Here is a 143,271-nt window from a genome sequence, read left to right on the forward strand (position 1 = left end):
ATTTAACTTCCAAATGCAAAGGGCTGTCCAGCATGATTTTCTGAGCCCGATCTTTTGAGGCTATCTGACTTTGGATACATAGATGATCATACTGTCACTAAATATCTTCCTCTGCTTTCTTCACCCTTTTCAACTATTTTGATACGCTTATTGCTGTGCTTACGTATTCCCACCCAGTGTTTTGGGCACAGGGTCCTCCTTTTTATCACCTGAGATATATTTTGTACTGAGTGAGAAGTAAGGTGAATTATGGAACACAAAGTTGGCCTCGGGCTGGGAGGAATGGAAAAGTGTGGGCGTCAGACTTAGTTAGGCCAGGACACTGTCACTTAACAGCTGTGTGAAATTGAACACATTACCAAACTCTGTGAGCCTCGGTCTTTTCATCTGTGAAATGGGTTTGAGAAGCTCTGTCTTGGGGACTGATAGAATTTGTAGAATGCCTGTGAAGTGCCTGGCCCATTGCCTGGCCGGTACTGAGACTTTCAAGGATGCCAGTTCTTACTCTGATTAATTTGTCCCCTGGAGTTTCAACCCACTACACTGAGATGTAACTTTCAATCCAGGAGATGCCAGAGAATAAGCAGGGCTCTAGGGCAAAGAAACCCCTATCCGGCAAAATCCTGCTCAGCAAGGAAAACTAGTTACTTCCCTGTTAAGAGTATGTCATTCAAGGTCAACATGAGGTAGACTTCCTCAGTAGATGCAACACGAAGCTCTAAAATGTTTCACGGACCAAAAACTCACCTCCCTCTCAGTTGCCCTTCTTTGGGAACCACTCCCACTTTCATTCATTTAACCACACACGAATATCTATTCCTTGCCTAGAGTTTGCCAAATTACAATCAAGATAACTTAATTTGAATGATTTTTGTTAGTGGAGTGGGCTCTGGCTCCCCCAACTAGGGCAAAGAGTGCCAGTCCAGTGGCTTCTGGGCATCCCACCTCAGGAGAGTACCACCCTTATTTCTCAGAAACTCCCTGGAGACATGACGTGAATAAAACATCTAATTTGCATAGTGTTCACCTGCACTGGGACAAGAGCACAGGACACATTCTATTCCTGCCTCAGGTGATTTCTCTCTGATCTACCTACAACCCCAGAGTATAGGGAGACCTTGAAGATACTGCAGGTTTGGTTCCAGACCCCCAAAATAAAGCGAATAGCACAATAAAGTGAGTCACAAGAATATTTTGGTTTCCCAGTGCTCTTATAAACTTTATGTTTACACTATACTGCTGTCTATGAAGCGTGCAATAGCATTATGTCTAAGAACAATGTACATACCTTAATTAAAAAATACCTTTCTGCTAAAAAAAAATGCTAACCATCACCTGAGCCTTCAGCGAGTCCATCTTTTGGCTGGTGGAAGGTGTGAAATATTGTGAGAATTACCAAAATGTGACACAGAGACATGAAGTGAGAATACGTTGTTGGGAGAATGGTGCTGAAAGACTTGCTGGAAGCAAGGTGGACACAAACCTTCACTTTGTTAAAGAGGAAAAGAAAAAGCAGTATCTGTGAAATACAATAAAGCAAAGCGCAACAAAATGAAGTGTGCCTGTAACTGCTAAGGGCAGTTTCCCATTCCAGGCTTTGTCCTTCAACTATACAGCCCACCAGCTGAGGATCTGGCCCCTGCTCAAAATTATCAGTCTCATCTAGCCCACCACACACCTGACTTATAATTACGTCCCACTGCAGGACTTACATTTTCCCAAGGCCCACCACTGCCTTGCATCAGGGAATTTACATTTGACTGCTATCATGTGAAACCACCCCCCTCCTTTCTTATCCTGTCTTTTCATTTGTCCTTTTGGTCTTAGAGTATACATCACCGTTTCCTTTATATGATAGCTGCTTCTTGACTCTATAAGTTTATGGTCAGTAGCTAGGCCTTCTTTCTTCTCAGCTCTCACAGTCCTAGCAAGGAGCCTTCTAAGAGCAGATGCTCAATTCATGTATGGGGAATAAATGAGCCTGTGAGCATGAGGTCTACTTTATTATGATTTAATTCTACATTTTTGAATGAGCCAAGCACATACTGTTATTTATATAATTTTATAAAACAGAGTAAAAGGAATTAGGAAACCAAATATTGACCATCTTACTTTTTCTATACGATACTACAGTATACTACTATACTATACTATATTTAACTTCTTCACATGTTCAAGGAATTGCATATTGCAATGCCATGTTATCTTCCACCAAATTACTAAAGAGATGGAAGTTTTCCCAATCTGTTTTACAAAACAGCAAAACTCTTATTCTTAAACCTTATTCTTGAAACCTTATTCTTAAACCTTATTCTTAAAACCTTAAAAACACTAAGGTTTTAAGATTTCATTTAGGAGTTAACCTTTGAAAGACAGCAAAAAACAAAAACACAGACGTATTTCCAAATTCCCCATACAGAACAGGGACACAAAGGTATTATACACTGTTCCCTCCGTCACACCCAGCCCTACACTACTTGGAACACTGAACACTCTCTTCAGCCGCAAAGTGCAGAATCTGCCTCAGATTCTGTGTGGCAGGAGCTGGACAGAACCCTGGAAGATCCACCGGCTCGCGCTCTCTCTTCCTCATCTCTCAAAGCCTCTTCAAAGCAAGATTGGAAGGCCCTGGGGATGGTGTGATTGATCTTGGCCAGGAACTCCAGCACTTTCATCTGCCTGGTTTCGGCGTGGGCTCTCGGGCCCCACAGGAACTCGTAGTGTGCTGGATCACTGTTGGCCACTTGCCGGTATTCCAAATACTTCAGCTTCACCAAATCTTGGGTGATGAGCTTCTTGGGCTCCCCAAATCAGAAGTGCCTCTTCCCAGCATAGACACTCATCTTATTCAGGAATTCCCAGATATTCTCCTCTGTGGCACAGTTGCCCTTCATGAGGATCACACCCAGGAGACACATCAGGAGACCGGTCTTGGGTAATCCCCTGCCACAACCCATGGTCCCATTGTCAGGGAGAGCCATTTTGCTGACAAAGGTATAAGAATGCTTGGTACGGTCGACCTCCTTTAAGTCAACACCAAATACCGCCTCCATGCTGAAACAAGCTCTTCTGAGGATCTCAGGGAATTGCTTTTGGCACTTCTTATTGATAAACTTCAGCATATGTGCTTTTGTAACAGGCCTTTTCTTTTTACACATGTGCATCAGGAACTGCACCAACAAATTCACTGTCTGCCTTCGAGAGCCTTTTCGAGACCGCACGGCGGAGACGGGGCCTGAGAGGAACTGTGCTTTTGCTCCATTTGGCCTTTGGCTCCTTCGGATGATCTTGTGGGAGAAACACCTGCAGGCTTAGTGGTGGTGGCTAGGGCCCTCTGACGACTCTTGAGAGTGCTACGTGACTTAGCAGCCGGCTTTCTCGGAGTAGTAACTCCAAGAGGAGGAGGAGGAGACGACGAGGCGGCTTCCTCCTCGGCTGCAGTGGCCTGAGCACCCGTCAGACCCTGGGTCCCACTTTGGGCCTGGCGGCGTCTCCTACGGGTGCGGAGCTCCCTGTTCTGACCCCGAGGCATGGTGACTGTGGTCAGGGACAACAGGCAGGAATGCAGGTAGGACAGCGGGTGATCTGGCAGAGAGGAGAGAGGATGAGAGGGTGTGAGCGCCTACAGCAGGGAGGTACCCCCCTGCCTTTAAGAGGGCCACTCTGCAGGTTTCCGTGTGGGCACTGCTCTGCGAACACACAGGACTCCTGTGCTCATCACCCTGTCCTCTAAGAACCCTGTGGAAATAATTAAAGTGAGCCTCAGGCTGCAGCCTGCCAGCCCTGCCTGGTGCTTACTGGGGCCGAGAGCAGCAGTGGGCAATTATCTAGTCCTTGTGGAGCCCCCTCTACTCTGGAGCATTGGGGTCCCCTCAGTTCATATTCAGGACCATCGTATCAACTTTGCACAGGGCCTGGGCCCCCTCCTCTGCGCTGCTCTAAATTTATACCTCAGACCCAGGTCCTCATCTTCCTGGGATACCTTAAGAAGAAGTGAAGGGGCACCTCAGCCCAGCGCCCCTGCAGGGGGGCACCCACAGCTGACAGCTCTATGGGACTCTGTCCTGGGCTCCTTGGGGTCCTCAGTCCTCATTCAGGGTCCTTGCCTTGGCTCCAGGTAGGGCCTGGGATACCTGCGTCTGATCTGATGTACCTCTTCTCAAAGGCTCTCACCAATCTCATACCATCAGAAAAAAAGGAGGGCTCACATACACCTGACTTCCATACCTGGGCTCCCCAGCGCTGCAAGCAAGGAGGGGGGGCCCTCTCTGTTAGTCTCCTCTGTTTGTGGGTGAGTGGTATCATCACTGTTCTTTCAGGGTCCTCACCCTGACTCCTAGAAAGCCCTGGGTCTCTTCCCTCTGCAGACTCGAGGCTGTTCAATTAGTCCAACACCCTCACATCTCTGAACTCTCCAGACAAGTGAGAAGAGGGCTTCAGCTTGACAGATACTCTGGGTTTCTACTCAGAACACGGGCAGAATTTATGAGACCCTACATTTTAGAGTCGGTGTTCACCTCAGTCCTCACTCAGGTCTCTGACCTGAACTCTGCATAGGATTTAGGACTCCTCCCACCAGTAACCTGGGCAGTCCAGCCTCAGAGCAAAGCCCTCAACTCCCCGAGTCCCTAGAGGGGAAAGTCAGGGTCCTACATATATGACTACCCCTGGCTGGAGCCTCCCACAAGTGTAGGGGCGCTGCTTTGTGATGCCACCCCTAAATGGGGAGAGGCCCCCTCATTAGTATTTAGGGTCCTCACCTTCACCTCTGTTAGGACCTAGGTATCCTCCCTCTGCAAGACGGAGCTACTCCCTAGACCGAGGCCCTCCCATCCCCGAGACATCTCAGGCAGAACTCGGTTGGAGGGCTCTGTTGGGGCTTCCCAGGGCCTACAGCAGCAGCGAGACTTAGCGCAGTTTGTTACGGGCCGAGTGGTACCCCTCACTCCCCACTCAAAGTCTTCACCTTGACTCCAGGCCAGCACTGGGAATTTTCTCTTGCCCGGCCGGAGGCATGGCCCTCAGATCAAAGTTCTCACTTGCTGGAACCTCTGAAGCCGAAGTCAGGATGACTCACATCCGGCCACGACTACTCAGGGTCTCCGACAGCTGACAGCAGGGGCGGGGGTCTGTGGCACTCCAGTGTTCTGGAGCCGGCGGTCCCTAGGTCCTACATACAGAGCCCCCATCTTGGAATCTGTCAGAGCCTGGGACTCCTCCCTTTACCGAACTGTGCCCACAAGCTTCACCTCCTTGAGCTCCTGGGGGTGGGGGGGGGGGAAGTCCGGGCCTGCTACCTATGACCGCCCCCCGGGCCTGGAGCCTCCGGGAACTGAGTGCATGGGTGCGGCTCTGTTGCCATCTCCACTCCCTCATTAGCACTCAGGCCCCGCCCCCACCCCGCCTTGACTTCACTTAGGGCCTAGGTTTCCTTCATGTACAGAATCGGGAAATTCTCTCTTAGATTAAGGCTTTCCCCCTTGAGAATTTCCAGGCAGAACTCAGCCTAACAGCTTTTCGGGAACCTTCCACGTTTGATCACAGAGGCGGGATTTGTGGGGGTCACCTGTGTTACGGGAGGGGGGAAGGGTCCCTTGGGTCCGCATTCAGGTCCTCACCTTGACTGCAGATCAGTCCTGGGAATCCGCCCTTGGCCGAACAAACGCCGTGGACAACCTTCCGGCTCCTCGCCCCCGGAGCAGAAGTGTGCGAGCCACTTCGGTTAACGGCTGCCTTGCGTGGGGTTCCAATGGCTGACGCGAGGGGCGGGGCTCTACGGGACCCCGGGGTTCAGAGGTCAGCCGCCCCTTGATCCTCCCTCGCGGTTCTCTCCGTGCCGTCTATTAGAGCCCGTGACCCCTCCCTCTGTGGTCCCGAGTCCTCCGGCCTCCAAACAAAGCCCTCACATCCCCGAGTCCCTAGTGGGGAAGGCAGGGCGTTGTTCTGACCATCTCTGCCTGACAAGAGGGGCGCCACCCTGTGAGCCTCCCTCCTTGGGAGAGAGACCTTCTCATTAGCACTGAGGTCCTCACCCTGACCCTGGTTTGTCTGGTTATGGCCAAGACCCCTTCCCTTGCAGAAGTGGGAGCTGATCCTGATAGACAAAGCCCTTCCCTCGCTGAGACCAGACAGATAGAAACGAGGAGGCTTCTCATCCCTAGAGCTCTGCTGCCTGGGGCCTCTCGTGGTTAAGAATGGGGGCAGGGGTCTGTAAAGCCCCCTCATTTGTGGGTCTAGTGATACCTCTTTCCTCACTCAGGGACCCCACCGTACTCCTGGCCAGTCCTGGGACCTGATCCTCCCTGACCCTCCAACCTGAGCTTCTCCCTCTACCGAACTGAGGCTGTTCTTCTTAGACCAAGACTTTGACCTCGCTGAGAACTATGAGACTTATAAGAGAGGATGCCCTGCCTGGGCATTCTAGGTCTGAGAGAACGTTTGGGCAGGTCTCTGAATGACCTATATTTTGCCGTGGTTGTCTCTCCAGTCCTCACTCATTTCGGGGGGTGGGGGCGTGTTCCTTTTGTCTATCTCTTGGATTAAAAGGTTCCTGGGGAATGCCACATCCCTGCAAACTCTTGAGCAGTGTACCTAATGCAAACCTTGTAGTTTCATGTCCCAGACTTGACGTGAGATGGGGAAAATGCAACATAAGGCAGGGGGCCCAGGACAGGGGTGGGCTCCCAGAGAAAAAGAATGCTAACCTGTCCTTCTCAATAGCCAGAATTAGCCTCACCTGTGACTTGTTTTAACTGATTTATAGGCATACCTCTTTTTATCGTATTTCACTTAATCATGCTTCACAGATATTCTGTTTTATTACGAATTGTAAGTTTGTGGTGACCGTGCATTGAACATGTGAATGGGCGCCGTTTTCCCAACACCATGTGTTCACGTGGGGTCCCTGGGCCACATTTTGTTAATTCTTGAAATATTTTAAACTCTTCCATTATTTTCTTAGGGTTCTCTGCTCAGTTATCTTTGTTATTATTGTAACTGTTTTGTATTTTTAAATTAAGATGTGTGCCTTTTTTTAGACACTGTCTAGTAAGTGTACAATAGGATTAACAACTTTTATAAGCACTGGGAAACCCAAAATCTCATGGGATTTACTTTATTGCAATATTCGCATTATTGCGGTGACCTAGAACCCAACTCACAGCATCTGAGATATGTGCATACTTCTAAAGGAAAGGAGCTGCCCAGGATGGTTTTGTGCTTCCCCTGACTGAGGTTGTCTGACACTGCATATAGAGATGATCCTACTGTCACTGAGCAGCATCTGTTTCTTCTCCTTATTCCTGTTCCTCCTCCTTATTCCTAACTGGCATTTACTGAGGTATTCTTCAATGCTTTGGATAGATTCCAATCCCGTTCTTTAGCCACACAGTCCTTATCTTTATCCCCAGATACATTTGAGTGTCAAGGAATACAAGCTCTGCTTTAGGCCAAGAGGAGTATAACAGTGTGAGATCTAGAGGAATTCAGACCAGGAGTCTAGTCCCAGGCCTGTCATTTACTAGTGTTACCCAGCAAGGGCTCACTGCCTGACATGCATAGAAGCCAATACTATGGCACTGGCTTTTGAGACAAAAACTTTATTCCGGGACTGCCCTGGTGGTGCAGTGGTTAAGAATCTGCCTGCCAATGCAGGGGACATGCAAGAGGGAAGAGATATGGGGATATATGTGTATGTATAGCTGATTCGCTTTGTTATAAAGCAGAAACTAACACACCATTGTAAAGCAATTATACTCCAATAAAGATGTTAAAAAAAATGTGTTGAAAAAGGAAATGACACAAATGAACTTATTTACAAAACAGAAACAGACTTACAGATATCGAAAACAAACTTATGGTTACCCAAGGGGCAACGTGGGGCACGAGGGGTGGATAAATCAGGAGCTTGGGATTAACATACACACTACTATATGTAAGACAGATAACCAACGAGGACCTATTCTGTGATAACCTGTATGAGAAAAGAATCTGAAAATGAACGAATATATGTATATGTGTGACTGAATCACTTTGCTGTACACCTGAAACTAACACATTGTAAATCAACTAAACTCCAATAAAATTAAAAAAAAAATACCATGTGATCCAGCAGTCCCACTCCTGTGCACATATCCAAAGAAAACCATAATTTGAAAAGGTACACGTACCCCAATGTTCACTGCAGCACTATCTACAATAGCCAAGACAGGGAAGCAACCTAAATGTCCATCGACAAAGGAATGGATAAAAACTACGTGGTACATATATACAACGGAATATTACTCAGTCATAAAAAAAGAAAGAAAGAATGCCATCTGCAGCAACATGGACGGACCTAGAGATTATCACACTAAGTGAAATAAGTCACACAGAAAGACAAATATCATATATCACTCATATGTGGAATCTAGTTTTTTAAAATGACACAAACGAACTTACTTACAAAACAGAAACAGACTTACAGATATCGAAAACAAACTTATGGTTACCAAAGGGGAAACGTGGTGGGGGCAATGGATAAATCAGGAACTTGGAATTAACATACACACTACTATATATAAGACAGATAACCAACCAGGACCTACTGTATAGCACAGGGAATTCTACTCAATATTCTGTGATAACCTATATGAGAAAAGAATCTGAAAAAGAAAGAATATATGTATATGTATAACTGACTCACTTTGCTGTACGCCTGAAACTAACACAACATTGTAAATCAACTATTCTCCAATAAAACAAACAAATAATAATAAAAAAGGAATATACACGTGTAACACCACCTCTGGGCAATCATCTCAGGCATGGGTGAAAAACCCCATCACCCTGTAAAGCAAGGTTTCCAGTCCAGGAGCAAGGTCTTTTATCTCCTGAGTCAGAGGACCCTCATTAATATCAATCAGGTTTAATAACGTTTTGCCACAGTCATCCAGTAGCCAACTCCCATTAGCCAATCCTAACAAATGTAACAGTCAGACCTAAACAAACATAGGCAAACAAATCCAAAGGCCTGGGACTTCAACCCAATCCTTTGAGTACCTCAGCATCTGTAACCTTTTGTACTGTCTCTCTGAGGGTGGCACTCTAGCCCATGATCCTAGCCTTAGGACTCTAACCTGGACTCTATCCTGACCAAAAAAAAACTCCCCCCCCCACCAGGCAGGACTCTAACCCACAATTCCGACGAGATTATTAGACAATTTAGGTACAGGCACATTTTAACAAGGTTACTCACCCAAAAGACGTCTGATCCAGGAGCTGTTTCTTTTCTCAAAAGTGAAAGTAGCCCGAGGAGCCTGGAGCGCCATGGCGGGGAAGCAGGAACCCAAAAGCCGACCTTCTAGACAAATTCAGTCTAGGTGGCTACTCAAGGTTGGTGCCGAGGGCCCACACTCTGCCAGGGGCTACAGTGCCTCAGGCAGGCGGTCACAAGACCTAAATCTCACCTGGGTTGCCAAAACTTACTGAACAAGGGCTCACTGCCCTGTGTGCGCAGAAGCCAACACTATGGCAACAGTTTTTGAGAAAAGAGCTTTACTGCAAGGCCGACTAACACAGGAGACAAGGCTCTCAAATCTCACCTCAATCCAGCGGTCTGGGTGAAATTTAAGGGGTTAGGGTAATTTCAAACTTGGAAGCTAATTGGCTAGTCTTGAATTAGTCCATATAAGCTACACATGCTGCTGGAGGCCAGCTTTTCCTTAACTGAAGGACTTTCACGGGCTCTCCAGGCAACATTTCTATTCTCTGAGTTCTGCAGACGGAAGGTCATCCTGGGGTCATGGGTTGCTTCTTGGAGATGTGCAGTTCTGTCTCTGTAAAATAACTCAAGGTTTGATTACTCAACACCCTATTTAAGGAGGCAAAACCAGTTTAAGCTGATCAGTTGTTTTACCTGCTGTTTCACTAGCCCCACGAACTTGAGCACATTAACCAAACAGCAAGACAAAGAAATCACAATTAACTAAAATGCTGCCTAGCAAGGACAATCATGTAACATCCACACCAGAGGATATAATACGTAATGCGCTTGTGGGAGAATCTTTCCCAGTTGGAAACAACTCAAAGCCCTTAGAATTTTTGTCATTGACCAGTATCTTCCCTACCCGCTACCCTTTCTTCTAAATAACCATGATTTCCATTTATTTAACTACCAACAAAAATCTAGAACTTGCCTACAATTTGCCAAATTACACACAACATAGAACAATTGAGTACCCTTTCAATGGCGAGGTCTCTGGCTCCCCCAACCCAGGGTAAAGATTGCCAGCCCAGTGGATTCTGGATTCTGTGAGGCCCTCCATCTGAGGGTCTGGCCGGGCTCACCACTCCCACAGTCTCATCTAGCCCACCAGGCAACCTCACTTAAAATTACTTCTCACTGAAGGCTTGGCATTTTCCTAAGGCTCCAAACTGCCTTGCCTCAGGCCATTTACACTTGATTGCTTTCAGCTCCAACTGCCCGCCCTCTTTACCCCTACATTTTACTTGTTCTGTAGGTTGTAGAGTGTATCTCACCATCTTTTTTTTTTTTTATAATAGCAGCTCCTAGACTCTAAAATTCAATGGGCAGGGGCTAGATCTTGTTTTTGTGGTGGTTGTTGTTTGGGGGCTTTTGGGGTGGGTGGCAGGGGGAAGCATCCACAGTACTAGTATGAAGCCTTCCAAAGAGCTCATTCTCAATTAATGATTGGGAAATTAAAAAAGAGTAAGCATGTGGCCTAATCCATTAAAATTTAACTTATCTTATATTCCTGAATAATCTAAGCAAATCCAGGTGTATAACTTCTACTTTTACAAGAAGAAACATGAGAAGGATTTAGGCAAACCACAAATTGACGATCTTTTCCTTATTTATAGTCTTTCTTTCGGTCTTTATTGATTAAATATAAGGTACCTACCGTATACTATGCTCAGGCTTTTTTTTTTTTTTTTTTTGCTGTACGCGGGCCTCTCACTGTTGTGGCCTCTCCCGTTGCGGAGCACAGGCTCTGGACGCGCAGGCTCAGCGGCCATGGCTCATGGGCCCAGCTGCTCCGCGGCATGTGGGATCTTCCCGGACTGGGGCATGAACCCGCGTCCCCTGCATCGGCAGGCAATTCCTACTGCAGAAATCTAAAAGAGCCCATTATGAAGGTAGACATGCTGAAGGTTGTCAACAAAATGTACAGGGAACAATTCCCTGAGACCCTAAGGAGAGCCACTGAGCACATGGATTTTAATGAGGTTCCTTACCTCCATGAGAGCTCTGGGAGGAAGTGAGTATGACGCATCATGTCACCATGCCTAAGTGACATAGCCTCAGGTCTGACAACAGGGACAGTGCTCTCTGTGGTCCCCTTCTTTCTGGGAGAGATCCTTTCATTGTCAGCCAGTGTCATCATGTTGACTCTTGTTAGGAACTGGGTACCCTTCCTCTGCTGAATGAGGCCTCCCCCATCAGTCCAAGGACTTTAAGTCCCTGAAACCATCCTCCTTCAGGCAATAAGGGATAAACTTAGCCTGAAAGCCCTGTCTATTGCCTCCCAAGGCCAATTACAGACGCGGGACTTTCTAAGGATATATGTGTGACGGGGTAGTTGGTTGCCGCACTCCTCATACAGGACTTTTACTTTGACACTGTCACGCCTGGGATTCCACTCTCTGCTCAACAGCCAGCCTAGAAACCAAGGTCCTCACCTCCCTGACACCCTGCAGGCAGAAGTCAGGGGGCACTTGACCCTGCCAGCTCTTGCCTATGCCTCCCAGACCTAACAGCAGAGGAGGGGCTAAGTGTAGCCCTGTCAGTGGTGGACTGAGTGGTCCCCATGTCCACAGACAGGGTCTTCACTACGACTCTGCACACTTCCTGGGACTCCATTCTCTGCTGATCTAAGGCTGAGGGCTCTGCTGATCCCCAAAGTCCCCACCTTCCCGCGACCTGAGTTCAAAGTGTTAGTCACAAGCAGCCAGGACTGTTCTGGACCTCAAGGGGCTGCTACAGGGGATGGGACTTTATGGGACCCTACTGCTCTGGCTGGGTCTTTCTTCAGCTTTATCACTGTCATTTCTGTGAGAGACTCACACGCTCTCCTCTACCAACCTGAGAACTCTGCCCTTAGACACATTTCTTATGGCCCCAAGAAGCCTGAAGAATAAGTGAGGGTACGGTTAGCCTAACAGGTCTGCCTGAGACCCTCTGTGTCTGAGAGCAGACAGGAATGGTGTCCCAGTGACCACCCCCCAATATTCTGGGGTGTTGGTCTCCTCAGTCCTCCTACACGGGGCCCTCGTCTTGGTTTCTATCTCTTGGATTAAAGCCTGCTGAGGAAATTGCACATCTCTGCAAACTCTTGAGCAGTTTTCGCTCTGCAAACCTTACAGAGAATGGGTCCCTGGCCCAGGAGTAATGTGAGATGGGGAAGCTATAGGACAAGGCAGGAGTCCCAGAACAGGTGGTGGTAGCCTGTCAGGGAAAAAAAGTACACTGATCGATTCTATCTCATCAGCCAGATGAAGATTCCCACGTCACTTCTGTTCTGATAGATTTACTTTCTACAGGGAAGAGACTGTGAGGATGATTTTGAGAGCCCCTAGTCTTTTGAGGTTATCTAACATCGCAAATGTAGGTGCTTATACTGTCACCGAATACTGTCTCTTTCATTCATTTATTTATACCTCTCAAATATCTTGGTATTCTTACTGCTCTGGCTACGTATTCCAGTCCAGTAGTTTGAGCACAAGGCCATTCTTTTTATCACCTAAGACAAAGTTTGAAGGACTGGGAAAACAACTGAAATAAAAGACACAGGGTGTGTCTCAGGGTAGGAGGAGTACAACAGTACGAGCTCTACAGTAATTTAGACCAGGAGTCTAGTCCCACCCCTGTCATTTACCAGCCTTATGAATTTTGGCACATTACCAAACTCTAACTCTATGAGCCTCAGGCTCTTCCCTGTGAAGTGAGTTTGATAAGACCAGTCTTGTAGGACTGGTGGAATATATGTGATGTATGGAAAGCATCTGTCACTGTGCCTGTCTTGTACTGAGACATTAGGGAATGGCAGTTATTACTATGATTATCTTGACCTCAGATGTTACCATCAATCCAGCTGGGATTTTTTTTTTTTTTTTTTTTTACATCTAAGGGATGTCAGAGAATATGCAGCATTCTAGCTGGAAAAAATCCTCCCAATCAGCCAAAATTCTGCTTTTAACAATGAAAACGAAGGAATATGTTCTCTCCACCCCCTCTTTACCCTGCTTTTTTACTTGCTCTTCGAAGTAGAGAGTATCTCACCCTTTTCCACATAATAATAGCTTCTCTGCGAAACTGTAATTGCATGGGCAGAGGCTAGGACTTTTCTGACTAAACATCCCCAGTACAAGCACAGAGACTTCTTAAGAGCAGATGCTCAGTTAATGTTTGTGTGAAATAAGAGGCATGAACAAATCATTTGCTAGAATTTATATTCTCAAACATTCTTGAAAACCATAAGCAAATCCAGTCTATATCTTTTATTAAATTTACAAAAGAAAGACTAAATGGAGTAAGGCAAACCAAGAATTGATCAACTTTTACTTTAGCTCTCTGTCTTATCTATCTTATCTCTCCATCTAGCTACCTAGCTATCTTCTGATCCTATTTTAGGGTGGTGTTCTTTCATGTTTCCAAGGATATTCGTATCCTAAAGTGATGTTATTCTTGTTCTGGACCACAAAAGTGATTTAAGGATTTCCAATTCGCATTTCAAAAAACAAAATTCTAACTCCTAAATCTGACAAACAGCAATAAGTGTGTGATCCACGTCATTCACATACTTATATTTTGAATCGAAATAAACTTTCTGTTGAAAGCAACACCAATTAAAAATGCAGGAAAAAGTCAACAAGTTATTTAAGCATATCAGGAACACCGGTTAACAGGCTTTTCCAACCACACAGTGAAGAATGGCTGGGCTTCAGACCTCACTAGGGGTGTGAGGAGAGGCTGGACGTGGCCCTGGGACGCACACGGCAGTGGCAGTAGTGTCAGCCCTGGCTACAGCTCTGGCCTCGGCTCTCCCTTCCTCAGCTCTCAAAGCCTCTTCATAACAGACTGGAAAGGCACTGGGGGCCACACCAGTGACCTTGGCCACAAACTCCAGGACTTTCATCTTGCTGGTTGCAGCGCGGGCTCTCCGGCCCCACAGGAACTCATAGCGCGGGGGATCGCTGTGGCGCACCTGACGATACACCAGGTACTTTTCCTGCACCAGATCTTCTGTGATAAGCTTCCTGGGGTCCCCAAAGATTAAGTGCCGCCTTCCATCATAAACACCGAATTTACTCAGGAATTCCCAGATGTCCTCCTCAGAGGCGCGGTTGCCACTCAAGAGGATCACACCCAGGAGAGGCAACAGGAGCGCACTCTTCGGAAACCGCCTGCCACTGCTCCGACTGCCATCATCGCTGACATCTAGCTGGCTGACAAGGGTATAGGAGTCACCACTCGGCTTGACTTCCTTCAAGTCAAGACCAAAGAGCCGCTGAACGCGCTCAGCAGCTCTCCTGAGGATCTCGGGGAACTTCCCCTTGTACCTTTTGTTCACAAGCTTCAGCATGTCTGCCTTTATAATGGGCTCTTTCACTGTATACTTCTCCAGCAGGAAATCTATCAACATTCCCACCTGCTTGGTTAGAGGATCTCTCTGAGAGCTCTCACGGGAGGCTGAGGCCCGGGAGGAATTTTTCCGTGCCTCAACCCGGCCCTTGGCACGTACATCAGATCCTGGGCCTGAAACCCCTGCAGCACGAGAGCTAGTGGCTGGGGCTCCCTGAGGCTCCTGGCGAGTGCCAGCAGCAGGGGAGCTCGGGGGAGTACCCTGAGAAACAGAAGCGGGGGACGAGGGCGACTCGTCTATCTCTGCTGCAGTGGCCTGAGCACCCCCGAGATTCTGGGCCTCCCTCCGGGCCTGGCGGCGCTTCTCACGGGCACGCAGCTTACTCTTCTGCCCCCGAGGCATGACTATGGGCAGGGACAGCAAGCGGGGGAGTGGCCAGGAGAGCAGGTGATGCTGGAACCTGGAGGAGGGAAGGTGAGAGGGTGTGAGCACCTTCAGCAGGGAGGTACCACCCTGACTTGAAGAAGGCCGCTCCGCACGTTTCCTTGAGGGCTCTGCTCTAGGAACCACTGGGCCCTCGTTCTTGCTCAGCCTGTCCCCTGAGAACCCAGCGTAAGAAGCGACAGTGAGTGAGCCTCAGGCTACAGCCTGCCAGCCCTGCCTGTGGCTGACGGCGGTGACCACAGATCCTGGTAGGGTAGGCCCTCTCTGGGTTCCAAGGGTCCCTTTCGTTCACAAACAGGATTGTCACATCGACTCTTGGTAGGGCCGGGACCTCTTCCCTGTGCTGCTCTAAAGGAGACACCTCAAAGCTCCCCGGGGCCCACGAGAAGGAACTGAGTCATGGACACTGTCGGGGTGCACAGCGCTGACAGTGCTGTGGGGCCTGCTCTGTCCTGAACTCGTTGGTCCTCAACCATTCAGCGTCCTCATCTTGTCGATACCAAGGGTCTGGGACCCCCCACACCCCCGCTGTGCTTCTGCCCCTGGTGTGGCACCTTCAGACGAAGGATCTCATCTCCCTTAGAGATGATACACAGAAATGAGGAGCCTCCGCCTGACAACCGTGCTCTGGGCCTTCAAGGGCTGAGCAGAGGCCTGGGCAGGACTCTTTATTATTCCTTTGATTCGGTGGAAGGGGGCTGTGCTACCTTCAGTCGTCATGCACGGTCCCCACTGGGTCTCCTGGGAGGATCTGGGGGACCTGAGGACATTTCCTCACAGTAAGGCCCACAGCTCCCTGAGACCGAACGGTGGACGTGAGGATGGCCTTACCTGGCCACAGCGTCCCTAGCGTCCAGAGGCTGAAGCTGCAGCAGGCACGCTGAGGCCCTATAACGCGGGCTCCTCCCTCACGGTGCCCATTTCTCACTCAGGGGAGGGTCTACGGTTCCTCCCTCTGCTGACCCATCACACCAAGATGCTTACTTCCCTGTGAGTTCCGACTGGGGAACGGATGGGCACTTCTGCCTGACATCTGTGCCCGGGGGCGCCTCGGAACGACAATGCAGAGGGACTCAGCGGGGTCCCCGCTGGCATGGGGGTGGAGTTCCCCACAGTCCTCAGCATCTTCTCCGTGAGTCCTGGCAAACCCCGGAAATCCTCCCTCCGCTGACCTGAGTTCGCCTGCATTACCTTAAGATTCTCACCTTCCTGAGATCCCCGAGATGAAAGAAAGGGTGGGCCCCTTCCGTTCACCCCCGTCCATGCCCTCCCTGGGTTGGTAGCAGGGGCTGGACCCCGCGGGACCCCACTGTTCCGGCGTCGTTGGCCTCTTTCGCCCTCACTCTGACGGCATCTACTCTCCTCCCTCAGCCCACCTGAGTCTTCGGGCCTCAGATCAAGGCCCACATCTGCCTGGCTCCCTGGGGCTGGAAGTGAGGGGTGACACATCAGGCTACCTCTTACCTGGGGTTTCCCAGGGCCGAGGGGGGCGGAGTTTGTGGGCCCCCACTGCTTTGGGTGGGTGTTCATCTACATCATCCCTCAGTGTCCTCACCCTGACGCACAGCAGGACTTGGACATCCTCTGTGTCTTGACTTGAAGTCTATCCCCTCGTACTAAGGCCCCCCAACTCCCCGAGACCCACTAGAAAGAAAATTTTCTTGTCTCTCTACCTACAACGGTGTGTGGACTTGCAATGCTGACAGGCAGGCAGAGATTCTGTGGCCCTCACTATTGTGGCGTAGGTGGTCCCCTCAATTCTCAGGCTCCTCTCCTTGGTTCCTGGCATTACCGGGAAATCCTCCGGCTGCTGACCTCAGCCCATACTCCCATCCACGAGCTTCCTCACCTCCCTGCCATGGTCCGGGAAAAAGGGAGTGATATTCATCAGGTCACCAGGCCTGAGTCTCCCTCCCAGGTCTGAGAGTAGGGATGAGATTCTATGTGGTTCACTTCTTTCTGGGTGGGGTTCCCTCATCTTCACTCGGTGTTACCACCCTGACTCTTGTTAGGAACCAGGCTCCTTCCCTAGGTTGAATGAGGCCTCTCTCATTAGACCCAAACCCTGACGTCCCTGAGACCACCCTTGGAGGAACTGAGAGGGCAATTCAGCCTGAGAGCTCGAAACCTGGCTTCCCAGGGCGAAGGCAGAGGTGGCACTGTGTGTGGTCTCCTCTGTTCTGGGGGAGTCGGTTGTCTCCTTCCTCACATAGAATTTGTGCCTTGACATCGATCATGGCCTGGGACTCCTCTTCTTCTGCTGAACCGGGCAGCCAGCCCTTAAACCAAGGCCCTCATCGCCCTCAGACCCCACAGGCAGAAGTTAGGGGGCACCTGAGCCTGCCAGCTCTGCCCTGGGCCTCCCGGGGCTAACGGTAGGGGCGGCATTAGAGGCAGCTCTCTCCACTGTGTAAGGAGCAGTCTCCATTTCCTCACTCAGGAGCTTCACCTTGACTCTGCACCCTGCCCGAGACTTTGCCCTCTGCTGACGTGCGCCCGTGACTGTCAGAAAAGGTCCTCATCTTCCTGGGACCCGAGCTTACACTCAGACTGAGCCTCATTCCGCCAAAGCTGATCTGGGGCTCGGCTATGCCTGCTAACAGCAAGGGTGGGACTCTCCGACCCCACTGTTCTGGAGTTGGTGGCTCCCTCAGTCCTCATTCAGGACTCTGGCGTCCAGTCCGGGTAGGGTTTGGGATTCCTCCCTCCACTGACACGAATCTGCATGCCTCAGACCGAAGCTCTCACCTCCTTGAGTAGCTAGAAGACAAGTCGGGGGCTCCACGTCCCGGCTACCTTATCTGGGGACTCCCAGATCTGAGAGCAGGGCTGCTGATTTGTGCAGTTCCCTGTTTTCACGAGAGGTCTGCTTACTGGCACGGATGGTCCTACCTCTGCTTCTTTCAGGGCCAAGTCTCCTCCCTAAGCTTAATGGGGTGGCCTTATCTATCTATCTATCTATCCATCCATCCATCCATCCATCCATCCATCCATCCACCCAACTACCTGTTTTTTTCCATTTCACACCCATTACGCATTGACTTTGTAACTGGTCGTTTGTACCCCTTAACTGTCCTCACCTAATTTCTCTCCTCCCCCCAACCACATTTGTTCTCTGTTATCTATAACTGTTTCTCTTCTGTTGTTTGTTCATTTGTTTTGTTTTTCAGCTTCCACATGTAAGTGAAATCATACGGTATTTGTTTTTCTCGGTCTGACTTATTTCACTTAGCGTACATAACACCCTCTAGGTCCATGCCCCTGCCCTTTCTTTTTGGCCGCACCGTGTGGCCTTGTGGGATCTTAGTTCCCCCACCAGGGATCGAAGGTGCGCCCCCTGCAGTGGAAGCGAGGAGTCTTAACCACTGGACCAACAGGGAAGTCCTGCCCCCTTTGCATAAAGGCCTTTCTCTACCCGAACGTCCCCTAGCCCCCCAACCCCACTTCCCACCCCAGGCAGAAATGAGGGCTTCTCTCAGCCTGAATTACTCTAGAGCATCGCACGAGTGAAGGCGGGAGGGGGCTCCGTGCAGTCACGCCTTTCGGAAGGAGGGACCCTCGTTAGCTCGGAAGGTCCCACTTTTCACCTGCTGGGGACAAGACTACACCCTTTGCCTAAGAAGCCGCCCCCTCTAGACAAAGGCCCTCCACTCCCTGAGGCCCTCCACACGGCAACTCCAACAGGACTCCTCTGGCACATAGGTCACATCAGGGTCTCACGCTGCTGATGGCAGGCAGGGCCGGGAGGCGGGGGGTCACCTTTGTTATGGGGGGAGGGGGGAGGGGGGAGGGAAGGTCCCTTCAGGCTACATTCAGGTCCTCACCGTGGCTCCGGACAAGTCCTCAAAACCCACACTCGGCCGAACAAACCAACGCCACGGCGGACGGTCGGGCTCCTCGCTTCCAAAGCGGAAGTCGGGGCGAGCCACATCCGGCCCTGCGTGGGGTCTCCGAGGGCTGACGGCAGGGGCGGGACTCTGCAGGGACGCCCACTGTTCAGGGGTCAGCGTCCCTGCGTCCTGCCGGTGCCGTCTATCAGAGCCCGGGACCCCTCCCTCTATGGTCCCGGGTCCTCCAGCCTCCGAACCAAGCCCTCACCTCCCCGAGGCCCTAGCGGGGGGAAGTCAGGGCGCTGCTCGGACCATCTCTGCCTGACAAGACGGGCGCCACCCTGTGAGCCTCCCTGCTTGGGGGAGAGACCCCCTCATTAGCACTAAGGGTCCTCACCTTGACTCTGGTTATGGCCAACACGTCCCCCTCTGCAGAGCTGGAGTCCGGCCCTGCTAGATGAGGCCCTTCCCTCCCTGACATCACACGGGTGGAATGAGGGGATGACTCAGCGGTAGCTCTTCTGGGTCTCCCAGGGCTAAGAAGTGTACAGAATTCTATTTGGCCCCCTCTGCTTTTGGGGGTCCCCTCATAACACTCAGCATCGTCACATGAATTCTTGTTAGGGCTCAGGTCTCTATCGCTCTCTCTACAAAACTGAGGCCAACCCCATTGGACAGAGACCCTCACCTCACTGAGACTTTCCAGGCTGAAATCAACCTGACATCTATGGCCAGAGCTTCCTGGGGCTGACAGCATCAGAGATGTTTCCGCGGCCTCCTTTATGCTGATCAGTCCTGTAACTCCACTCTCTGCTCTCCTGAAGCTGCTTGTCTTACATCAAGGTCCTACTCTCCTAAGAATTCCAAGTTGAAAGTCAGGGGTGATCCTCATACGACCATAGTCCATTGGGGCCTCCAAGAACAGGCAGCAGGGATGCAACTCTATAGGACCTCACTGTTCTGGCTGGGTCCTTCCATGATTCCTCACTCAACATGCTCACTACATCTAACAGAGCCTGGCACTCCTCCTTCTACGGAACTGAGCTCACTCTCCTTCGTCTTTGGATAACTCCTATATTCAGGGGTGACTGTCTCCTCAGTCCTCATTCATGGGGCTTCTTATATCTGCTTCTGTCTCTTGATGAAAGGCTTCCTGGGAAACGCATACTCCTACAAACACTTGACCAGTTACCCTATTGCAAATCTGGGGAGAACAGGGGTCTCTGTCCCGAAAGTGATGTAAGACTAGGAAAATGCAGCGCAAATTAAGGAACTCAGGACAGATGTTATGCTGTCAGAGAAAAAAAGCTGATATATTCCTTCTCTTCACCAGCCAGACTTAGGGTAGTTCTAAAATATTTACTTTCTGCATAGAAGGATAGAGCCAGATAATCTTGTAAGCCCCCGATCATCTGAGAGGGCATCTGATTTTGCACATGCAGATGACCATATTGTTACTGAGCATTATCTCGTTCTCTCCTTTATTCATATCTCCCATTTATTTCGGTATTCGTCCTGCTGTGGGTATGTATTCCAATCCAGTGTTCTGGTCACAGAGTCCTTCTTTTCATCACTCAAGATACATTTTGAAGTGGCAGAAGACAGCGAATTAACCGACTCATGATCAGCCTCAGGCTGGGAGGAGTGGAATGGCGCGAGCTCGGGACAAATTCAGACCAGAGGTCCGGTCCCTGCCATGTGACTTAGTAGCCGTGTGAACTCAGGTCCATCACCAAGCTCTGGGAGCCTCAAGTGAAGTGGCTTTGTTAAGCCCTATTTTGCAGGGCTAGTGGCATGCAGGTAATGTATAAAGCACCTGGCACAGCGCCTGGACCACATTGAGACCATACACAATGTCTGTTTCTACCATGATTATGATTATTTGGTCCACGGACGATGCCACCCACCCTGAAGGAATTTTTAAATCCAGGAGATATCAGAGAATATGTGGCATTCTAGGACATGGAACACCAAATCAGTCCAAAATGCTGTATACAAAGAATCTTCAATTTCCTCAATAAATCAAATATGAAAATTATATTTTCATTCCAACTGAATGAAATTCAAATATGCTAGAATTTGCTTCCAAGACTAACTCTTTCTGCCTTCCAAGCTGCCCTTTCATCTAAGCTAAACAACCCCTATTGTCACTAACTTCACCGTTACCGAAAATCTACACCTCTCGTAGACTTTGCGGAATTACAACCAACAAAAAACCTGAATGCGAAGGCCCTTTTAATAGAATGGGCTCTGACTCCTTGTCCCCCAGCAAAGAGTATCAGCCCACTGGCTTCTGAGTTTCCAGTTTCAGACTCCTGTCACCTTTATCTCAAAGACACTCCTTGGAGGTGATGCGCATAAAACACCTAGGTTGTGTACTGTGTTCACCTGCACTGGGACAGGAGCACGGGGCACGTTCCATCCCTGCCCCGGGTGGAGATTTCTCTCTGGTTTACTCGTGATTTCAAAGTAACTGTTAAGGGCAGTTTTCCATTCCAGGCTTAAGTCTCTTAACTCTGAGACCCACCATCTGAGGGTCTGGCCCCTGTCCAGTGTTTCCACAGCCTCGCTGGCTGGCTCACCATACGGCCTAACTTAAAATTATCTCCCACTGCAGGACTTTTATTGTCCTAAAGTCTCAAAGTGCCTTGCATCAGGACATTTACACTAGACTCCTCATGAGGAACCCCTCAACCCCCACTTCTTACCCCTTATCTTTAGATCTTTGTTCACCAGCTGCTTTATAGGAATGCTGCTCTTAGACTCTAGAATTCTACAGGCAGGGGTTGGGTCTATGTTTCTTAGCATCCCCAGTACCATCCAAAAGCCTTCTGAAGAGCAGACGCTAAGTTGATATTTGAACAATTAAAGATCAGGGCTTCCCTGGTGGCACAGTGGTTAAGAATCCGCCTGCCAATGCAGGGGACACGGGTTCGAGCCCTGGTCCGGGAAGATCCCACATACCGCGGAGCAACTAAGCCCGTGCACCACAGCTACTGAGCCTGCGCTCTAGATCCCGTGAGCCACAACTACTGAAGCCCACGTGCCACAACTACTGAAGCCCACGTGCCTAGAGCCCGTGCTCTGCAACAAGAGAAGCCACCGCAGTAAGAAGCCCGTGCACCGCAATGAAGAGTAGACCCACTCGCCGCAACTAAAGAAAGCCCTTGCAGCAACGAAGACCCAACACAGCCAAAAATGCATAAGTTAATAAATTAAGAAAAAAAGAGCACGTGTGCAAGAAGGCAAAATACTGTGATTTCACAGTATTCCCACATTCTTAAATAAGCTAAGCGAATCCAGGTATATATACTTCAATTTTACAAAGAAAGACTAAAAGGAATAAAACAAACCAAGAAGTGAATACCTCTTCAGATTTTTTTTTTTTCTGTATCTCATGATCACACAGACTTTACTGTGGAATAATTTCCTTTTTCACAAAAAATCCATATTCCAATGTTCCGAATGACAAGAAATGATTCAAGGATTTCCAGTTCGTGTTACATAATACCAAAATTCTTATTCTTCAACCTGATAAGCTGCACTAAATGTGTGAGTCATGTCATTAATAAACTTAGACTCTGAAGCTAAACACATCTTTAATTGAAAGGAACAACATTTAAAAATAGAAAAAAGAAAAATCTCCGATTTGTGTATATTGTCCAGGAACACACATATATTATATGTTGTGTTCCCATGAGCCACACCTTGGCCCTCCACTGGTTGGAAGACTGACTGCTTTCTTTAAATACAATGTGAAGTACCTGCTCAGACTTCACTAGGGACGGGACGAGCTTTGGGACATGCCCTGGAACACCCACCGGCCGGCGTAGCAGTATGAGCCCTGGCTACAGCTCTGGCTCAGTCTCTCTCTTCCTCATCTCTCCAAGCCTCTTCATACCAGGATGGGAAGGCACTGGGCTTGGTTATCATTGACATTAGCCCAAAACTCACACATTCTTTTATATATCTCTATCCATATCTATCCTGGAAGCACCCCATATTAGTTTACAAAGATCATGCTCATTCTTTTTGAAAGCTACACAGTATAGTACTCCACTCTGTGAATATACCATGTTTTTTTTCAATTAATATATTCACGGACATCGCGGTATTTTCACATTGTTGTGGATGTGTCTTTGGGGTTAATTTCTGAAAAATTGGAGTTACTGGCTCAAATGTAAATGCATATTTACTTTTGTTGTATCGCCAAATTCTGTTTATGCTCTAGTCTCATTCTTTGACGTGTAGCTGTCCAGCTACATGTCAAAGAATGAGATTAGAACATTCTCTAACACTACATACAAAAATATACTCAAAACCGATTAAAGACCTAAATATACGAGTGGAAACCATAATACTCCTAGAAGATAACATGGGTGGAACACTCTTTGACATAAATCATAGCAATATTTTTTTGGATCTGTCTCCTAAAGCAAAGGAAATAAAAGCAAAAATAAACAAATGGAACATAATTAAAGTTAAAAGCTTTTGCACAGCAAAGGAAACCATTGACAAAATGAAAAGACAACCTGCTGAATGGGAGAAAATATTTGCAAATGATATGACCAGTTAGGGGTTAACATCCAAAATATATAAACAGCTCATATAACAGTTAAAAAACCTCCAAATAACCCAATCAGAAAAATGGGCAGAAGACCTACATAGACATTTTTCCAAAGAAGACATACAGATGGCCAACAGGCAAATGAAAAGATGGTCAACATCATTAATCATCAGATAAATGCAAACTAAAACTACAATGAGGTATTACCTCACACCTATCAGAATGGCCATCATGAAAAAGAACAGAAATAACAAACGCTGGCGAGCACGTGGAGATCTGTACACTGTTGGTGGGAATGTAAATAGGTGTAGCCACTGTGGAAAACAGTATGGAGGTTCCTCAAGCAACTAAAAATAGAGCTACCATATGACCCAGCAATTCCACTCCTGGGTATGTATCCAAAAGAAACAAACGAGCAAACAAAAAACAACAACCCCACCCCCTCACTAAGTTGGATGGTCTCCTTCAGGCTCTCCATGGTTCTCTGAGTCTAAGGGTTTCCACCGCTCATCTACCCTTCCCCCACAGCTTCGTCTACATGCCTCTGACCCCCACCCTCCCAGTCCCACCTCTCTGTTTAGTAAGAAGGTGCCTGTGTCTGGCAGAGCCAAGATAGGATGAAGAGACAGTCCTTCCCAGCCGCCCGGATAATCAAGAGTTTTGGCCGGATCATTGAGCACACACCAAGACCGTGAGGGGCCAGAGGAAAAGCACAGACCATGGTGCTGAAGGGGATTAATAAGGAACTTAGTGATTTGGCCCCTGACCCTCCAGCACACCGTTCTGCAGGTCCAGCTGGGGATAATATGTTTCATTGGCAAGCCACAATTATGGAAGCTAGTGAAAACCCATATCAAGGTGGTGGATTCCTTTTGACAATTCATTTTCCTACAGACTACCCCTTCAAACTACCTAAGGTTGCATTTGCAACAAGAATTTATCATTCAAACGTTAACACTAATGGCACCATTTGTCTCAATATTCTAAGATCACAGTGGCCTCCTCCTTTCATTGTTTCGAAAGTTCTCTCATCCATTTGTTCACTGCTATATGATCCAAACCCAGATGACCCCCCCTAGTGTCATACACTGCATGGATCTATAAAACAGAGAGAGAGAAGTACAAAAGAATTTCCCAGGAACGGACTCAGAGGTATGCCATGTATGCTACCTTAAAGTCAGAATAACCTGCATTATAGCTAGAATAAACTCTAAATTACTGTTAAAAAAGGAAAAAAACACTCATTCGAAAAGATGCACGCACCCCAATGTTCATAGCAACATTACTGACAATTGCCAAGATGTATATACCACATCTTCTTCACACACACACACACACACACACACACAATGGGATACTAGTCAGCCATAAAAGAAGTATGAACTTCTGCCATTTTGCAACAACATGGATGGAGCTGGAGGGTATTATGCTAAGTGAAACAAGTGAGATAGAGGAAGAAAAACACTGTATGATACCACTTATATGGAGAATTGCAAAAATAAAGCAAACAAGGGAAATATGACAGACTCACAGATATAGAAAACAAACTAGTGGTTACCAGTGGGAAGAGGGAAGGGGGAGGGGCAGGGGAAGGATAGGGGATTAAGAGGTACAAAATACTATGTATAAAATCAATAAGCTACAAGGATATATTGCACAACAAAGGGTATATAGCCAATATTTGATAATAACTGTAAATGGAATATAACCTTTAAAAATTCACGTGAATCACTCTGTTGCGTACATGAAACTTATAAAATATTGTACATCAACTATACCTCAATTAAAAAAGATCTACTCTCTTAACAACTTTCAAATATACAATACAGTATTATTAACTATAGTCACCATGCTGTACATTACATCCCCAGGACTTCTTTATTTTGTAAATGGTTTGTACCGTTTGGCCATTTACACCCATTTCATCCATCCTCCACCCCACACCTGTGGCGACCGCCAATCTGTTCTCTGTATCTCTGGGTGGTTTTTCTTTTTTTAAATTTCCACATATAAGTGAGATCATATAGTATTTGTCTTTGTCTGTCCCTCTGTGTTATTGCAAATGGCAGGATTTCCTTTTATTTATTTATTTTTTTTAATGGCTGAATAATATACGAGGGAGGGTGAGAGTGTGACTGTGTGTGTGAGTGTGTATCACATTTTCTCTATCCATTCATCCATTAATGAACACTTATGTTGTTTTCATGTCTTGGTTATGGTAAATAAATGAATATGGGGGGAGTGCAGATATCTTTTCCAAAAAGTTGTTGTTTTCTTTTCCTGCGGATAAATTTCCGGGAGTGGAATTGCTGGATCACATGGTAGTTCTATTTTCAATTTTTTGATGAACCTCTATACTGTTTTCCACAGTGGCTGCATCAATTTACAGTCCCATAAACTCATATTTTCTTGAATAATTTAAGCACATCCTAAATGCAAAAAGGTATATATCTTTTCCTAAATTTAAAAGGTGTATATCTTTTAAATTTTGGAAAAGAAAGACTGGATGGAGTACACCAAACCCATAAGTGAACAGCTTTAATTTTTTTTCTCTATCTTCTTATCCTATTCTACCGTGGACTTCTTTCACATTACCAAGGATATCCCTATTCCAATTCCATGCAGTCTTGTTCTGGATCACATAGATGATTTAAAATTTTTCAATTTGTATTTCAAACAACAAAATTCTTACTTCTAAATCTGATAAAGAGCAATAAGTGTGTGACCCACGTCACTCATAAGCTTACGTTCTGAATCTAAATAAACTTTCTTTTGAAAAGAAAATCACTTGAAAATTACCAAAAAAATAAGTCAACAGGAATTTATGCATATCAGGAACACTGGTTAACAGGCTTTTCCAACCACACAGTGAAGAATCGGCCTCTACCTCACTAGGGGTGACAGGAGCGACTGGATGTGGCCCTGGGATGTGCACTGGCCGTGGCAGTAGTGCCAGCCCTGGCTGCAGCCCTGGCTCGGGCTCTCTCTCCCTCATCTCTCAAAGCCTCTTCATACCAGGATGGGAAGGCAGTGGGGACCCTATCAGTGACCCTGGCCAGACACTCCAGGGCTTTCATCTTGCTGGTTTCAGCTTGGGCTCTTGATCGCTGTCACGCATCTGATGATACACCAGGCACTTTTCCTGCACCAAATATTCTGTGATAAGCTTCCTGGGCTCCCCAAAGATTGAATGCCTCCTTCCACCATAGACGTCCCTCATATTCAGGAATCCCCAGATCTCCTCCTCAGAGGCACGGTCGCCATTCAAGAAGATCACACACCCAGGAGAGGCATCAGGAGCCCATCCTTCGGAAACCCCCAGCCACTGCTCAGACTCCCATCGTTGGTGAGGTCTAGCTTGCTGACAAGGGCATAGGAGTGACCACTCGGCTTGACTTCCTTCAAGTCAAGGCCACAGACCAGTTCCGTGTGCTCAGTGGCTCTCCTTAGGATCTCGGGGAATTGTTCCCTGTACATTTTGTTGACAACCTTCAGCATGTCTGCCTTCGTAATGGGCTCTTTTATATTTCTGCAGTAGGAATTGCATCAACATCCCTGCCTTCCTGGTTAGAAGGTCTTTCCGGAAGCTCTCAGTGGAGGTTGAGGCTTTAGAGCGACGTGCACTTTCTCATCTTGGCTCTTGACATCTTTTTCAGACATTGTGCATGGAACAGCTGAGAAGTAATGATGGTGGATGTGGATCTCTGAGGCTCCTAGGAATGCCAGCCACAGGGGAGTCCAAGGAAACATCCCCAAAACAGGAGAGGAAGAGAAGGGGGACTCTTTCCTGCTGAGTGGTTTGAGCACCCTGGAGATCCTGGGTCTCACCCCGGGCATGCTGGCATTTCTCACGAGCACTGAGTTTACTCTTGTGACCCTAGGGAATGATGAGTGTGATCAGGAACAGCAGGCAGGAGTGTGGGTGATGCCCGCACTTGGAGGAGGGAAGAGGAGGGAGAATGAGATGGTGTGAGGACCTTCAGCAGGGAGATTCCACATAAGCTTTAACCAAGTCCATCTCTGCAGGTTCCCTTGAGGGCACTGCCCTAGGACTCTGCAGGGCTCTTGTTCTCCTGGTCAACCTGTCCCCGAGAACCCAGTGGAGGAACGGTGAGCCTTAGGCTGCAGCCTGCCTGCCCTGTGTTTTACTGACTAGGGTGACAGCAGGGTTGATAGTGGGGCCACTTGTGTTTTTCAGTGTAGGGAGTCCTCTGTGTTTAGCTTCAGGATTATCGTGACAGCTCTTGGCAAGGCCTGGAAACTCCCCTCTCTGTGACTCTAAAGTTGACACCCCGAAGCTCTCCGGGACCCACAAGAAGGAAGTGACAGGGGCACCTCAGCCCACCACTCTTATCAGGGGGAACCCAGCAGTTAAAGCTCCGTGGGTACCTCTCTGTCCTGAGCTTGTCAGATCCCAAGTGGTCATTTGGAGTCCTCACTTGGATACCGCACAGGGTCATGGACTCTTCCTTTTGCTCACTGGGGGCTGGACCTTCAGACCGAGGATCTCACCTCCTTCCAGAACTCATATAAAATGGGATGTGGATCCATGAAAGAAATAATTGACAAGCGAGATTTCATTCCCTTAAACTTCTAATCTGCAAAAATACACCATCAAGAGAACAAGAAGATGAGCTACAGTCTCAGAGGAGATATTTGCAAAAGACAGATCTGATGAAGGCTTTTATCCAAAATATACAAGGAACTCTTAAAATTCAATAAGAAGGAAACTAACAACCCGATTAAAAAAATGGACAAAAGATATGAACAGATACCTCACTGAGGAAGATGTACAGATGGCAAACAAGCATACGAAAAGGTGCGCACCATCATATACCATTAGGGAACTGCAACTTAAAATTACAACCAGATACCACTACATGCCAAAATCCAAAGGACTGACCGCAGGAAACGCTGGTGAGGGTGTGATTCAATAAGAACGCTTGCATTGTCGGTGGTGATGCAAATGGTATAGGCACTTTGGAAGCCAGTTTGCAAGCTCCTTAGTAAACTAAACGTATTCTATACTGTTGGTGGGAATGGAAATTGGTCCAGCCACTATGGGAAACAGTATGGAGGCTCCTCAAAAAAATCAAAAATAGCATATGATATTGTCGGCAATCCCACTACTATCCAAAGGAATTGAAATCAGGACCTTGAAGAGATACCTGCATTCCCATGTTCACTGCAGCATGATTCGTAACAGCCAAGCTATGGAAGCAACCTAAATGTCCACCGATGGATGAACGGATAAAGGAAGTGTAAAGTATACATACAACGGAATATCATTCAGCTTTAAAAAGAAGCTAACTTCTCCAGCTATGACAGCGTGAATAAATCTAGAGAACTTTATGTTCCAGTGAAATAAGCCAGACACAGAAGGACAAATACTACATGATGTCATTTATATGAGGAATCTAAAACAGTCAAAGTCAGAGAAGCAGAGAGTAGAGTGGTGGTTGCCAGGGGCTATGGAGATGGGGAAAATGAGAAGGTTTTCATCAAAAGTTACAAAGTTTCAGTTATGCAAGGTAAGTCCTAGGGATCTACTATACAGCATAGAGCTTACAGTTAAGAAAACTATATGGTACACTTTCTAACAGGTTAAATCTCACGGTCAGTGTTCTTACCACACACACACAATAAAAAGGGTGGGAGGAAACATTTGGAGGTCATAGATATGTTTATGGCATAAACTGTGGTGACTGATAGTTTCACAAGTGGATACCTATCTCCGAACTCATCAATTTGTATTCATTAAATATGTACGGTTTTCGTGTGTCCATCCTACCTCGATAAGTTGCTTTTTTAAAACACCAACTAAACATACTCTTACCATACAATCTAGTAATCATGCTCCTTGGTATTTACCAAAATGAGTTGGAAACTTACATCCACACAAACACCTGCACGCCGATGTTTATAGCAGCCTTACTCATAATTGCCAAAACTTAAAAGCAACAAAGGTGTCCTTCAGCAGGTAAATGGATAAATAATGGAATACCGTTCAGTGCTAGAAATAACTGAGTTATCAACCCGTGAAAAGACATGGAGGAACCTTAGATGTGTACGACTAAGTGAAAGAAACTAATCTTAAAAGGCGACATGCTGCGTGATTCCAACTACAGGACATCCTGGAAAAAGGCAAAACTATAGAAAAAGTAAAAAGACCAGTGGTTGCCAGGGGTTGGGGGCAGGGAGGGATGAATACAGCACAGAGAATTTTCAGGGGAGTGAAATTACTCTGTATGACACTATGATGGTAGGTACAAGTCATCCCACGTTCGTCGGAACCCACAAAGCGTACAACACCAAGAATGAAGCCTAAGGTAACTCTGGACTTTGTGTGCTAATGATGTGTCAATGCAGCTTCACAGATCGCAGCGAGCGGCCCACTCTGATGGGGGGTGTTGGTAGCGGGGGGCGGTGTGCGCTGTGTCAGGGAGGAGGGTACATGGGAAGTCTGTACCTTCTGCTCCAGTTTGCTGTGAACCTAAAACTGCTTTAAAAACAATAAAGTGAACTAAAGAAAACACCGATGGGGGTGGTGGTTGTTGCTCAGCCTCACACCCTTCCCTGGGGATTTAAGTCTTGAGTGCAGGCGCAGGGCCAGTTTTCCCCTCTATCCAAGAGTGGGTGGGCCTCTCAGTCCTCACTCAGTTTCCTTGATCTGACTCCTGGCAGGGCCTGAGGCTCCCCTCTTTCTCGACCTGAGCACATCTCTTCAGAGGAAGGCTCTTATTTCCCTGAGATCCACTAGGAGGAGGTGAGGGTGGCCTTACTTGGCCACACCTGCCATGCCATGAGTGACAACTGTGTCAGGCAGGCTGAGACCATATGATGGTGATCCCACTCAGGGTTCTAACTCAGTGCCCTAAATCTCACTCACGCGAAGGCCTAAGGTTCCCCCCTCTGCTGCCCTGGGACCTCCCCCTCAGACCAAGTTCCGCACTTTTCTGTTATCCCTGAGAAGGATATGAGGCCATCTCTCCCTGACATTTACACCAGGATCTGTCACGGCAACAGGGAGGATTCTGTGAGGTCTCCGCTGATATGGGTTTGGTGGGCCCTGAACTCTTCAGGGTGCTCACCTTCCTCCTGGCGCACCTTGGAAATCCTCTCCCTACTGACCTGAGCTGCCCAACCTCAGGCCAAAGTCTTCACTTTCTCAACCTCTTACGTGGAAATCAGGTTCAGCCACATCTTGCCAAGGCTGTCTGGGGACTCCGAGGGCTGACGGCAGGGTCGGGAGTCCATGGGACACACTGTTCGGGGCTGGCAGGTGTGCTTCCTTCATTCCTCATTCAGTGTCCTCACCATCACATGTGGCAGAGACTGGGGCTCCTCCCTCTACTGACCTGAGCTCATCCTCCTAGGTAGGACTCACAAGGCCCTGAGAACCCTGAAGAGTAAGTGAGAGCATGCTCAGGCTGACAACTTTGCCTGGCATGTTGCTCTCCCCAGGCCACCCGTGAGGGGCCCTTCATCGTGGCTCCTGTTTCTTGATTAAAGGGCCCATCCCTGCAAACTCTTGACCAGTTTCCCTATTGCAAACCCTTCAGAGACTGGGTCTCCGTCCCAGGGGTGATGTGAAGTAGGGAAGTTGTAACACAAGGCAGGGTGGATGGGCTGTCAAGGAAAAAAAATACATCGGTTTTGCCCTTCTCTTTACCAGCAAGACTTAGCCCTTTATGTAACTTCTCTTTGAATAGATTTAACTTCCAAATGCAAAGGGCTGTCCAGCATGATTTTCTGAGCCCGATCTTTTGAGGCTATCTGACTTTGGATACATAGATGATCATACTGTCACTAAATATCTTCCTCTGCTTTCTTCACCCTTTTCAACTATTTTGATACGCTTATTGCTGTGCTTACGTATTCCCACCCAGTGTTTTGGGCACAGGGTCCTCCTTTTTATCACCTGAGATATATTTTGTACTGAGTGAGAAGTAAGGTGAATTATGGAACACAAAGTTGGCCTCGGGCTGGGAGGAATGGAAAAGTGTGGGCGTCAGACTTAGTTAGGCCAGGACACTGTCACTTAACAGCTGTGTGAAATTGAACACATTACCAAACTCTGTGAGCCTCGGTCTTTTCATCTGTGAAATGGGTTTGAGAAGCTCTGTCTTGGGGACTGATAGAATTTGTAGAATGCCTGTGAAGTGCCTGGCCCATTGCCTGGCCGGTACTGAGACTTTCAAGGATGCCAGTTCTTACTCTGATTAATTTGTCCCCTGGAGTTTCAACCCACTACACTGAGATGTAACTTTCAATCCAGGAGATGCCAGAGAATAAGCAGGGCTCTAGGGCAAAGAAACCCCTATCCGGCAAAATCCTGCTCAGCAAGGAAAACTAGTTACTTCCCTGTTAAGAGTATGTCATTCAAGGTCAACATGAGGTAGACTTCCTCAGTAGATGCAACACGAAGCTCTAAAATGTTTCACGGACCAAAAACTCACCTCCCTCTCAGTTGCCCTTCTTTGGGAACCACTCCCACTTTCATTCATTTAACCACACACGAATATCTATTCCTTGCCTAGAGTTTGCCAAATTACAATCAAGATAACTTAATTTGAATGATTTTTGTTAGTGGAGTGGGCTCTGGCTCCCCCAACTAGGGCAAAGAGTGCCAGTCCAGTGGCTTCTGGGCATCCCACCTCAGGAGAGTACCACCCTTATTTCTCAGAAGCTCCCTGGAGACATGACGTGAATAAAACATCTAATTTGCATAGTGTTCACCTGCACTGGGACAAGAGCACAGGACACATTCTATTCCTGCCTCAGGTGATTTCTCTCTGATCTACCTACAACCCCAGAGTATAGGGAGACCTTGAAGATACTGCAGGTTTGGTTCCAGACCCCCAAAATAAAGCGAATAGCACAATAAAGTGAGTCACAAGAATATTTTGGTTTCCCAGTGCTCTTATAAACTTTATGTTTACACTATACTGCTGTCTATGAAGCGTGCAATAGCATTATGTCTAAGAACAATGTACATACCTTAATTAAAAAATACCTTTCTGCTAAAAAAAAATGCTAACCATCACCTGAGCCTTCAGCGAGTCCATCTTTTGGCTGGTGGAAGGTGTGAAATATTGTGAGAATTACCAAAATGTGACACAGAGACATGAAGTGAGAATACGTTGTTGGGAGAATGGTGCTGAAAGACTTGCTGGAAGCAAGGTGGACACAAACCTTCACTTTGTTAAAGAGGAAAAGAAAAAGCAGTATCTGTGAAATACAATAAAGCAAAGCGCAACAAAATGAAGTGTGCCTGTAACTGCTAAGGGCAGTTTCCCATTCCAGGCTTTGTCCTTCAACTATACAGCCCACCAGCTGAGGATCTGGCCCCTGCTCAAAATTATCAGTCTCATCTAGCCCACCACACACCTGACTTATAATTACGTCCCACTGCAGGACTTACATTTTCCCAAGGCCCACCACTGCCTTGCATCAGGGAATTTACATTTGACTGCTATCATGTGAAACCACCCCCCTCCTTTCTTATCCTGTCTTTTCATTTGTCCTTTTGGTCTTAGAGTATACATCACCGTTTCCTTTATATGATAGCTGCTTCTTGACTCTATAAGTTTATGGTCAGTAGCTAGGCCTTCTTTCTTCTCAGCTCTCACAGTCCTAGCAAGGAGCCTTCTAAGAGCAGATGCTCAATTCATGTATGGGGAATAAATGAGCCTGTGAGCATGAGGTCTACTTTATTATGATTTAATTCTACATTTTTGAATGAGCCAAGCACATACTGTTATTTATATAATTTTATAAAACAGAGTAAAAGGAATTAGGAAACCAAATATTGACCATCTTACTTTTTCTATACGATACTACAGTATACTACTATACTATACTATATTTAACTTCTTCACATGTTCAAGGAATTGCATATTGCAATGCCATGTTATCTTCCACCAAATTACTAAAGAGATGGAAGTTTTCCCAATCTGTTTTACAAAACAGCAAAACTCTTATTCTTAAACCTTATTCTTGAAACCTTATTCTTAAACCTTATTCTTAAAACCTTAAAAACACTAAGGTTTTAAGATTTCATTTAGGAGTTAACCTTTGAAAGACAGCAAAAAACAAAAACACAGACGTATTTCCAAATTCCCCATACAGAACAGGGACACAAAGGTATTATACACTGTTCCCTCCGTCACACCCAGCCCTACACTACTTGGAACACTGAACACTCTCTTCAGCCGCAAAGTGCAGAATCTGCCTCAGATTCTGTGTGGCAGGAGCTGGACAGAACCCTGGAAGATCCACCGGCTCGCGCTCTCTCTTCCTCATCTCTCAAAGCCTCTTCAAAGCAAGATTGGAAGGCCCTGGGGATGGTGTGATTGATCTTGGCCAGGAACTCCAGCACTTTCATCTGCCTGGTTTCGGCGTGGGCTCTCGGGCCCCACAGGAACTCGTAGTGTGCTGGATCACTGTTGGCCACTTGCCGGTATTCCAAATACTTCAGCTTCACCAAATCTTGGGTGATGAGCTTCTTGGGCTCCCCAAATCAGAAGTGCCTCTTCCCAGCATAGACACTCATCTTATTCAGGAATTCCCAGATATTCTCCTCTGTGGCACAGTTGCCCTTCATGAGGATCACACCCAGGAGACACATCAGGAGACCGGTCTTGGGTAATCCCCTGCCACAACCCATGGTCCCATTGTCAGGGAGAGCCATTTTGCTGACAAAGGTATAAGAATGCTTGGTACGGTCGACCTCCTTTAAGTCAACACCAAATACCGCCTCCATGCTGAAACAAGCTCTTCTGAGGATCTCAGGGAATTGCTTTTGGCACTTCTTATTGATAAACTTCAGCATATGTGCTTTTGTAACAGGCCTTTTCTTTTTACACATGTGCATCAGGAACTGCACCAACAAATTCACTGTCTGCCTTCGAGAGCCTTTTCGAGACCGCACGGCGGAGACGGGGCCTGAGAGGAACTGTGCTTTTGCTCCATTTGGCCTTTGGCTCCTTCGGATGATCTTGTGGGAGAAACACCTGCAGGCTTAGTGGTGGTGGCTAGGGCCCTCTGACGACTCTTGAGAGTGCTACGTGACTTAGCAGCCGGCTTTCTCGGAGTAGTAACTCCAAGAGGAGGAGGAGGAGACGACGAGGCGGCTTCCTCCTCGGCTGCAGTGGCCTGAGCACCCGTCAGACCCTGGGTCCCACTTTGGGCCTGGCGGCGTCTCCTACGGGTGCGGAGCTCCCTGTTCTGACCCCGAGGCATGGTGACTGTGGTCAGGGACAACAGGCAGGAATGCAGGTAGGACAGCGGGTGATCTGGCAGAGAGGAGAGAGGATGAGAGGGTGTGAGCGCCTACAGCAGGGAGGTACCCCCCTGCCTTTAAGAGGGCCACTCTGCAGGTTTCCGTGTGGGCACTGCTCTGCGAACACACAGGACTCCTGTGCTCATCACCCTGTCCTCTAAGAACCCTGTGGAAATAATTAAAGTGAGCCTCAGGCTGCAGCCTGCCAGCCCTGCCTGGTGCTTACTGGGGCCGAGAGCAGCAGTGGGCAATTATCTAGTCCTTGTGGAGCCCCCTCTACTCTGGAGCATTGGGGTCCCCTCAGTTCATATTCAGGACCATCGTATCAACTTTGCACAGGGCCTGGGCCCCCTCCTCTGCGCTGCTCTAAATTTATACCTCAGACCCAGGTCCTCATCTTCCTGGGATACCTTAAGAAGAAGTGAAGGGGCACCTCAGCCCAGCGCCCCTGCAGGGGGGCACCCACAGCTGACAGCTCTATGGGACTCTGTCCTGGGCTCCTTGGGGTCCTCAGTCCTCATTCAGGGTCCTTGCCTTGGCTCCAGGTAGGGCCTGGGATACCTGCGTCTGATCTGATGTACCTCTTCTCAAAGGCTCTCACCAATCTCATACCATCAGAAAAAAAGGAGGGCTCACATACACCTGACTTCCATACCTGGGCTCCCCAGCGCTGCAAGCAAGGAGGGGGGGCCCTCTCTGTTAGTCTCCTCTGTTTGTGGGTGAGTGGTATCATCACTGTTCTTTCAGGGTCCTCACCCTGACTCCTAGAAAGCCCTGGGTCTCTTCCCTCTGCAGACTCGAGGCTGTTCAATTAGTCCAACACCCTCACATCTCTGAACTCTCCAGACAAGTGAGAAGAGGGCTTCAGCTTGACAGATACTCTGGGTTTCTACTCAGAACACGGGCAGAATTTATGAGACCCTACATTTTAGAGTCGGTGTTCACCTCAGTCCTCACTCAGGTCTCTGACCTGAACTCTGCATAGGATTTAGGACTCCTCCCACCAGTAACCTGGGCAGTCCAGCCTCAGAGCAAAGCCCTCAACTCCCCGAGTCCCTAGAGGGGAAAGTCAGGGTCCTACATATATGACTACCCCTGGCTGGAGCCTCCCACAAGTGTAGGGGCGCTGCTTTGTGATGCCACCCCTAAATGGGGAGAGGCCCCCTCATTAGTATTTAGGGTCCTCACCTTCACCTCTGTTAGGACCTAGGTATCCTCCCTCTGCAAGACGGAGCTACTCCCTAGACCGAGGCCCTCCCATCCCCGAGACATCTCAGGCAGAACTCGGTTGGAGGGCTCTGTTGGGGCTTCCCAGGGCCTACAGCAGCAGCGAGACTTAGCGCAGTTTGTTACGGGCCGAGTGGTACCCCTCACTCCCCACTCAAAGTCTTCACCTTGACTCCAGGCCAGCACTGGGAATTTTCTCTTGCCCGGCCGGAGGCATGGCCCTCAGATCAAAGTTCTCACTTGCTGGAACCTCTGAAGCCGAAGTCAGGATGACTCACATCCGGCCACGACTACTCAGGGTCTCCGACAGCTGACAGCAGGGGCGGGGGTCTGTGGCACTCCAGTGTTCTGGAGCCGGCGGTCCCTAGGTCCTACATACAGAGCCCCCATCTTGGAATCTGTCAGAGCCTGGGACTCCTCCCTTTACCGAACTGTGCCCACAAGCTTCACCTCCTTGAGCTCCTGGGGGTGGGGGGGGGGGGAAGTCCGGGCCTGCTACCTATGACCGCCCCCCGGGCCTGGAGCCTCCGGGAACTGAGTGCATGGGTGCGGCTCTGTTGCCATCTCCACTCCCTCATTAGCACTCAGGCCCCGCCCCCACCCCGCCTTGACTTCACTTAGGGCCTAGGTTTCCTTCATGTACAGAATCGGGAAATTCTCTCTTAGATTAAGGCTTTCCCCCTTGAGAATTTCCAGGCAGAACTCAGCCTAACAGCTTTTCGGGAACCTTCCACATTTGATCACAGAGGCGGGATTTGTGGGGGTCACCTGTGTTACGGGAAGGGGGAAGGGTCCCTTGGGTCCGCATTCAGGTCCTCACCTTGACTGCAGATCAGTCCTGGGAATCCGCCCTTGGCCGAACAAACGCCGTGGACAACCTTCCGGCTCCTCGCCCCCGGAGCAGAAGTGTGCGAGCCACTTCGGTTAACGGCTGCCTTGCGTGGGGTTCCAATGGCTGACGCGAGGGGCGGGGCTCTACGGGACCCCGGGGTTCAGAGGTCAGCCGCCCCTTGATCCTCCCTCGCGGTTCTCTCCGTGCCGTCTATTAGAGCCCGTGACCCCTCCCTCTGTGGTCCCGAGTCCTCCGGCCTCCAAACAAAGCCCTCACATCCCCGAGTCCCTAGTGGGGAAGGCAGGGCGTTGTTCTGACCATCTCTGCCTGACAAGAGGGGCGCCACCCTGTGAGCCTCCCTCCTTGGGAGAGAGACCTTCTCATTAGCACTGAGGTCCTCACCCTGACCCTGGTTTGTCTGGTTATGGCCAAGACCCCTTCCCTTGCAGAAGTGGGAGCTGATCCTGATAGACAAAGCCCTTCCCTCGCTGAGACCAGACAGATAGAAACGAGGAGGCTTCTCATCCCTAGAGCTCTGCTGCCTGGGGCCTCTCGTGGTTAAGAATGGGGGCAGGGGTCTGTAAAGCCCCCTCATTTGTGGGTCTAGTGATACCTCTTTCCTCACTCAGGGACCCCACCGTACTCCTGGCCAGTCCTGGGACCTGATCCTCCCTGACCCTCCAACCTGAGCTTCTCCCTCTACCGAACTGAGGCTGTTCTTCTTAGACCAAGACTTTGACCTCGCTGAGAACTATGAGACTTATAAGAGAGGATGCCCTGCCTGGGCATTCTAGGTCTGAGAGAACGTTTGGGCAGGTCTCTGAATGACCTATATTTTGCCGTGGTTGTCTCTCCAGTCCTCACTCATTTCGGGGGGTGGGGGCGTGTTCCTTTTGTCTATCTCTTGGATTAAAAGGTTCCTGGGGAATGCCACATCCCTGCAAACTCTTGAGCAGTGTACCTAATGCAAACCTTGTAGTTTCATGTCCCAGACTTGACGTGAGATGGGGAAAATGCAACATAAGGCAGGGGGCCCAGGACAGGGGTGGGCTCCCAGAGAAAAAGAATGCTAACCTGTCCTTCTCAATAGCCAGAATTAGCCTCACCTGTGACTTGTTTTAACTGATTTATAGGCATACCTCTTTTTATCGTATTTCACTTAATCATGCTTCACAGATATTCTGTTTTATTACGAATTGTAAGTTTGTGGTGACCGTGCATTGAACATGTGAATGGGCGCCGTTTTCCCAACACCATGTGTTCACGTGGGGTCCCTGGGCCACATTTTGTTAATTCTTGAAATATTTTAAACTCTTCCATTATTTTCTTAGGGTTCTCTGCTCAGTTATCTTTGTTATTATTGTAACTGTTTTGTATTTTTAAATTAAGATGTGTGCCTTTTTTTAGACACTGTCTAGTAAGTGTACAATAGGATTAACAACTTTTATAAGCACTGGGAAACCCAAAATCTCATGGGATTTACTTTATTGCAATATTCGCATTATTGCGGTGACCTAGAACCCAACTCACAGCATCTGAGATATGTGCATACTTCTAAAGGAAAGGAGCTGCCCAGGATGGTTTTGTGCTTCCCCTGACTGAGGTTGTCTGACACTGCATATAGAGATGATCCTACTGTCACTGAGCAGCATCTGTTTCTTCTCCTTATTCCTGTTCCTCCTCCTTATTCCTAACTGGCATTTACTGAGGTATTCTTCAATGCTTTGGATAGATTCCAATCCCGTTCTTTAGCCACACAGTCCTTATCTTTATCCCCAGATACATTTGAGTGTCAAGGAATACAAGCTCTGCTTTAGGCCAAGAGGAGTATAACAGTGTGAGATCTAGAGGAATTCAGACCAGGAGTCTAGTCCCAGGCCTGTCATTTACTAGTGTTACCCAGCAAGGGCTCACTGCCTGACATGCATAGAAGCCAATACTATGGCACTGGCTTTTGAGACAAAAACTTTATTCCGGGACTGCCCTGGTGGTGCAGTGGTTAAGAATCTGCCTGCCAATGCAGGGGACATGCAAGAGGGAAGAGATATGGGGATATATGTGTATGTATAGCTGATTCGCTTTGTTATAAAGCAGAAACTAACACACCATTGTAAAGCAATTATACTCCAATAAAGATGTTAAAAAAAATGTGTTGAAAAAGGAAATGACACAAATGAACTTATTTACAAAACAGAAACAGACTTACAGATATCGAAAACAAACTTATGGTTACCCAAGGGGCAACGTGGGGCACGAGGGGTGGATAAATCAGGAGCTTGGGATTAACATACACACTACTATATGTAAGACAGATAACCAACGAGGACCTATTCTGTGATAACCTGTATGAGAAAAGAATCTGAAAATGAACGAATATATGTATATGTGTGACTGAATCACTTTGCTGTACACCTGAAACTAACACATTGTAAATCAACTAAACTCCAATAAAATTAAAAAAAAAATACCATGTGATCCAGCAGTCCCACTCCTGTGCACATATCCAAAGAAAACCATAATTTGAAAAGGTACACGTACCCCAATGTTCACTGCAGCACTATCTACAATAGCCAAGACAGGGAAGCAACCTAAATGTCCATCGACAAAGGAATGGATAAAAACTACGTGGTACATATATACAACGGAATATTACTCAGTCATAAAAAAAGAAAGAAAGAATGCCATCTGCAGCAACATGGACGGACCTAGAGATTATCACACTAAGTGAAATAAGTCACACAGAAAGACAAATATCATATATCACTCATATGTGGAATCTAGTTTTTTAAAATGACACAAACGAACTTACTTACAAAACAGAAACAGACTTACAGATATCGAAAACAAACTTATGGTTACCAAAGGGGAAACGTGGTGGGGGCAATGGATAAATCAGGAACTTGGAATTAACATACACACTACTATATATAAGACAGATAACCAACCAGGACCTACTGTATAGCACAGGGAATTCTACTCAATATTCTGTGATAACCTATATGAGAAAAGAATCTGAAAAAGAAAGAATATATGTATATGTATAACTGACTCACTTTGCTGTACGCCTGAAACTAACACAACATTGTAAATCAACTATTCTCCAATAAAACAAACAAATAATAATAAAAAAGGAATATACACGTGTAACACCACCTCTGGGCAATCATCTCAGGCATGGGTGAAAAACCCCATCACCCTGTAAAGCAAGGTTTCCAGTCCAGGAGCAAGGTCTTTTATCTCCTGAGTCAGAGGACCCTCATTAATATCAATCAGGTTTAATAACGTTTTGCCACAGTCATCCAGTAGCCAACTCCCATTAGCCAATCCTAACAAATGTAACAGTCAGACCTAAACAAACATAGGCAAACAAATCCAAAGGCCTGGGACTTCAACCCAATCCTTTGAGTACCTCAGCATCTGTAACCTTTTGTACTGTCTCTCTGAGGGTGGCACTCTAGCCCATGATCCTAGCCTTAGGACTCTAACCTGGACTCTATCCTGACCAAAAAAAAACTCCCCCCCCCACCAGGCAGGACTCTAACCCACAATTCCGACGAGATTATTAGACAATTTAGGTACAGGCACATTTTAACAAGGTTACTCACCCAAAAGACGTCTGATCCAGGAGCTGTTTCTTTTCTCAAAAGTGAAAGTAGCCCGAGGAGCCTGGAGCGCCATGGCGGGGAAGCAGGAACCCAAAAGCCGACCTTCTAGACAAATTCAGTCTAGGTGGCTACTCAAGGTTGGTGCCGAGGGCCCACACTCTGCCAGGGGCTACAGTGCCTCAGGCAGGCGGTCACAAGACCTAAATCTCACCTGGGTTGCCAAAACTTACTGAACAAGGGCTCACTGCCCTGTGTGCGCAGAAGCCAACACTATGGCAACAGTTTTTGAGAAAAGAGCTTTACTGCAAGGCCGACTAACACAGGAGACAAGGCTCTCAAATCTCACCTCAATCCAGCGGTCTGGGTGAAATTTAAGGGGTTAGGGTAATTTCAAACTTGGAAGCTAATTGGCTAGTCTTGAATTAGTCCATATAAGCTACACATGCTGCTGGAGGCCAGCTTTTCCTTAACTGAAGGACTTTCACGGGCTCTCCAGGCAACATTTCTATTCTCTGAGTTCTGCAGACGGAAGGTCATCCTGGGGTCATGGGTTGCTTCTTGGAGATGTGCAGTTCTGTCTCTGTAAAATAACTCAAGGTTTGATTACTCAACACCCTATTTAAGGAGGCAAAACCAGTTTAAGCTGATCAGTTGTTTTACCTGCTGTTTCACTAGCCCCACGAACTTGAGCACATTAACCAAACAGCAAGACAAAGAAATCACAATTAACTAAAATGCTGCCTAGCAAGGACAATCATGTAACATCCACACCAGAGGATATAATACGTAATGCGCTTGTGGGAGAATCTTTCCCAGTTGGAAACAACTCAAAGCCCTTAGAATTTTTGTCATTGACCAGTATCTTCCCTACCCGCTACCCTTTCTTCTAAATAACCATGATTTCCATTTATTTAACTACCAACAAAAATCTAGAACTTGCCTACAATTTGCCAAATTACACACAACATAGAACAATTGAGTACCCTTTCAATGGCGAGGTCTCTGGCTCCCCCAACCCAGGGTAAAGATTGCCAGCCCAGTGGATTCTGGATTCTGTGAGGCCCTCCATCTGAGGGTCTGGCCGGGCTCACCACTCCCACAGTCTCATCTAGCCCACCAGGCAACCTCACTTAAAATTACTTCTCACTGAAGGCTTGGCATTTTCCTAAGGCTCCAAACTGCCTTGCCTCAGGCCATTTACACTTGATTGCTTTCAGCTCCAACTGCCCGCCCTCTTTACCCCTACATTTTACTTGTTCTGTAGGTTGTAGAGTGTATCTCACCATCTTTTTTTTTTTTTATAATAGCAGCTCCTAGACTCTAAAATTCAATGGGCAGGGGCTAGATCTTGTTTTTGTGGTGGTTGTTGTTTGGGGGCTTTTGGGGTGGGTGGCAGGGGGAAGCATCCACAGTACTAGTATGAAGCCTTCCAAAGAGCTCATTCTCAATTAATGATTGGGAAATTAAAAAAGAGTAAGCATGTGGCCTAATCCATTAAAATTTAACTTATCTTATATTCCTGAATAATCTAAGCAAATCCAGGTGTATAACTTCTACTTTTACAAGAAGAAACATGAGAAGGATTTAGGCAAACCACAAATTGACGATCTTTTCCTTATTTATAGTCTTTCTTTCGGTCTTTATTGATTAAATATAAGGTACCTACCGTATACTATGCTCAGGCTTTTTTTTTTTTTTTTTTTTTTTGCTGTACGCGGGCCTCTCACTGTTGTGGCCTCTCCCGTTGCGGAGCACAGGCTCTGGACGCGCAGGCTCAGCGGCCATGGCTCATGGGCCCAGCTGCTCCGCGGCATGTGGGATCTTCCCGGACTGGGGCATGAACCCGCGTCCCCTGCATCGGCAGGCAATTCCTACTGCAGAAATCTAAAAGAGCCCATTATGAAGGTAGACATGCTGAAGGTTGTCAACAAAATGTACAGGGAACAATTCCCTGAGACCCTAAGGAGAGCCACTGAGCACATGGATTTTAATGAGGTTCCTTACCTCCATGAGAGCTCTGGGAGGAAGTGAGTATGACGCATCATGTCACCATGCCTAAGTGACATAGCCTCAGGTCTGACAACAGGGACAGTGCTCTCTGTGGTCCCCTTCTTTCTGGGAGAGATCCTTTCATTGTCAGCCAGTGTCATCATGTTGACTCTTGTTAGGAACTGGGTACCCTTCCTCTGCTGAATGAGGCCTCCCCCATCAGTCCAAGGACTTTAAGTCCCTGAAACCATCCTCCTTCAGGCAATAAGGGATAAACTTAGCCTGAAAGCCCTGTCTATTGCCTCCCAAGGCCAATTACAGACGCGGGACTTTCTAAGGATATATGTGTGACGGGGTAGTTGGTTGCCGCACTCCTCATACAGGACTTTTACTTTGACACTGTCACGCCTGGGATTCCACTCTCTGCTCAACAGCCAGCCTAGAAACCAAGGTCCTCACCTCCCTGACACCCTGCAGGCAGAAGTCAGGGGGCACTTGACCCTGCCAGCTCTTGCCTATGCCTCCCAGACCTAACAGCAGAGGAGGGGCTAAGTGTAGCCCTGTCAGTGGTGGACTGAGTGGTCCCCATGTCCACAGACAGGGTCTTCACTACGACTCTGCACACTTCCTGGGACTCCATTCTCTGCTGATCTAAGGCTGAGGGCTCTGCTGATCCCCAAAGTCCCCACCTTCCCGCGACCTGAGTTCAAAGTGTTAGTCACAAGCAGCCAGGACTGTTCTGGACCTCAAGGGGCTGCTACAGGGGATGGGACTTTATGGGACCCTACTGCTCTGGCTGGGTCTTTCTTCAGCTTTATCACTGTCATTTCTGTGAGAGACTCACACGCTCTCCTCTACCAACCTGAGAACTCTGCCCTTAGACACATTTCTTATGGCCCCAAGAAGCCTGAAGAATAAGTGAGGGTACGGTTAGCCTAACAGGTCTGCCTGAGACCCTCTGTGTCTGAGAGCAGACAGGAATGGTGTCCCAGTGACCACCCCCCAATATTCTGGGGTGTTGGTCTCCTCAGTCCTCCTACACGGGGCCCTCGTCTTGGTTTCTATCTCTTGGATTAAAGCCTGCTGAGGAAATTGCACATCTCTGCAAACTCTTGAGCAGTTTTCGCTCTGCAAACCTTACAGAGAATGGGTCCCTGGCCCAGGAGTAATGTGAGATGGGGAAGCTATAGGACAAGGCAGGAGTCCCAGAACAGGTGGTGGTAGCCTGTCAGGGAAAAAAAGTACACTGATCGATTCTATCTCATCAGCCAGATGAAGATTCCCACGTCACTTCTGTTCTGATAGATTTACTTTCTACAGGGAAGAGACTGTGAGGATGATTTTGAGAGCCCCTAGTCTTTTGAGGTTATCTAACATCGCAAATGTAGGTGCTTATACTGTCACCGAATACTGTCTCTTTCATTCATTTATTTATACCTCTCAAATATCTTGGTATTCTTACTGCTCTGGCTACGTATTCCAGTCCAGTAGTTTGAGCACAAGGCCATTCTTTTTATCACCTAAGACAAAGTTTGAAGGACTGGGAAAACAACTGAAATAAAAGACACAGGGTGTGTCTCAGGGTAGGAGGAGTACAACAGTACGAGCTCTACAGTAATTTAGACCAGGAGTCTAGTCCCACCCCTGTCATTTACCAGCCTTATGAATTTTGGCACATTACCAAACTCTAACTCTATGAGCCTCAGGCTCTTCCCTGTGAAGTGAGTTTGATAAGACCAGTCTTGTAGGACTGGTGGAATATATGTGATGTATGGAAAGCATCTGTCACTGTGCCTGTCTTGTACTGAGACATTAGGGAATGGCAGTTATTACTATGATTATCTTGACCTCAGATGTTACCATCAATCCAGCTGGGATTTTTTTTTTTTTTTTTTTTTACATCTAAGGGATGTCAGAGAATATGCAGCATTCTAGCTGGAAAAAATCCTCCCAATCAGCCAAAATTCTGCTTTTAACAATGAAAACGAAGGAATATGTTCTCTCCACCCCCTCTTTACCCTGCTTTTTTACTTGCTCTTCGAAGTAGAGAGTATCTCACCCTTTTCCACATAATAATAGCTTCTCTGCGAAACTGTAATTGCATGGGCAGAGGCTAGGACTTTTCTGACTAAACATCCCCAGTACAAGCACAGAGACTTCTTAAGAGCAGATGCTCAGTTAATGTTTGTGTGAAATAAGAGGCATGAACAAATCATTTGCTAGAATTTATATTCTCAAACATTCTTGAAAACCATAAGCAAATCCAGTCTATATCTTTTATTAAATTTACAAAAGAAAGACTAAATGGAGTAAGGCAAACCAAGAATTGATCAACTTTTACTTTAGCTCTCTGTCTTATCTATCTTATCTCTCCATCTAGCTACCTAGCTATCTTCTGATCCTATTTTAGGGTGGTGTTCTTTCATGTTTCCAAGGATATTCGTATCCTAAAGTGATGTTATTCTTGTTCTGGACCACAAAAGTGATTTAAGGATTTCCAATTCGCATTTCAAAAAACAAAATTCTAACTCCTAAATCTGACAAACAGCAATAAGTGTGTGATCCACGTCATTCACATACTTATATTTTGAATCGAAATAAACTTTCTGTTGAAAGCAACACCAATTAAAAATGCAGGAAAAAGTCAACAAGTTATTTAAGCATATCAGGAACACCGGTTAACAGGCTTTTCCAACCACACAGTGAAGAATGGCTGGGCTTCAGACCTCACTAGGGGTGTGAGGAGAGGCTGGACGTGGCCCTGGGACGCACACGGCAGTGGCAGTAGTGTCAGCCCTGGCTACAGCTCTGGCCTCGGCTCTCCCTTCCTCAGCTCTCAAAGCCTCTTCATAACAGACTGGAAAGGCACTGGGGGCCACACCAGTGACCTTGGCCACAAACTCCAGGACTTTCATCTTGCTGGTTGCAGCGCGGGCTCTCCGGCCCCACAGGAACTCATAGCGCGGGGGATCGCTGTGGCGCACCTGACGATACACCAGGTACTTTTCCTGCACCAGATCTTCTGTGATAAGCTTCCTGGGGTCCCCAAAGATTAAGTGCCGCCTTCCATCATAAACACCGAATTTACTCAGGAATTCCCAGATGTCCTCCTCAGAGGCGCGGTTGCCACTCAAGAGGATCACACCCAGGAGAGGCAACAGGAGCGCACTCTTCGGAAACCGCCTGCCACTGCTCCGACTGCCATCATCGCTGACATCTAGCTGGCTGACAAGGGTATAGGAGTCACCACTCGGCTTGACTTCCTTCAAGTCAAGACCAAAGAGCCGCTGAACGCGCTCAGCAGCTCTCCTGAGGATCTCGGGGAACTTCCCCTTGTACCTTTTGTTCACAAGCTTCAGCATGTCTGCCTTTATAATGGGCTCTTTCACTGTATACTTCTCCAGCAGGAAATCTATCAACATTCCCACCTGCTTGGTTAGAGGATCTCTCTGAGAGCTCTCACGGGAGGCTGAGGCCCGGGAGGAATTTTTCCGTGCCTCAACCCGGCCCTTGGCACGTACATCAGATCCTGGGCCTGAAACCCCTGCAGCACGAGAGCTAGTGGCTGGGGCTCCCTGAGGCTCCTGGCGAGTGCCAGCAGCAGGGGAGCTCGGGGGAGTACCCTGAGAAACAGAAGCGGGGGACGAGGGCGACTCGTCTATCTCTGCTGCAGTGGCCTGAGCACCCCCGAGATTCTGGGCCTCCCTCCGGGCCTGGCGGCGCTTCTCACGGGCACGCAGCTTACTCTTCTGCCCCCGAGGCATGACTATGGGCAGGGACAGCAAGCGGGGGAGTGGCCAGGAGAGCAGGTGATGCTGGAACCTGGAGGAGGGAAGGTGAGAGGGTGTGAGCACCTTCAGCAGGGAGGTACCACCCTGACTTGAAGAAGGCCGCTCCGCACGTTTCCTTGAGGGCTCTGCTCTAGGAACCACTGGGCCCTCGTTCTTGCTCAGCCTGTCCCCTGAGAACCCAGCGTAAGAAGCGACAGTGAGTGAGCCTCAGGCTACAGCCTGCCAGCCCTGCCTGTGGCTGACGGCGGTGACCACAGATCCTGGTAGGGTAGGCCCTCTCTGGGTTCCAAGGGTCCCTTTCGTTCACAAACAGGATTGTCACATCGACTCTTGGTAGGGCCGGGACCTCTTCCCTGTGCTGCTCTAAAGGAGACACCTCAAAGCTCCCCGGGGCCCACGAGAAGGAACTGAGTCATGGACACTGTCGGGGTGCACAGCGCTGACAGTGCTGTGGGGCCTGCTCTGTCCTGAACTCGTTGGTCCTCAACCATTCAGCGTCCTCATCTTGTCGATACCAAGGGTCTGGGACCCCCCACACCCCCGCTGTGCTTCTGCCCCTGGTGTGGCACCTTCAGACGAAGGATCTCATCTCCCTTAGAGATGATACACAGAAATGAGGAGCCTCCGCCTGACAACCGTGCTCTGGGCCTTCAAGGGCTGAGCAGAGGCCTGGGCAGGACTCTTTATTATTCCTTTGATTCGGTGGAAGGGGGCTGTGCTACCTTCAGTCGTCATGCACGGTCCCCACTGGGTCTCCTGGGAGGATCTGGGGGACCTGAGGACATTTCCTCACAGTAAGGCCCACAGCTCCCTGAGACCGAACGGTGGACGTGAGGATGGCCTTACCTGGCCACAGCGTCCCTAGCGTCCAGAGGCTGAAGCTGCAGCAGGCACGCTGAGGCCCTATAACGCGGGCTCCTCCCTCACGGTGCCCATTTCTCACTCAGGGGAGGGTCTACGGTTCCTCCCTCTGCTGACCCATCACACCAAGATGCTTACTTCCCTGTGAGTTCCGACTGGGGAACGGATGGGCACTTCTGCCTGACATCTGTGCCCGGGGGCGCCTCGGAACGACAATGCAGAGGGACTCAGCGGGGTCCCCGCTGGCATGGGGGTGGAGTTCCCCACAGTCCTCAGCATCTTCTCCGTGAGTCCTGGCAAACCCCGGAAATCCTCCCTCCGCTGACCTGAGTTCGCCTGCATTACCTTAAGATTCTCACCTTCCTGAGATCCCCGAGATGAAAGAAAGGGTGGGCCCCTTCCGTTCACCCCCGTCCATGCCCTCCCTGGGTTGGTAGCAGGGGCTGGACCCCGCGGGACCCCACTGTTCCGGCGTCGTTGGCCTCTTTCGCCCTCACTCTGACGGCATCTACTCTCCTCCCTCAGCCCACCTGAGTCTTCGGGCCTCAGATCAAGGCCCACATCTGCCTGGCTCCCTGGGGCTGGAAGTGAGGGGTGACACATCAGGCTACCTCTTACCTGGGGTTTCCCAGGGCCGAGGGGGGCGGAGTTTGTGGGCCCCCACTGCTTTGGGTGGGTGTTCATCTACATCATCCCTCAGTGTCCTCACCCTGACGCACAGCAGGACTTGGACATCCTCTGTGTCTTGACTTGAAGTCTATCCCCTCGTACTAAGGCCCCCCAACTCCCCGAGACCCACTAGAAAGAAAATTTTCTTGTCTCTCTACCTACAACGGTGTGTGGACTTGCAATGCTGACAGGCAGGCAGAGATTCTGTGGCCCTCACTATTGTGGCGTAGGTGGTCCCCTCAATTCTCAGGCTCCTCTCCTTGGTTCCTGGCATTACCGGGAAATCCTCCGGCTGCTGACCTCAGCCCATACTCCCATCCACGAGCTTCCTCACCTCCCTGCCATGGTCCGGGAAAAAGGGAGTGATATTCATCAGGTCACCAGGCCTGAGTCTCCCTCCCAGGTCTGAGAGTAGGGATGAGATTCTATGTGGTTCACTTCTTTCTGGGTGGGGTTCCCTCATCTTCACTCGGTGTTACCACCCTGACTCTTGTTAGGAACCAGGCTCCTTCCCTAGGTTGAATGAGGCCTCTCTCATTAGACCCAAACCCTGACGTCCCTGAGACCACCCTTGGAGGAACTGAGAGGGCAATTCAGCCTGAGAGCTCGAAACCTGGCTTCCCAGGGCGAAGGCAGAGGTGGCACTGTGTGTGGTCTCCTCTGTTCTGGGGGAGTCGGTTGTCTCCTTCCTCACATAGAATTTGTGCCTTGACATCGATCATGGCCTGGGACTCCTCTTCTTCTGCTGAACCGGGCAGCCAGCCCTTAAACCAAGGCCCTCATCGCCCTCAGACCCCACAGGCAGAAGTTAGGGGGCACCTGAGCCTGCCAGCTCTGCCCTGGGCCTCCCGGGGCTAACGGTAGGGGCGGCATTAGAGGCAGCTCTCTCCACTGTGTAAGGAGCAGTCTCCATTTCCTCACTCAGGAGCTTCACCTTGACTCTGCACCCTGCCCGAGACTTTGCCCTCTGCTGACGTGCGCCCGTGACTGTCAGAAAAGGTCCTCATCTTCCTGGGACCCGAGCTTACACTCAGACTGAGCCTCATTCCGCCAAAGCTGATCTGGGGCTCGGCTATGCCTGCTAACAGCAAGGGTGGGACTCTCCGACCCCACTGTTCTGGAGTTGGTGGCTCCCTCAGTCCTCATTCAGGACTCTGGCGTCCAGTCCGGGTAGGGTTTGGGATTCCTCCCTCCACTGACACGAATCTGCATGCCTCAGACCGAAGCTCTCACCTCCTTGAGTAGCTACAAGACAAGTCGGGGGCTCCACGTCCCGGCTACCTTATCTGGGGACTCCCAGATCTGAGAGCAGGGCTGCTGATTTGTGCAGTTCCCTGTTTTCACGAGAGGTCTGCTTACTGGCACGGATGGTCCTACCTCTGCTTCTTTCAGGGCCAAGTCTCCTCCCTAAGCTTAATGGGGTGGCCTTATCTATCTATCTATCTATCCATCCATCCATCCATCCATCCATCCATCCATCCACCCAACTACCTGTTTTTTTCCATTTCACACCCATTACGCATTGACTTTGTAACTGGTCGTTTGTACCCCTTAACTGTCCTCACCTAATTTCTCTCCTCCCCCCAACCACATTTGTTCTCTGTTATCTATAACTGTTTCTCTTCTGTTGTTTGTTCATTTGTTTTGTTTTTCAGCTTCCACATGTAAGTGAAATCATACGGTATTTGTTTTTCTCGGTCTGACTTATTTCACTTAGCGTACATAACACCCTCTAGGTCCATGCCCCTGCCCTTTCTTTTTGGCCGCACCGTGTGGCCTTGTGGGATCTTAGTTCCCCCACCAGGGATCGAAGGTGCGCCCCCTGCAGTGGAAGCGAGGAGTCTTAACCACTGGACCAACAGGGAAGTCCTGCCCCCTTTGCATAAAGGCCTTTCTCTACCCGAACGTCCCCTAGCCCCCCAACCCCACTTCCCACCCCAGGCAGAAATGAGGGCTTCTCTCAGCCTGAATTACTCTAGAGCATCGCACGAGTGAAGGCGGGAGGGGGCTCCGTGCAGTCACGCCTTTCGGAAGGAGGGACCCTCGTTAGCTCGGAAGGTCCCACTTTTCACCTGCTGGGGACAAGACTACACCCTTTGCCTAAGAAGCCGCCCCCTCTAGACAAAGGCCCTCCACTCCCTGAGGCCCTCCACACGGCAACTCCAACAGGACTCCTCTGGCACATAGGTCACATCAGGGTCTCACGCTGCTGATGGCAGGCAGGGCCGGGAGGCGGGGGGTCACCTTTGTTATGGGGGGAGGGGGGAGGGGGGAGGGAAGGTCCCTTCAGGCTACATTCAGGTCCTCACCGTGGCTCCGGACAAGTCCTCAAAACCCACACTCGGCCGAACAAACCAACGCCACGGCGGACGGTCGGGCTCCTCGCTTCCAAAGCGGAAGTCGGGGCGAGCCACATCCGGCCCTGCGTGGGGTCTCCGAGGGCTGACGGCAGGGGCGGGACTCTGCAGGGACGCCCACTGTTCAGGGGTCAGCGTCCCTGCGTCCTGCCGGTGCCGTCTATCAGAGCCCGGGACCCCTCCCTCTATGGTCCCGGGTCCTCCAGCCTCCGAACCAAGCCCTCACCTCCCCGAGGCCCTAGCGGGGGGAAGTCAGGGCGCTGCTCGGACCATCTCTGCCTGACAAGACGGGCGCCACCCTGTGAGCCTCCCTGCTTGGGGGAGAGACCCCCTCATTAGCACTAAGGGTCCTCACCTTGACTCTGGTTATGGCCAACACGTCCCCCTCTGCAGAGCTGGAGTCCGGCCCTGCTAGATGAGGCCCTTCCCTCCCTGACATCACACGGGTGGAATGAGGGGATGACTCAGCGGTAGCTCTTCTGGGTCTCCCAGGGCTAAGAAGTGTACAGAATTCTATTTGGCCCCCTCTGCTTTTGGGGGTCCCCTCATAACACTCAGCATCGTCACATGAATTCTTGTTAGGGCTCAGGTCTCTATCGCTCTCTCTACAAAACTGAGGCCAACCCCATTGGACAGAGACCCTCACCTCACTGAGACTTTCCAGGCTGAAATCAACCTGACATCTATGGCCAGAGCTTCCTGGGGCTGACAGCATCAGAGATGTTTCCGCGGCCTCCTTTATGCTGATCAGTCCTGTAACTCCACTCTCTGCTCTCCTGAAGCTGCTTGTCTTACATCAAGGTCCTACTCTCCTAAGAATTCCAAGTTGAAAGTCAGGGGTGATCCTCATACGACCATAGTCCATTGGGGCCTCCAAGAACAGGCAGCAGGGATGCAACTCTATAGGACCTCACTGTTCTGGCTGGGTCCTTCCATGATTCCTCACTCAACATGCTCACTACATCTAACAGAGCCTGGCACTCCTCCTTCTACGGAACTGAGCTCACTCTCCTTCGTCTTTGGATAACTCCTATATTCAGGGGTGACTGTCTCCTCAGTCCTCATTCATGGGGCTTCTTATATCTGCTTCTGTCTCTTGATGAAAGGCTTCCTGGGAAACGCATACTCCTACAAACACTTGACCAGTTACCCTATTGCAAATCTGGGGAGAACAGGGGTCTCTGTCCCGAAAGTGATGTAAGACTAGGAAAATGCAGCGCAAATTAAGGAACTCAGGACAGATGTTATGCTGTCAGAGAAAAAAAGCTGATATATTCCTTCTCTTCACCAGCCAGACTTAGGGTAGTTCTAAAATATTTACTTTCTGCATAGAAGGATAGAGCCAGATAATCTTGTAAGCCCCCGATCATCTGAGAGGGCATCTGATTTTGCACATGCAGATGACCATATTGTTACTGAGCATTATCTCGTTCTCTCCTTTATTCATATCTCCCATTTATTTCGGTATTCGTCCTGCTGTGGGTATGTATTCCAATCCAGTGTTCTGGTCACAGAGTCCTTCTTTTCATCACTCAAGATACATTTTGAAGTGGCAGAAGACAGCGAATTAACCGACTCATGATCAGCCTCAGGCTGGGAGGAGTGGAATGGCGCGAGCTCGGGACAAATTCAGACCAGAGGTCCGGTCCCTGCCATGTGACTTAGTAGCCGTGTGAACTCAGGTCCATCACCAAGCTCTGGGAGCCTCAAGTGAAGTGGCTTTGTTAAGCCCTATTTTGCAGGGCTAGTGGCATGCAGGTAATGTATAAAGCACCTGGCACAGCGCCTGGACCACATTGAGACCATACACAATGTCTGTTTCTACCATGATTATGATTATTTGGTCCACGGACGATGCCACCCACCCTGAAGGAATTTTTAAATCCAGGAGATATCAGAGAATATGTGGCATTCTAGGACATGGAACACCAAATCAGTCCAAAATGCTGTATACAAAGAATCTTCAATTTCCTCAATAAATCAAATATGAAAATTATATTTTCATTCCAACTGAATGAAATTCAAATATGCTAGAATTTGCTTCCAAGACTAACTCTTTCTGCCTTCCAAGCTGCCCTTTCATCTAAGCTAAACAACCCCTATTGTCACTAACTTCACCGTTACCGAAAATCTACACCTCTCGTAGACTTTGCGGAATTACAACCAACAAAAAACCTGAATGCGAAGGCCCTTTTAATAGAATGGGCTCTGACTCCTTGTCCCCCAGCAAAGAGTATCAGCCCACTGGCTTCTGAGTTTCCAGTTTCAGACTCCTGTCACCTTTATCTCAAAGACACTCCTTGGAGGTGATGCGCATAAAACACCTAGGTTGTGTACTGTGTTCACCTGCACTGGGACAGGAGCACGGGGCACGTTCCATCCCTGCCCCGGGTGGAGATTTCTCTCTGGTTTACTCGTGATTTCAAAGTAACTGTTAAGGGCAGTTTTCCATTCCAGGCTTAAGTCTCTTAACTCTGAGACCCACCATCTGAGGGTCTGGCCCCTGTCCAGTGTTTCCACAGCCTCGCTGGCTGGCTCACCATACGGCCTAACTTAAAATTATCTCCCACTGCAGGACTTTTATTGTCCTAAAGTCTCAAAGTGCCTTGCATCAGGACATTTACACTAGACTCCTCATGAGGAACCCCTCAACCCCCACTTCTTACCCCTTATCTTTAGATCTTTGTTCACCAGCTGCTTTATAGGAATGCTGCTCTTAGACTCTAGAATTCTACAGGCAGGGGTTGGGTCTATGTTTCTTAGCATCCCCAGTACCATCCAAAAGCCTTCTGAAGAGCAGACGCTAAGTTGATATTTGAACAATTAAAGATCAGGGCTTCCCTGGTGGCACAGTGGTTAAGAATCCGCCTGCCAATGCAGGGGACACGGGTTCGAGCCCTGGTCCGGGAAGATCCCACATACCGCGGAGCAACTAAGCCCGTGCACCACAGCTACTGAGCCTGCGCTCTAGATCCCGTGAGCCACAACTACTGAAGCCCACGTGCCACAACTACTGAAGCCCACGTGCCTAGAGCGCGTGCTCTGCAACAAGAGAAGCCACCGCAGTAAGAAGCCCGTGCACCGCAATGAAGAGTAGACCCACTCGCCGCAACTAAAGAAAGCCCTTGCAGCAACGAAGACCCAACACAGCCAAAAATGCATAAGTTAATAAATTAAGAAAAAAAGAGCACGTGTGCAAGAAGGCAAAATACTGTGATTTCACAGTATTCCCACATTCTTAAATAAGCTAAGCGAATCCAGGTATATATACTTCAATTTTACAAAGAAAGACTAAAAGGAATAAAACAAACCAAGAAGTGAATACCTCTTCAGATTTTTTTTTTTTCTGTATCTCATGATCACACAGACTTTACTGTGGAATAATTTCCTTTTTCACAAAAAATCCATATTCCAATGTTCCGAATGACAAGAAATGATTCAAGGATTTCCAGTTCGTGTTACATAATACCAAAATTCTTATTCTTCAACCTGATAAGCTGCACTAAATGTGTGAGTCATGTCATTAATAAACTTAGACTCTGAAGCTAAACACATCTTTAATTGAAAGGAACAACATTTAAAAATAGAAAAAAGAAAAATCTCCGATTTGTGTATATTGTCCAGGAACACACATATATTATATGTTGTGTTCCCATGAGCCACACCTTGGCCCTCCACTGGTTGGAAGACTGACTGCTTTCTTTAAATACAATGTGAAGTACCTGCTCAGACTTCACTAGGGACGGGACGAGCTTTGGGACATGCCCTGGAACACCCACCGGCCGGCGTAGCAGTATGAGCCCTGGCTACAGCTCTGGCTCAGTCTCTCTCTTCCTCATCTCTCCAAGCCTCTTCATACCAGGATGGGAAGGCACTGGGCTTGGTTATCATTGACATTAGCCCAAAACTCACACATTCTTTTATATATCTCTATCCATATCTATCCTGGAAGCACCCCATATTAGTTTACAAAGATCATGCTCATTCTTTTTGAAAGCTACACAGTATAGTACTCCACTCTGTGAATATACCATGTTTTTTTTCAATTAATATATTCACGGACATCGCGGTATTTTCACATTGTTGTGGATGTGTCTTTGGGGTTAATTTCTGAAAAATTGGAGTTACTGGCTCAAATGTAAATGCATATTTACTTTTGTTGTATCGCCAAATTCTGTTTATGCTCTAGTCTCATTCTTTGACGTGTAGCTGTCCAGCTACATGTCAAAGAATGAGATTAGAACATTCTCTAACACTACATACAAAAATATACTCAAAACCGATTAAAGACCTAAATATACGAGTGGAAACCATAATACTCCTAGAAGATAACATGGGTGGAACACTCTTTGACATAAATCATAGCAATATTTTTTTGGATCTGTCTCCTAAAGCAAAGGAAATAAAAGCAAAAATAAACAAATGGAACATAATTAAAGTTAAAAGCTTTTGCACAGCAAAGGAAACCATTGACAAAATGAAAAGACAACCTGCTGAATGGGAGAAAATATTTGCAAATGATATGACCAGTTAGGGGTTAACATCCAAAATATATAAACAGCTCATATAACAGTTAAAAAACCTCCAAATAACCCAATCAGAAAAATGGGCAGAAGACCTACATAGACATTTTTCCAAAGAAGACATACAGATGGCCAACAGGCAAATGAAAAGATGGTCAACATCATTAATCATCAGATAAATGCAAACTAAAACTACAATGAGGTATTACCTCACACCTATCAGAATGGCCATCATGAAAAAGAACAGAAATAACAAACGCTGGCGAGCACGTGGAGATCTGTACACTGTTGGTGGGAATGTAAATAGGTGTAGCCACTGTGGAAAACAGTATGGAGGTTCCTCAAGCAACTAAAAATAGAGCTACCATATGACCCAGCAATTCCACTCCTGGGTATGTATCCAAAAGAAACAAACGAGCAAACAAAAAACAACAACCCCACCCCCTCACTAAGTTGGATGGTCTCCTTCAGGCTCTCCATGGTTCTCTGAGTCTAAGGGTTTCCACCGCTCATCTACCCTTCCCCCACAGCTTCGTCTACATGCCTCTGACCCCCACCCTCCCAGTCCCACCTCTCTGTTTAGTAAGAAGGTGCCTGTGTCTGGCAGAGCCAAGATAGGATGAAGAGACAGTCCTTCCCAGCCGCCCGGATAATCAAGAGTTTTGGCCGGATCATTGAGCACACACCAAGACCGTGAGGGGCCAGAGGAAAAGCACAGACCATGGTGCTGAAGGGGATTAATAAGGAACTTAGTGATTTGGCCCCTGACCCTCCAGCACACCGTTCTGCAGGTCCAGCTGGGGATAATATGTTTCATTGGCAAGCCACAATTATGGAAGCTAGTGAAAACCCATATCAAGGTGGTGGATTCCTTTTGACAATTCATTTTCCTACAGACTACCCCTTCAAACTACCTAAGGTTGCATTTGCAACAAGAATTTATCATTCAAACATTAACACTAATGGCACCATTTGTCTCAATATTCTAAGATCACAGTGGCCTCCTCCTTTCATTGTTTCGAAAGTTCTCTCATCCATTTGTTCACTGCTATATGATCCAAACCCAGATGACCCCCCCTAGTGTCATACACTGCATGGATCTATAAAACAGAGAGAGAGAAGTACAAAAGAATTTCCCAGGAACGGACTCAGAGGTATGCCATGTATGCTACCTTAAAGTCAGAATAACCTGCATTATAGCTAGAATAAACTCTAAATTACTGTTAAAAAAGGAAAAAAACACTCATTCGAAAAGATGCACGCACCCCAATGTTCATAGCAACATTACTGACAATTGCCAAGATGTATATACCACATCTTCTTCACACACACACACACACACACACACACAATGGGATACTAGTCAGCCATAAAAGAAGTATGAACTTTTGCCATTTTGCAACAACATGGATGGAGCTGGAGGGTATTATGCTAAGTGAAACAAGTGAGATAGAGGAAGAAAAACACTGTATGATACCACTTATATGGAGAATTGCAAAAATAAAGCAAACAAGGGAAATATGACAGACTCACAGATATAGAAAACAAACTAGTGGTTACCAGTGGGAAGAGGGAAGGGGGAGGGGCAGGGGAAGGATAGGGGATTAAGAGGTACAAAATACTATGTATAAAATCAATAAGCTACAAGGATATATTGCACAACAAAGGGTATATAGCCAATATTTGATAATAACTGTAAATGGAATATAACCTCTAAAAATTCACGTGAATCACTCTGTTGCGTACATGAAACTTATAAAATATTGTACATCAACTATACCTCAATTAAAAAAGATCTACTCTCTTAACAACTTTCAAATATACAATACAGTATTATTAACTATAGTCACCATGCTGTACATTACATCCCCAGGACTTCTTTATTTTGTAAATGGTTTGTACCGTTTGGCCATTTACACCCATTTCATCCATCCTCCACCCCACACCTGTGGCAACCGCCAATCTGTTCTCTGTATCTCTGGGTGGTTTTTCTTTTTTTAAATTTCCACATATAAGTGAGATCATATAGTATTTGTCTTTGTCTGTCCCTCTGTGTTATTGCAAATGGCAGGATTTCCTTTTATTTATTTATTTTTTTTAATGGCTGAATAATATACGAGGGAGGGTGAGAGTGTGACTGTGTGTGTGAGTGTGTATCACATTTTCTCTATCCATTCATCCATTAATGAACACTTATGTTGTTTTCATGTCTTGGTTATGGTAAATAAATGAATATGGGGGGAGTGCAGATATCTTTTCCAAAAAGTTGTTGTTTTCTTTTCCTGCGGATAAATTTCCGGGAGTGGAATTGCTGGATCACATGGTAGTTCTATTTTCAATTTTTTGATGAACCTCTATACTGTTTTCCACAGTGGCTGCATCAATTTACAGTCCCATAAACTCATATTTTCTTGAATAATTTAAGCACATCCTAAATGCAAAAAGGTATATATCTTTTCCTAAATTTAAAAGGTGTATATCTTTTAAATTTTGGAAAAGAAAGACTGGATGGAGTACACCAAACCCATAAGTGAACAGCTTTAATTTTTTTTCTCTATCTTCTTATCCTATTCTACCGTGGACTTCTTTCACATTACCAAGGATATCCCTATTCCAATTCCATGCAGTCTTGTTCTGGATCACATAGATGATTTAAAATTTTTCAATTTGTATTTCAAACAACAAAATTCTTACTTCTAAATCTGATAAAGAGCAATAAGTGTGTGACCCACGTCACTCATAAGCTTACGTTCTGAATCTAAATAAACTTTCTTTTGAAAAGAAAATCACTTGAAAATTACCAAAAAAATAAGTCAACAGGAATTTATGCATATCAGGAACACTGGTTAACAGGCTTTTCCAACCACACAGTGAAGAATCGGCCTCTACCTCACTAGGGGTGACAGGAGCGACTGGATGTGGCCCTGGGATGTGCACTGGCCGTGGCAGTAGTGCCAGCCCTGGCTGCAGCCCTGGCTCGGGCTCTCTCTCCCTCATCTCTCAAAGCCTCTTCATACCAGGATGGGAAGGCAGTGGGGACCCTATCAGTGACCCTGGCCAGACACTCCAGGGCTTTCATCTTGCTGGTTTCAGCTTGGGCTCTTGATCGCTGTCACGCATCTGATGATACACCAGGCACTTTTCCTGCACCAAATATTCTGTGATAAGCTTCCTGGGCTCCCCAAAGATTGAATGCCTCCTTCCACCATAGACGTCCCTCATATTCAGGAATCCCCAGATCTCCTCCTCAGAGGCACGGTCGCCATTCAAGAAGATCACACACCCAGGAGAGGCATCAGGAGCCCATCCTTCGGAAACCCCCAGCCACTGCTCAGACTCCCATCGTTGGTGAGGTCTAGCTTGCTGACAAGGGCATAGGAGTGACCACTCGGCTTGACTTCCTTCAAGTCAAGGCCACAGACCAGTTCCGTGTGCTCAGTGGCTCTCCTTAGGATCTCGGGGAATTGTTCCCTGTACATTTTGTTGACAACCTTCAGCATGTCTGCCTTCGTAATGGGCTCTTTTATATTTCTGCAGTAGGAATTGCATCAACATCCCTGCCTTCCTGGTTAGAAGGTCTTTCCGGAAGCTCTCAGTGGAGGTTGAGGCTTTAGAGCGACGTGCACTTTCTCATCTTGGCTCTTGACATCTTTTTCAGACATTGTGCATGGAACAGCTGAGAAGTAATGATGGTGGATGTGGATCTCTGAGGCTCCTAGGAATGCCAGCCACAGGGGAGTCCAAGGAAACATCCCCAAAACAGGAGAGGAAGAGAAGGGGGACTCTTTCCTGCTGAGTGGTTTGAGCACCCTGGAGATCCTGGGTCTCACCCCGGGCATGCTGGCATTTCTCACGAGCACTGAGTTTACTCTTGTGACCCTAGGGAATGATGAGTGTGATCAGGAACAGCAGGCAGGAGTGTGGGTGATGCCCGCACTTGGAGGAGGGAAGAGGAGGGAGAATGAGATGGTGTGAGGACCTTCAGCAGGGAGATTCCACATAAGCTTTAACCAAGTCCATCTCTGCAGGTTCCCTTGAGGGCACTGCCCTAGGACTCTGCAGGGCTCTTGTTCTCCTGGTCAACCTGTCCCCGAGAACCCAGTGGAGGAACGGTGAGCCTTAGGCTGCAGCCTGCCTGCCCTGTGTTTTACTGACTAGGGTGACAGCAGGGTTGATAGTGGGGCCACTTGTGTTTTTCAGTGTAGGGAGTCCTCTGTGTTTAGCTTCAGGATTATCGTGACAGCTCTTGGCAAGGCCTGGAAACTCCCCTCTCTGTGACTCTAAAGTTGACACCCCGAAGCTCTCCGGGACCCACAAGAAGGAAGTGACAGGGGCACCTCAGCCCACCACTCTTATCAGGGGGAACCCAGCAGTTAAAGCTCCGTGGGTACCTCTCTGTCCTGAGCTTGTCAGATCCCAAGTGGTCATTTGGAGTCCTCGCTTGGATACCGCACAGGGTCATGGACTCTTCCTTTTGCTCACTGGGGGCTGGACCTTCAGACCGAGGATCTCACCTCCTTCCAGAACTCATATAAAATGGGATGTGGATCCATGAAAGAAATAATTGACAAGCGAGATTTCATTCCCTTAAACTTCTAATCTGCAAAAATACACCATCAAGAGAACAAGAAGATGAGCTACAGTCTCAGAGGAGATATTTGCAAAAGACAGATCTGATGAAGGCTTTTATCCAAAATATACAAAGAACTCTTAAAATTCAATAAGAAGGAAACTAACAACCCGATTAAAAAAATGGACAAAAGATATGAACAGATACCTCACTGAGGAAGATGTACAGATGGCAAACAAGCATACGAAAAGGTGCGCACCATCATATACCATTAGGGAACTGCAACTTAAAATTACAACCAGATACCACTACATGCCAAAATCCAAAGGACTGACCGCAGGAAACGCTGGTGAGGGTGTGATTCAATAAGAACGCTTGCATTGTCGGTGGTGATGCAAATGGTATAGGCACTTTGGAAGCCAGTTTGCAAGCTCCTTAGTAAACTAAACGTATTCGATACTGTTGGTGGGAATGGAAATTGGTCCAGCCACTATGGGAAACAGTATGGAGGCTCCTCAAAAAAATCAAAAATAGCATATGATATTGTCGGCAATCCCACTACTATCCAAAGGAATTGAAATCAGGACCTTGAAGAGATACCTGCATTCCCATGTTCACTGCAGCATGATTCGTAACAGCCAAGCTATGGAAGCAACCTAAATGTCCACCGATGGATGAACGGATAAAGGAAGTGTAAAGTATACATACAACGGAATATCATTCAGCTTTAAAAAGAAGCTAACTTCTCCAGCTATGACAGCGTGAATAAATCTAGAGAACTTTATGTTCCAGTGAAATAAGCCAGACACAGAAGGACAAATACTACATGATGTCATTTATATGAGGAATCTAAAACAGTCAAAGTCAGAGAAGCAGAGAGTAGAGTGGTGGTTGCCAGGGGCTATGGAGATGGGGAAAATGAGAAGGTTTTCATCAAAAGTTACAAAGTTTCAGTTATGCAAGGTAAGTCCTAGGGATCTACTATACAGCATAGAGCTTACAGTTAAGAAAACTATACGGTACACTTTCTAACAGGTTAAATCTCACGGTCAGTGTTCTTACCACACACACACAATAAAAAGGGTGGGAGGAAACATTTGGAGGTCATAGATATGTTTATGGCATAAACTGTGGTGACTGATAGTTTCACAAGTGGATACCTATCTCCGAACTCATCAATTTGTATTCATTAAATATGTACGGTTTTCGTGTGTCCATCCTACCTCGATAAGTTGCTTTTTTAAAACACCAACTAAACATACTCTTACCATACAATCTAGTAATCATGCTCCTTGGTATTTACCAAAATGAGTTGGAAACTTACATCCACACAAACACCTGCACGCCGATGTTTATAGCAGCCTTACTCATAATTGCCAAAACTTAAAAGCAACAAAGGTGTCCTTCAGCAGGTAAATGGATAAATAATGGAATACCGTTCAGTGCTAGAAATAACTGAGTTATCAACCCGTGAAAAGACATGGAGGAACCTTAGATGTGTACGACTAAGTGAAAGAAACTAATCTTAAAAGGCGACATGCTGCGTGATTCCAACTACAGGACATCCTGGAAAAAGGCAAAACTATAGAAAAAGTAAAAAGACCAGTGGTTGCCAGGGGTTGGGGGCAGGGAGGGATGAATACAGCACAGAGAATTTTCAGGGGAGTGAAATTACTCTGTATGACACTATGATGGTAGGTACAAGTCATCCCACGTTCGTCGGAACCCACAAAGCGTACAACACCAAGAATGAAGCCTAAGGTAACTCTGGACTTTGTGTGCTAATGATGTGTCAATGCAGCTTCACAGATCGCAGCGAGCGGCCCACTCTGATGGGGGGTGTTGGTAGCGGGGGGCGGTGTGCGCTGTGTCAGGGAGGAGGGTACATGGGAAGTCTGTACCTTCTGCTCCAGTTTGCTGTGAACCTAAAACTGCTTTAAAAACAATAAAGTGAACTAAAGAAAACACCGATGGGGGTGGTGGTTGTTGCTCAGCCTCACACCCTTCCCTGGGGATTTAAGTCTTGAGTGCAGGCGCAGGGCCAGTTTTCCCCTCTATCCAAGAGTGGGTGGGCCTCTCAGTCCTCACTCAGTTTCCTTGATCTGACTCCTGGCAGGGCCTGAGGCTCCCCTCTTTCTCGACCTGAGCACATCTCTTCAGAGGAAGGCTCTTATTTCCCTGAGATCCACTAGGAGGAGGTGAGGGTGGCCTTACTTGGCCACACCTGCCATGCCATGAGTGACAACTGTGTCAGGCAGGCTGAGACCATATGATGGTGATCCCACTCAGGGTTCTAACTCAGTGCCCTAAATCTCACTCACGCGAAGGCCTAAGGTTCCCCCCTCTGCTGCCCTGGGACCTCCCCCTCAGACCAAGTTCCGCACTTTTCTGTTATCCCTGAGAAGGATATGAGGCCATCTCTCCCTGACATTTACACCAGGATCTGTCACGGCAACAGGGAGGATTCTGTGAGGTCTCCGCTGATATGGGTTTGGTGGGCCCTGAACTCTTCAGGGTGCTCACCTTCCTCCTGGCGCACCTTGGAAATCCTCTCCCTACTGACCTGAGCTGCCCAACCTCAGGCCAAAGTCTTCACTTTCTCAACCTCTTACGTGGAAATCAGGTTCAGCCACATCTTGCCAAGGCTGTCTGGGGACTCCGAGGGCTGACGGCAGGGTCGGGAGTCCATGGGACACACTGTTCGGGGCTGGCAGGTGTGCTTCCTTCATTCCTCATTCAGTGTCCTCACCATCACATGTGGCAGAGACTGGGGCTCCTCCCTCTACTGACCTGAGCTCATCCTCCTAGGTAGGACTCACAAGGCCCTGAGAACCCTGAAGAGTAAGTGAGAGCATGCTCAGGCTGACAACTTTGCCTGGCATGTTGCTCTCCCCAGGCCACCCGTGAGGGGCCCTTCATCGTGGCTCCTGTTTCTTGATTAAAGGGCCCATCCCTGCAAACTCTTGACCAGTTTCCCTATTGCAAACCCTTCAGAGACTGGGTCTCCGTCCCAGGGGTGATGTGAAGTAGGGAAGTTGTAACACAAGGCAGGGTGGATGGGCTGTCAAGGAAAAAAAATACATCGGTTTTGCCCTTCTCTTTACCAGCAAGACTTAGCCCTTTATGTAACTTCTCTTTGAATAGATTTAACTTCCAAATGCAAAGGGCTGTCCAGCATGATTTTCTGAGCCCGATCTTTTGAGGCTATCTGACTTTGGATACATAGATGATCATACTGTCACTAAATATCTTCCTCTGCTTTCTTCACCCTTTTCAACTATTTTGATACGCTTATTGCTGTGCTTACGTATTCCCACCCAGTGTTTTGGGCACAGAGTCCTCCTTTTTATCACCTGAGATATATTTTGTACTGAGTGAGAAGTAAGGTGAATTATGGAACACAAAGTTGGCCTCGGGCTGGGAGGAATGGAAAAGTGTGGGCGTCAGACTTAGTTAGGCCAGGACACTGTCACTTAACAGCTGTGTGAAATTGAACACATTACCAAACTCTGTGAGCCTCGGTCTTTTCATCTGTGAAATGGGTTTGAGAAGCTCTGTCTTGGGGACTGATAGAATTTGTAGAATGCCTGTGAAGTGCCTGGCCCATTGCCTGGCCGGTACTGAGACTTTCAAGGATGCCAGTTCTTACTCTGATTAATTTGTCCCCTGGAGTTTCAACCCACTACACTGAGATGTAACTTTCAATCCAGGAGATGCCAGAGAATAAGCAGGGCTCTAGGGCAAAGAAACCCCTATCCGGCAAAATCCTGCTCAGCAAGGAAAACTAGTTACTTCCCTGTTAAGAGTATGTCATTCAAGGTCAACATGAGGTAGACTTCCTCAGTAGATGCAACACGAAGCTCTAAAATGTTTCACGGACCAAAAACTCACCTCCCTCTCAGTTGCCCTTCTTTGGGAACCACTCCCACTTTCATTCATTTAACCACACACGAATATCTATTCCTTGCCTAGAGTTTGCCAAATTACAATCAAGATAACTTAATTTGAATGATTTTTGTTAGTGGAGTGGGCTCTGGCTCCCCCAACTAGGGCAAAGAGTGCCAGTCCAGTGGCTTCTGGGCATCCCACCTCAGGGGAGTACCACCCTTATTTCTCAGAAACTCCCTGGAGACATGACGTGAATAAAACATCTAATTTGCATAGTGTTCACCTGCACTGGGACAAGAGCACAGGACACATTCTATTCCTGCCTCAGGTGATTTCTCTCTGATCTACCTACAACCCCAGAGTATAGGGAGACCTTGAAGATACTGCAGGTTTGGTTCCAGACCCCCAAAATAAAGCGAATAGCACAATAAAGTGAGTCACAAGAATATTTTGGTTTCCCAGTGCTCTTATAAACTTTATGTTTACACTATACTGCTGTCTATGAAGCGTGCAATAGCATTATGTCTAAGAACAATGTACATACCTTAATTAAAAAATACCTTTCTGCTAAAAAAAAATGCTAACCATCACCTGAGCCTTCAGCGAGTCCATCTTTTGGCTGGTGGAAGGTGTGAAATATTGTGAGAATTACCAAAATGTGACACAGAGACATGAAGTGAGAATACGTTGTTGGGAGAATGGTGCTGAAAGACTTGCTGGAAGCAAGGTGGACACAAACCTTCACTTTGTTAAAGAGGAAAAGAAAAAGCAGTATCTGTGAAATACAATAAAGCAAAGCGCAACAAAATGAAGTGTGCCTGTAACTGCTAAGGGCAGTTTCCCATTCCAGGCTTTGTCCTTCAACTATACAGCCCACCAGCTGAGGATCTGGCCCCTGCTCAAAATTATCAGTCTCATCTAGCCCACCACACACCTGACTTATAATTACGTCCCACTGCAGGACTTACATTTTCCCAAGGCCCACCACTGCCTTGCATCAGGGAATTTACATTTGACTGCTATCATGTGAAACCACCCCCCTCCTTTCTTATCCTGTCTTTTCATTTGTCCTTTTGGTCTTAGAGTATACATCACCGTTTCCTTTATATGATAGCTGCTTCTTGACTCTATAAGTTTATGGTCAGTAGCTAGGCCTTCTTTCTTCTCAGCTCTCACAGTCCTAGCAAGGAGCCTTCTAAGAGCAGATGCTCAATTCATGTATGGGGAATAAATGAGCCTGTGAGCATGAGGTCTACTTTATTATGATTTAATTCTACATTTTTGAATGAGCCAAGCACATACTGTTATTTATATAATTTTATAAAACAGAGTAAAAGGAATTAGGAAACCAAATATTGACCATCTTACTTTTTCTATACGATACTACAGTATACTACTATACTATACTATATTTAACTTCTTCACATGTTCAAGGAATTGCATATTGCAATGCCATGTTATCTTCCACCAAATTACTAAAGAGATGGAAGTTTTCCCAATCTGTTTTACAAAACAGCAAAACTCTTATTCTTAAACCTTATTCTTGAAACCTTATTCTTAAACCTTATTCTTAAAACCTTAAAAACACTAAGGTTTTAAGATTTCATTTAGGAGTTAACCTTTGAAAGACAGCAAAAAACAAAAACACAGACGTATTTCCAAATTCCCCATACAGAACAGGGACACAAAGGTATTATACACTGTTCCCTCCGTCACACCCAGCCCTACACTACTTGGAACACTGAACACTCTCTTCAGCCGCAAAGTGCAGAATCTGCCTCAGATTCTGTGTGGCAGGAGCTGGACAGAACCCTGGAAGATCCACCGGCTCGCGCTCTCTCTTCCTCATCTCTCAAAGCCTCTTCAAAGCAAGATTGGAAGGCCCTGGGGATGGTGTGATTGATCTTGGCCAGGAACTCCAGCACTTTCATCTGCCTGGTTTCGGCATGGGCTCTCGGGCCCCACAGGAACTCGTAGTGTGCTGGATCACTGTTGGCCACTTGCCGGTATTCCAAATACTTCAGCTTCACCAAATCTTGGGTGATGAGCTTCTTGGGCTCCCCAAATCAGAAGTGCCTCTTCCCAGCATAGACACTCATCTTATTCAGGAATTCCCAGATATTCTCCTCTGTGGCACAGTTGCCCTTCATGAGGATCACACCCAGGAGACACATCAGGAGACCGGTCTTGGGTAATCCCCTGCCACAACCCATGGTCCCATTGTCAGGGAGAGCCATTTTGCTGACAAAGGTATAAGAATGCTTGGTACGGTCGACCTCCTTTAAGTCAACACCAAATACCGCCTCCATGCTGAAACAAGCTCTTCTGAGGATCTCAGGGAATTGCTTTTGGCACTTCTTATTGATAAACTTCAGCATATGTGCTTTTGTAACAGGCCTTTTCTTTTTACACATGTGCATCAGGAACTGCACCAACAAATTCACTGTCTGCCTTCGAGAGCCTTTTCGAGACCGCACGGCGGAGACGGGGCCTGAGAGGAACTGTGCTTTTGCTCCATTTGGCCTTTGGCTCCTTCGGATGATCTTGTGGGAGAAACACCTGCAGGCTTAGTGGTGGTGGCTAGGGCCCTCTGACGACTCTTGAGAGTGCTACGTGACTTAGCAGCCGGCTTTCTCGGAGTAGTAACTCCAAGAGGAGGAGGAGGAGGCGACGAGGCGGCTTCCTCCTCGGCTGCAGTGGCCTGAGCACCCGTCAGACCCTGGGTCCCACTTTGGGCCTGGCGGCGTCTCCTACGGGTGCGGAGCTCCCTGTTCTGACCCCGAGGCATGGTGACTGTGGTCAGGGACAACAGGCAGGAATGCAGGTAGGACAGCGGGTGATCTGGCAGAGAGGAGAGAGGATGAGAGGGTGTGAGCGCCTACAGCAGGGAGGTACCCCCCTGCCTTTAAGAGGGCCACTCTGCAGGTTTCCGTGTGGGCACTGCTCTGCGAACACACAGGACTCCTGTGCTCATCACCCTGTCCTCTAAGAACCCTGTGGAAATAATTAAAGTGAGCCTCAGGCTGCAGCCTGCCAGCCCTGCCTGGTGCTTACTGGGGCCGAGAGCAGCAGTGGGCAATTATCTAGTCCTTGTGGAGCCCCCTCTACTCTGGAGCATTGGGGTCCCCTCAGTTCATATTCAGGACCATCGTATCAACTTTGCACAGGGCCTGGGCCCCCTCCTCTGCGCTGCTCTAAATTTATACCTCAGACCCAGGTCCTCATCCTCCTGGGATACCTTAAGAAGAAGTGAAGGGGCACCTCAGCCCAGCGCCCCTGCAGGGGGGCACCCACAGCTGACAGCTCTATGGGACTCTGTCCTGGGCTCCTTGGGGTCCTCAGTCCTCATTCAGGGTCCTTGCCTTGGCTCCAGGTAGGGCCTGGGATACCTGCGTCTGATCTGATGTACCTCTTCTCAAAGGCTCTCACCAATCTGATACCATCAGAAAAAAAGGAGGGCTCACATACACCTGACTTCCATACCTGGGCTCCCCAGCGCTGCAAGCAAGGAGGGGGGGCCCTCTCTGTTAGTCTCCTCTGTTTGTGGGTGAGTGGTATCATCACTGTTCTTTCAGGGTCCTCACCCTGACTCCTAGAAAGCCCTGGGTCTCTTCCCTCTGCAGACTCGAGGCTGTTCAATTAGTCCAACACCCTCACATCTCTGAACTCTCCAGACAAGTGAGAAGAGGGCTTCAGCTTGACAGATACTCTGGGTTTCTACTCAGAACACGGGCAGAATTTATGAGACCCTACATTTTAGAGTCGGTGTTCACCTCAGTCCTCACTCAGGTCTCTGACCTGAACTCTGCATAGGATTTAGGACTCCTCCCACCAGTAACCTGGGCAGTCCAGCCTCAGAGCAAAGCCCTCAACTCCCCGAGTCCCTAGAGGGGAAAGTCAGGGTCCTACATATATGACTACCCCTGGCTGGAGCCTCCCACAAGTGTAGGGGCGCTGCTTTGTGATGCCACCCCTAAATGGGGAGAGGCCCCCTCATTAGTATTTAGGGTCCTCACCTTCACCTCTGTTAGGACCTAGGTATCCTCCCTCTGCAAGACGGAGCTACTCCCTAGACCGAGGCCCTCCCATCCCCGAGACATCTCAGGCAGAACTCGGTTGGAGGGCTCTGTTGGGGCTTCCCAGGGCCTACAGCAGCAGCGAGACTTAGCGCAGTTTGTTACGGGCCGAGTGGTACCCCTCACTCCCCACTCAAAGTCTTCACCTTGACTCCAGGCCAGCACTGGGAATTTTCTCTTGCCCGGCCGGAGGCATGGCCCTCAGATCAAAGTTCTCACTTGCTGGAACCTCTGAAGCCGAAGTCAGGATGACTCACATCCGGCCACGACTACTCAGGGTCTCCGACAGCTGACAGCAGGGGCGGGGGTCTGTGGCACTCCAGTGTTCTGGAGCCGGCGGTCCCTAGGTCCTACATACAGAGCCCCCATCTTGGAATCTGTCAGAGCCTGGGACTCCTCCCTTTACCGAACTGTGCCCACAAGCTTCACCTCCTTGAGCTCCTGGGGGTGGGGGGGGGGGGAAGTCCGGGCCTGCTACCTATGACCGCCCCCCGGGCCTGGAGCCTCCGGGAACTGAGTGCATGGGTGCGGCTCTGTTGCCATCTCCACTCCCTCATTAGCACTCAGGCCCCGCCCCCACCCCGCCTTGACTTCACTTAGGGCCTAGGTTTCCTTCATGTACAGAATCGGGAAATTCTCTCTTAGATTAAGGCTTTCCCCCTTGAGAATTTCCAGGCAGAACTCAGCCTAACAGCTTTTCGGGAACCTTCCACGTTTGATCACAGAGGCGGGATTTGTGGGGGTCACCTGTGTTACGGGAGGGGGGAAGGGTCCCTTGGGTCCGCATTCAGGTCCTCACCTTGACTGCAGATCAGTCCTGGGAATCCGCCCTTGGCCGAACAAACGCCGTGGACAACCTTCCGGCTCCTCGCCCCCGGAGCAGAAGTGTGCGAGCCACTTCGGTTAACGGCTGCCTTGCGTGGGGTTCCAATGGCTGACGCGAGGGGCGGGGCTCTACGGGACCCCGGGGTTCAGAGGTCAGCCGCCCCTTGATCCTCCCTCGCGGTTCTCTCCGTGCCGTCTATTAGAGCCCGTGACCCCTCCCTCTGTGGTCCCGAGTCCTCCGGCCTCCAAACAAAGCCCTCACATCCCCGAGTCCCTAGTGGGGAAGGCAGGGCGTTGTTCTGACCATCTCTGCCTGACAAGAGGGGCGCCACCCTGTGAGCCTCCCTCCTTGGGAGAGAGACCTTCTCATTAGCACTGAGGTCCTCACCCTGACCCTGGTTTGTCTGGTTATGGCCAAGACCCCTTCCCTTGCAGAAGTGGGAGCTGATCCTGATAGACAAAGCCCTTCCCTCGCCGAGACCAGACAGATAGAAACGAGGAGGCTTCTCATCCCTAGAGCTCTGCTGCCTGGGGCCTCTCGTGGTTAAGAATGGGGGCAGGGGTCTGTAAAGCCCCCTCATTTGTGGGTCTAGTGATACCTCTTTCCTCACTCAGGGACCCCACCGTACTCCTGGCCAGTCCTGGGACCTGATCCTCCCTGACCCTCCAACCTGAGCTTCTCCCTCTACCGAACTGAGGCTGTTCTTCTTAGACCAAGACTTTGACCTCGCTGAGAACTATGAGACTTATAAGAGAGGATGCCCTGCCTGGGCATTCTAGGTCTGAGAGAACGTTTGGGCAGGTCTCTGAATGACCTATATTTTGCCGTGGTTGTCTCTCCAGTCCTCACTCATTTCGGGGGGTGGGGGCGTGTTCCTTTTGTCTATCTCTTGGATTAAAAGGTTCCTGGGGAATGCCACATCCCTGCAAACTCTTGAGCAGTGTACCTAATGCAAACCTTGTAGTTTCATGTCCCAGACTTGACGTGAGATGGGGAAAATGCAACATAAGGCAGGGGGCCCAGGACAGGGGTGGGCTCCCAGAGAAAAAGAATGCTAACCTGTCCTTCTCAATAGCCAGAATTAGCCTCACCTGTGACTTGTTTTAACTGATTTATAGGCATACCTCTTTTTATCGTATTTCACTTAATCATGCTTCACAGATATTCTGTTTTATTACGAATTGTAAGTTTGTGGTGACCGTGCATTGAACATGTGAATGGGCGCCGTTTTTCCAACACCATGTGTTCACGTGGGGTCCCTGGGCCACATTTTGTTAATTCTTGAAATATTTTAAACTCTTCCATTATTTTCTTAGGGTTCTCTGCTCAGTTATCTTTGTTATTATGGTAACTGTTTTGTATTTTTAAATTAAGATGTGTGCCTTTTTTTAGACACTGTCTAGTAAGTGTACAATAGGATTAACAACTTTTATAAGCACTGGGAAACCCAAAATCTCATGGGATTTACTTTATTGCAATATTCGCATTATTGCGGTGACCTAGAACCCAACTCACAGCATCTGAGATATGTGCATACTTCTAAAGGAAAGGAGCTGCCCAGGATGGTTTTGTGCTTCCCCTGACTGAGGTTGTCTGACACTGCATATAGAGATGATCCTACTGTCACTGAGCAGCATCTGTTTCTTCTCCTTATTCCTGTTCCTCCTCCTTATTCCTAACTGGCATTTACTGAGGTATTCTTCAATGCTTTGGATAGATTCCAATCCCGTTCTTTAGCCACACAGTCCTTATCTTTATCCCCAGATACATTTGAGTGTCAAGGAATACAAGCTCTGCTTTAGGCCAAGAGGAGTATAACAGTGTGAGATCTAGAGGAATTCAGACCAGGAGTCTAGTCCCAGGCCTGTCATTTACTAGTGTTACCCAGCAAGGGCTCACTGCCTGACATGCATAGAAGCCAATACTATGGCACTGGCTTTTGAGACAAAAACTTTATTCCGGGACTGCCCTGGTGGTGCAGTGGTTAAGAATCTGCCTGCCAATGCAGGGGACATGCAAGAGGGAAGAGATATGGGGATATATGTGTATGTATAGCTGATTCGCTTTGTTATAAAGCAGAAACTAACACACCATTGTAAAGCAATTATACTCCAATAAAGATGTTAAAAAAATGTGTTGAAAAAGAAAATGACACAAATGAACTTATTTACAAAACAGAAACAGACTTACAGATATCGAAAACAAACTTATGGTTACCCAAGGGGCAACGTGGGGCACGAGGGGTGGATAAATCAGGAGCTTGGGATTAACATACACACTACTATATGTAAGACAGATAACCAACGAGGACCTATTCTGTGATAACCTGTATGAGAAAAGAATCTGAAAATGAACGAATATATGTATATGTGTGACTGAATCACTTTGCTGTACACCTGAAACTAACACATTGTAAATCAACTAAACTCCAATAAAATTAAAAAAAAATACCATGTGATCCAGCAGTCCCACTCCTGTGCACATATCCAAAGAAAACCATAATTTGAAAAGGTACACGTACCCCAATGTTCACTGCAGCACTATCTACAATAGCCAAGACAGGGAAGCAACCTAAATGTCCATCGACAAAGGAATGGATAAAAACTACGTGGTACATATATACAACGGAATATTACTCAGTCATAAAAAAAGAAAGAAAGAATGCCATCTGCAGCAACATGGACGGACCTAGAGATTATCACACTAAGTGAAATAAGTCACACAGAAAGACAAATATCATATATCACTCATATGTGGAATCTAGTTTTTTAAAATGACACAAACGAACTTACTTACAAAACAGAAACAGACTTACAGATATCGAAAACAAACTTATGGTTACCAAAGGGGAAACGTGGTGGGGGCAATGGATAAATCAGGAACTTGGAATTAACATACACACTACTATATATAAGACAGATAACCAACCAGGACCTACTGTATAGCACAGGGAATTCTACTCAATATTCTGTGATAACCTATATGAGAAAAGAATCTGAAAAAGAAAGAATATATGTATATGTATAACTGACTCACTTTGCTGTACGCCTGAAACTAACACAACATTGTAAATCAACTATTCTCCAATAAAACAAACAAATAATAATAAAAAAGGAATATACACGTGTAACACCACCTCTGGGCAATCATCTCAGGCATGGGTGAAAAACCCCATCACCCTGTAAAGCAAGGTTTCCAGTCCAGGAGCAAGGTCTTTTATCTCCTGAGTCAGAGGACCCTCATTAATATCAATCAGGTTTAATAACGTTTTGCCACAGTCATCCAGTAGCCAACTCCCATTAGCCAATCCTAACAAATGTAACAGTCAGACCTAAACAAACATAGGCAAACAAATCCAAAGGCCTGGGACTTCAACCCAATCCTTTGAGTACCTCAGCATCTGTAACCTTTTGTACTGTCTCTCTGAGGGTGGCACTCTAGCCCATGATCCTAGCCTTAGGACTCTAACCTGGACTCTATCCTGACCAAAAAAAAAACTCCCCCCCCCCACCAGGCAGGACTCTAACCCACAATTCCGACGAGATTATTAGACAATTTAGGTACAGGCACATTTTAACAAGGTTACTCACCCAAAAGACGTCTGATCCAGGAGCTGTTTCTTTTCTCAAAAGTGAAAGTAGCCCGAGGAGCGTGGAGCGCCATGGCGGGGAAGCAGGAACCCAAAAGCCGACCTTCTAGACAAATTCAGTCTAGGTGGCTACTCAAGGTTGGTGCCGAGGGCCCACACTCTGCCAGGGGCTACAGTGCCTCAGGCAGGCGGTCACAAGACCTAAATCTCACCTGGGTTGCCAAAACTTACTGAACAAGGGCTCACTGCCCTGTGTGCGCAGAAGCCAACACTATGGCAACAGTTTTTGAGAAAAGAGCTTTACTGCAAGGCCGACTAACACAGGAGACAAGGCTCTCAAATCTCACCTCAATCCAGCGGTCTGGGTGAAATTTAAGGGGTTAGGGTAATTTCAAACTTGGAAGCTAATTGGCTAGTCTTGAATTAGTCCATATAAGCTACACATGCTGCTGGAGGCCAGCTTTTCCTTAACTGAAGGACTTTCACGGGCTCTCCAGGCAACATTTCTATTCTCTGAGTTCTGCAGACGGAAGGTCATCCTGGGGTCATGGGTTGCTTCTTGGAGATGTGCAGTTCTGTCTCTGTAAAATAACTCAAGGTTTGATTACTCAACACCCTATTTAAGGAGGCAAAACCAGTTTAAGCTGATCAGTTGTTTTACCTGCTGTTTCACTAGCCCCACGAACTTGAGCACATTAACCAAACAGCAAGACAAAGAAATCACAATTAACTAAAATGCTGCCTAGCAAGGACAATCATGTAACATCCACACCAGAGGATATAATACGTAATGCGCTTGTGGGAGAATCTTTCCCAGTTGGAAACAACTCAAAGCCCTTAGAATTTTTGTCATTGACCAGTATCTTCCCTACCCGCTACCCTTTCTTCTAAATAACCATGATTTCCATTTATTTAACTACCAACAAAAATCTAGAACTTGCCTACAATTTGCCAAATTACACACAACATAGAACAATTGAGTACCCTTTCAATGGCGAGGTCTCTGGCTCCCCCAACCCAGGGTAAAGATTGCCAGCCCAGTGGATTCTGGATTCTGTGAGGCCCTCCATCTGAGGGTCTGGCCGGGCTCACCACTCCCACAGTCTCATCTAGCCCACCAGGCAACCTCACTTAAAATTACTTCTCACTGAAGGCTTGGCATTTTCCTAAGGCTCCAAACTGCCTTGCCTCAGGCCATTTACACTTGATTGCTTTCAGCTCCAACTGCCCGCCCTCTTTACCCCTACATTTTACTTGTTCTGTAGGTTGTAGAGTGTATCTCACCATCTTTTTTTTTTTTATAATAGCAGCTCCTAGACTCTAAAATTCAATGGGCAGGGGCTAGATCTTGTTTTTGTGGTGGTTGTTGTTTGGGGGCTTTTGGGGTGGGTGGCAGGGGGAAGCATCCACAGTACTAGTATGAAGCCTTCCAAAGAGCTCATTCTCAATTAATGATTGGGAAATTAAAAAAGAGTAAGCATGTGGCCTAATCCATTAAAATTTAACTTATCTTATATTCCTGAATAATCTAAGCAAATCCAGGTGTATAACTTCTACTTTTACAAGAAGAAACATGAGAAGGATTTAGGCAAACCACAAATTGACGATCTTTTCCTTATTTATAGTCTTTCTTTCGGTCTTTATTGATTAAATATAAGGTACCTACCGTATACTATGCTCAGGCTTTTTTTTTTTTTTTTTTTTTTTTGCTGTACGCGGGCCTCTCACTGTTGTGGCCTCTCCCGTTGCGGAGCACAGGCTCTGGACGCGCAGGCTCAGCGGCCATGGCTCATGGGCCCAGCTGCTCCGCGGCATGTGGGATCTTCCCGGACTGGGGCATGAACCCGCGTCCCCTGCATCGGCAGGCAATTCCTACTGCAGAAATCTAAAAGAGCCCATTATGAAGGTAGACATGCTGAAGGTTGTCAACAAAATGTACAGGGAACAATTCCCTGAGACCCTAAGGAGAGCCACTGAGCACATGGATTTTAATGAGGTTCCTTACCTCCATGAGAGCTCTGGGAGGAAGTGAGTATGACGCATCATGTCACCATGCCTAAGTGACATAGCCTCAGGTCTGACAACAGGGACAGTGCTCTCTGTGGTCCCCTTCTTTCTGGGAGAGATCCTTTCATTGTCAGCCAGTGTCATCATGTTGACTCTTGTTAGGAACTGGGTACCCTTCCTCTGCTGAATGAGGCCTCCCCCATCAGTCCAAGGACTTTAAGTCCCTGAAACCATCCTCCTTCAGGCAATAAGGGATAAACTTAGCCTGAAAGCCCTGTCTATTGCCTCCCAAGGCCAATTACAGACGCGGGACTTTCTAAGGATATATGTGTGACGGGGTAGTTGGTTGCCGCACTCCTCATACAGGACTTTTACTTTGACACTGTCACGCCTGGGATTCCACTCTCTGCTCAACAGCCAGCCTAGAAACCAAGGTCCTCACCTCCCTGACACCCTGCAGGCAGAAGTCAGGGGGCACTTGACCCTGCCAGCTCTTGCCTATGCCTCCCAGACCTAACAGCAGAGGAGGGGCTAAGTGTAGCCCTGTCAGTGGTGGACTGAGTGGTCCCCATGTCCACAGACAGGGTCTTCACTACGACTCTGCACACTTCCTGGGACTCCATTCTCTGCTGATCTAAGGCTGAGGGCTCTGCTGATCCCCAAAGTCCCCACCTTCCCGCGACCTGAGTTCAAAGTGTTAGTCACAAGCAGCCAGGACTGTTCTGGACCTCAAGGGGCTGCTACAGGGGATGGGACTTTATGGGACCCTACTGCTCTGGCTGGGTCTTTCTTCAGCTTTATCACTGTCATTTCTGTGAGAGACTCACACGCTCTCCTCTACCAACCTGAGAACTCTGCCCTTAGGCAAATTTCTTATGGCCCCAAGAAGCCTGAAGAATAAGTGAGGGTACGGTTAGCCTAACAGGTCTGCCTGAGACCCTCTGTGTCTGAGAGCAGACAGGAATGGTGTCCCAGTGACCACCCCCCAATATTCTGGGGTGTTGGTCTCCTCAGTCCTCCTACACGGGGCCCTCGTCTTGGTTTCTATCTCTTGGATTAAAGCCTGCTGAGGAAATTGCACATCTCTGCAAACTCTTGAGCAGTTTTCGCTCTGCAAACCTTACAGAGAATGGGTCCCTGGCCCAGGAGTAATGTGAGATGGGGAAGCTATAGGACAAGGCAGGAGTCCCAGAACAGGTGGTGGTAGCCTGTCAGGGAAAAAAAGTACACTGATCGATTCTATCTCATCAGCCAGATGAAGATTCCCACGTCACTTCTGTTCTGATAGATTTACTTTCTACAGGGAAGAGACTGTGAGGATGATTTTGAGAGCCCCTAGTCTTTTGAGGTTATCTAACATCGCAAATGTAGGTGCTTATACTGTCACCGAATACTGTCTCTTTCATTCATTTATTTATACCTCTCAAATATCTTGGTATTCTTACTGCTCTGGCTACGTATTCCAGTCCAGTAGTTTGAGCACAAGGCCATTCTTTTTATCACCTAAGACAAAGTTTGAAGGACTGGGAAAACAACTGAAATAAAAGACACAGGGTGTGTCTCAGGGTAGGAGGAGTACAACAGTACGAGCTCTACAGTAATTTAGACCAGGAGTCTAGTCCCACCCCTGTCATTTACCAGCCTTATGAATTTTGGCACATTACCAAACTCTAACTCTATGAGCCTCAGGCTCTTCCCTGTGAAGTGAGTTTGATAAGACCAGTCTTGTAGGACTGGTGGAATATATGTGATGTATGGAAAGCATCTGTCACTGTGCCTGTCTTGTATTGAGACATTAGGGAATGGCAGTTATTACTATGATTATCTTGACCTCAGATGTTACCATCAATCCAGCTGGGATTTTTTTTTTTTTTTTACATCTAAGGGATGTCAGAGAATATGCAGCATTCTAGCTGGAAAAAATCCTCCCAATCAGCCAAAATTCTGCTTTTAACAATGAAAACGAAGGAATATGTTCTCTCCACCCCCTCTTTACCCTGCTTTTTTACTTGCTCTTCGAAGTAGAGAGTATCTCACCCTTTTCCACATAATAACAGCTTCTCTGCGAAACTGTAATTGCATGGGCAGAGGCTAGGACTTTTCTGACTAAACATCCCCAGTACAAGCACAGAGACTTCTTAAGAGCAGATGCTCAGTTAATGTTTGTGTGAAATAAGAGGCATGAACAAATCATTTGCTAGAATTTATATTCTCAAACATTCTTGAAAACCATAAGCAAATCCAGTCTATATCTTTTATTAAATTTACAAAAGAAAGACTAAATGGAGTAAGGCAAACCAAGAATTGATCAACTTTTACTTTAGCTCTCTGTCTTATCTATCTTATCTCTCCATCTAGCTACCTAGCTATCTTCTGATCCTATTTTAGGGTGGTGTTCTTTCATGTTTCCAAGGATATTCGTATCCTAAAGTGATGTTATTCTTGTTCTGGACCACAAAAGTGATTTAAGGATTTCCAATTCGCATTTCAAAAAACAAAATTCTAACTCCTAAATCTGACAAACAGCAATAAGTGTGTGATCCACGTCATTCACATACTTATATTTTGAATCGAAATAAACTTTCTGTTGAAAGCAACACCAATTAAAAATGCAGGAAAAAGTCAACAAGTTATTTAAGCATATCAGGAACACCGGTTAACAGGCTTTTCCAACCACACAGTGAAGAATGGCTGGGCTTCAGACCTCACTAGGGGTGTGAGGAGAGGCTGGACGTGGCCCTGGGACGCACACGGCAGTGGCAGTAGTGTCAGCCCTGGCTACAGCTCTGGCCTCGGCTCTCCCTTCCTCAGCTCTCAAAGCCTCTTCATAACAGACTGGAAAGGCACTGGGGGCCACACCAGTGACCTTGGCCACAAACTCCAGGACTTTCATCTTGCTGGTTGCAGCGCGGGCTCTCCGGCCCCACAGGAACTCATAGCGCGGGGGATCGCTGTGGCGCACCTGACGATACACCAGGTACTTTTCCTGCACCAGATCTTCTGTGATAAGCTTCCTGGGGTCCCCAAAGATTAAGTGCCGCCTTCCATCATAAACACCGAATTTACTCAGGAATTCCCAGATGTCCTCCTCAGAGGCGCGGTTGCCACTCAAGAGGATCACACCCAGGAGAGGCAACAGGAGCGCACTCTTCGGAAACCGCCTGCCACTGCTCCGACTGCCATCATCGCTGACATCTAGCTGGCTGACAAGGGTATAGGAGTCACCACTCGGCTTGACTTCCTTCAAGTCAAGACCAAAGAGCCGCTGAATGCGCTCAGCAGCTCTCCTGAGGATCTCGGGGAACTTCCCCTTGTACCTTTTGTTCACAAGCTTCAGCATGTCTGCCTTTATAATGGGCTCTTTCACTGTATACTTCTCCAGCAGGAAATCTATCAACATTCCCACCTGCTTGGTTAGAGGATCTCTCTGAGAGCTCTCACGGGAGGCTGAGGCCCGGGAGGAATTTTTCCTTGCCTCAACCCGGCCCTTGGCACGTACATCAGATCCTGGGCCTGAAACCCCTGCAGCACGAGAGCTAGTGGCTGGGGCTCCCTGAGGCTCCTGGCGAGTGCCAGCAGCAGGGGAGCTCGGGGGAGTACCCTGAGAAACAGAAGCGGGGGACGAGGGCGACTCGTCTATCTCTGCTGCAGTGGCCTGAGCACCCCCGAGATTCTGGGCCTCCCTCCGGGCCTGGCGGCGCTTCTCACGGGCACGCAGCTTACTCTTCTGCCCCCGAGGCATGACTATGGGCAGGGACAGCAAGCGGGGGAGTGGCCAGGAGAGCAGGTGATGCTGGAACCTGGAGGAGGGAAGGTGAGAGGGTGTGAGCACCTTCAGCAGGGAGGTACCACCCTGACTTGAAGAAGGCCGCTCCGCACGTTTCCTTGAGGGCTCTGCTCTAGGAACCACTGGGCCCTCGTTCTTGCTCAGCCTGTCCCCTGAGAACCCAGCGTAAGAAGCGACAGTGAGTGAGCCTCAGGCTACAGCCTGCCAGCCCTGCCTGTGGCTGACGGCGGTGACCACAGATCCTGGTAGGGTAGGCCCTCTCTGGGTTCCAAGGGTCCCTTTCGTTCACAAACAGGATTGTCACATCGACTCTTGGTAGGGCCGGGACCTCTTCCCTGTGCTGCTCTAAAGGAGACACCTCAAAGCTCCCTGGGGCCCACGAGAAGGAACTGAGTCATGGACACTGTCGGGGTGCACAGCGCTGACAGTGCTGTGGGGCCTGCTCTGTCCTGAACTCGTTGGTCCTCAACCATTCAGCGTCCTCATCTTGTCGATACCAAGGGTCTGGGACCCCCCACACCCCCGCTGTGCTTCTGCCCCTGGTGTGGCACCTTCAGACGAAGGATCTCATCTCCCTTAGAGATGATACACAGAAATGAGGAGCCTCCGCCTGACAACCGTGCTCTGGGCCTTCAAGGGCTGAGCAGAGGCCTGGGCAGGACTCTTTATTATTCCTTTGATTCGGTGGAAGGGGGCTGTGCTACCTTCAGTCGTCATGCACGGTCCCCACTGGGTCTCCTGGGAGGATCTGGGGGACCTGAGGACATTTCCTCACAGTAAGGCCCACAGCTCCCTGAGACCGAACGGTGGACGTGAGGATGGCCTTACCTGGCCACAGCGTCCCTAGCGTCCAGAGGCTGAAGCTGCAGCAGGCACGCTGAGGCCCTATAACGCGGGCTCCTCCCTCACGGTGCCCATTTCTCACTCAGGGGAGGGTCTACGGTTCCTCCCTCTGCTGACCCATCACACCAAGATGCTTACTTCCCTGTGAGTTCCGACTGGGGAACGGATGGGCACTTCTGCCTGACATCTGTGCCCGGGGGCGCCTCGGAACGACAATGCAGAGGGACTCAGCGGGGTCCCCGCTGGCATGGGGGTGGAGTTCCCCACAGTCCTCAGCATCTTCTCCGTGAGTCCTGGCAAACCCCGGAAATCCTCCCTCCGCTGACCTGAGTTCGCCTGCATTACCTTAAGATTCTCACCTTCCTGAGATCCCCGAGATGAAAGAAAGGGTGGGCCCCTTCCGTTCACCCCCGTCCATGCCCTCCCTGGGTTGGTAGCAGGGGCTGGACCCCGCGGGACCCCACTGTTCCGGCGTCGTTGGCCTCTTTCGCCCTCACTCTGACGGCATCTACTCTCCTCCCTCAGCCCACCTGAGTCTTCGGGCCTCAGATCAAGGCCCACATCTGCCTGGCTCCCTGGGGCTGGAAGTGAGGGGTGACACATCAGGCTACCTCTTACCTGGGGTTTCCCAGGGCCGAGGGGGGCGGAGTTTGTGGGCCCCCACTGCTTTGGGTGGGTGTTCATCTACATCATCCCTCAGTGTCCTCACCCTGACGCACAGCAGGACTTGGACATCCTCTGTGTCTTGACTTGAAGTCTATCCCCTCGTACTAAGGCCCCCCAACTCCCCGAGACCCACTAGAAAGAAAATTTTCTTGTCTCTCTACCTACAACGGTGTGTGGACTTGCAATGCTGACAGGCAGGCAGAGATTCTGTGGCCCTCACTATTGTGGCGTAGGTGGTCCCCTCAATTCTCAGGCTCCTCTCCTTGGTTCCTGGCATTACCGGGAAATCCTCCGGCTGCTGACCTCAGCCCATACTCCCATCCACGAGCTTCCTCACCTCCCTGCCATGGTCCGGGAAAAAGGGAGTGATATTCATCAGGTCACCAGGCCTGAGTCTCCCTCCCAGGTCTGAGAGTAGGGATGAGATTCTATGTGGTTCACTTCTTTCTGGGTGGGGTTCCCTCATCTTCACTCGGTGTTACCACCCTGACTCTTGTTAGGAACCAGGCTCCTTCCCTAGGTTGAATGAGGCCTCTCTCATTAGACCCAAACCCTGACGTCCCTGAGACCACCCTTGGAGGAACTGAGAGGGCAATTCAGCCTGAGAGCTCGAAACCTGGCTTCCCAGGGCGAAGGCAGAGGTGGCACTGTGTGTGGTCTCCTCTGTTCTGGGGGAGTCGGTTGTCTCCTTCCTCACATAGAATTTGTGCCTTGACATCGATCATGGCCTGGGACTCCTCTTCTTCTGCTGAACCGGGCAGCCAGCCCTTAAACCAAGGCCCTCATCGCCCTCAGACCCCACAGGCAGAAGTTAGGGGGCACCTGAGCCTGCCAGCTCTGCCCTGGGCCTCCCGGGGCTAACGGTAGGGGCGGCATTAGAGGCAGCTCTCTCCACTGTGTAAGGAGCAGTCTCCATTTCCTCACTCAGGAGCTTCACCTTGACTCTGCACCCTGCCTGAGACTTTGCCCTCTGCTGACGTGCGCCCGTGACTGTCAGAAAAGGTCCTCATCTTCCTGGGACCCGAGCTTACACTCAGACTGAGCCTCATTCCGCCAAAGCTGATCTGGGGCTCGGCTATGCCTGCTAACAGCAAGGGTGGGACTCTCCGACCCCACTGTTCTGGAGTTGGTGGCTCCCTCAGTCCTCATTCAGGACTCTGGCGTCCAGTCCGGGTAGGGTTTGGGATTCCTCCCTCCACTGACACGAATCTGCATGCCTCAGACCGAAGCTCTCACCTCCTTGAGTAGCTACAAGACAAGTCGGGGGCTCCACGTCCCGGCTACCTTATCTGGGGACTCCCAGATCTGAGAGCAGGGCTGCTGATTTGTGCAGTTCCCTGTTTTCACGAGAGGTCTGCTTACTGGCACGGATGGTCCTACCTCTGCTTCTTTCAGGGCCAAGTCTCCTCCCTAAGCTTAATGGGGTGGCCTTATCTATCTATCTATCTATCCATCCATCCATCCATCCATCCATCCATCCACCCACCCAACTACCTGTTTTTTTCCATTTCACACCCATTACGCATTGACTTTGTAACTGGTCGTTTGTACCCCTTAACTGTCCTCACCTAATTTCTCTCCTCCCCCCAACCACATTTGTTCTCTGTTATCTATAACTGTTTCTCTTCTGTTGTTTGTTCATTTGTTTTGTTTTTCAGCTTCCACATGTAAGTGAAATCATACGGTATTTGTTTTTCTCGGTCTGACTTATTTCACTTAGCGTACATAACACCCTCTAGGTCCATGCCCCTGCCCTTTCTTTTTGGCCGCACCGTGTGGCCTTGTGGGATCTTAGTTCCCCCACCAGGGATCGAAGGTGCGCCCCCTGCAGTGGAAGCGAGGAGTCTTAACCACTGGACCAACAGGGAAGTCCTGCCCCCTTTGCATAAAGGCCTTTCTCTACCCGAACGTCCCCTAGCCCCCCAACCCCACTTCCCACCCCAGGCAGAAATGAGGGCTTCTCTCAGCCTGAATTACTCTAGAGCATCGCACGAGTGAAGGCGGGAGGGGGCTCCGTGCAGTCACGCCTTTCGGAAGGAGGGACCCTCGTTAGCTCGGAAGGTCCCACTTTTCACCTGCTGGGGACAAGACTACACCCTTTGCCTAAGAAGCCGCCCCCTCTAGACAAAGGCCCTCCACTCCCTGAGGCCCTCCACACGGCAACTCCAACAGGACTCCTCTGGCACATAGGTCACATCAGGGTCTCACGCTGCTGATGGCAGGCAGGGCCGGGAGGCGGGGGGTCACCTTTGTTATGGGGGGAGGGGGGAGGGGGGAGGGAAGGTCCCTTCAGGCTACATTCAGGTCCTCACCGTGGCTCCGGACAAGTCCTCAAAACCCACACTCGGCCGAACAAACCAACGCCACGGCGGACGGTCGGGCTCCTCGCTTCCAAAGCGGAAGTCGGGGCGAGCCACATCCGGCCCTGCGTGGGGTCTCCGAGGGCTGACGGCAGGGGCGGGACTCTGCAGGGACGCCCACTGTTCAGGGGTCAGCGTCCCTGCGTCCTGCCGGTGCCGTCTATCAGAGCCCGGGACCCCTCCCTCTATGGTCCCGGGTCCTCCAGCCTCCGAACCAAGCCCTCACCTCCCCGAGGCCCTAGCGGGGGGAAGTCAGGGCGCTGCTCGGACCATCTCTGCCTGACAAGACGGGCGCCACCCTGTGAGCCTCCCTGCTTGGGGGAGAGACCCCCTCATTGGCACTAAGGGTCCTCACCTTGACTCTGGTTATGGCTAACACGTCCCCCTCTGCAGAGCTGGAGTCCGGCCCTGCTAGATGAGGCCCTTCCCTCCCTGACATCACACGGGTGGAATGAGGGGATGACTCAGCGGTAGCTCTTCTGGGTCTCCCAGGGCTAAGAAGTGTACAGAATTCTATTTGGCCCCCTCTGCTTTTGGGGGTCCCCTCATAACACTCAGCATCGTCACATGAATTCTTGTTAGGGCTCAGGTCTCTATCGCTCTCTCTACAAAACTGAGGCCAACCCCATTGGACAGAGACCCTCACCTCACTGAGACTTTCCAGGCTGAAATCAACCTGACATCTATGGCCAGAGCTTCCTGGGGCTGACAGCATCAGAGATGTTTCCGCGGCCTCCTTTATGCTGATCAGTCCTGTAACTCCACTCTCTGCTCTCCTGAAGCTGCTTGTCTTACATCAAGGTCCTACTCTCCTAAGAATTCCAAGTTGAAAGTCAGGGGTGATCCTCATACGACCATAGTCCATTGGGGCCTCCAAGAACAGGCAGCAGGGATGCAACTCTATAGGACCTCACTGTTCTGGCTGGGTCCTTCCATGATTCCTCACTCAACATGCTCACTACATCTAACAGAGCCTGGCACTCCTCCTTCTACGGAACTGAGCTCACTCTCCTTCGTCTTTGGATAACTCCTATATTCAGGGGTGACGGTCTCCTCAGTCCTCATTCATGGGGCTTCTTATATCTGCTTCTGTCTCTTGATGAAAGGCTTCCTGGGAAACGCATACTCCTACAAACACTTGACCAGTTACCCTATTGCAAATCTTGGGAGAACAGGGGTCTCTGTCCCGAAAGTGATGTAAGACTAGGAAAATGCAGCACAAATTAAGGAACTCAGGACAGATGTTATGCTGTCAGAGAAAAAAAGCTGATATATTCCTTCTCTTCACCAGCCAGACTTAGGGTAGTTCTAAAATATTTACTTTCTGCATAGAAGGATAGAGCCAGATAATCTTGTAAGCCCCCGATCATCTGAGAGGGCATCTGATTTTGCACATGCAGATGACCATATTGTTACTGAGCATTATCTCGTTCTCTCCTTTATTCATATCTCCCATTTATTTCGGTATTCGTCCTGCTGTGGGTATGTATTCCAATCCAGTGTTCTGGTCACAGAGTCCTTCTTTTCATCACTCAAGATACATTTTGAAGTGGCAGAAGACAGCGAATTAACTGACTCATGATCAGCCTCAGGCTGGGAGGAGTGGAATGGCGCGAGCTCGGGACAAATTCAGACCAGAGGTCCGGTCCCTGCCATGTGACTTAGTAGCCGTGTGAACTCAGGTCCATCACCAAGCTCTGGGAGCCTCAAGTGAAGTGGCTTTGTTAAGCCCTATTTTGCAGGGCTAGTGGCATGCAGGTAATGTATAAAGCACCTGGCACAGCGCCTGGACCACATTGAGACCATACACAATGTCTGTTTCTACCATGATTATGATTATTTGGTCCACAGACGATGCCACCCACCCTGAAGGAATTTTTAAATCCAGGAGATATCAGAGAATATGTGGCATTCTAGGACATGGAACACCAAATCAGTCCAAAATGCTGTATACAAAGAATCTTCAATTTCCTCAATAAATCAAATATGAAAATTATATTTTCATTCCAACTGAATGAAATTCAAATATGCTAGAATTTGCTTCCAAGACTAACTCTTTCTGCCTTCCAAGCTGCCCTTTCATCTAAGCTAAACAACCCCTATTGTCACTAACTTCACCGTTACCGAAAATCTACACCTCTCGTAGACTTTGCGGAATTACAACCAACAAAAAACCTGAATGCGAAGGCCCTTTTAATAGAATGGGCTCTGACTCCTTGTCCCCCAGCAAAGAGTATCAGCCCACTGGCTTCTGAGTTTCCAGTTTCAGACTCCTGTCACCTTTATCTCAAAGACACTCCTTGGAGGTGATGCGCATAAAACACCTAGGTTGTGTACTGTGTTCACCTGCACTGGGACAGGAGCACGGGGCACGTTCCATCCCTGCCCCGGGTGGAGATTTCTCTCTGGTTTACTCGTGATTTCAAAGTAACTGTTAAGGGCAGTTTTCCATTCCAGGCTTAAGTCTCTTAACTCTGAGACCCACCATCTGAGGGTCTGGCCCCTGTCCAGTGTTTCCACAGCCTCGCTGGCTGGCTCACCATACGGCCTAACTTAAAATTATCTCCCACTGCAGGACTTTTATTGTCCTAAAGTCTCAAAGTGCCTTGCATCAGGACATTTACACTAGACTCCTCATGAGGAACCCCTCAACCCCCACTTCTTACCCCTTATCTTTAGATCTTTGTTCACCAGCTGCTTTATAGGAATGCTGCTCTTAGACTCTAGAATTCTACAGGCAGGGGTTGGGTCTATGTTTCTTAGCATCCCCAGTACCATCCAAAAGCCTTCTGAAGAGCAGACGCTAAGTTGATATTTGAACAATTAAAGATCAGGGCTTCCCTGGTGGCACAGTGGTTAAGAATCCGCCTGCCAATGCAGGGGACACGGGTTCGAGCCCTGGTCCGGGAAGAGCCCACATACCGCGGAGCAACTAAGCCCGTGCACCACAGCTACTGAGCCTGCGCTCTAGATCCCGTGAGCCACAACTACTGAAGCCCACGTGCCACAACTACTGAAGCCCACGTGCCTAGAGCCCGTGCTCTGCAACAAGAGAACCCACCGCAGTAAGAAGCCCGTGCACCGCAATGAAGAGTAGACCCACTCGCCGCAACTAAAGAAAGCCCTTGCAGCAACGAAGACCCAACACAGCCAAAAATTCATAAGTTAATAAATTAAGAAAAAAAGAGCACGTGTGCAAGAAGGCAAAATACTGTGATTTCACAGTATTCCCACATTCTTAAATAAGCTAAGCGAATCCAGGTATATATACTTCAATTTTACAAAGAAAGACTAAAAGGAATAAAACAAACCAAGAAGTGAATACCTCTTCAGATTTTTTTTTTTCTGTATCTCATGATCACACAGACTTTACTGTGGAATAATTTCCTTTTTCACAAAAAATCCATATTCCAATGTTCCGAATGACAAGAAATGATTCAAGGATTTCCAGTTCGTGTTACATAATACCAAAATTCTTATTCTTCAACCTGATAAGCTGCACTAAATGTGTGAGTCATGTCATTAATAAACTTAGACTCTGAAGCTAAACACATCTTTAATTGAAAGGAACAACATTTAAAAATAGAAAAAAGAAAAATCTCCGATTTGTGCATATTGTCCAGGAACACACATATATTATATGTTGTGTTCCCATGAGCCACACCTTGGCCCTCCACTGGTTGGAAGACTGACTGCTTTCTTTAAATACAATGTGAAGTACCTGCTCAGACTTCACTAGGGACGGGACGAGCTTTGGGACATGCCCTGGAACACCCACCGGCCGGCGTAGCAGTATGAGCCCTGGCTACAGCTCTGGCTCAGTCTCTCTCTTCCTCATCTCTCCAAGCCTCTTCATACCAGGATGGGAAGGCACTGGGCTGGGTTATCATTGACATTAGCCCAAAACTCACACATTCTTTTATATATCTCTATCCATATCTATCCTGGAAGCACCCCATATTAGTTTACAAAGATCATGCTCATTCTTTTTGAAAGCTACACAGTATAGTACTCCACTCTGTGAATATACCATGTTTTTTTTCAATTAATATATTCACGGACATCGCGGTATTTTCACATTGTTGTGGATGTGTCTTTGGGGTTAATTTCTGAAAAATTGGAGTTACTGGCTCAAATGTAAATGCATATTTACTTTTGTTGTATCGCCAAATTCTGTTTATGCTCTAGTCTCATTCTTTGACGTGTAGCTGTCCAGCTACACGTCAAAGAATGAGATTAGAACATTCTCTAACACTACATACAAAAATATACTCAAAACCGATTAAAGACCTAAATATACGAGTGGAAACCATAATACTCCTAGAAGATAACATGGGTGGAACACTCTTTGACATAAATCATAGCAATATTTTTTTGGATCTGTCTCCTAAAGCAAAGGAAATAAAAGCAAAAATAAACAAATGGAATATAATTAAAGTTAAAAGCTTTTGCACAGCAAAGGAAACCATTGACAAAATGAAAAGACAACCTGCTGAATGGGAGAAAATATTTGCAAATGATATGACCAGTTAGGGGTTAACATCCAAAATATATAAACAGCTCATATAACAGTTAAAAAACCTCCAAATAACCCAATCAGAAAAATGGGCAGAAGACCTACATAGACATTTTTCCAAAGAAGACATACAGATGGCCAACAGGCAAATGAAAAGATGGTCAACATCATTAATCATCAGATAAATGCAAACTAAAACTACAATGAGGTATTACCTCACACCTATCAGAATGGCCATCATGAAAAAGAACAGAAATAACAAACGCTGGCGAGCACGTGGAGATCTGTACACTGTTGGTGGGAATGTAAATAGGTGTAGCCACTGTGGAAAACAGTATGGAGGTTCCTCAAGCAACTAAAAATAGAGCTACCATATGACCCAGCAATTCCACTCCTGGGTATGTATCCAAAAGAAACAAACGAGCAAACAAAAAACAACAACCCCACCCCCTCACTAAGTTGGATGGTCTCCTTCAGGCTCTCCATGGTTCTCTGAGTCTAAGGGTTTCCACCGCTCATCTACCCTTCCCCCACAGCTTCGTCTACATGCCTCTGACCCCCACCCTCCCAGTCCCACCTCTCTGTTTAGTAAGAAGGTGCCTGTGTCTGGCAGAGCCAGGATAGGATGAAGAGACAGTCCTTCCCAGCCGCCCGGATAATCAAGAGTTTTGGCCGGATCATTGAGCACACACCAAGACCGTGAGGGGCCAGAGGAAAAGCACAGACTATGGTGCTGAAAGGGATTAATAAGGAACTTAGTGATTTGGCCCCTGACCCTCCAGCACACCGTTCTGCAGGTCCAGCTGGGGATAATATGTTTCATTGGCAAGCCACAATTATGGAAGCTAGTGAAAACCCATATCAAGGTGGTGGATTCCTTTTGACAATTCATTTTCCTACAGACTACCCCTTCAAACTACCTAAGGTTGCATTTGCAACAAGAATTTATCATTCAAACGTTAACACTAATGGCACCATTTGTCTCAATATTCTAAGATCACAGTGGCCTCCTCCTTTCATTGTTTCGAAAGTTCTCTCATCCATTTGTTCACTGCTATATGATCCAAACCCAGATGACCCCCCCTAGTGTCATACACTGCATGGATCTATAAAACAGAGAGAGAGAAGTACAAAAGAATTTCCCAGGAACGGACTCAGAGGTATGCCATGTATGCTACCTTAAAGTCAGAATAACCTGCATTATAGCTAGAATAAACTCTAAATTACTGTTAAAAAAGGAAAAAAACACTCATTCGAAAAGATGCACGCACCCCAATGTTCATAGCAACATTACTGACAATTGCCAAGATGTATATACCACATCTTCTTCACACACACACACACACACACACACACAATGGGATACTAGTCAGCCATAAAAGAAGTATGAACTTCTGCCATTTTGCAACAACATGGATGGAGCTGGAGGGTATTATGCTAAGTGAAACAAGTGAGATAGAGGAAGAAAAACACTGTATGATACCACTTATATGGAGAATTGCAAAAATAAAGCAAACAAGGGAAATATGACAGACTCACAGATATAGAAAACAAACTAGTGGTTACCAGTGGGAAGAGGGAAGGGGGAGGGGCAGGGGAAGGATAGGGGATTAAGAGGTACAAAATACTATGTATAAAATCAATAAGCTACAAGGATATATTGCACAACAAAGGGTATATAGCCAATATTTGATAATAACTGTAAATGGAATATAACCTTTAAAAATTCACGTGAATCACTCTGTTGCGTACATGAAACTTATAAAATATTGTACATCAACTATACCTCAATTAAAAAAGATCTACTCTCTTAACAACTTTCAAATATACAATACAGTATTATTAACTATAGTCACCATGCTGTACATTACATCCCCAGGACTTCTTTATTTTGTAAATGGTTTGTACCGTTTGGCCATTTACACCCATTTCATCCATCCTCCACCCCACACCTGTGGCGACCGCCAATCTGTTCTCTGTATCTCTGGGTGGTTTTTCTTTTTTTAAATTTCCACATATAAGTGAGATCATATAGTATTTGTCTTTGTCTGTCCCTCTGTGTTATTGCAAATGGCAGGATTTCCTTTTATTTATTTATTTTTTTTAATGGCTGAATAATATACGAGGGAGGGTGAGAGTGTGACTGTGTGTGTGAGTGTGTATCACATTTTCTCTATCCATTCATCCATTAATGAACACTTATGTTGTTTTCATGTCTTGGTTATGGTAAATAAATGAATATGGGGGGAGTGCAGATATCTTTTCCAAAAAGTTGTTGTTTTCTTTTCCTGCGGATAAATTTCCGGGAGTGGAATTGCTGGATCACATGGTAGTTCTATTTTCAATTTTTTGATGAACCTCTATACTGTTTTCCACAGTGGCTGCATCAATTTACAGTCCCATAAACTCATATTTTCTTGAATAATTTAAGCACATCCTAAATGCAAAAAGGTATATATCTTTTCCTAAATTTAAAAGGTGTATATCTTTTAAATTTTGGAAAAGAAAGACTGGATGGAGTACACCAAACCCATAAGTGAACAGCTTTAATTTTTTTTCTCTATCTTCTTATCCTATTCTACCGTGGACTTCTTTCACATTACCAAGGATATCCCTATTCCAATTCCATGCAGTCTTGTTCTGGATCACATAGATGATTTAAAATTTTTCAATTTGTATTTCAAAAAACAAAATTCTTACTTCTAAATCTGATAAAGAGCAATAAGTGTGTGACCCACGTCACTCATAAGCTTACGTTCTGAATCTAAATAAACTTTCTTTTGAAAAGAAAATCACTTGAAAATTACCAAAAAAATAAGTCAACAGGAATTTATGCATATCAGGAACACTGGTTAACAGGCTTTTCCAACCACACAGTGAAGAATCGGCCTCTACCTCACTAGGGGTGACAGGAGCGACTGGATGTGGCCCTGGGATGTGCACTGGCCGTGGCAGTAGTGCCAGCCCTGGCTGCAGCCCTGGCTCGGGCTCTCTCTCCCTCATCTCTCAAAGCCTCTTCATACCAGGATGGGAAGGCAGTGGGGACCCTATCAGTGACCCTGGCCAGACACTCCAGGGCTTTCATCTTGCTGGTTTCAGCTTGGGCTCTTGATCGCTGTCACGCATCTGATGATACACCAGGCACTTTTCCTGCACCAAATATTCTGTGATAAGCTTCCTGGGCTCCCCAAAGATTGAATGCCTCCTTCCACCATAGACGTCCCTCATATTCAGGAATCCCCAGATCTCCTCCTCAGAGGCACGGTCGCCATTCAAGAAGATCACACACCCAGGAGAGGCATCAGGAGCCCATCCTTCGGAAACCCCCAGCCACTGCTCAGACTCCCATCGTTGGTGAGGTCTAGCTTGCTGACAAGGGCATAGGAGTGACCACTCGGCTTGACTTCCTTCAAGTCAAGGCCACAGACCAGTTCCGTGTGCTCAGTGGCTCTCCTTAGGATCTCGGGGAATTGTTCCCTGTACATTTTGTTGACAACCTTCAGCATGTCTGCCTTCGTAATGGGCTCTTTTATATTTCTGCAGTAGGAATTGCATCAACATCCCTGCCTTCCTGGTTAGAAGGTCTTTCCGGAAGCTCTCAGTGGAGGTTGAGGCTTTAGAGCGACGTGCACTTTCTCATCTTGGCTCTTGACATCTTTTTCAGACATTGTGCATGGAACAGCTGAGAAGTAATGATGGTGGATGTGGATCTCTGAGGCTCCTAGGAATGCCAGCCACAGGGGAGTCCAAGGAAACATCCCCAAAACAGGAGAGGAAGAGAAGGGGGACTCTTTCCTGCTGAGTGGTTTGAGCACCCTGGAGATCCTGGGTCTCACCCCGGGCATGCTGGCATTTCTCACGAGCACTGAGTTTACTCTTGTGACCCTAGGGAATGATGAGTGTGATCAGGAACAGCAGGCAGGAGTGTGGGTGATGCCCGCACTTGGAGGAGGGAAGAGGAGGGAGAATGAGATGGTGTGAGGACCTTCAGCAGGGAGATTCCACATAAGCTTTAACCAAGTCCATCTCTGCAGGTTCCCTTGAGGGCACTGCCCTAGGACTCTGCAGGGCTCTTGTTCTCCTGGTCAACCTGTCCCCGAGAACCCAGTGGAGGAACGGTGAGCCTTAGGCTGCAGCCTGCCTGCCCTGTGTTTTACTGACTAGGGTGACAGCAGGGTTGATAGTGGGGCCACTTGTGTTTTTCAGTGTAGGGAGTCCTCTGTGTTTAGCTTCAGGATTATCGTGACAGCTCTTGGCAAGGCCTGGAAACTCCCCTCTCTGTGACTCTAAAGTTGACACCCCGAAGCTCTCCGGGACCCACAAGAAGGAAGTGACAGGGGCACCTCAGCCCACCACTCTTATCAGGGGGAACCCAGCAGTTAAAGCTCCGTGGGTACCTCTCTGTCCTGAGCTTGTCAGATCCCAAGTGGTCATTTGGAGTCCTCACTTGGATACCGCACAGGGTCATGGACTCTTCCTTTTGCTCACTGGGGGCTGGACCTTCAGACCGAGGATCTCACCTCCTTCCAGAACTCATATAAAATGGGATGTGGATCCATGAAAGAAATAATTGACAAGCGAGATTTCATTCCCTTAAACTTCTAATCTGCAAAAATACACCATCAAGAGAACAAGAAGATGAGCTACAGTCTCAGAGGAGATATTTGCAAAAGACAGATCTGATGAAGGCTTTTATCCAAAATATACAAAGAACTCTTAAAATTCAATAAGAAGGAAACTAACAACCCGATTAAAAAAATGGACAAAAGATATGAACAGATACCTCACTGAGGAAGATGTACAGATGGCAAACAAGCATACGAAAAGGTGCGCACCATCATATACCATTAGGGAACTGCAACTTAAAATTACAACCAGATACCACTACATGCCAAAATCCAAAGGACTGACAGCAGGAAACGCTGGTGAGGGTGTGATTCAATAAGAACGCTTGCATTGTCGGTGGTGATGCAAATGGTATAGGCACTTTGGAAGCCAGTTTGCAAGCTCCTTAGTAAACTAAACGTATTCGATACTGTTGGTGGGAATGGAAATTGGTCCAGCCACTATGGGAAACAGTATGGAGGCTCCTCAAAAAAATCAAAAATAGCATATGATATTGTCGGCAATCCCACTACTATCCAAAGGAATTGAAATCAGGACCTTGAAGAGATACCTGCATTCCCATGTTCACTGCAGCATGAGTCGTAACAGCCAAGCTACGGAAGCAACCTAAATGTCCACCGATGGATGAACGGATAAAGGAAGTGTAAAGTATACATACAACGGAATATCATTCAGCTTTAAAAAGAAGCTAACTTCTCCAGCTATGACAGCGTGAATAAATCTAGAGAACTTTATGTTCCAGTGAAATAAGCCAGACACAGAAGGACAAATACTACATGATGTCATTTATATGAGGAATCTAAAACAGTCAAAGTCAGAGAAGCAGAGAGTAGAGTGGTGGTTGCCAGGGGCTATGGAGATGGGGAAAATGAGAAGGTTTTCATCAAAAGTTACAAAGTTTCAGTTATGCAAGGTAAGTCCTAGGGATCTACTATACAGCATAGAGCTTACAGTTAAGAAAACTATATGGTACACTTTCTAACAGGTTAAATCTCACGGTCAGTGTTCTTACCACACACACACAATAAAAAGGGTGGGAGGAAACATTTGGAGGTCATAGATATGTTTATGGCATAAACTGTGGTGACTGATAGTTTCACAAGTGGATACCTATCTCCGAACTCATCAATTTGTATTCATTAAATATGTACGGTTTTCGTGTGTCCATCCTACCTCGATAAGTTGCTTTTTTAAAACACCAACTAAACATACTCTTACCATACAATCTAGTAATCATGCTCCTTGGTATTTACCAAAATGAGTTGGAAACTTACATCCACACAAACACCTGCACGCCGATGTTTATAGCAGCCTTACTCATAATTGCCAAAACTTAAAAGCAACAAAGGTGTCCTTCAGCAGGTAAATGGATAAATAATGGAATACCGTTCAGTGCTAGAAATAACTGAGTTATCAACCCGTGAAAAGACATGGAGGAACCTTAGATGTGTACGACTAAGTGAAAGAAACTAATCTTAAAAGGCGACATGCTGCGTGATTCCAACTACAGGACATCCTGGAAAAAGGCAAAACTATAGAAAAAGTAAAAAGACCAGTGGTTGCCAGGGGTTGGGGGCAGGGAGGGATGAATACAGCACAGAGAATTTTCAGGGGAGTGAAATTACTCTGTATGACACTATGATGGTAGGTACAAGTCATCCCACGTTCGTCGGAACCCACAAAGCGTACAACACCAAGAATGAAGCCTAAGGTAACTCTGGACTTTGTGTGCTAATGATGTGTCAATGCAGCTTCACAGATCGCAGCGAGCGGCCCACTCTGATGGGGGGTGTTGGTAGCGGGGGGCGGTGTGCGCTGTGTCAGGGAGGAGGGTACATGGGAAGTCTGTACCTTCTGCTCCAGTTTGCTGTGAACCTAAAACTGCTTTAAAAACAATAAAGTGAACTAAAGAAAACACCGATGGGGGTGGTGGTTGTTGCTCAGCCTCACACCCTTCCCTGGGGATTTAAGTCTTGAGTGCAGGCGCAGGGCCAGTTTTCCCCTCTATCCAAGAGTGGGTGGGCCTCTCAGTCCTCACTCAGTTTCCTTGATCTGACTCCTGGCAGGGCCTGAGGCTCCCCTCTTTCTCGACCTGAGCACATCTCTTCAGAGGAAGGCTCTTATTTCCCTGAGATCCACTAGGAGGAGGTGAGGGTGGCCTTACTTGGCCACACCTGCCATGCCATGAGTGACAACTGTGTCAGGCAGGCTGAGACCATATGATGGTGATCCCACTCAGGGTTCTAACTCAGTGCCCTAAATCTCACTCACGCGAAGGCCTAAGGTTCCCCCCTCTGCTGCCCTGGGACCTCCCCCTCAGACCAAGTTCCGCACTTTTCTGTTATCCCTGAGAAGGATATGAGGCCATCTCTCCCTGACATTTACACCAGGATCTGTCACGGCAACAGGGAGGATTCTGTGAGGTCTCCGCTGATATGGGTTTGGTGGGCCCTGAACTCTTCAGGGTGCTCACCTTCCTCCTGGCGCACCTTGGAAATCCTCTCCCTACTGACCTGAGCTGCCCAACCTCAGGCCAAAGTCTTCACTTTCTCAACCTCTTACGTGGAAATCAGGTTCAGCCACATCTTGCCAAGGCTGTCTGGGGACTCCGAGGGCTGACGGCAGGGTCGGGAGTCCATGGGACACACTGTTCGGGGCTGGCAGGTGTGCTTCCTTCATTCCTCATTCAGTGTCCTCACCATCACATGTGGCAGAGACTGGGGCTCCTCCCTCTACTGACCTGAGCTCATCCTCCTAGGTAGGACTCACAAGGCCCTGAGAACCCTGAAGAGTAAGTGAGAGCATGCTCAGGCTGACAACTTTGCCTGGCATGTTGCTCTCCCCAGGCCACCCGTGAGGGGCCCTTCATCGTGGCTCCTGTTTCTTGATTAAAGGGCCCATCCCTGCAAACTCTTGACCAGTTTCCCTATTGCAAACCCTTCAGAGACTGGGTCTCCGTCCCAGGGGTGATGTGAAGTAGGGAAGTTGTAACACAAGGCAGGGTGGATGGGCTGTCAAGGAAAAAAAATACATCGGTTTTGCCCTTCTCTTTACCAGCAAGACTTAGCCCTTTATGTAACTTCTCTTTGAATAGATTTAACTTCCAAATGCAAAGGGCTGTCCAGCATGATTTTCTGAGCCCGATCTTTTGAGGCTATCTGACTTTGGATACATAGATGATCATACTGTCACTAAATATCTTCCTCTGCTTTCTTCACCCTTTTCAACTATTTTGATACGCTTATTGCTGTGCTTACGTATTCCCACCCAGTGTTTTGGGCACAGAGTCCTCCTTTTTATCACCTGAGATATATTTTGTACTGAGTGAGAAGTAAGGTGAATTATGGAACACAAAGTTGGCCTCGGGCTGGGAGGAATGGAAAAGTGTGGGCGTCAGACTTAGTTAGGCCAGGACACTGTCACTTAACAGCTGTGTGAAATTGAACACATTACCAAACTCTGTGAGCCTCGGTCTTTTCATCTGTGAAATGGGTTTGAGAAGCTCTGTCTTGGGGACTGATAGAATTTGTAGAATGCCTGTGAAGTGCCTGGCCCATTGCCTGGCCGGTACTGAGACTTTCAAGGATGCCAGTTCTTACTCTGATTAATTTGTCCCCTGGAGTTTCAACCCACTACACTGAGATGTAACTTTCAATCCAGGAGATGCCAGAGAATAAGCAGGGCTCTAGGGCAAAGAAACCCCTATCCGGCAAAATCCTGCTCAGCAAGGAAAACTAGTTACTTCCCTGTTAAGAGTATGTCATTCAAGGTCAACATGAGGTAGACTTCCTCAGTAGATGCAACACGAAGCTCTAAAATGTTTCACGGACCAAAAACTCACCTCCCTCTCAGTTGCCCTTCTTTGGGAACCACTCCCACTTTCATTCATTTAACCACACACGAATATCTATTCCTTGCCTAGAGTTTGCCAAATTACAATCAAGATAACTTAATTTGAATGATTTTTGTTAGTGGAGTGGGCTCTGGCTCCCCCAACTAGGGCAAAGAGTGCCAGTCCAGTGGCTTCTGGGCATCCCACCTCAGGGGAGTACCACCCTTATTTCTCAGAAGCTCCCTGGAGACATGACGTGAATAAAACATCTAATTTGCATAGTGTTCACCTGCACTGGGACAAGAGCACAGGACACATTCTATTCCTGCCTCAGGTGATTTCTCTCTGATCTACCTACAACCCCAGAGTATAGGGAGACCTTGAAGATACTGCAGGTTTGGTTCCAGACCCCCAAAATAAAGCGAATAGCACAATAAAGTGAGTCACAAGAATATTTTGGTTTCCCAGTGCTCTTATAAACTTTATGTTTACACTATACTGCTGTCTATGAAGCGTGCAATAGCATTATGTCTAAGAACAATGTACATACCTTAATTAAAAAATACCTTTCTGCTAAAAAAAAATGCTAACCATCACCTGAGCCTTCAGCGAGTCCATCTTTTGGCTGGTGGAAGGTGTGAAATATTGTGAGAATTACCAAAATGTGACACAGAGACATGAAGTGAGAATACGTTGTTGGGAGAATGGTGCTGAAAGACTTGCTGGAAGCAAGGTGGACACAAACCTTCACTTTGTTAAAGAGGAAAAGAAAAAGCAGTATCTGTGAAATACAATAAAGCAAAGCGCAACAAAATGAAGTGTGCCTGTAACTGCTAAGGGCAGTTTCCCATTCCAGGCTTTGTCCTTCAACTATACAGCCCACCAGCTGAGGATCTGGCCCCTGCTCAAAATTATCAGTCTCATCTAGCCCACCACACACCTGACTTATAATTACGTCCCACTGCAGGACTTACATTTTCCCAAGGCCCACCACTGCCTTGCATCAGGGAATTTACATTTGACTGCTATCATGTGAAACCACCCCCCTCCTTTCTTATCCTGTCTTTTCATTTGTCCTTTTGGTCTTAGAGTATACATCACCGTTTCCTTTATATGATAGCTGCTTCTTGACTCTATAAGTTTATGGTCAGTAGCTAGGCCTTCTTTCTTCTCAGCTCTCACAGTCCTAGCAAGGAGCCTTCTAAGAGCAGATGCTCAATTCATGTATGGGGAATAAATGAGCCTGTGAGCATGAGGTCTACTTTATTATGATTTAATTCTACATTTTTGAATGAGCCAAGCACATACTGTTATTTATATAATTTTATAAAACAGAGTAAAAGGAATTAGGAAACCAAATATTGACCATCTTACTTTTTCTATACGATACTACAGTATACTACTATACTATACTATATTTAACTTCTTCACATGTTCAAGGAATTGCATATTGCAATGCCATGTTATCTTCCACCAAATTACTAAAGAGATGGAAGGTTTCCCAATCTGTTTTACAAAACAGCAAAACTCTTATTCTTAAACCTTATTCTTGAAACCTTATTCTTAAACCTTATTCTTAAAACCTTAAAAACACTAAGGTTTTAAGATTTCATTTAGGAGTTAACCTTTGAAAGACAGCAAAAAACAAAAACACAGACGTATTTCCAAATTCCCCATACAGAACAGGGACACAAAGGTATTATACACTGTTCCCTCCGTCACACCCAGCCCTACACTACTTGGAACACTGAACACTCTCTTCAGCCGCAAAGTGCAGAATCTGCCTCAGATTCTGTGTGGCAGGAGCTGGACAGAACCCTGGAAGATCCACCGGCTCGCGCTCTCTCTTCCTCATCTCTCAAAGCCTCTTCAAAGCAAGATTGGAAGGCCCTGGGGATGGTGTGATTGATCTTGGCCAGGAACTCCAGCACTTTCATCTGCCTGGTTTCGGCATGGGCTCTCGGGCCCCACAGGAACTCGTAGTGTGCTGGATCACTGTTGGCCACTTGCCGGTATTCCAAATACTTCAGCTTCACCAAATCTTGGGTGATGAGCTTCTTGGGCTCCCCAAATCAGAAGTGCCTCTTCCCAGCATAGACACTCATCTTATTCAGGAATTCCCAGATATTCTCCTCTGTGGCACAGTTGCCCTTCATGAGGATCACACCCAGGAGACACATCAGGAGACCGGTCTTGGGTAATCCCCTGCCACAACCCATGGTCCCATTGTCAGGGAGAGCCATTTTGCTGACAAAGGTATAAGAATGCTTGGTACGGTCGACCTCCTTTAAGTCAACACCAAATACCGCCTCCATGCTGAAACAAGCTCTTCTGAGGATCTCAGGGAATTGCTTTTGGCACTTCTTATTGATAAACTTCAGCATATGTGCTTTTGTAACAGGCCTTTTCTTTTTACACATGTGCATCAGGAACTGCACCAACAAATTCACTGTCTGCCTTCGAGAGCCTTTTCGAGACCGCACGGCGGAGACGGGGCCTGAGAGGAACTGTGCTTTTGCTCCATTTGGCCTTTGGCTCCTTCGGATGATCTTGTGGGAGAAACACCTGCAGGCTTAGTGGTGGTGGCTAGGGCCCTCTGACGACTCTTGAGAGTGCTACGTGACTTAGCAGCCGGCTTTCTCGGAGTAGTAACTCCAAGAGGAGGAGGAGGAGGCGACGAGGCGGCTTCCTCCTCGGCTGCAGTGGCCTGAGCACCCGTCAGACCCTGGGTCCCACTTTGGGCCTGGCGGCGTCTCCTACGGGTGCGGAGCTCCCTGTTCTGACCCCGAGGCATGGTGACTGTGGTCAGGGACAACAGGCAGGAATGCAGGTAGGACAGCGGGTGATCTGGCAGAGAGGAGAGAGGATGAGAGGGTGTGAGCGCCTACAGCAGGGAGGTACCCCCCTGCCTTTAAGAGGGCCACTCTGCAGGTTTCCGTGTGGGCACTGCTCTGCGAACACACAGGACTCCTGTGCTCATCACCCTGTCCTCTAAGAACCCTGTGGAAATAATTAAAGTGAGCCTCAGGCTGCAGCCTGCCAGCCCTGCCTGGTGCTTACTGGGGCCGAGAGCAGCAGTGGGCAATTATCTAGTCCTTGTGGAGCCCCCTCTACTCTGGAGCATTGGGGTCCCCTCAGTTCATATTCAGGACCATCGTATCAACTTTGCACAGGGCCTGGGCCCCCTCCTCTGCGCTGCTCTAAATTTATACCTCAGACCCAGGTCCTCATCCTCCTGGGATACCTTAAGAAGAAGTGAAGGGGCACCTCAGCCCAGCGCCCCTGCAGGGGGGCACCCACAGCTGACAGCTCTATGGGACTCTGTCCTGGGCTCCTTGGGGTCCTCAGTCCTCATTCAGGGTCCTTGCCTTGGCTCCAGGTAGGGCCTGGGATACCTGCGTCTGATCTGATGTACCTCTTCTCAAAGGCTCTCACCAATCTGATACCATCAGAAAAAAAGGAGGGCTCACATACACCTGACTTCCATACCTGGGCTCCCCAGCGCTGCAAGCAAGGAGGGGGGGCCCTCTCTGTTAGTCTCCTCTGTTTGTGGGTGAGTGGTATCATCACTGTTCTTTCAGGGTCCTCACCCTGACTCCTAGAAAGCCCTGGGTCTCTTCCCTCTGCAGACTCGAGGCTGTTCAATTAGTCCAACACCCTCACATCTCTGAACTCTCCAGACAAGTGAGAAGAGGGCTTCAGCTTGACAGATACTCTGGGTTTCTACTCAGAACACGGGCAGAATTTATGAGACCCTACATTTTAGAGTCGGTGTTCACCTCAGTCCTCACTCAGGTCTCTGACCTGAACTCTGCATAGGATTTAGGACTCCTCCCACCAGTAACCTGGGCAGTCCAGCCTCAGAGCAAAGCCCTCAACTCCCCGAGTCCCTAGAGGGGAAAGTCAGGGTCCTACATATATGACTACCCCTGGCTGGAGCCTCCCACAAGTGTAGGGGCGCTGCTTTGTGATGCCACCCCTAAATGGGGAGAGGCCCCCTCATTAGTATTTAGGGTCCTCACCTTCACCTCTGTTAGGACCTAGGTATCCTCCCTCTGCAAGACGGAGCTACTCCCTAGACCGAGGCCCTCCCATCCCCGAGACATCTCAGGCAGAACTCGGTTGGAGGGCTCTGTTGGGGCTTCCCAGGGCCTACAGCAGCAGCGAGACTTAGCGCAGTTTGTTACGGGCCGAGTGGTACCCCTCACTCCCCACTCAAAGTCTTCACCTTGACTCCAGGCCAGCACTGGGAATTTTCTCTTGCCCGGCCGGAGGCATGGCCCTCAGATCAAAGTTCTCACTTGCTGGAACCTCTGAAGCCGAAGTCAGGATGACTCACATCCGGCCACGACTACTCAGGGTCTCCGACAGCTGACAGCAGGGGCGGGGGTCTGTGGCACTCCAGTGTTCTGGAGCCGGCGGTCCCTAGGTCCTACATACAGAGCCCCCATCTTGGAATCTGTCAGAGCCTGGGACTCCTCCCTTTACCGAACTGTGCCCACAAGCTTCACCTCCTTGAGCTCCTGGGGGTGGGGGGGGGGGAAGTCCGGGCCTGCTACCTATGACCGCCCCCCGGGCCTGGAGCCTCCGGGAACTGAGTGCATGGGTGCGGCTCTGTTGCCATCTCCACTCCCTCATTAGCACTCAGGCCCCGCCCCCACCCCGCCTTGACTTCACTTAGGGCCTAGGTTTCCTTCACGTACAGAATCGGGAAATTCTCTCTTAGATTAAGGCTTTCCCCCTTGAGAATTTCCAGGCAGAACTCAGCCTAACAGCTTTTCGGGAACCTTCCACGTTTGATCACAGAGGCGGGATTTGTGGGGGTCACCTGTGTTACGGGAGGGGGGAAGGGTCCCTTGGGTCCGCATTCAGGTCCTCACCTTGACTGCAGATCAGTCCTGGGAATCCGCCCTTGGCCGAACAAACGCCGTGGACAACCTTCCGGCTCCTCGCCCCCGGAGCAGAAGTGTGCGAGCCACTTCGGTTAACGGCTGCCTTGCGTGGGGTTCCAATGGCTGACGCGAGGGGCGGGGCTCTACGGGACCCCGGGGTTCAGAGGTCAGCCGCCCCTTGATCCTCCCTCGCGGTTCTCTCCGTGCCGTCTATTAGAGCCCGTGACCCCTCCCTCTGTGGTCCCGAGTCCTCCGGCCTCCAAACAAAGCCCTCACATCCCCGAGTCCCTAGTGGGGAAGGCAGGGCGTTGTTCTGACCATCTCTGCCTGACAAGAGGGGCGCCACCCTGTGAGCCTCCCTCCTTGGGAGAGAGACCTTCTCATTAGCACTGAGGTCCTCACCCTGACCCTGGTTTGTCTGGTTATGGCCAAGACCCCTTCCCTTGCAGAAGTGGGAGCTGATCCTGATAGACAAAGCCCTTCCCTCGCCGAGACCAGACAGATAGAAACGAGGAGGCTTCTCATCCCTAGAGCTCTGCTGCCCGGGGCCTCTCGTGGTTAAGAATGGGGGCAGGGGTCTGTAAAGCCCCCTCATTTGTGGGTCTAGTGATACCTCTTTCCTCACTCAGGGACCCCACCGTACTCCTGGCCAGTCCTGGGACCTGATCCTCCCTGACCCTCCAACCTGAGCTTCTCCCTCTACTGAACTGAGGCTGTTCTTCTTAGACCAAGACTTTGACCTCGCTGAGAACTATGAGACTTATAAGAGAGGATGCCCTGCCTGGGCATTCTAGGTCTGAGAGAACGTTTGGGCAGGTCTCTGAATGACCTATATTTTGCCGTGGTTGTCTCTCCAGTCCTCACTCATTTCGGGGGGTGGGGGGCGTGTTCCTTTTGTCTATCTCTTGGATTAAAAGGTTCCTGGGGAATGCCACATCCCTGCAAACTCTTGAGCAGTGTACCTAATGCAAACCTTGTAGTTTCATGTCCCAGACTTGACGTGAGATGGGGAAAATGCAACATAAGGCAGGGGGCCCAGGACAGGGGTGGGCTCCCAGAGAAAAAGAATGCTAACCTGTCCTTCTCAATAGCCAGAATTAGCCTCACCTGTGACTTGTTTTAACTGATTTATAGGCATACCTCTTTTTATCGTATTTCACTTAATCATGCTTCACAGATATTCTGTTTTATTACGAATTGTAAGTTTGTGGTGACCGTGCATTGAACATGTGAATGGGCGCCGTTTTTCCAACACCATGTGTTCACGTGGGGTCCCTGGGCCACATTTTGTTAATTCTTGAAATATTTTAAACTCTTCCATTATTTTCTTAGGGTTCTCTGCTCAGTTATCTTTGTTATTATGGTAACTGTTTTGTATTTTTAAATTAAGATGTGTGCCTTTTTTTAGACACTGTCTAGTAAGTGTACAATAGGATTAACAACTTTTATAAGCACTGGGAAACCCAAAATCTCATGTGATTTACTTTATTGCAATATTCGCATTATTGCGGTGACCTAGAACCCAACTCACAGCATCTGAGATATGTGCATACTTCTAAAGGAAAGGAGCTGCCCAGGATGGTTTTGTGCTTCCCCTGACTGAGGTTATCTGACACTGCATATAGAGATGATCCTACTGTCACTGAGCAGCATCTGTTTCTTCTCCTTATTCCTGTTCCTCCTCCTTATTCCTAACTGGCATTTACTGAGGTATTCTTCAATGCTTTGGATAGATTCCAATCCCGTTCTTTAGCCACACAGTCCTTATCTTTATCCCCAGATACATTTGAGTGTCAAGGAATACAAGCTCTGCTTTAGGCCAAGAGGAGTATAACAGTGTGAGATCTAGAGGAATTCAGACCAGGAGTCTAGTCCCAGGCCTGTCATTTACTAGTGTTACCCAGCAAGGGCTCACTGCCTGACATGCATAGAAGCCAATACTATGGCACTGGCTTTTGAGACAAAAACTTTATTCCGGGACTGCCCTGGTGGTGCAGTGGTTAAGAATCTGCCTGCCAATGCAGGGGACATGCAAGAGGGAAGAGATATGGGGATATATGTGTATGTATAGCTGATTCGCTTTGTTATAAAGCAGAAACTAACACACCATTGTAAAGCAATTATACTCCAATAAAGATGTTAAAAAAAATGTGTTGAAAAAGGAAATGACACAAATGAACTTATTTACAAAACAGAAACAGACTTACAGATATCGAAAACAAACTTATGGTTACCCAAGGGGCAACGTGGGGCACGAGGGGTGGATAAATCAGGAGCTTGGGATTAACATACACACTACTATATGTAAGACAGATAACCAACGAGGACCTATTCTGTGATAACCTGTATGAGAAAAGAATCTGAAAATGAACGAATATATGTATATGTGTGACTGAATCACTTTGCTGTACACCTGAAACTAACACATTGTAAATCAACTAAACTCCAATAAAATTAAAAAAAAAATACCATGTGATCCAGCAGTCCCACTCCTGTGCACATATCCAAAGAAAACCATAATTTGAAAAGGTACACGTACCCCAATGTTCACTGCAGCACTATCTACAATAGCCAAGACAGGGAAGCAACCTAAATGTCCATCGACAAAGGAATGGATAAAAACTACGTGGTACATATATACAACGGAATATTACTCAGTCATAAAAAAAGAAAGAAAGAATGCCATCTGCAGCAACATGGACGGACCTAGAGATTATCACACTAAGTGAAATAAGTCACACAGAAAGACAAATATCATATATCACTCATATGTGGAATCTAGTTTTTTAAAATGACACAAACGAACTTACTTACAAAACAGAAACAGACTTACAGATATCGAAAACAAACTTATGGTTACCAAAGGGGAAACGTGGTGGGGGCAATGGATAAATCAGGAACTTGGAATTAACATACACACTACTATATATAAGACAGATAACCAACCAGGACCTACTGTATAGCACAGGGAATTCTACTCAATATTCTGTGATAACCTATATGAGAAAAGAATCTGAAAAAGAAAGAATATATGTATATGTATAACTGACTCACTTTGCTGTACGCCTGAAACTAACACAACATTGTAAATCAACTATTCTCCAATAAAACAAACAAATAATAATAAAAAAGGAATATACACGTGTAACACCACCTCTGGGCAATCATCTCAGGCATGGGTGAAAAACCCCATCACCCTGTAAAGCAAGGTTTCCAGTCCAGGAGCAAGGTCTTTTATCTCCTGAGTCAGAGGACCCTCATTAATATCAATCAGGTTTAATAACGTTTTGCCACAGTCATCCAGTAGCCAACTCCCATTAGCCAATCCTAACAAATGTAACAGTCAGACCTAAACAAACATAGGCAAACAAATCCAAAGGCCTGGGACTTCAACCCAACCCTTTGAGTACCTCAGCATCTGTAACCTTTTGTACTGTCTCTCTGAGGGTGGCACTCTAGCCCATGATCCTAGCCTTAGGACTCTAACCTGGACTCTATCCTGACCAAAAAAAAACTCCCCCCCCACCAGGCAGGACTCTAACCCACAATTCCGACGAGATTATTAGACAATTTAGGTACAGGCACATTTTAACAAGGTTACTCACCCAAAAGACGTCTGATCCAGGAGCTGTTTCTTTTCTCAAAAGTGAAAGTAGCCCGAGGAGCCTGGAGCGCCATGGCGGGGAAGCAGGAACCCAAAAGCCGACCTTCTAGACAAATTCAGTCTAGGTGGCTACTCAAGGTTGGTGCCGAGGGCCCACACTCTGCCAGGGGCTACAGTGCCTCAGGCAGGCGGTCACAAGACCTAAATCTCACCTGGGTTGCCAAAACTTACTGAACAAGGGCTCACTGCCCTGTGTGCGCAGAAGCCAACAAACACTATGGCAACAGTTTTTGAGAAAAGAGCTTTACTGCAAGGCCGACTAACACAGGAGACAAGGCTCTCAAATCTCACCTCAATCCAGCGGTCTGGGTGAAATTTAAGGGGTTAGGGTAATTTCAAACTTGGAAGCTAATTGGCTAGTCTTGAATTAGTCCATATAAGCTACACATGCTGCTGGAGGCCAGCTTTTCCTTAACTGAAGGACTTTCACGGGCTCTCCAGGCAACATTTCTATTCTCTGAGTTCTGCAGACGGAAGGTCATCCTGCGGTCATGGGTTGCTTCTTGGAGATGTGCAGTTCTGTCTCTGTAAAATAACTCAAGGTTTGATTACTCAACACCCTATTTAAGGAGGCAAAACCAGTTTAAGCTGATCAGTTGTTTTACCTGCTGTTTCACTAGCCCCATGAACTTGAGCACATTAACCAAACAGCAAGACAAAGAAATCACAATTAACTAAAATGCTGCCTAGCAAGGACAATCATGTAACATCCACACCAGAGGATATAATACGTAATGCGCTTGTGGGAGAATCTTTCCCAGTTGGAAACAACTCAAAGCCCTTAGAATTTTTGTCATTGACCAGTATCTTCCCTACCCGCTACCCTTTCTTCTAAATAACCATGATTTCCATTTATTTAACTACCAACAAAAATCTAGAACTTGCCTACAATTTGCCAAATTACACACAACATAGAACAATTGAGTACCCTTTCAATGGCGAGGTCTCTGGCTCCCCCAACCCAGGGTAAAGATTGCCAGCCCAGTGGATTCTGGATTCTGTGAGGCCCTCCATCTGAGGGTCTGGCCGGGCTCACCGCTCCCACAGTCTCATCTAGCCCACCAGGCAACCTCACTTAAAATTACTTCTCACTGAAGGCTTGGCATTTTCCTAAGGCTCCAAACTGCCTTGCCTCAGGCCATTTACACTTGATTGCTTTCAGCTCCAACTGCCCGCCCTCTTTACCCCTACATTTTACTTGTTCTGTAGGTTGTAGAGTGTATCTCACCATCTTTTTTTTTTTTATAATAGCAGCTCCTAGACTCTAAAATTCAATGGGCAGGGGCTAGATCTTGTTTTTGTGGTGGTTGTTGTTTGGGGGCTTTTTGGGGTGGGTGGCAGGGGGAAGCATCCACAGTACTAGTATGAAGCCTTCCAAAGAGCTCATTCTCAATTAATGATTGGGAAATTAAAAAAGAGTAAGCATGTGGCCTAATCCATTAAAATTTAACTTATCTTATATTCCTGAATAATCTAAGCAAATCCAGGTGTATAACTTCTACTTTTACAAGAAGAAACATGAGAAGGATTTAGGCAAACCACAAATTGACGATCTTTTCCTTATTTATAGTCTTTCTTTCGGTCTTTATTGATTAAATATAAGGTACCTACCGTATACTATGCTCAGGCTTTTTTTTTTTTTTTTTTTTTTTGCTGTACGCGGGCCTCTCACTGTTGTGGCCTCTCCCGTTGCGGAGCACAGGCTCTGGACGCGCAGGCTCAGCGGCCATGGCTCATGGGCCCAGCTGCTCCGCGGCATGTGGGATCTTCCCGGACTGGGGCATGAACCCGCGTCCCCTGCATCGGCAGGCAATTCCTACTGCAGAAATCTAAAAGAGCCCATTATGAAGGTAGACATGCTGAAGGTTGTCAACAAAATGTACAGGGAACAATTCCCTGAGACCCTAAGGAGAGCCACTGAGCACATGGATTTTAATGAGGTTCCTTACCTCCATGAGAGCTCTGGGAGGAAGTGAGTATGACGCATCATGTCACCATGCCTAAGTGACATAGCCTCAGGTCTGACAACAGGGACAGTGCTCTCTGTGGTCCCCTTCTTTCTGGGAGAGATCCTTTCATTGTCAGTCAGTGTCATCATGTTGACTCTTGTTAGGAACTGGGTACCCTTCCTCTGTTGAATGAGGCCTCCTCCATCAGTCCAAGGACTTTAAGTCCCTGAAACCATCCTCCTTCAGGCAGTAAGGGATAAACTTAGCCTGAAAGCCCTGTCTATTGCCTCCCAAGGCCAATTACAGACGCGGGACTTTCTAAGGATATATGTGTGACGGGGTAGTTGGTTGCCGCACTCCTCATACAGGACTTTTACTTTGACACTGTCACGCCTGGGATTCCACTCTCTGCTCAACAGCCAGCCTAGAAACCAAGGTCCTCACCTCCCTGACACCCTGCAGGCAGAAGTCAGGGGGCACTTGACCCTGCCAGCTCTTGCCTATGCCTCCCAGACCTAACAGCAGAGGAGGGGCTAAGTGTAGCCCTGTCAGTGGTGGACTGAGTGGTCCCCATGTCCACAGACAGGGTCTTCACTACGACTCTGCACACTTCCTGGGACTCCATTCTCTGCTGATCTAAGGCTGAGGGCTCTGCTGATCCCCAAAGTCCCCACCTTCCCGCGACCTGAGTTCAAAGTGTTAGTCACAAGCAGCCAGGACTGTTCTGGACCTCAAGGGGCTGCTACAGGGGATGGGACTTTATGGGACCCTACTGCTCTGGCTGGGTCTTTCTTCAGCTTTATCACTGTCATTTCTGTGAGAGACTCACACGCTCTCCTCTACCAACCTGAGAACTCTGCCCTTAGGCAAATTTCTTATGGCCCCAAGAAGCCTGAAGAATAAGTGAGGGTACGGTTAGCCTAACAGGTCTGCCTGAGACCCTCTGTGTCTGAGAGCAGACAGGAATGGTGTCCCAGTGACCACCCCCCAATATTCTGGGGTGTTGGTCTCCTCAGTCCTCCTACACGGGGCCCTCGTCTTGGTTTCTATCTCTTGGATTAAAGCCTGCTGAGGAAATTGCACATCTCTGCAAACTCTTGAGCAGTTTTCGCTCTGCAAACCTTACAGAGAATGGGTCCCTGGCCCAGGAGTAATGTGAGATGGGGAAGCTATAGGACAAGGCAGGAGTCCCAGAACAGGTGGTGGTAGCCTGTCAGGGAAAAAAAGTACACTGATCGATTCTATCTCATCAGCCAGATGAAGATTCCCACGTCACTTCTGTTCTGATAGATTTACTTTCTACAGGGAAGAGACTGTGAGGATGATTTTGAGAGCCCCTAGTCTTTTGAGGTTATCTAACATCGCAAATGTAGGTGCTTATACTGTCACCGAATACTGTCTCTTTCATTCATTTATTTATACCTCTCAAATATCTTGGTATTCTTACTGCTCTGGCTACGTATTCCAGTCCAGTAGTTTGAGCACAAGGCCATTCTTTTTATCACCTAAGACAAAGTTTGAAGGACTGGGAAAACAACTGAAATAAAAGACACAGGGTGTGTCTCAGGGTAGGAGGAGTACAACAGTACGAGCTCTACAGTAATTTAGACCAGGAGTCTAGTCCCACCCCTGTCATTTACCAGCCTTATGAATTTTGGCACATTACCAAACTCTAACTCTATGAGCCTCAGGCTCTTCCCTGTGAAGTGAGTTTGATAAGACCAGTCTTGTAGGACTGGTGGAATATATGTGATGTATGGAAAGCATCTGTCACTGTGCCTGTCTTGTATTGAGACATTAGGGAATGGCAGTTATTACTATGATTATCTTGACCTCAGATGTTACCATCAATCCAGCTGGGATTTTTTTTTTTTTTTTTTACATCTAAGGGATGTCAGAGAATATGCAGCATTCTAGCTGGAAAAAATCCTCCCAATCAGCCAAAATTCTGCTTTTAACAATGAAAACGAAGGAATATGTTCTCTCCACCCCCTCTTTACCCTGCTTTTTTACTTGCTCTTCGAAGTAGAGAGTATCTCACCCTTTTCCACATAATAACAGCTTCTCTGCGAAACTGTAATTGCATGGGCAGAGGCTAGGACTTTTCTGACTAAACATCCCCAGTACAAGCACAGAGACTTCTTAAGAGCAGATGCTCAGTTAATGTTTGTGTGAAATAAGAGGCATGAACAAATCATTTGCTAGAATTTATATTCTCAAACATTCTTGAAAACCATAAGCAAATCCAGTCTATATCTTTTATTAAATTTACAAAAGAAAGACTAAATGGAGTAAGGCAAACCAAGAATTGATCAACTTTTACTTTAGCTCTCTGTCTTATCTATCTTATCTCTCCATCTAGCTACCTAGCTATCTTCTGATCCTATTTTAGGGTGGTGTTCTTTCATGTTTCCAAGGATATTCGTATCCTAAAGTGATGTTATTCTTGTTCTGGACCACAAAAGTGATTTAAGGATTTCCAATTCGCATTTCAAAAAACAAAATTCTAACTCCTAAATCTGACAAACAGCAATAAGTGTGTGATCCACGTCATTCACATACTTGTATTTTGAATCGAAATAAACTTTCTGTTGAAAGCAACACCAATTAAAAATGCAGGAAAAAGTCAACAAGTTATTTAAGCATATCAGGAACACCGGTTAACAGGCTTTTCCAACCACACAGTGAAGAATGGCTGGGCTTCAGACCTCACTAGGGGTGTGAGGAGAGGCTGGACGTGGCCCTGGGACGCACACGGCAGTGGCAGTAGTGTCAGCCCTGGCTACAGCTCTGGCCTCGGCTCTCCCTTCCTCAGCTCTCAAAGCCTCTTCATAACAGACTGGAAAGGCACTGGGGGCCACACCAGTGACCTTGGCCACAAACTCCAGGACTTTCATCTTGCTGGTTGCAGCGCGGGCTCTCCGGCCCCACAGGAACTCATAGCGCGGGGGATCGCTGTGGCGCACCTGACGATACACCAGGTACTTTTCCTGCACCAGATCTTCTGTGATAAGCTTCCTGGGGTCCCCAAAGATTAAGTGCCGCCTTCCATCATAAACACCGAATTTACTCAGGAATTCCCAGATGTCCTCCTCAGAGGCGCGGTTGCCACTCAAGAGGATCACACCCAGGAGAGGCAACAGGAGCGCACTCTTCGGAAACCGCCTGCCACTGCTCCGACTGCCATCATCGCTGACATCTAGCTGGCTGACAAGGGTATAGGAGTCACCACTCGGCTTGACTTCCTTCAAGTCAAGACCAAAGAGCCGCTGAACGCGCTCAGCAGCTCTCCTGAGGATCTCGGGGAACTTCCCCTTGTACCTTTTGTTCACAAGCTTCAGCATGTCTGCCTTTATAATGGGCTCTTTCACTGTATACTTCTCCAGCAGGAAATCTATCAACATTCCCACCTGCTTGGTTAGAGGATCTCTCTGAGAGCTCTCACGGGAGGCTGAGGCCCGGGAGGAATTTTTCCGTGCCTCAACCCGGCCCTTGGCACGTACATCAGATCCTGGGCCTGAAACCCCTGCAGCACGAGAGCTAGTGGCTGGGGCTCCCTGAGGCTCCTGGCGAGTGCCAGCAGCAGGGGAGCTCGGGGGAGTACCCTGAGAAACAGAAGCGGGGGACGAGGGCGACTCGTCTATCTCTGCTGCAGTGGCCTGAGCACCCCCGAGATTCTGGGCCTCCCTCCGGGCCTGGCGGCGCTTCTCACGGGCACGCAGCTTACTCTTCTGCCCCCGAGGCATGACTATGGGCAGGGACAGCAAGCGGGGGAGTGGCCAGGAGAGCAGGTGATGCTGGAACCTGGAGGAGGGAAGGTGAGAGGGTGTGAGCACCTTCAGCAGGGAGGTACCACCCTGACTTGAAGAAGGCCGCTCCGCACGTTTCCTTGAGGGCTCTGCTCTAGGAACCACTGGGCCCTCGTTCTTGCTCAGCCTGTCCCCTGAGAACCCAGCGTAAGAAGCGACAGTGAGTGAGCCTCAGGCTACAGCCTGCCAGCCCTGCCTGTGGCTGACGGCGGTGACCACAGATCCTGGTAGGGTAGGCCCTCTCTGGGTTCCAAGGGTCCCTTTCGTTCACAAACAGGATTGTCACATCGACTCTTGGTAGGGCCGGGACCTCTTCCCTGTGCTGCTCTAAAGGAGACACCTCAAAGCTCCCCGGGGCCCACGAGAAGGAACTGAGTCATGGACACTGTCGGGGTGCACAGCGCTGACAGTGCTGTGGGGCCTGCTCTGTCCTGAACTCGTTGGTCCTCAACCATTCAGCGTCCTCATCTTGTCGATACCAAGGGTCTGGGACCCCCCACACCCCCGCTGTGCTTCTGCCCCTGGTGTGGCACCTTCAGACGAAGGATCTCATCTCCCTTAGAGATGATACACAGAAATGAGGAGCCTCCGCCTGACAACCGTGCTCTGGGCCTTCAAGGGCTGAGCAGAGGCCTGGGCAGGACTCTTTATTATTCCTTTGATTCGGTGGAAGGGGGCTGTGCTACCTTCAGTCGTCATGCACGGTCCCCACTGGGTCTCCTGGGAGGATCTGGGGGACCTGAGGACATTTCCTCACAGTAAGGCCCACAGCTCCCTGAGACCGAACGGTGGACGTGAGGATGGCCTTACCTGGCCACAGCGTCCCTAGCGTCCAGAGGCTGAAGCTGCAGCAGGCACGCTGAGGCCCTATAACGCGGGCTCCTCCCTCACGGTGCCCATTTCTCACTCAGGGGAGGGTCTACGGTTCCTCCCTCTGCTGACCCATCACACCAAGATGCTTACTTCCCTGTGAGTTCCGACTGGGGAACGGATGGGCACTTCTGCCTGACATCTGTGCCCGGGGGCGCCTCGGAACGACAATGCAGAGGGACTCAGCGGGGTCCCCGCTGGCATGGGGGTGGAGTTCCCCACAGTCCTCAGCATCTTCTCCGTGAGTCCTGGCAAACCCCGGAAATCCTCCCTCCGCTGACCTGAGTTCGCCTGCATTACCTTAAGATTCTCACCTTCCTGAGATCCCCGAGATGAAAGAAAGGGTGGGCCCCTTCCGTTCACCCCCGTCCATGCCCTCCCTGGGTTGGTAGCAGGGGCTGGACCCCACGGGACCCCACTGTTCCGGCGTCGTTGGCCTCTTTCGCCCTCACTCTGACGGCATCTACTCTCCTCCCTCAGCCCACCTGAGTCTTCGGGCCTCAGATCAAGGCCCACATCTGCCTGGCTCCCTGGGGCTGGAAGTGAGGGGTGACACATCAGGCTACCTCTTACCTGGGGTTTCCCAGGGCCGAGGGGGGCGGAGTTTGTGGGCCCCCACTGCTTTGGGTGGGTGTTCATCTACATCATCCCTCAGTGTCCTCACCCTGACGCACAGCAGGACTTGGACATCCTCTGTGTCTTGACTTGAAGTCTATCCCCTCGTACTAAGGCCCCCCAACTCCCCGAGACCCACTAGAAAGAAAATTTTCTTGTCTCTCTACCTACAACGGTGTGTGGACTTGCAATGCTGACAGGCAGGCAGAGATTCTGTGGCCCTCACTATTGTGGCGTAGGTGGTCCCCTCAATTCTCAGGCTCCTCTCCTTGGTTCCTGGCATTACCGGGAAATCCTCCGGCTGCTGACCTCAGCCCATACTCCCATCCACGAGCTTCCTCACCTCCCTGCCATGGTCCGGGAAAAAGGGAGTGATATTCATCAGGTCACCAGGCCTGAGTCTCCCTCCCAGGTCTGAGAGTAGGGATGAGATTCTATGTGGTTCACTTCTTTCTGGGTGGGGTTCCCTCATCTTCACTCGGTGTTACCACCCTGACTCTTGTTAGGAACCAGGCTCCTTCCCTAGGTTGAATGAGGCCTCTCTCATTAGACCCAAACCCTGACGTCCCTGAGACCACCCTTGGAGGAACTGAGAGGGCAATTCAGCCTGAGAGCTCGAAACCTGGCTTCCCAGGGCGAAGGCAGAGGTGGCACTGTGTGTGGTCTCCTCTGTTCTGGGGGAGTCGGTTGTCTCCTTCCTCACATAGAATTTGTGCCTTGACATCGATCATGGCCTGGGACTCCTCTTCTTCTGCTGAACCGGGCAGCCAGCCCTTAAACCAAGGCCCTCATCGCCCTCAGACCCCACAGGCAGAAGTTAGGGGGCACCTGAGCCTGCCAGCTCTGCCCTGGGCCTCCCGGGGCTAACGGTAGGGGCGGCATTAGAGGCAGCTCTCTCCACTGTGTAAGGAGCAGTCTCCATTTCCTCACTCAGGAGCTTCACCTTGACTCTGCACCCTGCCTGAGACTTTGCCCTCTGCTGACGTGCGCCCGTGACTGTCAGAAAAGGTCCTCATCTTCCTGGGACCCGAGCTTACACTCAGACTGAGCCTCATTCCGCCAAAGCTGATCTGGGGCTCGGCTATGCCTGCTAACAGCAAGGGTGGGACTCTCCGACCCCACTGTTCTGGAGTTGGTGGCTCCCTCAGTCCTCATTCAGGACTCTGGCGTCCAGTCCGGGTAGGGTTTGGGATTCCTCCCTCCACTGACACGAATCTGCATGCCTCAGACCGAAGCTCTCACCTCCTTGAGTAGCTACAAGACAAGTCGGGGGCTCCACGTCCCGGCTACCTTATCTGGGGACTCCCAGATCTGAGAGCAGGGCTGCTGATTTGTGCAGTTCCCTGTTTTCACGAGAGGTCTGCTTACTGGCACGGATGGTCCTACCTCTGCTTCTTTCAGGGCCAAGTCTCCTCCCTAAGCTTAATGGGGTGGCCTTATCTATCTATCTATCCATCCATCCATCCATCCATCCATCCATCCATCCACCCAACTACCTGTTTTTTTCCATTTCACACCCATTACGCATTGACTTTGTAACTGGTCGTTTGTACCCCTTAATTGTCCTCACCTAATTTCTCTCCTCCCCCCAACCACATTTGTTCTCTGTTATCTATAACTGTTTCTCTTCTGTTGTTTGTTCATTTGTTTTGTTTTTCAGCTTCCACATGTAAGTGAAATCATACGGTATTTGTTTTTCTCGGTCTGACTTATTTCACTTAGCGTACATAACACCCTCTAGGTCCATGCCCCTGCCCTTTCTTTTTGGCCGCACCGTGTGGCCTTGTGGGATCTTAGTTCCCCCACCAGGGATCGAAGGTGCGCCCCCTGCAGTGGAAGCGAGGAGTCTTAACCACTGGACCAACAGGGAAGTCCTGCCCCCTTTGCATAAAGGCCTTTCTCTACCCGAACGTCCCCTAGCCCCCCAACCCCACTTCCCACCCCAGGCAGAAATGAGGGCTTCTCTCAGCCTGAATTACTCTAGAGCATCGCACGAGTGAAGGCGGGAGGGGGCTCCGTGCAGTCACGCCTTTCGGAAGGAGGGACCCTCGTTAGCTCGGAAGGTCCCACTTTTCACCTGCTGGGGACAAGACTACACCCTTTGCCTAAGAAGCCGCCCCCTCTAGACAAAGGCCCTCCACTCCCTGAGGCCCTCCACACGGCAACTCCAACAGGACTCCTCTGGCACATAGGTCACATCAGGGTCTCACGCTGCTGATGGCAGGCAGGGCCGGGAGGCGGGGGGTCACCTTTGTTATGGGGGGAGGGGGGAGGGGGGAGGGAAGGTCCCTTCAGGCTACATTCAGGTCCTCACCGTGGCTCCGGACAAGTCCTCAAAACCCACACTCGGCCGAACAAACCAACGCCACGGCGGACGGTCGGGCTCCTCGCTTCCAAAGCGGAAGTCGGGGCGAGCCACATCCGGCCCTGCGTGGGGTCTCCGAGGGCTGACGGCAGGGGCGGGACTCTGCAGGGACGCCCACTGTTCAGGGGTCAGCGTCCCTGCGTCCTGCCGGTGCCGTCTATCAGAGCCCGGGACCCCTCCCTCTATGGTCCCGGGTCCTCCAGCCTCCGAACCAAGCCCTCACCTCCCCGAGGCCCTAGCGGGGGGAAGTCAGGGCGCTGCTCGGACCATCTCTGCCTGACAAGACGGGCGCCACCCTGTGAGCCTCCCTGCTTGGGGGAGAGACCCCCTCATTAGCACTAAGGGTCCTCACCTTGACTCTGGTTATGGCCAACACGTCCCCCTCTGCAGAGCTGGAGTCCGGCCCTGCTAGATGAGGCCCTTCCCTCCCTGACATCACATGGGTGGAATGAGGGGATGACTCAGCGGTAGCTCTTCTGGGTCTCCCAGGGCTAAGAACTGTACAGAGTTCTATTTGGCCCCCTCTGCTTTTGGGGGTCCCCTCATAACACTCAGCATCGTCACATGAATTCTTGTTAGGGCTCAGGTCTCTATCGCTCTCTCTACAAAACTGAGGCCAACCCCATTGGACAGAGACCCTCACCTCACTGAGACTTTCCAGGCTGAAATCAACCTGACATCTATGGCCAGAGCTTCCTGGGGCTGACAGCATCAGAGATGTTTCCGCGGCCTCCTTTATGCTGATCAGTCCTGTAACTCCACTCTCTGCTCTCCTGAAGCTGCTTGTCTTACATCAAGGTCCTACTCTCCTAAGAATTCCAAGTTGAAAGTCAGGGGTGATCCTCATACGACCATAGTCCATTGGGGCCTCCAAGAACAGGCAGCAGGGATGCAACTCTATAGGACCTCACTGTTCTGGCTGGGTCCTTCCATGATTCCTCACTCAACATGCTCACTACATCTAACAGAGCCTGGCACTCCTCCTTCTACGGAACTGAGCTCACTCTCCTTCGTCTTTGGATAACTCCTATATTCAGGGGTGACTGTCTCCTCAGTCCTCATTCATGGGGCTTCTTATATCTGCTTCTGTCTCTTGATGAAAGGCTTCCTGGGAAACGCATACTCCTACAAACACTTGACCAGTTACCCTATTGCAAATCTTGGGAGAACAGGGGTCTCTGTCCCGAAAGTGATGTAAGACTAGGAAAATGCAGCACAAATTAAGGAACTCAGGACAGATGTTATGCTGTCAGAGAAAAAAAGCTGATATATTCCTTCTCTTCACCAGCCAGACTTAGGGTAGTTCTAAAATATTTACTTTCTGCATAGAAGGATAGAGCCAGATAATCTTGTAAGCCCCCGATCATCTGAGAGGGCATCTGATTTTGCACATGCAGATGACCATATTGTTACTGAGCATTATCTCGTTCTCTCCTTTATTCATATCTCCCATTTATTTCGGTATTCGTCCTGCTGTGGGTATGTATTCCAATCCAGTGTTCTGGTCACAGAGTCCTTCTTTTCATCACTCAAGATACATTTTGAAGTGGCAGAAGACAGCGAATTAACTGACTCATGATCAGCCTCAGGCTGGGAGGAGTGGAATGGCGCGAGCTCGGGACAAATTCAGACCAGAGGTCCGGTCCCTGCCATGTGACTTAGTAGCCGTGTGAACTCAGGTCCATCACCAAGCTCTGGGAGCCTCAAGTGAAGTGGCTTTGTTAAGCCCTATTTTGCAGGGCTAGTGGCATGCAGGTAATGTATAAAGCACCTGGCACAGCGCCTGGACCACATTGAGACCATACACAATGTCTGTTTCTACCATGATTATGATTATTTGGTCCACAGACGATGCCACCCACCCTGAAGGAATTTTTAAATCCAGGAGATATCAGAGAATATGTGGCATTCTAGGACATGGAACACCAAATCAGTCCAAAATGCTGTATACAAAGAATCTTCAATTTCCTCAATAAATCAAATATGAAAATTATATTTTCATTCCAACTGAATGAAATTCAAATATGCTAGAATTTGCTTCCAAGACTAACTCTTTCTGCCTTCCAAGCTGCCCTTTCATCTAAGCTAAACAACCCCTATTGTCACTAACTTCACCGTTACCGAAAATCTACACCTCTCGTAGACTTTGCGGAATTACAACCAACAAAAAACCTGAATGCGAAGGCCCTTTTAATAGAATGGGCTCTGACTCCTTGTCCCCCAGCAAAGAGTATCAGCCCACTGGCTTCTGAGTTTCCAGTTTCAGACTCCTGTCACCTTTATCTCAAAGACACTCCTTGGAGGTGATGCGCATAAAACACCTAGGTTGTGTACTGTGTTCACCTGCACTGGGACAGGAGCACGGGGCACGTTCCATCCCTGCCCCGGGTGGAGATTTCTCTCTGGTTTACTCGTGATTTCAAAGTAACTGTTAAGGGCAGTTTTCCATTCCAGGCTTAAGTCTCTTAACTCTGAGACCCACCATCTGAGGGTCTGGCCCCTGTCCAGTGTTTCCACAGCCTCGCTGGCTGGCTCACCATACGGCCTAACTTAAAATTATCTCCCACTGCAGGACTTTTATTGTCCTAAAGTCTCAAAGTGCCTTGCATCAGGACATTTACACTAGACTCCTCATGAGGAACCCCTCAACCCCCACTTCTTACCCCTTATCTTTAGATCTTTGTTCACCAGCTGCTTTATAGGAATGCTGCTCTTAGACTCTAGAATTCTACAGGCAGGGGTTGGGTCTATGTTTCTTAGCATCCCCAGTACCATCCAAAAGCCTTCTGAAGAGCAGACGCTAAGTTGATATTTGAACAATTAAAGATCAGGGCTTCCCTGGTGGCACAGTGGTTAAGAATCCGCCTGCCAATGCAGGGGACACGGGTTCGAGCCCTGGTCCGGGAAGATCCCACATACCGCGGAGCAACTAAGCCCGTGCACCACAGCTACTGAGCCTGCGCTCTAGATCCCGTGAGCCACAACTACTGAAGCCCACGTGCCACAACTACTGAAGCCCACGTGCCTAGAGCCCGTGCTCTGCAACAAGAGAAGCCACCGCAGTAAGAAGCCCGTGCACCGCAATGAAGAGTAGACCCACTCGCCGCAACTAAAGAAAGCCCTTGCAGCAACGAAGACCCAACACAGCCAAAAATTCATAAGTTAATAAATTAAGAAAAAAAGAGCACGTGTGCAAGAAGGCAAAATACTGTGATTTCACAGTATTCCCACATTCTTAAATAAGCTAAGCGAATCCAGGTATATATACTTCAATTTTACAAAGAAAGACTAAAAGGAATAAAACAAACCAAGAAGTGAATACCTCTTCAGATTTTTTTTTTTCTGTATCTCATGATCACACAGACTTTACTGTGGAATAATTTCCTTTTTCACAAAAAATCCATATTCCAATGTTCCGAATGACAAGAAATGATTCAAGGATTTCCAGTTCGTGTTACATAATACCAAAATTCTTATTCTTCAACCTGATAAGCTGCACTAAATGTGTGAGTCATGTCATTAATAAACTTAGACTCTGAAGCTAAACACATCTTTAATTGAAAGGAACAACATTTAAAAATAGAAAAAAGAAAAATCTCCGATTTGTGCATATTGTCCAGGAACACACATATATTATATGTTGTGTTCCCATGAGCCACACCTTGGCCCTCCACTGGTTGGAAGACTGACTGCTTTCTTTAAATACAATGTGAAGTACCTGCTCAGACTTCACTAGGGACGGGACGAGCTTTGGGACATGCCCTGGAACACCCACCGGCCGGCGTAGCAGTATGAGCCCTGGCTACAGCTCTGGCTCAGTCTCTCTCTTCCTCATCTCTCCAAGCCTCTTCATACCAGGATGGGAAGGCACTGGGCTTGGTTATCATTGACATTAGCCCAAAACTCACACATTCTTTTATATATCTCTATCCATATCTATCCTGGAAGCACCCCATATTAGTTTACAAAGATCATGCTCATTCTTTTTGAAAGCTACACAGTATAGTACTCCACTCTGTGAATATACCATGTTTTTTTTCAATTAATATATTCACGGACATCGCGGTATTTTCACATTGTTGTGGATGTGTCTTTGGGGTTAATTTCTGAAAAATTGGAGTTACTGGCTCAAATGTAAATGCATATTTACTTTTGTTGTATCCCCAAATTCTGTTTATGCTCTAGTCTCATTCTTTGACGTGTAGCTGTCCAGCTACACGTCAAAGAATGAGATTAGAACATTCTCTAACACTACATACAAAAATATACTCAAAACCGATTAAAGACCTAAATATACGAGTGGAAACCATAATACTCCTAGAAGATAACATGGGTGGAACACTCTTTGACATAAATCATAGCAATATTTTTTTTGGATCTGTCTCCTAAAGCAAAGGAAATAAAAGCAAAAATAAACAAATGGAATATAATTAAAGTTAAAAGCTTTTGCACAGCAAAGGAAACCATTGACAAAATGAAAAGACAACCTGCTGAATGGGAGAAAATATTTGCAAATGATATGACCAGTTAGGGGTTAACATCCAAAATATATAAACAGCTCATATAACAGTTAAAAAACCTCCAAATAACCCAATCAGAAAAATGGGCAGAAGACCTACATAGACATTTTTCCAAAGAAGACATACAGATGGCCAACAGGCAAATGAAAAGATGGTCAACATCATTAATCATCAGATAAATGCAAACTAAAACTACAATGAGGTATTACCTCACACCTATCAGAATGGCCATCATGAAAAAGAACAGAAATAACAAACGCTGGCGAGCACGTGGAGATCTGTACACTGTTGGTGGGAATGTAAATAGGTGTAGCCACTGTGGAAAACAGTATGGAGGTTCCTCAAGCAACTAAAAATAGAGCTACCATATGACCCAGCAATTCCACTCCTGGGTATGTATCCAAAAGAAACAAACGAGCAAACAAAAAACAACAACCCCACCCCCTCACTAAGTTGGATGGTCTCCTTCAGGCTCTCCATGGTTCTCTGAGTCTAAGGGTTTCCACCGCTCATCTACCCTTCCCCCACAGCTTCGTCTGCATGCCTCTGACCCCCACCCTCCCAGTCCCACCTCTCTGTTTAGTAAGAAGGTGCCTGTGTCTGGCAGAGCCAGGATAGGATGAAGAGACAGTCCTTCCCAGCCGCCCGGATAATCAAGAGTTTTGGCCGGATCACTGAGCACACACCAAGACCGTGAGGGGCCAGAGGAAAAGCACAGACTATGGTGCTGAAAGGGATTAATAAGGAACTTAGTGATTTGGCCCCTGACCCTCCAGCACACCGTTCTGCAGGTCCAGCTGGGGATAATATGTTTCATTGGCAAGCCACAATTATGGAAGCTAGTGAAAACCCATATCAAGGTGGTGGATTCCTTTTGACAATTCATTTTCCTACAGACTACCCCTTCAAACTACCTAAGGTTGCATTTGCAACAAGAATTTATCATTCAAACGTTAACACTAATGGCACCATTTGTCTCAATATTCTAAGATCACAGTGGCCTCCTCCTTTCATTGTTTCGAAAGTTCTCTCATCCATTTGTTCACTGCTATATGATCCAAACCCAGATGACCCCCCTAGTGTCATACACTGCATGGATCTACAGAACAGAGAGAGAGAAGTACAAAAGAATTTCCCAGGAACGGACTCAGAGGTATGCCATGTATGCTACCTTAAAGTCAGAATAACCTGCATTATAGCTAGAATAAACTCTAAATTACTGTTAAAAAAGGAAAAAAACACTCATTCGAAAAGATGCACGCACCCCAATGTTCATAGCAACATTACTGACAATTGCCAAGATGTATATACCACATCTTCTTTACACACACACACACACACACACACACACGCACACACACACACACAATGGGATACTAGTCAGCCATAAAAGAAGTATGAACTTTTGCCATTTTGCAACAACATGGATGGAGCTGGAGGGTATTATGCTAAGTGAAACAAGTGAGATAGAGGAAGAAAAACACTGTATGATACCACTTATATGGAGAATTGCAAAAATAAAGCAAACAAGGGAAATATGACAGACTCACAGATATAGAAAACAAACTAGTGGTTACCAGTGGGAAGAGGGAAGGGGGAGGGGCAGGGGAAGGATAGGGGATTAAGAGGTACAAAATACTATGTATAAAATCAATAAGCTACAAGGATATATTGCACAACAAAGGGTATATAGCCAATATCTGATAATAACTGTAAATGGAATATAACCTTTAAAAATTCACGTGAATCACTCTGTTGCGTACACATGAAACTTATAAAATATTGTACATCAACTATACCTCAATTAAAAAAGATCTACTCTCTTAACAACTTTCAAATATACAATACAGTATTATTAACTATAGTCACCATGCTGTACATTACATCCCCAGGACTTCTTTATTTTGTAAATGGTTTGTACCGTTTGGCCATTTACACCCATTTCATCCATCCTCCACCCCACACCTGTGGCGACCGCCAATCTGTTCTCTGTATCTCTGGGTGGTTTTTCTTTTTTTAAATTTCCACATATAAGTGAGATCATATAGTATTTGTCTTTGTCTGTCCCTCTGTGTTATTGCAAATGGCAGGATTGCCTTTTATTTATTTATTTTTTTAATGGCTGAATAATATACGAGGGAGGGTGAGAGTGTGACTGTGTGTGTGAGTGTGTATCACATTTTCTCTATCCATTCATCCATTAATGAACACTTATGTTGTTTTCATGTCTTGGTTATGGTAAATAAATGAATATGGGGGGAGTGCAGATATCTTTTCCAAAAAGTTGTTGTTTTCTTTTCCTTCGGATAAATTTCCGGGAGTGGAATTGCTGGATCACATGGTAGTTCTATTTTCAATTTTTTGATGAACCTCTATACTGTTTTCCACAGTGGCTGCATCAATTTACAGTCCCATAAACTCATATTTTCTTGAATAATTTAAGCACATCCTAAATGCAAAAAGGTATATATCTTTTCCTAAATTTAAAAGGTGTATATCTTTTAAATTTTGGAAAAGAAAGACTGGATGGAGTACACCAAACCCATAAGTGAACAGCTTTAATTTTTTTTCTCTATCTTCTTATCCTATTCTACCGTGGACTTCTTTCACATTACCAAGGATATCCCTATTCCAATTCCATGCAGTCTTGTTCTGGATCACATAGATGATTTAAAATTTTTCAATTTGTATTTCAAAAAACAAAATTCTTACTTCTAAATCTGATAAAGAGCAATAAGTGTGTGACCCACGTCACTCATAAGCTTACGTTCTGAATCTAAATAAACTTTCTTTTGAAAAGAAAATCACTTGAAAATTACCAAAAAAATAAGTCAACAGGAATTTATGCATATCAGGAACACTGGTTAACAGGCTTTTCCAACCACACAGTGAAGAATCGGCCTCTACCTCACTAGGGGTGACAGGAGCGACTGGATGTGGCCCTGGGATGTGCACTGGCCGTGGCAGTAGTGCCAGCCCTGGCTGCAGCCCTGGCTCGGGCTCTCTCTCCCTCATCTCTCAAAGCCTCTTCATACCAGGATGGGAAGGCAGTGGGGACCCTATCAGTGACCCTGGCCAGACACTCCAGGGCTTTCATCTTGCTGGTTTCAGCTTGGGCTCTTGATCGCTGTCACGCATCTGATGATACACCAGGCACTTTTCCTGCACCAAATATTCTGTGATAAGCTTCCTGGGCTCCCCAAAGATTGAATGCCTCCTTCCACCATAGACGTCCCTCATATTCAGGAATCCCCAGATCTCCTCCTCAGAGGCACGGTCGCCATTCAAGAAGATCACACACCCAGGAGAGGCATCAGGAGCCCATCCTTCGGAAACCCCCAGCCACTGCTCAGACTCCCATCGTTGGTGAGGTCTAGCTTGCTGACAAGGGCATAGGAGTGACCACTCGGCTTGACTTCCTTCAAGTCAAGGCCACAGACCAGTTCCGTGTGCTCAGTGGCTCTCCTTAGGATCTCGGGGAATTGTTCCCTGTACATTTTGTTGACAACCTTCAGCATGTCTGCCTTCGTAATGGGCTCTTTTATATTTCTGCAGTAGGAATTGCATCAACATCCCTGCCTTCCTGGTTAGAAGGTCTTTCCGGAAGCTCTCAGTGGAGGTTGAGGCTTTAGAGCGACGTGCACTTTCTCATCTTGGCTCTTGACATCTTTTTCAGACATTGTGCATGGAACAGCTGAGAAGTAATGATGGTGGATGTGGATCTCTGAGGCTCCTAGGAATGCCAGCCACAGGGGAGTCCAAGGAAACATCCCCAAAACAGGAGAGGAAGAGAAGGGGGACTCTTTCCTGCTGAGTGGTTTGAGCACCCTGGAGATCCTGGGTCTCACCCCGGGCATGCTGGCATTTCTCACGAGCACTGAGTTTACTCTTGTGACCCTAGGGAATGATGAGTGTGATCAGGAACAGCAGGCAGGAGTGTGGGTGATGCCCGCACTTGGAGGAGGGAAGAGGAGGGAGAATGAGATGGTGTGAGGACCTTCAGCAGGGAGATTCCACATAAGCTTTAACCAAGTCCATCTCTGCAGGTTCCCTTGAGGGCACTGCCCTAGGACTCTGCAGGGCTCTTGTTCTCCTGGTCAACCTGTCCCCGAGAACCCAGTGGAGGAACGGTGAGCCTTAGGCTGCAGCCTGCCTGCCCTGTGTTTTACTGACTAGGGTGACAGCAGGGTTGATAGTGGGGCCACTTGTGTTTTTCAGTGTAGGGAGTCCTCTGTGTTTAGCTTCAGGATTATCGTGACAGCTCTTGGCAAGGCCTGGAAACTCCCCTCTCTGTGACTCTAAAGTTGACACCCCGAAGCTCTCCGGGACCCACAAGAAGGAAGTGACAGGGGCACCTCAGCCCACCACTCTTATCAGGGGGAACCCAGCAGTTAAAGCTCCGTGGGTACCTCTCTGTCCTGAGCTTGTCAGATCCCAAGTGGTCATTTGGAGTCCTCACTTGGATACCGCACAGGGTCATGGACTCTTCCTTTTGCTCACTGGGGGCTGGACCTTCAGACCGAGGATCTCACCTCCTTCCAGAACTCATATAAAATGGGATGTGGATCCATGAAAGAAATAATTGACAAGCGAGATTTCATTCCCTTAAACTTCTAATCTGCAAAAATACACCATCAAGAGAACAAGAAGATGAGCTACAGTCTCAGAGGAGATATTTGCAAAAGACAGATCTGATGAAGGCTTTTATCCAAAATATACAAGGAACTCTTAAAATTCAATAAGAAGGAAACTAACAACCCGATTAAAAAAATGGACAAAAGATATGAACAGATACCTCACTGAGGAAGATGTACAGATGGCAAACAAGCATACGAAAAGGTGCGCACCATCATATACCATTAGGGAACTGCAACTTAAAATTACAACCAGATACCACTACATGCCAAAATCCAAAGGACTGACCGCAGGAAACGCTGGTGAGGGTGTGATTCAATAAGAACGCTTGCATTGTCGGTGGTGATGCAAATGGTATAGGCACTTTGGAAGCCAGTTTGCAAGCTCCTTAGTAAACTAAACGTATTCGATACTGTTGGTGGGAATGGAAATTGGTCCAGCCACTATGGGAAACAGTATGGAGGCTCCTCAAAAAAATCAAAAATAGCATATGATATTGTCGGCAATCCCACTACTATCCAAAGGAATTGAAATCAGGACCTTGAAGAGATACCTGCATTCCCATGTTCACTGCAGCATGAGTCGTAACAGCCAAGCTATGGAAGCAACCTAAATGTCCACCGATGGATGAACGGATAAAGGAAGTGTAAAGTATACATACAACGGAATATCATTCAGCTTTAAAAAGAAGCTAACTTCTCCAGCTATGACAGCGTGAATAAATCTAGAGAACTTTATGTTCCAGTGAAATAAGCCAGACACAGAAGGACAAATACTACATGATGTCATTTATATGAGGAATCTAAAACAGTCAAAGTCAGAGAAGCAGAGAGTAGAGTGGTGGTTGCCAGGGGCTATGGAGATGGGGAAAATGAGAAGGTTTTCATCAAAAGTTACAAAGTTTCAGTTATGCAAGGTAAGTCCTAGGGATCTACTATACAGCATAGAGCTTACAGTTAAGAAAACTATACGGTACACTTTCTAACAGGTTAAATCTCACGGTCAGTGTTCTTACCACACACACACAATAAAAAGGGTGGGAGGAAACATTTGGAGGTCATAGATATGTTTATGGCATAAACTGTGGTGACTGATAGTTTCACAAGTGGATACCTATCTCCGAACTCATCAATTTGTATTCATTAAATATGTACGGTTTTCGTGTGTCCATCCTACCTCGATAAGTTGCTTTTTTAAAACACCAACTAAACATACTCTTACCATACAATCTAGTAATCATGCTCCTTGGTATTTACCAAAATGAGTTGGAAACTTACATCCACACAAACACCTGCACGCCGATGTTTATAGCAGCCTTACTCATAATTGCCAAAACTTAAAAGCAACAAAGGTGTCCTTCAGCAGGTAAATGGATAAATAATGGAATACCGTTCAGTGCTAGAAATAACTGAGTTATCAACCCGTGAAAAGACATGGAGGAACCTTAGATGTGTACGACTAAGTGAAAGAAACTAATCTTAAAAGGCGACATGCTGCGTGATTCCAACTACAGGACATCCTGGAAAAAGGCAAAACTATAGAAAAAGTAAAAAGACCAGTGGTTGCCAGGGGTTGGGGGCAGGGAGGGATGAATACAGCACAGAGAATTTTCAGGGGAGTGAAATTACTCTGTATGACACTATGATGGTAGGTACAAGTCATCCCACGTTCGTCGGAACCCACAAAGCGTACAACACCAAGAATGAAGCCTAAGGTAACTCTGGACTTTGTGTGCTAATGATGTGTCAATGCAGCTTCACAGATCGCAGCGAGCGGCCCACTCTGATGGGGGGTGTTGGTAGCGGGGGGCGGTGTGCGCTGTGTCAGGGAGGAGGGTACATGGGAAGTCTGTACCTTCTGCTCCAGTTTGCTGTGAACCTAAAACTGCTTTAAAAACAATAAAGTGAACTAAAGAAAACACCGATGGGGGTGGTGGTTGTTGCTCAGCCTCACACCCTTCCCTGGGGATTTAAGTCTTGAGTGCAGGCGCAGGGCCAGTTTTCCCCTCTATCCAAGAGTGGGTGGGCCTCTCAGTCCTCACTCAGTTTCCTTGATCTGACTCCTGGCAGGGCCTGAGGCTCCCCTCTTTCTCGACCTGAGCACATCTCTTCAGAGGAAGGCTCTTATTTCCCTGAGATCCACTAGGAGGAGGTGAGGGTGGCCTTACTTGGCCACACCTGCCATGCCATGAGTGACAACTGTGTCAGGCAGGCTGAGACCATATGATGGTGATCCCACTCAGGGTTCTAACTCAGTGCCCTAAATCTCACTCACGCGAAGGCCTAAGGTTCCCCCCTCTGCTGCCCTGGGACCTCCCCCTCAGACCAAGTTCCGCACTTTTCTGTTATCCCTGAGAAGGATATGAGGCCATCTCTCCCTGACATTTACACCAGGATCTGTCACGGCAACAGGGAGGATTCTGTGAGGTCTCCGCTGATATGGGTTTGGTGGGCCCTGAACTCTTCAGGGTGCTCACCTTCCTCCTGGCGCACCTTGGAAATCCTCTCCCTACTGACCTGAGCTGCCCAACCTCAGGCCAAAGTCTTCACTTTCTCAACCTCTTACGTGGAAATCAGGTTCAGCCACATCTTGCCAAGGCTGTCTGGGGACTCCGAGGGCTGACGGCAGGGTCGGGAGTCCATGGGACACACTGTTCGGGGCTGGCAGGTGTGCTTCCTTCATTCCTCATTCAGTGTCCTCACCATCACATGTGGCAGAGACTGGGGCTCCTCCCTCTACTGACCTGAGCTCATCCTCCTAGGTAGGACTCACAAGGCCCTGAGAACCCTGAAGAGTAAGTGAGAGCATGCTCAGGCTGACAACTTTGCCTGGCATGTTGCTCTCCCCAGGCCACCCGTGAGGGGCCCTTCATCGTGGCTCCTGTTTCTTGATTAAAGGGCCCATCCCTGCAAACTCTTGACCAGTTTCCCTATTGCAAACCCTTCAGAGACTGGGTCTCCGTCCCAGGGGTGATGTGAAGTAGGGAAGTTGTAACACAAGGCAGGGTGGATGGGCTGTCAAGGAAAAAAAATACATCGGTTTTGCCCTTCTCTTTACCAGCAAGACTTAGCCCTTTATGTAACTTCTCTTTGAATAGATTTAACTTCCAAATGCAAAGGGCTGTCCAGCATGATTTTCTGAGCCCGATCTTTTGAGGCTATCTGACTTTGGATACATAGATGATCATACTGTCACTAAATATCTTCCTCTGCTTTCTTCACCCTTTTCAACTATTTTGATACGCTTATTGCTGTGCTTACGTATTCCCACCCAGTGTTTTGGGCACAGGGTCCTCCTTTTTATCACCTGAGATATATTTTGTACTGAGTGAGAAGTAAGGTGAATTATGGAACACAAAGTTGGCCTCGGGCTGGGAGGAATGGAAAAGTGTGGGCGTCAGACTTAGTTAGGCCAGGACACTGTCACTTAACAGCTGTGTGAAATTGAACACATTACCAAACTCTGTGAGCCTCGGTCTTTTCATCTGTGAAATGGGTTTGAGAAGCTCTGTCTTGGGGACTGATAGAATTTGTAGAATGCCTGTGAAGTGCCTGGCCCATTGCCTGGCCGGTACTGAGACTTTCAAGGATGCCAGTTCTTACTCTGATTAATTTGTCCCCTGGAGTTTCAACCCACTACACTGAGATGTAACTTTCAATCCAGGAGATGCCAGAGAATAAGCAGGGCTCTAGGGCAAAGAAACCCCTATCCGGCAAAATCCTGCTCAGCAAGGAAAACTAGTTACTTCCCTGTTAAGAGTATGTCATTCAAGGTCAACATGAGGTAGACTTCCTCAGTAGATGCAACACGAAGCTCTAAAATGTTTCACGGACCAAAAACTCACCTCCCTCTCAGTTGCCCTTCTTTGGGAACCACTCCCACTTTCATTCATTTAACCACACACGAATATCTATTCCTTGCCTAGAGTTTGCCAAATTACAATCAAGATAACTTAATTTGAATGATTTTTGTTAGTGGAGTGGGCTCTGGCTCCCCCAACTAGGGCAAAGAGTGCCAGTCCAGTGGCTTCTGGGCATCCCACCTCAGGGGAGTACCACCCTTATTTCTCAGAAGCTCCCTGGAGACATGACGTGAATAAAACATCTAATTTGCATAGTGTTCACCTGCACTGGGACAAGAGCACAGGACACATTCTATTCCTGCCTCAGGTGATTTCTCTCTGATCTACCTACAACCCCAGAGTATAGGGAGACCTTGAAGATACTGCAGGTTTGGTTCCAGACCCCCAAAATAAAGCGAATAGCACAATAAAGTGAGTCACAAGAATATTTTGGTTTCCCAGTGCTCTTATAAACTTTATGTTTACACTATACTGCTGTCTATGAAGCGTGCAATAGCATTATGTCTAAGAACAATGTACATACCTTAATTAAAAAATACCTTTCTGCTAAAAAAAAATGCTAACCATCACCTGAGCCTTCAGCGAGTCCATCTTTTGGCTGGTGGAAGGTGTGAAATATTGTGAGAATTACCAAAATGTGACACAGAGACATGAAGTGAGAATACGTTGTTGGGAGAATGGTGCTGAAAGACTTGCTGGAAGCAAGGTGGACACAAACCTTCACTTTGTTAAAGAGGAAAAGAAAAAGCAGTATCTGTGAAATACAATAAAGCAAAGCGCAACAAAATGAAGTGTGCCTGTAACTGCTAAGGGCAGTTTCCCATTCCAGGCTTTGTCCTTCAACTATACAGCCCACCAGCTGAGGATCTGGCCCCTGCTCAAAATTATCAGTCTCATCTAGCCCACCACACACCTGACTTATAATTACGTCCCACTGCAGGACTTACATTTTCCCAAGGCCCACCACTGCCTTGCATCAGGGAATTTACATTTGACTGCTATCATGTGAAACCACCCCCCTCCTTTCTTATCCTGTCTTTTCATTTGTCCTTTTGGTCTTAGAGTATACATCACCGTTTCCTTTATATGATAGCTGCTTCTTGACTCTATAAGTTTATGGTCAGTAGCTAGGCCTTCTTTCTTCTCAGCTCTCACAGTCCTAGCAAGGAGCCTTCTAAGAGCAGATGCTCAATTCATGTATGGGGAATAAATGAGCCTGTGAGCATGAGGTCTACTTTATTATGATTTAATTCTACATTTTTGAATGAGCCAAGCACATACTGTTATTTATATAATTTTATAAAACAGAGTAAAAGGAATTAGGAAACCAAATATTGACCATCTTACTTTTTCTATACGATACTACAGTATACTACTATACTATACTATATTTAACTTCTTCACATGTTCAAGGAATTGCATATTGCAATGCCATGTTATCTTCCACCAAATTACTAAAGAGATGGAAGTTTTCCCAATCTGTTTTACAAAACAGCAAAACTCTTATTCTTAAACCTTATTCTTGAAACCTTATTCTTAAACCTTATTCTTAAAACCTTAAAAACACTAAGGTTTTAAGATTTCATTTAGGAGTTAACCTTTGAAAGACAGCAAAAAACAAAAACACAGACGTATTTCCAAATTCCCCATACAGAACAGGGACACAAAGGTATTATACACTGTTCCCTCCGTCACACCCAGCCCTACACTACTTGGAACACTGAACACTCTCTTCAGCCGCAAAGTGCAGAATCTGCCTCAGATTCTGTGTGGCAGGAGCTGGACAGAACCCTGGAAGATCCACCGGCTCGCGCTCTCTCTTCCTCATCTCTCAAAGCCTCTTCAAAGCAAGATTGGAAGGCCCTGGGGATGGTGTGATTGATCTTGGCCAGGAACTCCAGCACTTTCATCTGCCTGGTTTCGGCGTGGGCTCTCGGGCCCCACAGGAACTCGTAGTGTGCTGGATCACTGTTGGCCACTTGCCGGTATTCCAAATACTTCAGCTTCACCAAATCTTGGGTGATGAGCTTCTTGGGCTCCCCAAATCAGAAGTGCCTCTTCCCAGCATAGACACTCATCTTATTCAGGAATTCCCAGATATTCTCCTCTGTGGCACAGTTGCCCTTCATGAGGATCACACCCAGGAGACACATCAGGAGACCGGTCTTGGGTAATCCCCTGCCACAACCCATGGTCCCATTGTCAGGGAGAGCCATTTTGCTGACAAAGGTATAAGAATGCTTGGTACGGTCGACCTCCTTTAAGTCAACACCAAATACCGCCTCCATGCTGAAACAAGCTCTTCTGAGGATCTCAGGGAATTGCTTTTGGCACTTCTTATTGATAAACTTCAGCATATGTGCTTTTGTAACAGGCCTTTTCTTTTTACACATGTGCATCAGGAACTGCACCAACAAATTCACTGTCTGCCTTCGAGAGCCTTTTCGAGACTGCACGGCGGAGACGGGGCCTGAGAGGAACTGTGCTTTTGCTCCATTTGGCCTTTGGCTCCTTCGGATGATCTTGTGGGAGAAACACCTGCAGGCTTAGTGGTGGTGGCTAGGGCCCTCTGACGACTCTTGAGAGTGCTACGTGACTTAGCAGCCGGCTTTCTCGGAGTAGTAACTCCAAGAGGAGGAGGAGGAGACGACGAGGCGGCTTCCTCCTCGGCTGCAGTGGCCTGAGCACCCGTCAGACCCTGGGTCCCACTTTGGGCCTGGCGGCGTCTCCTACGGGTGCGGAGCTCCCTCTTCTGACCCCGAGGCATGGTGACTGTGGTCAGGGACAACAGGCAGGAATGCAGGTAGGACAGCGGGTGATCTGGCAGAGAGGAGAGAGGATGAGAGGGTGTGAGCGCCTACAGCAGGGAGGTACCCCCCTGCCTTTAAGAGGGCCACTCTGCAGGTTTCCGTGTGGGCACTGCTCTGCGAACACACAGGACTCCTGTGCTCATCACCCTGTCCTCTAAGAACCCTGTGGAAATAATTAAAGTGAGCCTCAGGCTGCAGCCTGCCAGCCCTGCCTGGTGCTTACTGGGGCCGAGAGCAGCAGTGGGCAATTATCTAGTCCTTGTGGAGCCCCTTCTACTCTGGAGCATTGGGGTCCCCTCAGTTCATATTCAGGACCATCGTATCAACTTTGCACAGGGCCTGGGCCCCCTCCTCTGCGCTGCTCTAAATTTATACCTCAGGCCCAGGTCCTCATCTTCCTGGGATACCTTAAGAAGAAGTGAAGGGGCACCTCAGCCCAGCGCCCCTGCAGGGGGGCACCCACAGCTGACAGCTCTATGGGACTCTGTCCTGGGCTCCTTGGGGTCCTCAGTCCTCATTCAGGGTCCTTGCCTTGGCTCCAGGTAGGGCCTGGGATACCTGCGTCTGATCTGATGTACCTCTTCTCAAAGGCTCTCACCAATCTCATACCATCAGAAAAAAAGGAGGGCTCACATACACCTGACTTCCATACCTGGGCTCCCCAGCGCTGCAAGCAAGGAGGGGGGGCCCTCTCTGTTAGTCTCCTCTGTTTGTGGGTGAGTGGTATCATCACTGTTCTTTCAGGGTCCTCACCCTGACTCCTAGAAAGCCCTGGGTCTCTTCCCTCTGCAGACTCGAGGCTGTTCAATTAGTCCAACACCCTCACATCTCTGAACTCTCCAGACAAGTGAGAAGAGGGCTTCAGCTTGACAGATACTCTGGGTTTCTACTCAGAACACGGGCAGAATTTATGAGACCCTACATTTTAGAGTCGGTGTTCACCTCAGTCCTCACTCAGGTCTCTGACCTGAACTCTGCATAGGATTTAGGACTCCTCCCACCAGTAACCTGGGCAGTCCAGCCTCAGAGCAAAGCCCTCAACTCCCCGAGTCCCTAGAGGGGAAAGTCAGGGTCCTACATATATGACTACCCCTGGCTGGAGCCTCCCACAAGTGTAGGGGCGCTGCTTTGTGATGCCACCCCTAAATGGGGAGAGGCCCCCTCATTAGTATTTAGGGTCCTCACCTTCACCTCTGTTAGGACCTAGGTATCCTCCCTCTGCAAGACGGAGCTACTCCCTAGACCGAGGCCCTCCCATCCCCGAGACATCTCAGGCAGAACTCGGTTGGAGGGCTCTGTTGGGGCTTCCCAGGGCCTACAGCAGCAGCGAGACTTAGCGCAGTTTGTTACGGGCCGAGTGGTACCCCTCACTCCCCACTCAAAGTCTTCACCTTGACTCCAGGCCAGCACTGGGAATTTTCTCTTGCCCGGCCGGAGGCATGGCCCTCAGATCAAAGTTCTCACTTGCTGGAACCTCTGAAGCCGAAGTCAGGATGACTCACATCCGGCCACGACTACTCAGGGTCTCCGACAGCTGACAGCAGGGGCGGGGGTCTGTGGCACTCCAGTGTTCTGGAGCCGGCGGTCCCTAGGTCCTACATACAGAGCCCCCATCTTGGAATCTGTCAGAGCCTGGGACTCCTCCCTTTACCGAACTGTGCCCACAAGCTTCACCTCCTTGAGCTCCTGGGGGTGGGGGGGGGGGGAAGTCCGGGCCTGCTACCTATGACCGCCCCCCGGGCCTGGAGCCTCCGGGAACTGAGTGCATGGGTGCGGCTCTGTTGCCATCTCCACTCCCTCATTAGCACTCAGGCCCCGCCCCCACCCCGCCTTGACTTCACTTAGGGCCTAGGTTTCCTTCATGTACAGAATCGGGAAATTCTCTCTTAGATTAAGGCTTTCCCCCTTGAGAATTTCCAGGCAGAACTCAGCCTAACAGCTTTTCGGGAACCTTCCACGTTTGATCACAGAGGCGGGATTTGTGGGGGTCACCTGTGTTACGGGAGGGGGGAAGGGTCCCTTGGGTCCGCATTCAGGTCCTCACCTTGACTGCAGATCAGTCCTGGGAATCCGCCCTTGGCCGAACAAACGCCGTGGACAACCTTCCGGCTCCTCGCCCCCGGAGCAGAAGTGTGCGAGCCACTTCGGTTAACGGCTGCCTTGCGTGGGGTTCCAATGGCTGACGCGAGGGGCGGGGCTCTACGGGACCCCGGGGTTCAGAGGTCAGCCGCCCCTTGATCCTCCCTCGCGGTTCTCTCCGTGCCGTCTATTAGAGCCCGTGACCCCTCCCTCTGTGGTCCCGAGTCCTCCGGCCTCCAAACAAAGCCCTCACATCCCCGAGTCCCTAGTGGGGAAGGCAGGGCGTTGTTCTGACCATCTCTGCCTGACAAGAGGGGCGCCACCCTGTGAGCCTCCCTCCTTGGGAGAGAGACCTTCTCATTAGCACTGAGGTCCTCACCCTGACCCTGGTTTGTCTGGTTATGGCCAAGACCCCTTCCCTTGCAGAAGTGGGAGCTGATCCTGATAGACAAAGCCCTTCCCTCGCCGAGACCAGACAGATAGAAACGAGGAGGCTTCTCATCCCTAGAGCTCTGCTGCCTGGGGCCTCTCGTGGTTAAGAATGGGGGCAGGGGTCTGTAAAGCCCCCTCATTTGTGGGTCTAGTGATACCTCTTTCCTCACTCAGGGACCCCACCGTACTCCTGGCCAGTCCTGGGACCTGATCCTCCCTGACCCTCCAACCTGAGCTTCTCCCTCTACTGAACTGAGGCTGTTCTTCTTAGACCAAGACTTTGACCTCGCTGAGAACTATGAGACTTATAAGAGAGGATGCCCTGCCTGGGCATTCTAGGTCTGAGAGAACGTTTGGGCAGGTCTCTGAATGACCTATATTTTGCCGTGGTTGTCTCTCCAGTCCTCACTCATTTCGGGGGGTGGGGGCGTGTTCCTTTTGTCTATCTCTTGGATTAAAAGGTTCCTGGGGAATGCCACATCCCTGCAAACTCTTGAGCAGTGTACCTAATGCAAACCTTGTAGTTTCATATCCCAGACTTGACGTGAGATGGGGAAAATGCAACATAAGGCAGGGGGCCCAGGACAGGGGTGGGCTCCCAGAGAAAAAGAATGCTAACCTGTCCTTCTCAATAGCCAGAATTAGCCTCACCTGTGACTTGTTTTAACTGATTTATAGGCATACCTCTTTTTATCGTATTTCACTTAATCATGCTTCACAGATATTCTGTTTTATTACGAATTGTAAGTTTGTGGTGACCGTGCATTGAACATGTGAATGGGCGCCGTTTTCCCAACACCATGTGTTCACGTGGGGTCCCTGGGCCACATTTTGTTAATTCTTGAAATATTTTAAACTCTTCCATTATTTTCTTAGGGTTCTCTGCTCAGTTATCTTTGTTATTATGGTAACTGTTTTGTATTTTTAAATTAAGATGTGTGCCTTTTTTTAGACACTGTCTAGTAAGTGTACAATAGGATTAACAACTTTTATAAGCACTGGGAAACCCAAAATCTCATGGGATTTACTTTATTGCAATATTCGCATTATTGCGGTGACCTAGAACCCAACTCACAGCATCTGAGATATGTGCATACTTCTAAAGGAAAGGAGCTGCCCAGGATGGTTTTGTGCTTCCCCTGACTGAGGTTGTCTGACACTGCATATAGAGATGATCCTACTGTCACTGAGCAGCATCTGTTTCTTCTCCTTATTCCTGTTCCTCCTCCTTATTCCTAACTGGCATTTACTGAGGTATTCTTCAATGCTTTGGATAGATTCCAATCCCGTTCTTTAGCCACACAGTCCTTATCTTTATCCCCAGATACATTTGAGTGTCAAGGAATACAAGCTCTGCTTTAGGCCAAGAGGAGTATAACAGTGTGAGATCTAGAGGAATTCAGACCAGGAGTCTAGTCCCAGGCCTGTCATTTACTAGTGTTACCCAGCAAGGGCTCACTGCCTGACATGCATAGAAGCCAATACTATGGCACTGGCTTTTGAGACAAAAACTTTATTCCGGGACTGCCCTGGTGGTGCAGTGGTTAAGAATCTGCCTGCCAATGCAGGGGACATGCAAGAGGGAAGAGATATGGGGATATATGTGTATGTATAGCTGATTCGCTTTGTTATAAAGCAGAAACTAACACACCATTGTAAAGCAATTATACTCCAATAAAGATGTTAAAAAAATGTGTTGAAAAAGAAAATGACACAAATGAACTTATTTACAAAACAGAAACAGACTTACAGATATCGAAAACAAACTTATGGTTACCCAAGGGGCAACGTGGGGCACGAGGGGTGGATAAATCAGGAGCTTGGGATTAACATACACACTACTATATGTAAGACAGATAACCAACGAGGACCTATTCTGTGATAACCTGTATGAGAAAAGAATCTGAAAATGAACGAATATATGTATATGTGTGACTGAATCACTTTGCTGTACACCTGAAACTAACACATTGTAAATCAACTAAACTCCAATAAAGTTAAAAAAAAAATACCATGTGATCCAGCAGTCCCACTCCTGTGCACATATCCAAAGAAAACCATAATTTGAAAAGGTACACGTACCCCAATGTTCACTGCAGCACTATCTACAATAGCCAAGACAGGGAAGCAACCTAAATGTCCATCGACAAAGGAATGGATAAAAACTACGTGGTACATATATACAACGGAATATTACTCAGTCATAAAAAAAGAAAGAAAGAATGCCATCTGCAGCAACATGGACGGACCTAGAGATTATCACACTAAGTGAAATAAGTCACACAGAAAGACAAATATCATATATCACTCATATGTGGAATCTAGTTTTTTAAAATGACACAAACGAACTTACTTACAAAACAGAAACAGACTTACAGATATCGAAAACAAACTTATGGTTACCAAAGGGGAAACGTGGTGGGGGCAATGGATAAATCAGGAACTTGGAATTAACATACACACTACTATATATAAGACAGATAACCAACCAGGACCTACTGTATAGCACAGGGAATTCTACTCAATATTCTGTGATAACCTATATGAGAAAAGAATCTGAAAAAGAAAGAATATATGTATATGTATAACTGACTCACTTTGCTGTACGCCTGAAACTAACACAACATTGTAAATCAACTATTCTCCAATAAAACAAACAAATAATAACAAAAAAGGAATATACACGTGTAACACCACCTCTGGGCAATCATCTCAGGCATGGGTGAAAAACCCCATCACCCTGTAAAGCAAGGTTTCCAGTCCAGGAGCAAGGTCTTTTATCTCCTGAGTCAGAGGACCCTCATTAATATCAATCAGGTTTAATAACGTTTTGCCACAGTCATCCAGTAGCCAACTCCCATTAGCCAATCCTAACAAATGTAACAGTCAGACCTAAACAAACATAGGCAAACAAATCCAAAGGCCTGGGACTTCAACCCAATCCTTTGAGTACCTCAGCATCTGTAACCTTTTGTACTGTCTCTCTGAGGGTGGCACTCTAGCCCATGATCCTAGCCTTAGGACTCTAACCTGGACTCTATCCTGACCAAAAAAAAACTCCCCCCCCACCAGGCAGGACTCTAACCCACAATTCCGACGAGATTATTAGACAATTTAGGTACAGGCACATTTTAACAAGGTTACTCACCCAAAAGACGTCTGATCCAGGAGCTGTTTCTTTTCTCAAAAGTGAAAGTAGCCTGAGGAGCCTGGAGCGCCATGGCGGGGAAGCAGGAACCCAAAAGCCGACCTTCTAGACAAATTCAGTCTAGGTGGCTACTCAAGGTTGGTGCCGAGGGCCCACACTCTGCCAGGGGCTACAGTGCCTCAGGCAGGCGGTCACAAGACCTAAATCTCACCTGGGTTGCCAAAACTTACTGAACAAGGGCTCACTGCCCTGTGTGCGCAGAAGCCAACACTATGGCAACAGTTTTTGAGAAAAGAGCTTTACTGCAAGGCCGACTAACACAGGAGACAAGGCTCTCAAATCTCACCTCAATCCAGCGGTCTGGGTGAAATTTAAGGGGTTAGGGTAATTTCAAACTTGGAAGCTAATTGGCTAGTCTTGAATTAGTCCATATAAGCTACACATGCTGCTGGAGGCCAGCTTTTCCTTAACTGAAGGACTTTCACGGGCTCTCCAGGCAACATTTCTATTCTCTGAGTTCTGCAGACGGAAGGTCATCCTGGGGTCATGGGTTGCTTCTTGGAGATGTGCAGTTCTGTCTCTGTAAAATAACTCAAGGTTTGATTACTCAACACCCTATTTAAGGAGGCAAAACCAGTTTAAGCTGATCAGTTGTTTTACCTGCTGTTTCACTAGCCCCATGAACTTGAGCACATTAACCAAACAGCAAGACAAAGAAATCACAATTAACTAAAATGCTGCCTAGCAAGGACAATCATGTAACATCCACACCAGAGGATATAATACGTAATGCGCTTGTGGGAGAATCTTTCCCAGTTGGAAACAACTCAAAGCCCTTAGAATTTTTGTCATTGACCAGTATCTTCCCTACCCGCTACCCTTTCTTCTAAATAACCATGATTTCCATTTATTTAACTACCAACAAAAATCTAGAACTTGCCTACAATTTGCCAAATTACACACAACATAGAACAATTGAGTACCCTTTCAATGGCGAGGTCTCTGGCTCCCACAACCCAGGGTAAAGATTGCCAGCCCAGTGGATTCTGGATTCTGTGAGGCCCTCCATCTGAGGGTCTGGCCGGGCTCACCGCTCCCACAGTCTCATCTAGCCCACCAGGCAACCTCACTTAAAATTACTTCTCACTGAAGGCTTGGCATTTTCCTAAGGCTCCAAACTGCCTTGCCTCAGGCCATTTACACTTGATTGCTTTCAGCTCCAACTGCCCGCCCTCTTTACCCCTACATTTTACTTGTTCTGTAGGTTGTAGAGTGTATCTCACCATCTTTTTTTTTTTTTATAATAGCAGCTCCTAGACTCTAAAATTCAATGGGCAGGGGCTAGATCTTGTTTTTGTGGTGGTTGTTGTTTGGGGGCTTTTGGGGTGGGTGGCAGGGGGAAGCATCCACAGTACTAGTATGAAGCCTTCCAAAGAGCTCATTCTCAATTAATGATTGGGAAATTAAAAAAGAGTAAGCATGTGGCCTAATCCATTAAAATTTAACTTATCTTATATTCCTGAATAATCTAAGCAAATCCAGGTGTATAACTTCTACTTTTACAAGAAGAAACATGAGAAGGATTTAGGCAAACCACAAATTGACGATCTTTTCCTTATTTATAGTCTTTCTTTCGGTCTTTATTGATTAAATATAAGGTACCTACCGTATACTATGCTCAGGCTTTTTTTTTTTTTTTTTTTTTTTGCTGTACGCGGGCCTCTCACTGTTGTGGCCTCTCCCGTTGCGGAGCACAGGCTCTGGACGCGCAGGCTCAGCGGCCATGGCTCATGGGCCCAGCTGCTCCGCGGCATGTGGGATCTTCCCGGACTGGGGCATGAACCCGCGTCCCCTGCATCGGCAGGCAATTCCTACTGCAGAAATCTAAAAGAGCCCATTATGAAGGTAGACATGCTGAAGGTTGTCAACAAAATGTACAGGGAACAATTCCCTGAGACCCTAAGGAGAGCCACTGAGCACATGGATTTTAATGAGGTTCCTTACCTCCATGAGAGCTCTGGGAGGAAGTGAGTATGACGCATCATGTCACCATGCCTAAGTGACATAGCCTCAGGTCTGACAACAGGGACAGTGCTCTCTGTGGTCCCCTTCTTTCTGGGAGAGATCCTTTCATTGTCAGCCAGTGTCATCATGTTGACTCTTGTTAGGAACTGGGTACCCTTCCTCTGCTGAATGAGGCCTCCCCCATCAGTCCAAGGACTTTAAGTCCCTGAAACCATCCTCCTTCAGGCAATAAGGGATAAACTTAGCCTGAAAGCCCTGTCTATTGCCTCCCAAGGCCAATTACAGACGCGGGACTTTCTAAGGATATATGTGTGACGGGGTAGTTGGTTGCCGCACTCCTCATACAGGACTTTTACTTTGACACTGTCACGCCTGGGATTCCACTCTCTGCTCAACAGCCAGCCTAGAAACCAAGGTCCTCACCTCCCTGACACCCTGCAGGCAGAAGTCAGGGGGCACTTGACCCTGCCAGCTCTTGCCTATGCCTCCCAGACCTAACAGCAGAGGAGGGGCTAAGTGTAGCCCTGTCAGTGGTGGACTGAGTGGTCCCCATGTCCACAGACAGGGTCTTCACTACGACTCTGCACACTTCCTGGGACTCCATTCTCTGCTGATCTAAGGCTGAGGGCTCTGCTGATCCCCAAAGTCCCCACCTTCCCGCGACCTGAGTTCAAAGTGTTAGTCACAAGCAGCCAGGACTGTTCTGGACCTCAAGGGGCTGCTACAGGGGATGGGACTTTATGGGACCCTACTGCTCTGGCTGGGTCTTTCTTCAGCTTTATCACTGTCATTTCTGTGAGAGACTCACACGCTCTCCTCTACCAACCTGAGAACTCTGCCCTTAGGCAAATTTCTTATGGCCCCAAGAAGCCTGAAGAATAAGTGAGGGTACGGTTAGCCTAACAGGTCTGCCTGAGACCCTCTGTGTCTGAGAGCAGACAGGAATGGTGTCCCAGTGACCACCCCCCAATATTCTGGGGTGTTGGTCTCCTCAGTCCTCCTACACGGGGCCCTCGTCTTGGTTTCTATCTCTTGGATTAAAGCCTGCTGAGGAAATTGCACATCTCTGCAAACTCTTGAGCAGTTTTCGCTCTGCAAACCTTACAGAGAATGGGTCCCTGGCCCAGGAGTAATGTGAGATGGGGAAGCTATAGGACAAGGCAGGAGTCCCAGAACAGGTGGTGGTAGCCTGTCAGGGAAAAAAAGTACACTGATCGATTCTATCTCATCAGCCAGATGAAGATTCCCACGTCACTTCTGTTCTGATAGATTTACTTTCTACAGGGAAGAGACTGTGAGGATGATTTTGAGAGCCCCTAGTCTTTTGAGGTTATCTAACATCGCAAATGTAGGTGCTTATACTGTCACCGAATACTGTCTCTTTCATTCATTTATTTATACCTCTCAAATATCTTGGTATTCTTACTGCTCTGGCTACGTATTCCAGTCCAGTAGTTTGAGCACAAGGCCATTCTTTTTATCACCTAAGACAAAGTTTGAAGGACTGGGAAAACAACTGAAATAAAAGACACAGGGTGTGTCTCAGGGTAGGAGGAGTACAACAGTACGAGCTCTACAGTAATTTAGACCAGGAGTCTAGTCCCACCCCTGTCATTTACCAGCCTTATGAATTTTGGCACATTACCAAACTCTAACTCTATGAGCCTCAGGCTCCTCCCTGTGAAGTGAGTTTGATAAGACCAGTCTTGTAGGACTGGTGGAATATATGTGATGTATGGAAAGCATCTGTCACTGTGCCTGTCTTGTATTGAGACATTAGGGAATGGCAGTTATTACTATGATTATCTTGACCTCAGATGTTACCATCAATCCAGCTGGGATTTTTTTTTTTTTTTTTTTTTTTACATCTAAGGGATGTCAGAGAATATGCAGCATTCTAGCTGGAAAAAATCCTCCCAATCAGCCAAAATTCTGCTTTTAACAATGAAAACGAAGGAATATGTTCTCTCCACCCCCTCTTTACCCTGCTTTTTTACTTGCTCTTCGAAGTAGAGAGTATCTCACCCTTTTCCACATAATAATAGCTTCTCTGCGAAACTGTAATTGCATGGGCAGAGGCTAGGACTTTTCTGACTAAACATCCCCAGTACAAGCACAGAGACTTCTTAAGAGCAGATGCTCAGTTAATGTTTGTGTGAAATAAGAGGCATGAACAAATCATTTGCTAGAATTTATATTCTCAAACATTCTTGAAAACCATAAGCAAATCCAGTCTATATCTTTTATTAAATTTACAAAAGAAAGACTAAATGGAGTAAGGCAAACCAAGAATTGATCAACTTTTACTTTAGCTCTCTGTCTTATCTATCTTATCTCTCCATCTAGCTACCTAGCTATCTTCTGATCCTATTTTAGGGTGGTGTTCTTTCATGTTTCCAAGGATATTCGTATCCTAAAGTGATGTTATTCTTGTTCTGGACCACAAAAGTGATTTAAGGATTTCCAATTCGCATTTCAAAAAACAAAATTCTAACTCCTAAATCTGACAAACAGCAATAAGTGTGTGATCCACGTCATTCACATACTTATATTTTGAATCGAAATAAACTTTCTGTTGAAAGCAACACCAATTAAAAATGCAGGAAAAAGTCAACAAGTTATTTAAGCATATCAGGAACACCGGTTAACAGGCTTTTCCAACCACACAGTGAAGAATGGCTGGGCTTCAGACCTCACTAGGGGTGTGAGGAGAGGCTGGACGTGGCCCTGGGACGCACACGGCAGTGGCAGTAGTGTCAGCCCTGGCTACAGCTCTGGCCTCGGCTCTCCCTTCCTCAGCTCTCAAAGCCTCTTCATAACAGACTGGAAAGGCACTGGGGGCCACACCAGTGACCTTGGCCACAAACTCCAGGACTTTCATCTTGCTGGTTGCAGCGCGGGCTCTCCGGCCCCACAGGAACTCATAGCGCGGGGGATCGCTGTGGCGCACCTGACGATACACCAGGTACTTTTCCTGCACCAGATCTTCTGTGATAAGCTTCCTGGGGTCCCCAAAGATTAAGTGCCGCCTTCCATCATAAACACCGAATTTACTCAGGAATTCCCAGATGTCCTCCTCAGAGGCGCGGTTGCCACTCAAGAGGATCACACCCAGGAGAGGCAACAGGAGCGCACTCTTCGGAAACCGCCTGCCACTGCTCCGACTGCCATCATCGCTGACATCTAGCTGGCTGACAAGGGTATAGGAGTCACCACTCGGCTTGACTTCCTTCAAGTCAAGACCAAAGAGCCGCTGAACGCGCTCAGCAGCTCTCCTGAGGATCTCGGGGAACTTCCCCTTGTACCTTTTGTTCACAAGCTTCAGCATGTCTGCCTTTATAATGGGCTCTTTCACTGTATACTTCTCCAGCAGGAAATCTATCAACATTCCCACCTGCTTGGTTAGAGGATCTCTCTGAGAGCTCTCACGGGAGGCTGAGGCCCGGGAGGAATTTTTCCGTGCCTCAACCCGGCCCTTGGCACGTACATCAGATCCTGGGCCTGAAACCCCTGCAGCACGAGAGCTAGTGGCTGGGGCTCCCTGAGGCTCCTGGCGAGTGCCAGCAGCAGGGGAGCTCGGGGGAGTACCCTGAGAAACAGAAGCGGGGGACGAGGGCAACTCGTCTATCTCTGCTGCAGTGGCCTGAGCACCCCCGAGATTCTGGGCCTCCCTCCGGGCCTGGCGGCGCTTCTCACGGGCACGCAGCTTACTCTTCTGCCCCCGAGGCATGACTATGGGCAGGGACAGCAAGCGGGGGAGTGGCCAGGAGAGCAGGTGATGCTGGAACCTGGAGGAGGGAAGGTGAGAGGGTGTGAGCACCTTCAGCAGGGAGGTACCACCCTGACTTGAAGAAGGCCGCTCCGCACGTTTCCTTGAGGGCTCTGCTCTAGGAACCACTGGGCCCTCGTTCTTGCTCAGCCTGTCCCCTGAGAACCCAGCGTAAGAAGCGACAGTGAGTGAGCCTCAGGCTACAGCCTGCCAGCCCTGCCTGTGGCTGACGGCGGTGACCACAGATCCTGGTAGGGTAGGCCCTCTCTGGGTTCCAAGGGTCCCTTTCGTTCACAAACAGGATTGTCACATCGACTCTTGGTAGGGCCGGGACCTCTTCCCTGTGCTGCTCTAAAGGAGACACCTCAAAGCTCCCCGGGGCCCACGAGAAGGAACTGAGTCATGGACACTGTCGGGGTGCACAGCGCTGACAGTGCTGTGGGGCCTGCTCTGTCCTGAACTCGTTGGTCCTCAACCATTCAGCGTCCTCATCTTGTCGATACCAAGGGTCTGGGACCCCCCACACCCCCGCTGTGCTTCTGCCCCTGGTGTGGCACCTTCAGACGAAGGATCTCATCTCCCTTAGAGATGATACACAGAAATGAGGAGCCTCCGCCTGACAACCGTGCTCTGGGCCTTCAAGGGCTGAGCAGAGGCCTGGGCAGGACTCTTTATTATTCCTTTGATTCGGTGGAAGGGGGCTGTGCTACCTTCAGTCGTCATGCACGGTCCCCACTGGGTCTCCTGGGAGGATCTGGGGGACCTGAGGACATTTCCTCACAGTAAGGCCCACAGCTCCCTGAGACCGAACGGTGGACGTGAGGATGGCCTTACCTGGCCACAGCGTCCCTAGCGTCCAGAGGCTGAAGCTGCAGCAGGCACGCTGAGGCCCTATAACGCGGGCTCCTCCCTCACGGTGCCCATTTCTCACTCAGGGGAGGGTCTACGGTTCCTCCCTCTGCTGACCCATCACACCAAGATGCTTACTTCCCTGTGAGTTCCGACTGGGGAACGGATGGGCACTTCTGCCTGACATCTGTGCCCGGGGGCGCCTCGGAACGACAATGCAGAGGGACTCAGCGGGGTCCCCGCTGGCATGGGGGTGGAGTTCCCCACAGTCCTCAGCATCTTCTCCGTGAGTCCTGGCAAACCCCGGAAATCCTCCCTCCGCTGACCTGAGTTCGCCTGCATTACCTTAAGATTCTCACCTTCCTGAGATCCCCGAGATGAAAGAAAGGGTGGGCCCCTTCCGTTCACCCCCGTCCATGCCCTCCCTGGGTTGGTAGCAGGGGCTGGACCCCGCGGGACCCCACTGTTCCGGCGTCGTTGGCCTCTTTCGCCCTCACTCTGACGGCATCTACTCTCCTCCCTCAGCCCACCTGAGTCTTCGGGCCTCAGATCAAGGCCCACATCTGCCTGGCTCCCTGGGGCTGGAAGTGAGGGGTGACACATCAGGCTACCTCTTACCTGGGGTTTCCCAGGGCCGAGGGGGGCGGAGTTTGTGGGACCCCACTGCTTTGGGTGGGTGTTCATCTACATCATCCCTCAGTGTCCTCACCCTGACGCACAGCAGGACTTGGACATCCTCTGTGTCTTGACTTGAAGTCTATCCCCTCGTACTAAGGACCCCCAACTCCCCGAGACCCACTAGAAAGAAAATTTTCTTGTCTCTCTACCTACAACGGTGTGTGGACTTGCAATGCTGACAGGCAGGCAGAGATTCTGTGGCCCTCACTATTGTGGCGTAGGTGGTCCCCTCAATTCTCAGGGTCCTCTCCTTGGTTCCTGGCATTACCGGGAAATCCTCCGGCTGCTGACCTCAGCCCATACTCCCATCCACGAGCTTCCTCACCTCCCTGCCATGGTCCGGGAAAAAGGGAGTGATATTCATCAGGTCACCAGGCCTGAGTCTCCCTCCCAGGTCTGAGAGTAGGGATGAGATTCTATGTGGTTCACTTCTTTCTGGGTGGGGTTCCCTCATCTTCACTCGGTGTTACCACCCTGACTCTTGTTAGGAACCAGGCTCCTTCCCTAGGTTGAATGAGGCCTCTCTCATTAGACCCAAACCCTGACGTCCCTGAGACCACCCTTGGAGGAACTGAGAGGGCAATTCAGCCTGAGAGCTCGAAACCTGGCTTCCCAGGGCGAAGGCAGAGGTGGCACTGTGTGTGGTCTCCTCTGTTCTGGGGGAGTCGGTTGTCTCCTTCCTCACATAGAATTTGTGCCTTGACATCGATCATGGCCTGGGACTCCTCTTCTTCTGCTGAACCGGGCAGCCAGCCCTTAAACCAAGGCCCTCATCGCCCTCAGACCCCACAGGCAGAAGTTAGGGGGCACCTGAGCCTGCCAGCTCTGCCCTGGGCCTCCCGGGGCTAACGGTAGGGGCGGCATTAGAGGCAGCTCTCTCCACTGTGTAAGGAGCAGTCTCCATTTCCTCACTCAGGAGCTTCACCTTGACTCTGCACCCTGCCCGAGACTTTGCCCTCTGCTGACGTGCGCCCGTGACTGTCAGAAAAGGTCCTCATCTTCCTGGGACCCGAGCTTACACTCAGACTGAGCCTCATTCCGCCAAAGCTGATCTGGGGCTCGGCTATGCCTGCTAACAGCAAGGGTGGGACTCTCCGACCCCACTATTCTGGAGTTGGTGGCTCCCTCAGTCCTCATTCAGGACTCTGGCGTCCAGTCCGGGTAGGGTTTGGGATTCCTCCCTCCACTGACACGAATCTGCATGCCTCAGACCGAAGCTCTCACCTCCTTGAGTAGCTAGAAGACAAGTCGGGGGCTCCACGTCCCGGCTACCTTATCTGGGGACTCCCAGATCTGAGAGCAGGGCTGCTGATTTGTGCAGTTCCCTGTTTTCACGAGAGGTCTGCTTACTGGCACGGATGGTCCTACCTCTGCTTCTTTCAGGGCCAAGTCTCCTCCCTAAGCTTAATGGGGTGGCCTTATCTATCTATCTATCCATCCATCCATCCATCCATCCATCCATCCATCCACCCAACTACCTGTTTTTTTCCATTTCACACCCATTACGCATTGACTTTGTAACTGGTCGTTTGTACCCCTTAACTGTCCTCACCTAATTTCTCTCCTCCCCCCAACCACATTTGTTCTCTGTTATCTATAACTGTTTCTCTTCTGTTGTTTGTTCATTTGTTTTGTTTTTCAGCTTCCACATGTAAGTGAAATCATACGGTATTTGTTTTTCTCGGTCTGACTTATTTCACTTAGCGTACATAACACCCTCTAGGTCCATGCCCCTGCCCTTTCTTTTTGGCCGCACCGTGTGGCCTTGTGGGATCTTAGTTCCCCCACCAGGGATCGAAGGTGCGCCCCCTGCAGTGGAAGCGAGGAGTCTTAACCACTGGACCAACAGGGAAGTCCTGCCCCCTTTGCATAAAGGCCTTTCTCTACCCGAACGTCCCCTAGCCCCCCAACCCCACTTCCCACCCCAGGCAGAAATGAGGGCTTCTCTCAGCCTGAATTACTCTAGAGCATCGCACGAGTGAAGGCGGGAGGGGGCTCCGTGCAGTCACGCCTTTCGGAAGGAGGGACCCTCGTTAGCTCGGAAGGTCCCACTTTTCACCTGCTGGGGACAAGACTACACCCTTTGCCTAAGAAGCCGCCCCCTCTAGACAAAGGCCCTCCACTCCCTGAGGCCCTCCACACGGCAACTCCAA

At 48.1% G+C, this 143,271-nt stretch overlaps 5 protein-coding genes and 11 pseudogenes across 16 annotated transcripts; 4 read left to right on the forward strand and 12 right to left on the reverse strand.

Annotated features, from left to right (window-relative positions):
• Positions 1-2,498: 2,498 nt before the first annotated feature.
• Positions 2,499-3,532, reverse strand: LOC308608787 (melanoma-associated antigen B3-like; annotated as a pseudogene). The gene has a single exon. The product of its transcript is annotated as a melanoma-associated antigen B3-like (transcript).
• Positions 3,533-3,543: 11 nt separating this feature from the next.
• LOC308609461 (melanoma-associated antigen B1-like) lies at positions 3,544-15,048 on the reverse strand (the record flags this gene model as incomplete). Its single annotated transcript, XM_081223119.1, has 4 exons — positions 13,993-15,048; positions 5,619-5,773; positions 5,227-5,261; positions 3,544-3,585 (listed from the first exon to the last, which is right to left on the reverse strand). Exons 1-4 carry the CDS (start codon positions 14,982-14,984, stop codon positions 3,544-3,546), a joined length of 1,224 nt encoding a protein of 407 aa, XP_081079245.1. The 5' UTR covers positions 14,985-15,048.
• Positions 15,049-24,142: 9,094 nt separating this feature from the next.
• Positions 24,143-24,609, forward strand: LOC308609462 (ubiquitin-conjugating enzyme E2 D3-like; annotated as a pseudogene). The gene has a single exon. The product of its transcript is annotated as a ubiquitin-conjugating enzyme E2 D3-like (transcript).
• Positions 24,610-26,314: 1,705 nt separating this feature from the next.
• Positions 26,315-46,188, reverse strand: LOC308608371 (melanoma-associated antigen B4-like; the record flags this gene model as incomplete). The annotated part of the gene is made up of 2 exons (XM_081221357.1): positions 45,258-46,188; positions 26,315-26,482 (listed from the first exon to the last, which is right to left on the reverse strand). The coding sequence occupies exons 1-2, from the start codon at positions 46,122-46,124 to the stop codon at positions 26,315-26,317; spliced, it is 1,035 nt and encodes a 344-aa protein (XP_081077483.1). The 5' UTR covers positions 46,125-46,188.
• LOC308608368 (melanoma-associated antigen B3-like) lies at positions 33,634-34,667 on the reverse strand (annotated as a pseudogene). Its single transcript has one exon. The product of its transcript is annotated as a melanoma-associated antigen B3-like (transcript).
• A 9,094-nt stretch (positions 46,189-55,282) lies between the features above and the next one.
• On the forward strand, positions 55,283-55,749 carry LOC308609463 (ubiquitin-conjugating enzyme E2 D3-like; annotated as a pseudogene). Its single transcript has one exon. The product of its transcript is annotated as a ubiquitin-conjugating enzyme E2 D3-like (transcript).
• A 1,705-nt stretch (positions 55,750-57,454) lies between these two features.
• LOC308609464 (melanoma-associated antigen B4-like) lies at positions 57,455-60,502 on the reverse strand (annotated as a pseudogene). The gene is made up of 2 exons: positions 60,456-60,502; positions 57,455-58,092 (listed from the first exon to the last, which is right to left on the reverse strand). The product of its transcript is annotated as a melanoma-associated antigen B4-like (transcript).
• Positions 60,503-64,773: 4,271 nt separating this feature from the next.
• On the reverse strand, positions 64,774-65,807 carry LOC308608366 (melanoma-associated antigen B3-like; annotated as a pseudogene). The gene has a single exon. The product of its transcript is annotated as a melanoma-associated antigen B3-like (transcript).
• Positions 65,808-65,818: 11 nt separating this feature from the next.
• LOC308609465 (melanoma-associated antigen B1-like) lies at positions 65,819-78,565 on the reverse strand (the record flags this gene model as incomplete). The annotated part of the gene is made up of 5 exons (XM_081223120.1): positions 65,819-65,860; positions 67,502-67,536; positions 67,895-68,049; positions 76,268-77,317; positions 78,507-78,565. The coding sequence occupies 5 exons, from the start codon at positions 78,563-78,565 to the stop codon at positions 65,819-65,821; spliced, it is 1,341 nt and encodes a 446-aa protein (XP_081079246.1).
• Positions 78,566-86,409: 7,844 nt separating this feature from the next.
• Positions 86,410-86,883, forward strand: LOC308609466 (ubiquitin-conjugating enzyme E2 D3-like; annotated as a pseudogene). Its single transcript has one exon. The product of its transcript is annotated as a ubiquitin-conjugating enzyme E2 D3-like (transcript).
• Positions 86,884-88,588: 1,705 nt separating this feature from the next.
• LOC308608372 (melanoma-associated antigen B4-like) lies at positions 88,589-108,462 on the reverse strand (the record flags this gene model as incomplete). The annotated part of the gene is made up of 2 exons (XM_081221358.1): positions 107,532-108,462; positions 88,589-88,756 (listed from the first exon to the last, which is right to left on the reverse strand). Exons 1-2 carry the CDS (start codon positions 108,396-108,398, stop codon positions 88,589-88,591), a joined length of 1,035 nt encoding a protein of 344 aa, XP_081077484.1. The 5' UTR covers positions 108,399-108,462.
• Positions 95,908-96,941, reverse strand: LOC308608369 (melanoma-associated antigen B3-like; annotated as a pseudogene). The gene has a single exon. The product of its transcript is annotated as a melanoma-associated antigen B3-like (transcript).
• Positions 108,463-117,512: 9,050 nt separating the features above from the next.
• Positions 117,513-118,018, forward strand: LOC308609467 (ubiquitin-conjugating enzyme E2 D3-like; annotated as a pseudogene). The gene has a single exon. The product of its transcript is annotated as a ubiquitin-conjugating enzyme E2 D3-like (transcript).
• A 1,724-nt stretch (positions 118,019-119,742) lies between these two features.
• LOC308609468 (melanoma-associated antigen B4-like) lies at positions 119,743-122,790 on the reverse strand (annotated as a pseudogene). The gene is made up of 2 exons: positions 122,744-122,790; positions 119,743-120,380 (listed from the first exon to the last, which is right to left on the reverse strand). The product of its transcript is annotated as a melanoma-associated antigen B4-like (transcript).
• Positions 122,791-127,061: 4,271 nt separating this feature from the next.
• LOC308608365 (melanoma-associated antigen B3-like) lies at positions 127,062-128,095 on the reverse strand (annotated as a pseudogene). Its single transcript has one exon. The product of its transcript is annotated as a melanoma-associated antigen B3-like (transcript).
• An 11-nt stretch (positions 128,096-128,106) lies between these two features.
• LOC308609469 (melanoma-associated antigen B1-like) lies at positions 128,107-139,552 on the reverse strand (the record flags this gene model as incomplete). Its single annotated transcript, XM_081223121.1, has 4 exons — positions 128,107-128,148; positions 129,790-129,824; positions 130,183-130,337; positions 138,561-139,552. 4 exons carry the CDS (start codon positions 139,550-139,552, stop codon positions 128,107-128,109), a joined length of 1,224 nt encoding a protein of 407 aa, XP_081079247.1.
• Positions 139,553-143,271: the final 3,719 nt, after the last annotated feature.

This window comes from Mesoplodon bidens, assembly GCF_964165515.1.
Source record: "Mesoplodon bidens genome assembly, chromosome: X".
Taxonomy (NCBI): Eukaryota; Metazoa; Chordata; class Mammalia; order Artiodactyla; family Ziphiidae; genus Mesoplodon; species Mesoplodon bidens.